The sequence below is a fragment of the Zingiber officinale genome, unplaced genomic scaffold, assembly GCF_018446385.1.
Source record: "Zingiber officinale cultivar Zhangliang unplaced genomic scaffold, Zo_v1.1 ctg249, whole genome shotgun sequence".
NCBI classification, from domain to species: Eukaryota; Viridiplantae; Streptophyta; class Magnoliopsida; order Zingiberales; family Zingiberaceae; genus Zingiber; species Zingiber officinale.
This window is the reverse complement of record NW_024589920.1, coordinates 272,281-416,459: the sequence shown is the minus strand read 5'-3', so window position 1 is coordinate 416,459 and position 144,179 is coordinate 272,281. Positions and strand designations below refer to the sequence as shown.

The window sequence follows — 144,179 nt, the reverse complement described above, 5'->3', positions numbered from 1 at the left end:
TTCTGATATGAGTTTCTGATTGTTGATATGGATTTTCTGATATGGATATTTTATATGAAACCTCATGTGTGCAAGTCTAGCTTTTGAAGGCATGGATTTTAAGATTGTCATTATAGTTTTTATTGTTTTGTGTGACTTTGTTTATCTCGGTTAGAATTTGAGGAAGTGGTGTAAGAATGGAGGGTGGTAGAGTTGTGTTTGAATTTGCTATAGGTTTTTGTTATTCTGTGACATATTGTGATTGTTTTGATTTTATGATGTGGCATGGGAGGACTTCTGATTGTGAGACTTTGTTGGAGTTTTGTGTTATGATTTCTGATGAAGGTCGAGCAGCGCAAATTTTTGAAGGTTTTTGTAGTATGTTTATGTATAGCAATTTTTTCATGGATCAGACCTTTCCTGAATCTTTTCCTAGGTGTTTTTAATTCTTGGTTGTATATTCTGATATCTTGTTGAATGGAGTAGTGTATAGAATATGCCAATATGGTGATTCCAATGTTGCTTCCAAATGATGAAGAGATTTGAGGAGTTCAATGCTGATCTGATTTTGGTACGTTTGTGCAGAATTTTCTTGATGATTAGACCATGATGATTTTGGATTTGTAAATAGGTGCTGAATGGTTTCTTTATATTTGATATTTGTAAAGCAAATAGAGTTGGTTTGCTTTTCTTTTGAACTTAGTGTAAGTAAAGCAGTTAATGTCTTGTAATAAATTTTACTAGAAGGTTAGGTTTTTCGCTTTTTCAAGTAATGACAGGTCCTAGTTAGTTAAAAAAAAACGTCCTAAGATAAAAAAATCTTGATTCTTTATTCCATTTCTAGAAATAAAATTTTATAAATTAAATTAATTGTAATTTAGGTTGATGGAAGGATAAAATTGGGGCATCATTAATAGTTTCGCCCAGGGCCTTTAAATAACAAGGACCGGCTCTGAAGGTAATCATATGAGAAACAAATCTTAACTAGATTTTGTCTCTTGCTTGAAGAAGGTCCGTTGAGTGTGGATATATCTTCCACCACGAACCATTCCAAAAATATTCCGAATCCAACATTCACATATGCATGGAGTAACTAACACATTCAACCTTTCATAAAATGCTTGAAGTTAAAACTAAGAATTATCCCAAATAAACCGCTGAGGAAATGGTGTAAAGGAGGAGTGAATTTTTTAATTTCTAGATATTTAAGGATTGAATTACAAACCAATAAATAAATTTCTCTTAATAAATATTTGGACTCCTCTCCGGCAAAGAATTTATTTCCCTTTCCTTTCATTCTTTTATATATATTCCCCTTCGCCATCTTCTACTTATAGTTTTCCACAATTTCTAATTTCCATTCTTAGTCCGCGTTAATTAGAGCCTAAAAGTTGTTGTCAGTTTCTAAAAGATTAAAGGTTTTTGTTATATATTATCTAAAAAAAATACGAAAATAAAAAAAAGGACAAAAATGCAATGCAATGCAAAAGGGTAGGTGACTGGATGGGGCCTGCTTTACTTATTTGAATGCCTTGTTTTATTGTTGGAAGTGTACTAAAAACTCATTTCCATGGAGTGTGGGGGAGGCTCGTCCAGTTGTCCCCATCGACTGACCGGCCTATCACCTATGCATCTACTAATCAACATCAAATGAAGGGTCTCTCGTACGCTAGGGATGTAGGTTTGGTATCTCGTTGAAGACTTAGGGGTGTTTAATTGATAAATTTAGAAATGAAAGAATGGAATGATAGTAAAAAATAATATTTGAATTGTTCATGCATTTAATCATTTTTATCATTTAATCAAACGCCATCTAAAAATCATCTAAAAATGATTAACTAAAAATATATTAAATTTTATAGTTTTTATTTTAATTCAACAACCAGCTCCATGAGTTATATATATAGTAGATCGAGCACAAACTTGGTGGAGAGTTTGGTGATATCTAAAGGACCTAATTCCTAATCCTACAAATGAAAGTGAACCACGCGATATCTGTGCCGGTCAAGAAAATTGCCAACTAACAAGCTAGCTCCTCCTGATGCTTGGAGAGGCTGGGTCATTATGGTACTCGATGCTCATGAAGGATCGGCGGAGTTGGAACTTGGAGTTAGAAAAAAAATAACAACAATAAATTCTTGTTGAAAGGATTACACATTCAATTTGCATTTTTACTCTGCATAAGTAACAGCATTTAAGCCTGGTACATTGGGCCAGTCATCAGTCAACGCAAGAGATTAATTTGTAGCGATGACGATGAAATCATCGGCAGATTGAATAGTCAGAACGGATTGAGAGGCCCAGAACGAAGAGCAACGGACCACTAATGGAGTAGGAGGAGGGCGGTGAGGAGAGAGCGTGGTCCAATGGCGCAGCGGATGATGACGATACAGGAGGATGTCAACGCTTCTTCTCTTCGCCCTTTGTCCTTTGCCCCTTTGTTGATGATAATTTTATCCGAATTCGATGTTGATATAGAATTAGATATTCGATGGGAATGAAAGAAAGTATGGAGGGACTATCAATATTCAAACTTTAAATATTCAATTAAATAAAATATATACATATATTAAAAAAAAAATTCTTTTTCTAAAACTAATTTACTATTTTTTATTGATATTAGAAAGAGAGCAGATCCTCTGGACTACTTTTTACGATCCAGGGAATGGTCCTTTTGCATGCATTGGTAGGATGGATAACCTCCACTTATAAAATAGATGAGAATCATTCATCCCCATTAATACATACAAAGGGATCATCCCTTAGATCACAAAAAACTATCCAGAGAATCCAATCTCTATTAGAAGGAGATTATAGGGATGACAATAGGTCGAGTTCGGGTCGGATTCTATATCCTCCATCCCCATACCCATCGGGTATAGGATCTCCGATGGATATACTCATACCCATTAAATGATTAAATATTTTCTATAGTTATAATTTTTCTTCTTTCTATCCAACTATTATCATTCAACAAAAATATATTAAAATTAATAACCTATTAAAAATATATATATATATATAATTAAAAAAATAGATTAAACATCTATATAGTCTCCTCCTAATATCAAAAAAAAATAGTAAGTTGATTTTAAAAAATAAAATTTTCTTTAATATATGTATATATATTATTTAATCGGATATTCGGGTCGAGTATCGGATATTGATAGTCCCTCTATACCCTCCTCTATTCGGGTCGGATGTCGAATTCTTCATCAGGCTTGGGTGAAATTATCATCTCTAAAAGATTATATAGATATTTAATCTATTTTTTTTAATTATATATATATATATATATATTAATAGAATGTTAATTTTAATATATTTTGATTGAATGATAATAATTAAATAGAAAGAAAAAAAAATTATAATTATAAAAAATATTTCATCTTTTAATGAATATGGATATATTTATTGGAGATCCTATACGATGAATATGAGGAATATAAGATTAGATTCCAACCCGACTCATTGTACTTTGCCCTTTGCCATTTCTTTTTTAAAAATTTAATTTAACTTTTTTTTGTTTTGTTTTCCTTCACCATCGCGATGGACTGATGATCGTTGGATCTAATTTGATGGAGAAGGTTTAGGTTTCCATCCCGAAGCATTAGGTGAAAAGGCAAGTGAGTGTATGTGTGTTTTGTGCCTTGATTTTCTCTGTTTTTGAATGGAAAGTTGCAGCTTTGGAATCATCGGAATCAAAATTTTTGAACTTTTCGGCCTCGATGCCGCTGGCTGTTCTTCTTGTTTCTTCTTCCTTCTGAAAGATTGAATTTTCATCTGGCGATTCAATCTTCGTCTTTGATCTCTTGCTCAGTTTCGAATCTGGATTCCGGAGATCGTCTCCTCCCTTTTTGGGTTCGTGAGTCGAGTCAACTCGTTGGAGTCGCTTTCCAGTGTGGGGTTTAGGGTTTTTTATTGCTTACCAATTTTTTTTTCTCTTCGTTCCCTTTTCTCCGCTTGGATTTGGATCGTCTCCATAGCGCAATTTCTTGAAGGTTTGGGTTCGGGGGCAAGATTTCTGATTGGTTTCTGTTAAAAATATCTGAAATTTGAGGCGTAGGAGGCGGCGATGTCATCGTGCCTCAGCGGTGGTGGCGGCGGCGGCCGGACCTACGGCTTCGACCTCGACCTGGTGAAGCCCCCGCCACCGACGTCGTCCCGCTCCTCGCACACCTCCTCGCCTTCCTCCACGCTCTCCGAATCGAGCAACTCGGCGCTCGCAATCTCCATCAAGAAGGCGAGGACGCCCCGGAAGCGGCTCAACCAGACGTACAACGAGGCTGCCGCCCTCCTCTCCACTATCTACCCCAACGTCTTCTCCACTACGGGCCTCAAAAAGCTTTCCAACAGTTCGGTGAGGCACTTCACTTTCCCAGAACCATCCGACGACCTCCTCCTCCCACCCCTTCCCGTGCTCTTCGACGCCGCATTCCTCCTCCGCAAGCCCCATCTGGAGGAGCCCACCGCCGCCGCCCAGATCGAGTTCAAGAACAGGTTTACGACCGACAAGGACTGCAGGAGCCCAGCGAGCAGCAGTGCCACCTGCTCCTTTGAGCCTAATTCACCTCAACCATTCGACGATGACTTTGATGCGGAGTCCATCCTCGAGGAGGAGGTTGAGGAAGGCATCGACAGCATCATGGGCAACCTCAGCGTCAGCATCCCTTCCGAGCAGGACAACAGTGGTGGACTTCTCGGCGGTAGTTCCTCTATCAATCCCCTTCTTCGTAGCCTCATTGGATGTAGAATCAACGGCAGCCATACTGATCAGATCGAGCTTGGGCTCGGGCTAGGGCTCGAGCAGAACTTGCAGTGGGCACTGAAGGCCCAGGACGACTGCGAGTGGTGGCGGACTCCTACGGTGCCAGTGCAAAATATTGTACCGAACTTTAAGACTCCGGCATCAAAGGCAGCATCGGAGAAGAAGAAGAAAAAGAATGAAGAGAAGGAGAAAATGTGCTGCAAGAAGATTACAAATAGAACAGTTTCTACTGATACTCCAAAAGGGAAATTGAAGGCTAGTTTGGGGCTCAAACTGAATCATGAGGAGGTGCTTAAGGAATGGTCAGACCGCAGCTCCATGTTCCTCGATGGGGCTGGCTCACCGGAGTCATCTGCCAACGCTCTGGTAAATGCTTTACTTCACCTTAAGAAGAAGCATAAATGATCACAAATTACACCCTTTTTTTCTTTATGGTTTTAACTCCTAGGGAAAAAGGAAGAAAGTAGGAGGGTGGGGAAGAAAAGCAAAGATAAGAACTTTAAGCACTGTATTGCTCATTGCTGATTCTAGAACTTTAAGCAAAAGCACCTTACACAATTTGAGGCATTTGCTAAAATCTAAGCTAGAGCTAATATGATAATTATCACTATTTGATCTGCAAGACATTGCAACTGTCTGGAAGTTGCAAACTCTTGGAATGACCAAAGTTAAGAATTATGAACTTCATCATTTGCTTGTTAAGGACTTGACATGAAGAGAAAAGAGTTATTGGTTATTTGGTGAAATAATGTCTTTGTTTGGCATTATGGTGTGCATTTTTTGCAGGCTAAGTTGGCGGACCTCGACCTTCTTCCCGATGCCAGTGGGGGAAGGGAAACAAGTGTAACGAAGTACAAAGAGAAGCGGAGGAGCAGGCTTTTCTCTAAGAAAATCAGATACCAGGTGCAAAAGATGAATGTAGATAAACAACCTAGGATGAAGGTGAGTGTAAGACGTTTTATTCTTCATTTGTGATTCCCTGTGCTTGTGTCGTTTGATCAACAGAGAGATAAACCCATGTCCACTAACCTGTCTAGATGGATATTTGATTGTATTATTTGAACTTAGCTTCATGCTTTTTCTTAGTATAATCCCCAAACTTATGCTGTGTAAGTTGTCAATCACATCGATTATATGACTTGATTCTGATTTTTCATGCTTGGCTCGTGTGATCCAATTTCTGCTTTCGCAGGGAGGTCCATGAGGAATCTACCCCTTCTCCAGCAGGCAATTAAAGAAGAAAGCCAGTGATTTCATGACCTGGGGCTAATGCACCTCAGGAAGGCAAAGTTTGAGGGTAATCTTTGAGCTTCTAAGTGCTTATAATTATTGAAATGGTTAAATAGCAAAGTAGTGGGCAGGGATTAGATTTTGAAGTGAATCTTTTTTAAGACTTCTTGTCGATTGTCTGCAGTGTTTTGAAAGGTCAAAGTTGATATGCTTTTTTATAAGCTGAAAAAATGATTTGGAGAAAGTTTCATTCAGTTGTTGGTTTAATAACTTGATAATTGGTTGGTTAGGTTTGCAGTAGCTTATTGCAACAGGGAGTTACTCCAGAAAGGAACAACAGAAAAGCAAGGGCAAGACAACATGAGGAAGAGAGATTATTAACATTATATGGGAAAAGCCACAACGTGGAGGCCATGAAGCAGACTTCTTTTATGTTTATTAAAAAGAAACCTTGTGAAAATGCAGTTTTCTGGAACCTTTATATCTTGTTTTATTTAAAGGAAAGTCGTCTTCAAGTACTTGGTCATGAATGCCAAATACTAGTTTACGTAGTCATGGACTTGGGGCATTCTTGATTTGTAGGGATTCTTTGAATTATCATTTTGCAACTTCTGCATTTGAAAATTTGAAATCGTTGGGTTATTTTTTCCTTTAAACTTAAGTTGACTTAGATAAGTTTGTTCTAGAGTACCTTGATGTACTCCTCGCCGCCGTTTTATCACATCAACTTGGTGCTCAAGTAGTTCAAGTCTAACTCTTCACTATATTCCTTCACAAATCACAAAAATCTTTCTTTATAGCTGTTAATTGATTATGAATATTAACATATCAAGTTGATTAGTGTTCAAATTTTTTTATTTTAATATAAATGAAATTTATTTAAAAACGTTGAGTTTTTTTATAGTCCTTAATTCAAGTTACATTTTTCTTGCTTGCTACAAATAAAAGGCACCACCACAATTGAGGTTGGGTTCAGTAAACCCAAATTTCAAGAACTCATCATTCTTTTTTTTATATATATTCCATCCTAAAACGAAGTGTCTTTCAATTAAAAATTGTCATGGGTCCAAACCTAAATCTAACATTTAAAAAATAGGTTAATCATAGAATCCAGCATAGATTTCAAACCCTTTAAACGAATATCTAGCCAAAATTTTCTCTGATAATCAATCTAGTTCAACTTTTCATCCGGTAAAGAATCTAGCTAGTCAATTATTCAGTTCATCTTAGTCAGCATTCTCATCGAAAATAAAAAACACTTCCCTATTTATTTAGCTTAGTCACTTGATGTGTAAGGTGATGCGTACGTCATAGCAAGTAAACTAATGTGTTCGTAGCAATGCCAATAAATATACAACTAGATAGTTGGCTAGTTTTCAATGAAACTAACCAATCCATCTCTTTTCTCTTATTAATTTGTTTTCAAAATTCTTTAACCACCTATAATCAATCTCCAAAGCAATTTTTTTTGAAGAGAAATACAAAAACTTCACTTCCATCACTATTTTTTTCAAGGATTAATTGCTAAACGTATTATATACTTTCCCTCCATTATTATTATTATTATTATTATTATTATTATTATTATTATTATTATTATTTTATTTTATTTTTTTAAACTCTTACAAGTCGATTAATTCCGAGATGGACAGTCCAATCCACATTCTGCCTACTAAATAAAATCAAAAAGTATGATGGATCATGACATTGCGACCCAATATCATCAATAATTTTATCGTCACATATGTTACGTGAGAATTGAACTCTAATTATTTAAAAAATACCTTATTCCTCATCATCATACCAAGGCCTCTATTAATATATTATATACACATATTTACATGGACGTTAAGATGTGGCAAATCACATTAATAAAGGTGAATATTTACAAACACTAATGTGGTTACTTACACTAACTAATATCAAGGACCTTGGAAGGGTGGAACATAATATGATGTCTAGATCTCTGTTCTATCTATCTAACTCATATTAACTAGTTAGGGAGCTCATACAATCATCTATCTAACTCTTATTAACTAGTTAGGGAGCTCATACAATCAACAAAACTTTGTAAGACATTAGGATCTTCAATTCTTTATTTCTCCCTTGATACGGTACATAATGGTAGGATCCGATGAAGTCGGACAGTCAGAAATCAAAGGAATGTAGCAGTCATAAGTCAAGGGGATGTAGTAGTCATAAGTCAAAAGGACATGGCAATTAGAAGTCAAGGGGATGTGGCAGTCAGAAGTCAAGGAGACGTGACAGTCAAAAGTTAAGGGGACGTGGTAGTCAACAGGTATGGAAAGAGGAAGTAGGACCATGTGACGACATCAGGAACATGATTCCCAGTCGGGTTCTCACATACCAGGACTCTAGATCTGAGATGCCTTGGTCTTGTTGGGACCGAAAAGTAGCTAGAGGGGGGGTGAATAGCTTGGCGCGTGCTCGGTGCTTGACGTTGCTTGTTTCTTTGAAGATGTGTAGCGGTAATACAAGAAACAAAAACATACAACGCTAACACTTGGAATTTTACTTAGTATCCACCTCACAAGAGGTGACTAGTCCAAGGATCCACGCACACACACACATCCACTAATAAACACTCCTTTTCGGTAACTACCGAAGGCGGAGAAGCCCTACAAGTTCACACTACAAGAAGAAAGGGAAAGGATACACAAATACAAGCAAAAGCTTACAATGAGTATAGAAACCCTAACCCTAGCTTTCTTCTTCAGCTGTAGATCCGCCTCTTGACTTGGAAAACCTCCAAGAACCTTCAAGAACTGGCGATCTGATCTTTGTGGAGAAGCTGTGGAAGCGCTGAAGTGATCTGAGATGAATCGGTGAAGTTCTAATGAAGGAAACGCTCGCCTGCAACTAAATACGACGCCAACGGTCAGATCCCAATCGATTGGAACGCTCCCAATCGATCGGGGAGGCTTTGGATCGATCAACCGATCGATCCAGAGAGCCTCTGTGCTTTCTGGAATAGCCTGGATTGATCGGTTGATCGATCCAAGGCTTATCGCGCGCAAACAGCAGCTCCCAATCGATCCACTGATCGATTGGGACCTCTGGATCAATCCACTGATCGATCTAGAGGGGTTCTGTTCGCGGAGACTCACCCGATCGATTGGGCATGATTCAATCGATCGGCTGATAGATCCAGATCTGCTGGATCGATCCACTGATCGATTCAGATCTACTGGATCAATCGGCTGATCAATCCAGATCTGCTGGATCAATCGGCTGATCAATCCAGATCTGCTGGATCAATCGGCTGATCAATCCAAATCTTGGTTTTTGCCCAAAACCAAGTCCAAAACCCCCTAAACCAACATCTAGTCAACCATGACTTGTTGGTACATAAAACCTAGCATCCGGTCACCCTTGACCAGTTAGGACTCTCTTCACCAAGTGTCTGATCAATCCCTTTGACCCACTTGGACTTTTCTTCTCTTGCCAAGTATCCGGTCAATCCCTTTGACCTACTTGGACTTTTCTTCCTCGTGCCAAGTATCCGGTCAATCCCTTTGACCTACTTGGACTTTCACCAGATGTCTGGTCAACCTTGACCCATCTGGATTTTCCCGTGTCTGACTTCACTCACCAGGACTTCCCTTCTGCCTAGCTTCACTCACTAGGTCTTCTCATCTGCCTGGCTTCACTCACCAGGACTTTCACCTGGCTTCACTCGCCAGGATTTCCCTTCTGCCTAGCTTCACTCACTACGTCTTCTCATATGCCTAGCTTCACTCACCAGGACTTTCACCTAGCTTCACTCACTAGGATTTTCAGTCAAGTATCCAGTCAACCTTGACCTATTTGACTCTCCTTCACAATCTCCCCACATGAACAATTGCACCTGCAATGTTCATGTGTTGTCTACAAGTATTGTCAAACATCGAAACCAAATCATCAAGACTCGAGCTTGACTCACTTCAAGCCCAGTCAAACAGGTCAACCTTGACCTAGGGAATATTGCACCAACAGGTCTAAGACCTGGGAGGCAGTCGGGGTGACACCTGACTCGGATCTGACTGGTCAGACTCTCACGACCTAGTTATATCTAGGCCTAATTCTCTCAGTAAGCTAACTCCCCGTCAGCCAACTCCTGGTCGGCTCTTGGACGATCTCTCCACGGCTCTCAGTCCCCCAAGGTTTAGGTCAGGTGTTATACCCAACAGATCATCCCGAGCTGCCCTATTCATACCCGGTCGGGACAGGAGACACTACATGACAACAAGGTCAGGGAATCGTAACTGTCTGTCAGAGAATAACTGCTGAGTGTTCGGGAATATTCCAACGGTCTACTGTCATTTATAAATGGAACCTTCCTTCAGCCTACAGGAGGATATCACGTGTCCTCTATCACTCGACAGGACCTGACATCCGACATTCTCTGACATCGGTCAGCCTCTAGAGGTACGCACTGTCATATAAAAAGAGGGGTCCTCTCCCTTGCGCAGGTACACTCTCTCGCACATTTGCACTTGTCTTCTACTTTTCTTTCTCCTTCGTACATTGTTCTTCTAGGGAAAAAGTACCTAACTTGAGCGTCAGAGGGCCTGCTCCGGGGACTCTTTCCCTGGTTTCTAGCCTCTAACATCTCGTGTGCTTGTCTGAGTGTGTGCAGAGGTCAAGTACCACCGGACACCGGTGTAGTCATTGTCGTCCGTCAGCACCACGTGGGGGGCCATCTGACTCAGATTCCGGAAAAGATCATTCCTCAACATCACAGGATTAGCTTTTCTTGTGAGATGGAGGTCATGCATCAACAAGAACGTTGGGCGTCACATTAGCGGGGAGTTCTCGATTGTCATCGTCTAGGCCAACAAACATAACATTGAATGAGGACGGTCGAGGAGTAAAGGAAGGAATCTTACGGAATTATGATCGCTTCTTCTGCCTCGACTCTCTCTCTCTCTCTCTCCGTATTGATCGAGGATAGAGCTCATTATTAACTAGAACTAGGCTGCATTATTAATTAATTTTCTTTGACTAGTCTCTCATCTCTTCCTCTTTATTTTTCCACCCACCTTCTTGTCTTCTTTTCCCTTCCTCCGTAGTCCCACTGCTATTTAGTTTGCTCGTGAAACTAACACGAAGCTCTCTCTTTGTGGGGAATGCTAGTTATCTGGGTCGAGAGGCCATGCAGGGGACCTCAGGGTTGTGTTATATTCCAGGACAACTCTTGTGAAGATCAGGGGATGTGCACGGGCAGTTCTCGGACCTGTTGCGGGTGTTAAAGTATCGTCGAGCGTGAACAACTTGTTCCTCGACGACTACATGGATCAGGGAAGCATAGCATGGAAACGATCTGCAGATTTCAACTACTCGGACAACTTCTTCCTGCTGTGGGGCAACCACGAGTGCACCTCCATCAACCAGATCTACGGGGTTCTATGACGAGTGCACGCATCGGTTCAGCATCCGCCTCTGGCGCCACTTCACCGACTGCTTCAACTGCCTCCCGATGGGACCGCTCATCGACGACAAGATCCTGTGCATGCACGAGGGGCTGTCGCCGGACCTACAGGCCATGGAGTAGAGCAGGGAGATGGTGGGTGTGTCGAACCAGGGTCAGCTCTGTGATCTGCTACGGTCATCCCCGGACCGAGAGATCGGAGGGTGGGGGCGGAGACCTCTAGGGCCGACCGATAAGGAGGTCGATCAAGTTCTAGAGGTAAACTCCCATACTTTCTCGTTCCATTTCAAACTATATATTTTGATTCATCTATCGAATAAATCAATTCAAAACACCATGAACTCAAACAATAATCTCATTTCTTTTGCTAGCAAGTTGGAAGTATTTGGATGAACCTTGAGGTGATTCGTGGAAGATGGGTATGAATTCTTTGCAGACAGGCAGACGGTTGGTGACGATATTGTCGATCGACCCCCAATTAACTACTCTGTTGCAGAGAGTTCAGCAATACAGATATTTTTCACTATTCATGATATACCTCATGCCACTATACTTCTTCCTGGCCAATATTGAATTATCCATTGACGCACGTCTAGTGTAGGCTTATGTTCTACAAAGTGTATAAAAAGAAAGTAACACAAGGATTTAATCGGTGCTAATACAGCTAATAAGGTGAGGCTCTTAATCGAGTCAAAGTTAAAGAGATAGGTTGATATGGTAGTCAAAATTAAGGAGTTAACACTCAGGATCAATGCATTTGATCATCCCGATCGGACCCTTGGGCCGACTGAACCCCAAGCCCCTCAATATTGATGAAACTTTGAGCTGAGTCAGTGCCATCCAAAGCAAGGTCCTCTTTATCACTCGGAGCTAGCACAGTTAACTATTTCGATTGAGTAATCTTGCCAATCGGACCTATGGTTCGATCAAACAAACTGAACACTTGGTCCGACCAAACTCTAGGGCTAAATGAAGAGGTTGAGCAAATGATGAGTCCCCAACTGCATTCCTCTAATCTGACCTAGTTGCTCTTGCAAGCGACAGTCTATTAGACTCCAAGGACTCAGTCGATTTGTTAGCCAAGCGTATTAAGGGTCCCTCAATCCAACGGCCTCACATTTCGTTTTGGCATTTTGTGTCATGTATGACAAAAATATTCCATATGCATTTGTTTCTAGAACCTTTCGAGTTAGACAACTTAGTCATTGTTTTTATCTTTTTCCACTGTAAGAGCTCACTCGACTCCTAATAGTAGCTCCGACTAACTTTCCAGCTCTCTTGTTAGTTGGGCTACTTTGGCTGGTAATCTCTAGGCTGAGCCCTGAGAGGAGCTCGCTCCCCCTACTGAGCCCTTTCGAATCTGGTGCTATGCCTCAACGTTGCTAATTTTTTATACAAAGTTAAGCCATCCACCCAGAACTATCAAAGCAAAGAGAAAGTTAAGGGGAGCATATGAGTATGACGAATGTGCAAGTATGAGGTGAGTTTACCCCGGTAATGTCATGGATGAAACAATCGACTAGCTCCTCTGGTAAGCTCAGGTTGTCTGAGCTTGGGAATCAAGCCAAGTTTAGGCCAAGGGGCCTTGTATCTTTATTATGTGCTTGGAGGCGAGTGGCTCTGAAGGGTTAGTAGAAAGTCACTCCTGTGTGGGTAGCCTAAGTGTGGTGGTAACCCTTTTGGGCTTCGACTGTTCGCTCTATCCTGACGCTAAGGCTTTGGTCTTGGACTTGGACTTGGTAGCAGAATGTATCTTCGAATGGTGTTGCGATGGTTCAGTCGGAGACGACATGTAAAAGGAGACGTGTTGTATCAGGATAGCTCCGGCTGGTAGTTCAGAGAGTGAAGGTGTCCGCTCGGATAAGGCAGGAGTATGCCAATCGATTGCGACTTTAGGAATTGCGAAGGTTGAGCTCTTCCATCGCTCGGATGGTGGTCGCGCTACCGATGCTTTAGCGAACATTTGTTGAATGGGAGTGGCCAAGTGCACTAGTGTGGACAATCAACGCCTTTTGCGGTGTTGGCGATGGATCAGAAATTCGGTGGAGGTTGTAGACTTGGAGGGAACCACTACCAGCAACAACGAGGGTCGTGGGGGTGACATCTCCTCAGTATTGGCGGCTGCGTCATTCCCCGTGACTTGAATTGCTTCTTTTTCACTGGTCGGCTTCTTGGAGGGGTTGATCGACAATAGCTCATAGCTTTCTAGTTCGATAACTCCTGGGACATCCATCTCTTCATCATCTAGCTTCGTGGAGCTATTCGATAAAGTCTTCCACTTGGTTTTAGCTATAAAATAGAAAAAGTAATCAGTTAGATCCAACAGCAATAAGTGGATGAATTTCTCATCGAAATGTCAGGTAGTCGGGCTCCGATAGGGCTTAGCCCAAATATATACAAAACTCCCTCCAACAGTAACTTTTGAATATGGAACTTTAGGCTAGACAGTTGAGCGAATGTCGTGAGATAACACACCCAGCTCGGGAGAGGGGGCAGCTCATCTTCCATCCGGTCAAAAAAGCTATTGGGGGAACAGTCGGAGGTAGAAGTAGTAGGACTTCTAGTCCTTGTTGGATGAAGACATATTATCAACAAACATAGCACCCACCCGAGTTTGAAAGATGATGATGCTCAACTCGGACTTCTTCAAATAATAAAAGTAAAGAAAAATACGAGGATGTAAGGGGACTTGGTACAAGCAGAATAGTATTATAACCTCACACGGTAGTCTGATGGAATTAGGGGCTAATTATTGCAGGGGATATGAAAGTAAGTGCAAATTTCTCTGAAGAAAGGATGCAAAGGACAACGCAGGCCTGCGAAAAAGTGGTCCTTGAATAGAGTGATGTAATTGGCCAAAGGGATGTTGGGACAGTCAGGCTTGAAGGGACGATGATGTGATGGTTGGAGGGAATGTGATAGTTGAGACGTATCTGATTCACCTCTCTACCACTGAAATCAGATTCTATGGAGGTGTACCAGAGGCTATGAATATTCATCGGGGGAGTGGAAGCCATAAGAAAAATGAGAAAGATGAATGGAGGAAGGAAAGAAAAGAAATTTATGAACAAAGGGTTCGAACAATCGTCGGCGACAGCAAACCAGAAATAAAGAGGAAGAAGATGAATAGAAGAATGCAAGAACAACGAAGTTGCATCAAACTGTTAACTCTAAAAACCCTATCGAGGGTTCCTGAGAGTCTTCTGATCAAGGGTACGGAATAATGAGATTTGATATGGACCGTTGAATTCAAATGGTCAGATGTCACATCGAATCTCAACAATTGCATGTCATATCAGACATTCTTTTTAATAGGCGTTCGACTCTTGGCTGCAAACTACAAACAAGATTTATAAGGGATGAGAGGTAATAAGTAGGCTTATGATAAAAAGGTGTGCTCATCATGTTCAGCATTAATGATAAGTGACGTGCCCTGTTTCCAAGGTGTCAGAGTGATGTCAGCTTGATCCGAGCTACGGTTTGAAGAATCGATGTCTGATTAGGAAATGAGGGGCTCCAGAAATATCAACGGCAAATTATAACATCCACATGAGTTGAGCGGCAGAACAAAGAGTGAACGTACGATCGAAGGACAAGGAGAACAAACAATACAAGTGTCTAGTCAGTTGTCTAGGTCTCTTGTGGCCGGCAAGAGGGGGGTGAACTGCCCTGCACAATAAAAATAATAAATACTTTTTTCAAACTATTGGGTTTAAAATAATTATACACTTAATCAAAAGAATAATACAATTAAAAGAGTACAAGACAAATAATTTTTACTTGGTTTGCAATAAGAGATTGCTACTCTAAGGAAAATAAGTTCACTATAAAGATCTCCTTTTCGAACAAAATGTCAGAGGCGGAGAAGCCTTGTACACGAAAATAAAGCTCGGAAATTAAGAACAAAATATATTTTGAAGTACAGAGATGACTAGGACTCTATTTATAGCTCACTGGTCGAAATAGATCATTTATTGACATGGCACGATCCAGGCGCCCCTAGCGTGGCAAAACTCTATCTCTACGCAACGACCAAGTGATAACATTTTATTCATTTCCGGGCACCCGGACATTTGCTAACGTGGACTCAGACGTCAATCCGCAGCGTCGAGGCGCCCATTCGGGCAACTTGGTGGTATGGTGTCTTCTCCGGTCGCTTGGGTGATCTCGACCATCCGAAATTGGTTCACCCGAATCCATCTTCCGGCCTTCTCCTCGAGCAATCTTCCGCTCCGGCTTCTCATCCCTTAGAAATGTCGTGCGCTCCCTTCTCGTCTGCCAGCGTATACTTTCACAGCCCCTTGTCCCTTGGACGCACCGAGTTGTCGACTCTTTTCCATGTCATCCTTCTCGCTATGTGCGTCTTTCGCTCGACTTCTTGTGCTCCTAAGTTTCTGCACACTTAAACATAAGGATCAAAGCCCAACAAGATCTAACTCGACTTGATTGATCACATCAAAACTATTATGGAGCACTTACAAATTGAACCTGCAGCCTCCTTCGACTAGACTTAAAGAGGAGACTTGTGAGATAGTAAATATGGTGGGGCCTCATAGTCAGGTCAAAGTCAAGGAGGTCGGCTGACATGACAGTCAAAGTCAAGGAGGAGTCAACACTCAGGGCTAGTGCATACAATCGTCTTGATCGGACCCTTGGACCGGTAGAACCTCGAGCCCCTCGATACTGATGAAATTCTAAGTCGAGTCAGCGTCACCCAAAGTAAGGTCCTCTTCATCGCCCGGAGCTAACATGATTAACTATTTCGGCCGAGTAATCTAGCCGATATGACCTATGGTCCAATCAGACAAACTGGACACTTGATCCGACCAAACTCTAGGGCCAAACGGAGAGGCCCAGTAAAGGATGAGTCCCCGACCGCATTCCTCTAATCCAACCTAGTTGCTCTTGCAAACGACAGCTGATCAAACTACAGGAAGAATTTGATAAGTTTGCTCGTCAAGCATATTAAAAGCCCCTCAACCTAATGATCTCATTTTTTTTTTGACGTTTTGTGCCATGGATTATAAAAAAATATTTTATATGCAACCTGTACACTAGAAATTTTATCATGTCAAACGCAGAGATTGTGAGTCTATTTTAAAAAAGATGTCAGAGCATTTTTATAGTTTTTTTTAAAACCTCTTGATACGGTGCATTATCGTGGGGTCGGTAAGATGATGTGGTTAGGAGTCCAGACTATAGAGGAGTCAGAAGTCAAGATTACGTGAAGGTCAGAAGTCCAGCCTCCGTGGTTGGTCAGAAGTCCAGCCTCCGTGGCTGGTCAGAAGTCAGCTTCCGTGGCTGGTCAGAAGTCTAGCTTCCGTGGCTGGTCAGAAGTCAAGCTTACGTGGAGGTCAGAAGTCAAGCCTCCGTGGCTGGTCAGAAGTCCAGCCTCCGTGGCTGGTCAGAGGTCAAGCTTACGTGGAGGTCAGAAGTCAAGCTTGCGTGGCTGTGGTCAAAGTCTCAGCTGACGGGGTGGTCAAAGGATAGGATTACAAGTCAGACAATAGCCAGTCTCGATAGCGATCAAGAATTGGGCCCACAGGCCAAGTACAGCTGAGAACTGAATCCACAGGTCGGGTACAGCTGAGACCTGGACCCACAGGTCGGGTATAGCTAAGGAGTGGGCCCACAGGCCAGATACAGGCGCAGAAGGAAAGGCCTCAGGCGAAATACAGAAGGTCGGGATACAGACCTGGCATACAGGTCAGAACGTGCAAACCAGGGATAACAATAGACAAATGCAGGTCGGGAACAGACCTGGCGTACAGGTCGGGAACAGACCTGGCGTACAGGTCGGGACGTACAAGCCATGGATAACAGTAGATGAATGCAGGTCGGGAACAGACCTGACGTACAGGTCGAGACGTACAAGCCATGGATAACAGTAGATGAATGCAGATCGGGGAACAGACCTAACGTACAGGTCGAGACGTACAAGCCATGGATAACAACAGACAGAAGCAGGTCGGGGAACAGACCTGGCGTACAGGTCGGGACGTACAAGCCATGGATAACAACAGACAGAAGCAGATCGGGAAACAGACCTGGCGTACAGGTTGGGACGTACAAGCCACGGATAACAGTAGACAAATGCAGGTCGGGAAACTGACCTGGCGTACAGGTCGAGACGTACAAGCCATGGATAACAGTAGACAGATGTCGGTCGGGAAACAGACCGGGCATACAGGGCGGGACGTACAAGCCATGGATAACAGCGGGCATAAGTAGGTCGGGATACTGGGATACAGACTGAGCGTACAGGTCAGAACGTACGGGTCATGGATAATAGCTGACAAAAGTAGGTCGGGAGGCAAGCATGGCGCACAGGTCGGGGCATATGAATCACGGATAACAGCATACAGAAGTAAATCGGAGTACAGATCTCGGAATGCCGACCTAGCGTCCAGGCAATACAGGACAAACAAGTCAGGGAATCGTAACCGCCTGTCAGAGAATGTCAAAGAATAATCAATGTGTCAGGGAATATGCTAACAGTCGGGGCTCATTACCCCTTTGGTTCTGTCGCCAATCTATCAAGAGAAGCCACGTGTCATTCACTGTCAGACAAAGCCTGACAGTCGACATTCCCTGACATCCGCCAGGTCCCAGAAACATCCGTTGCAGTATAAAAAGGGATGTTTTGTCCCTTATGTAGGTACGCTCACTCGTCATTTCTCACTAGTCTTTATTTTTTCGTCCTTTCTCTATGTTTTCTGGGGGAAAAAGTATCTGACTTGAGCGTCGGAGGACCTGACCCGGGGACTTTTTCTCTGGTTTCTGATCTCTAACGACTCGTGGGCTCGTCTGAGTGTGCGCAGAGCCGTATTGTCATTGTCCTGGTCATCTCCCTTCGTCATCCGGCCGTGCGAACCTTTCCGAGGGGTGCCAGGTAGATCGGACGCCGCGGCGACTTTCCGTCAACTTCCAGTACATCAAGACCCGCCTTCATTCGACTCAGCTTCCGGACGGGATCACCTTCATTAAATGCAAATATTTCATAGGAAGATATCTGTGAGATAAAACAAGTGAACTAATAGCAAGCAATAGGTAGAATTATCTCCTGAACTAGGTTGGGGAAACTCAGATGCAATCTCAGAGTTAATTATGATTTTTCCTACTTAACTGAGTGAAACAAGTTAGAGGAAATGGAGTTGCCATTTCAGGCTCACTGTGTAATGTAAAATAAAAATAAATAAAATATCACATGTTTTGCAGGAGTCTCAGAAAAAAGTCAATCAAGTAACTCGTAACATAATTGTATGTACATCATCATGACAAGGATTAAAGATTCGTTCAAGTGGAGCTTGAACACCAGACTCTACTCTGACTAGAAGAAAATAATATCAATGTGTGTGTGTGTATATATATACTTTTGACTGTTTGGAGGGCCAGAGGAGCTTTGTTAATCTTGTTGCTTAGTGTTGATAGAAAACAATCCATTTTTAACGGATCTAGCTTGTTAACTGTTTGTTTATTCCAAGTACCTTAATCGATTTAACTGTTATTGAATAAAAAATAACAGACGCATTGCATTGGTGATTATCATGAAGTTTAATACTTGTTCAGCGATACTAAGCAGTCAAATTAAATTTCTTCTCTTTGAACTGTCTGAGGCAATGAGATCGAGTTGGAAACACGAAGCGCTACATCATGATGAAGCCAACTTCCTACATGCAGCTGGGCCTTGTCGATCGGTTATTTGTGGAAGTTCATAAACAGGATGAAGTCGAAGCACTTGAGAGATGGTAGAGCAACAGACAATTAAGGAGAAGACTGACACTGATATGATGGGTGTAAGGCATGCAAATCAGGGTCTTCGCTAATTGTCACTTTGTTTTTTCTCATGAAAATATAAATTGCTCACCAGACGTTTGCACACTAGCTAAATCTTTCTTATTCGCAGACAATGTCAAAGGGCCACATGATTTAATGGGGGGAACGATGGTCGTATGGTAAAATGAGTTACCACAGTCGTAGAAATGTGCAGGAAACTGAAAAAGAAGGAAAAGTTATAATTCAGGGAAGCAGCCAAGAGAAGAGAAGAGAATTTATCCAGAGGAAGAAAAAACAGGTCTAGGTCTAGGTATAGGTCCAGTTAGTTGGTTTAATTGTTGGAGATTAAACCTACGTAAGAGAAATGAAAAACATGTGAACTAGTCTGTTGTGGTGGTAATTATGATAACCAATTTTGTATAAAAGATTGGGATGTAATAATTAAAGAAGAGTGACCTAACTAGAAATGAATTAATATTTCAATCAACATATGATCTTCTTGAGAAACATATGAGTATAGTAATTGTCATGATGATTTGCAAGCATGCAGAGCTTCCCTGAATGGTGGTGATGGCAGTAATGGCTCCTCCTCAAGAAGCTTACATGTTGGCCGCAGGGATAGAGCTAGAAATTTTATATCAAAAGGTAAAATATACATATTTACGTTGAGGGGAGGCAACCGTGTCATTGTCTCTCATTCGTCTCTCTTTCACCCTTATTCCTATACCCCAAATTTTAAGTATAAGAAATATATGAGGTATAGGAATAAGGGATGAAAGAGAGTTGAATGGGAGGCATTCCCCTCAACATAAACACATATATTTTACTCCCTCAATATAAAATTCCTAATTGATTCCCCCGGCTATGTCCCTAGTTGGCTGAAATATCAATTTATTTATAGTTACGTCACTCTTCTTTAATTATCGCACCCCAATCTTCTATACAAAATCGACTAGCGGATATGTTCTTCATTTTTCTTACATGTGTTTAATCTCCACCAACTAAATCATCATTGATGACTAACCTATACCTAGACTTAAAAGTACATAGAACTGTTAAAAGTTACGAGTTGTAAATTTGATAGTGACCAAGTTAGCTAGGTCACATCCATTTTAATCATTCCACTAACTTTAGTGGTGTAAACCCCTAATTCTAGCTTATCAACGTTTTCATTCACACATCTCAATCGAGACCTAAACCATCTCATGTTGCACCAACATTCGCGTAGTCGGGTTAGATGGATCATGTCAAGAAAAAAAAATTAGCTAAGCAATATACGCATGCATTAATGATATATATATATATACTTGGTTGCTAATCAATTAAGACGTAATTAGGTGAAATAATAGTGGTCGAGTTTCTATTTTAAAACTTATAGATATGTTTAACTAAGTTTATATTACATATTTAAATTTTAATATGGATATAATTTTAATTTTTTAAGAAAATACAAAAATTAAAGATCTCAACAACTTGAAAAAAAAATGTGAAAACTCAAATACGGATTGAATTTTCATATCATCTTGTAAAAAATTCAAATATAATCTATATCATTTTAAAATACTCAAATATAACCTCAAAACATTAAACAAATATATATATATATATATATATATATATATATATATATATATATATATATATATATATATATATATATATATATATATAATAGAGAGAGAGACATAGAGTAATTTTATGTCTAAACACTAAGGAAAATATTATATTGAAAAAAATAATTTGTAATATTATGAAAGTTTTCTGTATATTGAAAATATTAAATATTATTATATTAAAAATGATTTTCCGATCTGGCGGGGCAATTTGTTTGATTTTATTTGTGTGTGGTGGAGGCGGGGTCGGGGCCTAGTTGTCATTGAGCTCTAATTTAGTTTAATTTGTTGGATTCTTATTAATCTAAAATTTATATACTCTTGTTTATTAAATCTCATTGCTATTTTATAACAATAACAAAAAGAAAAGTAAAGAAATTCTCAAAGAGTTTCCTACGGTACCATCAGCCATATTCTTCCCTATTAAAAGATTCTCAGCTACTCAGTCGAGGTGTTTGTTGATATTTGAACCATCAAATTGCAAAACATGTAGCAAGTACATTCATTAACCATGACTTCCAAGGCATGTTTACTAGCTGGAAAGAAATTAAACAAGCGGTGCTTCAAGCACAAACAAGATAATAAACTTTTTTTTTCTCTATCCTTTCATGTTTGCTCAGCCTTGGCTTCTTCCGTTGGTGAACAAGGGTAGATATATTCTTCCTTCACTACTTCCCTTCTTTTCCTTGCCCTTCTGCCATTCCTTCTTCATCTTCATCTTTATCGCCTGCTTGCACTTCTCCTGTTGGAAATGAATCTGATCATAAGTGAATCCAAGAAACATCATCATTTTTCTTAAGTTATGGGAAATATTTATAGCCAGGGGCTGAGCCAACACATGCCCAGCTGCCCACAACCAGACCAGGACAAAAAAAAATATTATTACACAGCCGGCCTAGACAGATTTAATCTATTATATTTTAGATTTATATAAATGACAGATATATTTACTATAAAATTATTAATACATTTTATTTTAATAAAATATAATATTTAAATTTGATAAAAATAAATAAACATAATATTGACTACTATTGCAAACTATGTTCTTCATGTAGTAAAAGTATTTTAAAAGTAAAATCATATTGTAGAATGTAGATTTGTAATCATGTTGGACTACAAGTTGATACTTGTTAATCATGATAATACTCATTAAAATAAAAGGATACCATGAACTTATAAACATTGCATACACACGTGATGCCAGAATATGCAAAGAAGAATGGCGAAAGAAATTTTAAATTTCTTTTTATACTAGTTGTTAATAATTTGGGCGATAACTGATGGTAGTAAAAAAGATTATTCGAAGACAATAGGCAAGGATTTGTAACCATGGGTAATGAATACCTAGCAAACCATCTATTTTTTTGACTTTCTTGTTCTCTTCGAAACTTGAGGGTTTTTTGCGCCTTTCTTAGCCGGTGTGGTAATCATTTTGGCCTTCTTACGCGCGGAACCCTGCAAATATTGAAGACTCATTAGCATTGTGAATACAGTGCAGAATAAAGAAAAGGCATTTTTCAAAAAATATTAAAAGAGAAGAATTTAAGCAACTTGATGTCTGCCACAAGTTGGCGGGCAATAGAAAGAAATGCTACAGAAATTCTAAACATTCATACGCAGCTTACTTCTCAGTCAATAAAGCAGACAAAAGGTACATATTATAAAGTTTATCTGTTGCTAACCAGCTACCAATATTTCTTGGCTTCTATCTTGACTGGGAGAAAAAAAAACTAAACTAAACTATACAGGAACTGATGTGGCATATTAGTGAGAACCCAACCAAAGAGTGACAAAGAAAAACTATAAAAAAAATAGTTATGATTTCTAGCATATTTCAGTTTTCATAATTTAGTACGCAATGTATGATTGATGACAATATTTGAAACCTCCATTGAACCTGAATTTTTCACACGAAGATATCTGTGAGAAAAAACAAGTGCACTAATAGCAAGCAATAGGCAGAATTATCTCCTTGAACTAGTTTGGGGAAACTCAGATGCAATCTCAGAGTTAATTATGATTTGCCCTGCTCAACTGAGTGGAACAAATTAGAGGAAATGGAGTCACCATCTCAGGCTCACTGTGGAATGTGAAATAAAAAAAACTGAACAAAATATCACATGCTTTGAAGGAGTCCCAGAAAAAATAGTCAATCAACCAACTGATAACATAATTGTAAATAGCAAACAATCATAAAAGATGTACATCATGACAAGGATTGAAGATTCATTCAGCAGAGCACCAGACCCTGACTAGAAGAAAATAATATCAATGTTGTGCCAACACATGACATGGTGTTGGTGACACCAATTGTTAAAGTCATTTCTGGAAATATATATATATATATATATATATATATAATTCAAGGGCTTATTTGAAAATTCTAATGGGTAATTAAAACCCTTGTTTTTTCTTTCCTTGGCACAGCCCACGATGCAAAACCATCATTTTTGCTCACTCCCAATGTGACAAATCCTTCGAACATGACCTAGACAGCCATCCAAACTTTGCATGATCTCTGCAAGCATTTCCAACCTTAATACTCTCAAACAATTTATGGCCCCCAATAGAAACAATTATTTGCAATCTTTGGTTTGCATTCCCATCAAAATCGACGAAGGGTGCTCTTAAATCCCACAATCTCTCCTCTTTTTCATTTCCCAAGGTAGTACTTGTTGTGGCCACCGTAAACATCGCTATGTAGGTGTCTTTTTGAAGTCTCCATACTGCAGGTAAGGTTGAGCTAACCCTAACAAAGGTCATAATTCAGCCCATTCTCATGTAAATTTGTGGTGTATTTCCTCTGACAGCACCTCCCACTTCAAGGTATGTTCTGTGTGCAACCCTCTTGGTCAGCAATTATCAGGAGACAAAATAGTGATGACTGACATTCCTTCCACCACCGGCTACCTAGGTTACATTGATCCCTTGACTTTTGCTCAGTGACAACTACATAGAAGTTTTGTTCTGGCAGTGACCCTCTTCTTTCCTTGCCAATGAGCTTCTCCCTTTCGTTGAGTTCTATCTTTTAGACCTCTCTGTTGTGTTGGTTCCAGTTGTAAGCAGAAAGTATCAAGTGTTGTAGATGTTTTTGATTTCCTTCGTGATCCACAGTGAACTTTATCCCATCACCTCCTTCGTCTACTGAAAACCGCGAACTCCATAAAGAAAGTTTACTGCCATCAACAGTCCTTCGAAACCAATCAAGTAATGTTTGAGCAGATCAGAGAGGTCTTCAAGGCAACTAATTCACTTTATGCTTAATAACTTCGTTTTGAGCTTCAGAGATGTTGTGCGTGCTCTGTGTATAAGTGCTTGGTAGTGATGGTCCTTCATTTTCATGTATCAAATGTGAGTGAATCATTTCCTGTGAGTTATTGTTGTAGTTATGCTCAATGGCAGCAATTAGAGGATTATTTTAACCAATCGATGATTGCAAAGGGGTTAGTTAAATCCTTTTGGTTAACCTTAGTTTAACATTTTTGTCCTATGATACTCTATATTTTCCTTGTGTACATTATTAGTCAGTTTAATTCGGTTTAAAATTGCTTTTGTATGAGGCAACCAACACCTCTCCTATAGAAGGGTTGACCATAATGGTATGACCAAGTGAAGTCATTAGGAGGGTGGTGCCGGTGTACACAGTTAGCAATTTTAAAAAAAAACAGTATGTTAGTTAAGCCATAATAAATCATATATCTGAAGAAAGTCGGCAGTAAGCAGACTAAACTAAAATACCAGGGTTATCAAAGAGGTAAGCATATAAACATGCAAAACCAATGTACCCCAATCTTTCTCCACATAAGGTTCTTGTCTATTCACTAAACAAAAGCTTCAAATTATAGAATTTTTTTGACAATATCTTCATGTTCTTATTCTTCAATGGTATAAATACAAATTTAGGCTTAGTGGAATTCAGTGGTGTCATAGTTTACCTTGGTCTTATCTGTATGATCACCATCTTCATTTGTCTGATCACTTTGATGAACAGGATTTTTTGTTACCTTATCTGCCTCTTCTTCTGAATCAAATGAAAAATCATCAAGTGTTCCTGCAAAATAATAGAGCTTCAAGTTAAAAGTTCAGTAGAATAAAAGAAAGAATTATGATAAATGATAACTGCAATTGTAGCATATGTTACAAATAGTTTTGTCGTCAACACCATCAAACAGTATCAAATCCAACTATTTATTCTGAATTTTCTATATTATTATAACAAAGAGAAAGAGGATTGTAATGGAGATATGAAATGGAAAAAAAAAACAGAACCTTTATGGGGGCTCAAATAAAGCAGCATTAGATAAGAACCAACTGAAAAGGTAAAGCTTGAAGCTAAACTAAAAGTTTGGACTATTACAACCTTCTAAATGCCAAAGACACTCCGAGAGAATCAAATATGAGATAGTGAATAAACAGAAGAAAAAGAAAAAACTTGATATTAAGAAGCATTGACCCAACAGTTTGTAAACAGCATGTTTCTGGATACAGATTCTCTAACAATCATCCACAATAAACTTTCAACATGATAGAAGAAGATTCAATATATAACTTTTACCTTCAACCATTGTCTCAGCTTCAAATACATTTGACTTTGGTTCCAATTGTATAAAATCATTCATGATTGCCTCTATCTGTCCATAAAGAGAATCGAGATGATCACTTTTGTATTACAGAACAATGGGACCTATCCTCTAGAAAGTTATTTGATGAGTTGCATTAAGAATAACTGGGTTTCAGTGACATAAGCTAGAATGCCCATACAAATAAATGCATCTCAAGGGATGGCTATAATAAATCTAGACAAAAGCAGCTCTATTACTATTAAATGATAAAGATCCATGGACAAAAATACTAGGTGGTAGAGAAAAGATTCTTTCTTTTCTCAAAATAGGTGTCATAAATTATACTGAAACTCTTTTCTTGCATTCTGAATGATTATAACAGGAACATGTGAGAACTGATGGACCATGATATTTAAATTATCATGTTAAAGCACAAACAAAACTCTGTTAAAAGAATAGTTGAAAGTTACAGGTTTGATCCCTTAGTCAAATGTTTTACTTATGATGGTCAAGACATGGGATAAGTGAATACTTGAAACAAAATATCCAATAAACCACAAAAACTTCGAACCAAGAATGTCAAAAACCATATGTTTGTGTAGCAAATACTCACATAACATAAAACAACTTCCAAGGTAATATTGTCTAGATAAGCTTTTAATTTTGGATGAAAATCTAGTTTTAGGATAGCAGCCACAAATGTAACAACATCATCAATAAATGGAAGCACTCACACACAATCACATTGTTGTTGTATGGGCATGCCAACGTTCGTTTTAACCCATTTTGAATGATACAAACATAAAACCTACAAAACCCCATTTAAGACAATTACAGTCAAATAAAACCTAATTTCTATGAATTCATTATATTCTTATTTTTCAAAGTCAACAAACCAAATGGGAGGGCAGAAAAGGATGGGTCCAGTTGAAAAATGTCAGCATGGTTCAAACTTCAAACTGCATCAATTTGTGTCAACGCTAGGAGATTAAAAGGGTGGGTCAATCCAGAACCATTGACAATATTGGTACTGATAACAAAATACATTTCTTGAAAATTATTCAGTATTTGACACTTCATTTATGATGCGGTAATGATGAGGGGCCCTACCCTGCTGTCACGTTGGAGGTTAAAAGAGGTCAAAGTCAAGACAGTCAACGCGTATAGGGTATCAGCCGGTCGGGAGAAACATTCCCCGACTGGGAGGAAGGATCCGATCCACCGTCGCCCTCGACACGGGAAGTATTCAAACAACCGACGCTCAAGGGAGAACGACGCGCAGAAGCTGAGCCGAGGTGCCGCTCGGCTCAGCCGAGCAGCAGACTCAACAACAGCCGAGCATGCGGACAGTGGACTTCCGACCGAGCGGCTATCCCGCTCGGCCCAGCAACAGACAACACTTGGACAGTGGACTTCCAACCGAGCGGCTATCCCGCTCGACGCGACAGCATGTGGACTGCAAAATTCTGGCCGATCGGCTATTCCACTCGGCCAAGCAACAGACACAGCATGCTATCTTTTGATATCCTTTTGAGAGTTAGTGCCACTGATAAGTGGCATGGTCAGACAGAGGATAGTACGGCGGAAGCTTCCCCTGTCACTTCAGAGATATACTCGACTGTTGTTGAGTATGCTGCCCGGCCGAGTGGAGGTGCCGCTTGGCTCGCCTTCTGCGCGTCATTCTGTAATATTTTTATTTTATGCATTACATTTATTTTTATATTCTTTCAAATTATCTTCATTCACACATATTGTAATTTTTTATTTTTATTCATTTTAGATTATGCCAAAAAAAGGTTATATTGGCTAAATATTTCTAATTCTTTTGTGTTACATATTTACACATATTTAAATTCACATACTTTTGTTATTTACATTTTGAAATTTGTCATATATTTATTTATTGTATTTCTATCTCCCTATTCTTATTTTGGAACAAATGCATGGCATCACCATTGTCCATTGACCTAGAATGACCAAATAACGAGTCAAATTGAAAAATCAACTCACCAATTAGTTCAAGCTACATAATATTGTGTGAAATTATCTTCTTGGCTTGGAAAAATGTGTTATTCTTTCATAACAAGAATTACTGAATTAATTCTCCAAATTTGAAGTATTCTTTCTAGTTCAGGTGGAGATTTTTGAATGGCCAATTTTTTTGTCTAACAAACACCAGAAAACACACAAGGCATTCTCATAAAACACTTATTCAGTGACAAGAAATGAGCTTCAATATATTCAACTTAAAACACAATAGAGAACCTTCTAATATTTGTTTGCAATGAATAAAGCATATTAAGGAACACATTGATTACAAACCTTTGCTTCTGATTGTCCTATGCTGACCTAAAAAAAGGAAAACAAACAAATTAGTCAGATAATTCTTTCAAAAGCATTTTTATTTTTAATTATAAAAGTAACTTTAAATGGGTGGGCAGCATACAACACAAAATGTCCTTGAAGGAACTATTGTTGTTTTATATACAGTCCCTGTGACAAAGAGCAACAAAAATATCAAATGCTAGGAAGGGTGAATTTCAAGCCAGCAACAAATGAATTTCATGGATTAACATGTAGGGAAAAAACTAGTGAAGTATAATATATGCAAAGAGCGGAAAAAAAAACTAGAACAAAAGTTTATCCAAAAATAATGGAAATATTAAAAATAATCAAAACACACATATAAAAAACCTATAGCTTATTCTACTCCAGCAATGCATAAAAGGAAATATTACTAATGATAACCATTTCAACAACTTCAATATGCTTAAACTTTATCCAGAAACTGAAAGAACCAGTAGCATCTATATTGTATCAAATTCACAAAAACAATTTATAAAACAAGAATAAAAATCTGAGGCAAATTGAGCAAGTTAAAAGAAATTTGCTAGCTGCATAATGGTTAATGTCTTTAAAAAAATTTCAAAGTTTTACAAAGCATATGAAAGTTGAGTACCACATATATAATATACTGCATGCTTATACAAATGTTGCTAATTATAATTAATAAATAAAAAAAATATGTTACTAAAGTTTTTTTTGTTTTCAGGAACGTTGATGGCAAATTATTATTTACAAGAGAAGTCAAAAGGAAACAGAGATAAATATGGTCTCCTGATGAACATGTTATAGATCACATAGATAACTTCGAGAAAATGGTTAACTAAACTCAATAAGATTTAAATAACAAAATAAAATAGGAAAAAAAGGGAATGGAGCTGCATTCGATTCCATACTATGATGAAGAGAAGAAAGAAAGAATAAAAATTCTGAAGAGTTAAATAAAAGTAACCTTTTAGGTCTAAGAGCAAATCATTGTTCCCAGTAGGACCATTTGAAATTACAATTCGTCCAACAGCACCTACATCTCCTCTAAGATCTATGGAGTCCCCATCACATTCAACAAGTGCCTGAGTAAGTGCAATAAAACAAATTTATCAAATACAAATAACATTACTGCACCAAACTCAGTATCATGTATCGTACTATTAACAAAACAAAAAGAATTACATCTGACCAAAAAATATCCGAGGAGAAAATTTAATAAAATACTTTCTGTTGTTTGGCCAACGCTTGACTCAAGTGTTAAACAACTAATGCATGAATAACTTTTCATACAGGAATAGGTTGCCTATTAACCAAATGGCAAGGCATGAACTGGAAGGATCAAATGTTATTCTACTCTAGTAATATATGATATATTAAAGGGAAATAGAACCCTTTTTAATTGCATAATCTATATGTTAATAAAAACAAGAAATACCTTGGAACGTTGTACTTTGTCTGTGAACACTAAAGGTAACCTGGAGACCTGAAATACAGAAGAGTTATCCATTATACTATAATAAGCAAGCAGGCAACAACAACAAAAAAAGTGACAAGGAGAAGCAGTAATACATTACAACAAGCATATCAAATCCTATACCATTTGCTGTTTAGAAAGGGAACAACCTAACTAGCAACTCAAATTCACATTTGGTCATGTGAGCAATGTTGACGGCAAAGGGAAGAAAGAAAACATTTCTTGAAATCATTCAGCTGAGCAAAATTACTGGTAGGATGTGGGATCTTACAGAAGATCCTGCAGGTTTATCTTGTGTGCTTTCTTCAATTGGTTCCTTCTTATTGGGACTCAAAGCATCTATCTCAAAAATTATTCATCAAATTTAAACATTAAATGAAACAGAAGTAGTAGAAAATCGAGACAAAAAATAAGATGGAACCTAAGCAATGTTTCATTTACTAGGTGCATAAATATAAATTTTACCTTGGCTCAAAATTTGATTATTCTCATGTTTTGCATCTGTTGGTTCCACAGTCTTGATTAGAAGGCTTTCTTCACCAATATTAATTTTGATAGAATCTCGCTCATTCTTCCTTCCCTTTGGCTCTTGTTTTGCATCCGTTGGTTCCTCAGTCTTGATTAGAAGGCTATCTTCATCATTATCAATTTTGATGGAATATTGCTCACTCTTCCTTCCCTTTGGTTCATGTTTTGCATGAGCAGACCTTTTGGGGTTGTTTACTGGAGAGGAATCAGACCCAGAAGATACTGTTACAACATCCGTGCTTGGAGGCTGCTCAAATTTTTCAACGTGTCAAACTAGAATAATTGTCATCCCGGCCAATGCGCATTGAATGCTTTTAAAATCTTGCACAGACTTAGTAGCATAGGAGCAGAGGCTCCAACATTCAGCTCAATATTACTTTTCCTACGTGTTAAATCTGGCTGGGTACAGCTTAAGCCCAAACAAAGGGTAATCGATCGTAAAACAAAAAACTGTGCTTGAATTCCCATTTAACAGGGGTCTTATACATGAATTTTAACTCAATATCGAACAAATTTATGAGATTCTGAGACAGTGACATAAAGGTCTTCCTATGCTTTTAAACATTCAAAAGGTAAGCAAAATAAACAAAATGGTACGAAAAAACGGATTTTTTAAAACCTTCATTTCACTTCCGCTAACCTTCATCGAGAAAACAGAAACCAAACCTATTCGTGAATCATGAGCGATAGTGTGAAGAGAATTTGGTGGCGAGAGAAGTAGGAGGACCTGGAACAATCGCAACCAGTCGGGGGATCCTTCGCGCGAGTCGCTCATAGCTGCAGACTGGACTAAGGTTTGGAGAGGGTTTGCCTTTGCCCCTCTTCTCGATTCCCTAAGAGAAAGTGGAAGATGGGTCTCAGTGCAAGGTCGAAGTAGCCGCGAGGGGCGCTATGCCTTCGCCTAGGAAATATTCGCATCCGATGAGAAGACCAGAAAGCGGAGAGTCTCCGATCATCGCGGTCTCCGACGGCTGCTCCTGCTACATAATCCTCATGGCCGTCGTCCTCAGGAGAGTGGGAGTGCAGTGGAATTCAGCAGCGAGGCAGACGATTGCGATCGGGGAAGGGCGAGAAGTGACCTGACTGACTGACTGGCCGGCTCACCGAAACGTAGGGTTTATGATAACGAACGAGCGAATGCGATGGCTCATTGCAGGAGGGGTAAGACACGGAAGTTGCCCGCCGCACGATCGTGCCGATGGTCGACTCGATCGAACGAATCAAATGCTTTTAGGTCTTGGGCCTCTTGGCGGACTGCCCAGGTTGCCTCAAAAGCACATGTATGAAGACACTCTTAACTCTTCGATTGCAAAAATCTTTCGCTCTATTTTAATTACAAAATCGTCCCCCATTGAAAGCCTACGTAAGTGTCTTCGTATGTTCCTCAAGCGACATCAAATGATTTTTGATGAAAATACACACTGATCGTGTCTTTGCATTGAAGGGTTTAGAGTTTCTGTCAATATTCTTCTTTCAGAATGACACAAGAAAGCGGGTCGAGTGTTTTATTCTCTGCTGTTCAATTATCCACAAAGATATCACTTTCAAAACTTTCGGATTTGCAAAAGCTCAACCAGTTTATTATTTTTTTGTTATTAATTTTTTAAAATTGTAGGGTTTAGTTGATCTTAGACAAAAACTGCACAGGGACGTGTGTTAGATCACTTTAATAATTTTTTTGAAGCATACACAAAAAAAGGAAGGCATCATGAATCTGTTATTTTATATGATCGACACATAGCAATGATCAAGATATGTAGTATATCTGTGGTATATTGGTCAATATATTTCAAAATTAGGATTCAAATTTTCAAACCTTTAGATTCTCAAGTATAGCTTATAATTGTGAATTATAAGCACGAATTAGTAGTATAGTAAAATAAAATAATTTGAAAATCTTAATATTTATTCATTTTGTCCCGCCAATGGCCTTGGTATTAGGATATCATGGCAAATTAGGGCATGAAATAATCTCATATCAGGCTCAACGTGAGCTGATATGATCGCATATCAAGCCCAATATGGGCCTAATATAATCGCATGTTAGGTGTCCAACGTGGGGTCTGATATAATAGCATATCAGTCCTAATGTGGACATGATATAATCTCATATCAGGCCCAATGTGGGTCTAAATACATTGGGCATGATATTATCCTATATAATATTTATCTTGTCGTAGAAGATAACAAATCATTTAAGTTTTTCAAGTGTACGGTTGCTTTCACTAGAAGAGACGTTTCTTTGTTGTTTGGTATTGCATACCGAGGTGTTTCGATTCTGATCAATTCAACTAAAATATTGAGTGATCTCTTTCTAACTTACTTCTCAAATAAAAAAGAAGCTAATAGATCAAGAATTAAGGAGTTGTTTAAATTTTATGTCAATCGTGTTGAATTAGATAATGATATTTTATTATTTTTGTGAATTCTACATTTGTATATATTTATTTTTGTCTTATTTTCTTCTATTGCATATAAGGTCCTTTTAGGTCTTATAGATATAATAGATAATTTTGACTATCTTGTTATATTTAACTGGATTGAAGTCATTCATGAATTTATGGCTCCACAATTACCTAAGATTGGGGACATATTTTCATCAACTTGGACAATACACTCCAACACCAACCTCCCTTACCTAAAGGGATTTACTGATCTTTTGGCAGTGAATTTATTTTTAATGGAAATTTGACAACATTTTACGAACATGTATGAATATGTAACACTTGTGATGATAAAGCATACATGATTTTTGGAGCATATTCCAATTTAGAAATCATATAATATTAAAGGAGCATGAATAAATAAGTGGATCAACATTCCTTCACATATTATTAAAGTGAGAGTTGTGTTCAATCGAGTTTCATTTGAAGGAGTAAATATTGAAGATTGTCACATGTTAGGTTAATATGAAGTTTTTAACATTTGTTTTTATAATTTGACGGGTTATGATTGAACTAATCCCTATCCAATATGAAAAAGCATCGGTTGAGAACCTTAATTTCGTTGACGACATCCCACGTCCAATAGAGACATCACAATTTAATGACATCAAACCAAGAAGGCAAAGTAGTAAGAAATGGTTTAACTGCATTATTCAAGCAAACCGAATCAAGGAACTAACAATGGAGAACATGCATTTGAATGATAAAGTGAAAGAATTGCTCAAAATACTAGAAAATAAAGGCATGTACTCTCAATCAAGCGATCATGTAGTCGATCCTCATTCTAAACCAGTAGTTTTTGGAACAAGGAGTATGAGAGGACATGACAAAAATCATTATGATTATAGAGGGATACTTCAATTGATAGTTCATTGTGGCTCCAACTTTTACCTAAGAGGAAGCAGAGCAAGATACAAATATGCAAGTCTGTGGAGAACGTTTTAATATAAGTAGAGGCTAAAAAATTTGTAAAATAACCTGATTTTGTGGGTAAGGGGAAAGAAAAAAATTGATGAGGATGATATGAAAGAAGAAAGAGACATCATCACAATAATGAAAGGCAATTATAAAGAAGATGTAGAAAAGGAAGCAGCTAGGATTGGCCAACTTAATCAAATGAGGAAACAAGTCATTGTTGTAAGTGTGTATTTGCATACGAAATAGTATGTCGTTTGATTTAATTAATTAATTAAATGTGTCTATGTTTATGATCATAGTTTGTGAAGAAATAATTTAAGATTCTGAAGAAGAAAAAATAAGATGAAGATGCGACCTACTTGTTAAAACAATTGGAGAACCTAAAGTATATTAGTATACATAATGTATTTAATTAAGTGATAAGTTAATATAATTATTTGGTGCTTTAATTTATTTTCTTAATTTAAACTCATTGATTTACTTTGCAGGTTTACAAGAGAATTAGTTTGGGAGGAATCTCCTTTTTGTTTAAATGTGCATCATGTGAATAAACAAATTTTTACAAAATGGGAGATAATTGACACGTATTGTAAAATTCTATTTAGGGAGACATTCTCGTTTGATAGGTCATGCAATAAATCTATATATTATTTAACCTTCTTCCCAGTAAGAAATCTAAATGAATTAAGAATATATAATATTAGAATATATTTTATGATTTGGTTAAGTATGTATAACTTTGCATATTTGTTGTCAATAATAAAATCCTCAAACAAGTCTGCCTTGTAACAAGTGATAAAGACAAATACGGAAAATGAAGGGTTTAGGTATATTTTTATACCTTTCTCTAGTGATAATGCACACTTTCACTTGTTGTCAGTGGACACCAAAACAATGATATTCAATCATTACAATTTTCTTACAAGTGGAAGTAAATTGAAATATGAATTTGAAACATCGGTGAATATCCAATATTTATGTGTATGCTAGTATTGTAGTATAAATGCTATTTGATGTAAAATTTTAATTTCATATTCATTCTTACATGTGTCAAAATTTAACTAAAAATACTCCCAGAGTGGTGTCAAAATCTAGTTCGGAACATATCCAATGACTTCGACTACATTGCATATGTTGTGTCATTGCCTTTTGATGTGGTGTCAAAGGTCATGATCTCGGACGCCCCACACAGTCAATTTCATTACCATCTATAAAGATAACTCAAGAAACTATAGATGGTCCATATGGGAAGGGTATTTCCTGACTTTTGTTGAGATTTGACAATTGTTTAATGCGACAAATCTATGCTATGGTTACCCTCTCAGCTATGTCCTGGGTTATTGTGTTGCCTTTTATAGTAAAAGATGATTACGCTTATCCTAGATATCCTCACAGTTTGTCCCAGGATTATATGAAGGAAGATAAATTATGGGATCAGTTTATAAAAAAAAATGATTGACCGGGTCAAGTAATGTTGAATCTGGGATGACTGGTCCTGCCCCACGAAAAATTTCCATTGACTATCTAGGTAACTTGGAAAAATACATATGCAATATGCAAGCTCATCTTGACAACTAACATTCTCATGTTCCTTATCTATTAAGAGAAACATCAATCAATTTATATATGATAAAAGGTGATTCGTTCATCCCAGCGCCTCCGTCAATCCGTTCCTAAACCAATACGGAGGAGGTAAATCACAAGTGGCTACTAGCCATTAATGCAAATGGCCAAGATATGAGGGGGGACATGTTCAGACGTGCTCAGTTTAATTTGACCCCAAAAACTTATATAATAATATCCTATCTCTCAACCACCGCACCGTCCCATGAAGATAACATAGATCAGTTTATAACCACTATATACTATATAGTGAAGTGATTAGTAAAATCATCTTGACATATACTGCATGTCCTTGTAGTTATCATTGCCATCCGCCTAGAGTCAGCTTGCAAACTTATAAATATCTAGAAACAAATCATCACTAATTTACCAAACAAATACAAGGCCTGAAATAATAGCTTATGATGCCGATGAAAATCAAAATTCATGATTTTTAGTTTTACTTTCTCTTCTATTGGTTATGTTTTTAAATTTTATCTTTGGATAGAGAAAAGTCTTACGATCGATTCTCCAATATCAACTATAACAACTCGTTCAATAAGTGAGATAATTCATAAAACTGATAGCCTCAATCATTGATCATCATCATTTTACCTTATAATAAAATCAAACAGTGTGTTCATTTGGTTATGTGCCAATGTAATTAAAACGAGATTTATTTAATACTATTTATTTTTCTGCAAAGTTGTATTTTTTTTCCCTAACTTGGAAAGAATTTCGTCCCACTATCAATGTCTTTCTAATAGCCCCGAAAAGTCTCAGCCCATTAATTATTAGACTAAAATTGGGTCAACAATCATGAATTATAAATTAATTCATGATTTATTTCTCTTTATATAATTTACAAGTGGAACATCTAATATAATTATTTTATTATTTATTTTTAAATTTTTTATAAAAAAAAACAGAAGGCGATTGTTCGCACACGAGGGAGACACCGATCCAGCGCGCGCGCGGGGGGGCCTTTGACCGCCAAAACGCGGTCTCGTGACGTCGTAGGTGGGGCCGGGGAGCGAGCGCGACCGACACCACATGGCGTGCTGTTGACCGGCCACCTCCGGGATCTGGTCAGAATCTAGGAGTTGTCCTCCGGGTTACGTGACCCTGTCGCCTTCTTCGTTGTTTCGTCTCCATCTTTGTTTCCCAATTTGCCCAACGTATGTTTTTTCTTCTTCGTTTTGTTCCCCTCCAAAAAAAAAATAATCAAACTTTATATCATCCAATTCGCATGGATTATATAATTTAAACGGAACAGATGAACCTGTTTTTGAGGGGGACACAGCTGGGATAAAGTAGTAAAAATGGAGAGCGAGATAGCTAGACAATTAGTCATCATAGAGTTTATTAATTTATATATGTGGATAGCCATGCATGCAGTCATTGGGTGCAATCAATTCATTGGGCAGCTTGCGAGTGAAGACCCTTAGTTGGTAAGAGCTTCACCAACACACATATCCCATGCAACAAATGCTTCAAATCCTAAGACTTCATTACTGATCTAGAATTAGCTGCAAAGCCAAAGCCCTTTGGCCACTTGTGTTCTCTCCAACCTCTTCAATTCTCATCGATCGATCTCGCTTAGCTTCTCTCTTTAGGAAGGAAGGAAGGAAGGAGAGCGAAGGAAGTGAGATGGAAGGAAGGAAGAACAAAGAGGAAGAGAAGTTGCCACCGGGGTTTCGGTTTCATCCTACCGACGAGGAGCTGATCACACACTACCTTATCAAGAAGATTACTGATGCAGGTTTCAGTGCCAGAGCCATGGCAGATGTTGATCTTAACAAGTGCGAGCCATGGGATCTCCCAGGTATATATATATACTTCATATGTTATCTTTAATTTTGATCCTGATTAACCTTTTTCTTTTTTGATTATAAACTTAATTATGTATGAAAGGTATGTTATAATTCTAAAAACTGTTATTTAATCTTGATCTTCATTTGCTCATACAAAATATCTCGTGTGCTTTGTTGTACAAATTAATTAAACTCATATCATCTTAATTTCATCTTCTATTGATGCTCACGTATCATTACCATATTGCATTGATTAATTAAAACCTTCAAATATGTGTTTATACCTTAGGGAAAGCAAAGATGGGAGATAAAGAATGGTACTTCTTTAGCTTGCGCGACCGCAAGTACCCGACCGGGTTAAGGACCAACCGAGCCACCGTTGCGGGATATTGGAAGACAACCGGAAAGGATAGGGAGATCTTTACTAGTAATACTTCAGAGCTTTTGGGCATGAAGAAGACGCTTGTTTTCTACAAAGGGAGAGCTCCAAGAGGCGAGAAGACTAATTGGGTGATGCATGAATATCGACTCCACTCGACTTTAGCTCTTAATACTAACAATATCAAGGTAATTATATGAAATCATATATGATATACACACAATTATATTGGCTCTAGAGCTATTAATTGAATTCCAATTATGATGTATAATTCTTAGGATGAATGGGTTGTGTGTCGAGTCTTCAAGAAGAACACGAGCGGCAAGAAGCTTTCGACATCAAACCTACAAGCAAGAATCAATTCTTATGGTCATTTCCCCATCATCAACATGTGTGGCCTAATGCAGAATGAACATTTTCACTTTGGGGCATCTCAAACCCACCTATCCAATCCTAATTTAACTGATTTCTCAAGTCGATTCAACAACCGAGCCGACAATGGACTTTTAAACAATCTCTCGGGCAACTTCGGTCCGTCTCTTGCACCGAGTTTGAACATACACATGGGAGCTAGTCCAACCATGGCAACTCCTTTTTCAGGATTTATCGAAGGGTTCAATGTCGAAGCCAATCCTACAATGGAAAACAAGTATCATAATAATGTGGATTCTTGCATGGAGGTTGAGGGTTATGGATGGTATTGAGATAGAGGAAGAAGCTAGCTGGCTAGATAAAAATGCACTTGAATTAATATAATCAAGATAATAGAGTTATTAATTAATTCTTGTTGCTTGTCATGATTTAATTAATCCTCCCAACTTTGTTTTAGAAGATTGTTATTATTGTTAGTGTATTGAAGATTATACATATCGACAATGTAACTTAGAGATTGTCTTGTGTTATTCTTTCCCTAAACCTTCTTGTTAAGAAATTATATAGCTAAATATTATATGTCAAGTTTCTCTATAACATCTTTCACAAGTATTATTATTATTATTATTTAACTATTAGCCTTTTCCCATTCAGTTTTAATTTGGTATTCTAACTAACTAGATTGATGGGATAGACCAACAACTGACCAACCTGAAAGTGCAATAGCGATAACATGCAAAATGGGATAAAAAGTGTGGATGATATAATATCACAGAGAGAGAAAATTAAGAGTACACTAATTAAGCATCAAATTACCATCAATTATATATAACTATAGCTCATTGATCACTCTTTAGTTTCTCCATATAAGCAATTATGCATGTATTATCCGACTAGTGATCGCAGAGCAAGTAATCTCTCTCTGCCAAGGTAACATTATAGGTGTGTTCTTTCTTTTGGATTACTCTAAATGTTATTATTAACAGTTCTACAAGTAAATAAGCAATCAAGTATAGTTACAAAAATAACAGAAACTAATGGAGTGACCCTCTCGGTTTCCTGATTTACTTCTCTATAGATGACTGTGAGGTCAGCCGTGTGTGTGAGATGCTTGACGGAGAGGGGAAACAAGCTAAGTACTCAATCAATCGTGAAGAAAAGTATCTGCTTGGCTGTTAAATGATAAGCATCCCATCATGAACAAGGAGATGGGAGAATTAATTAAGAGGAAAATAATCTTACTGGATTCTGATGGGGTAGATGTGACTTTGAGCACAAACGGAGGGTGCTGTAATAGACTTATCACATTGAGAATACGACTCACAAGCTGCTAGGATGGTTGCCCCCGTGGTACGGTGTAATAGTAAAATATTTAAAGAGATGATAAAAGAATTAGGTTCGTATCTTCAAAGTCTAACTTAATTAATTCTAAACATTGGATTACCAAAAAAAATTGACATAGCAGATTGGAAAGAAAAGACTTATCAACTGATGAATCCTAAGTAATTGTCAATCGGGTCTAGTTGATGGCTACAGCTGAAAGGGGAATGCGATATATACTAGAACTAATGAAGGATCGATGCTTGTCAGAAGAAGAAGAGAATAATATTGCAGCTAGCCTGACTTTCATCGCGTATATAATGATGAAGAAAAGGGAAAACAAATTAAGAAGCATGATAGCTAGATAGGATTATATTTTTGTGATGACACAGGCAGTGTAGATAGTTCAGATGAGTTATGGAAGAAGAGGCTAATGCTTTATATAATGACACTCAAGAGGGAAGGAGGGAAATAGATTGTGGTGGCAGTGGAAAGAAAAGAGAAAGGAGATGAGGAAACAAAAAAATCAACACAAAGACGGCCAAGACACGCTTGCCATATTTCATACGTTAATCTCGGGCTCTCCACACTCTACATTTGTAGAGAGGTAAAATCAGACCCTCGTCATGGCCTTGGTGTCAGCCCCGGTCATAACATTTAAGAGTCTCGGTAAAAATAAGCCTCCAAATTTTTTTAATAAAGTAAAAATCATTTATAATAACGTCTGTTAATTTTTTTAGATATAAAATCATCTATAATTAGAATTGTCAGATGGATCAATCTGTGGCGGGGCAGAGTGGGGCAGGTTGACCCGTCAACTTTGTGGGTTAATAAATTTCCAACCTAACTCAATCCAAGGCGGGTTGCAGGTTTGGAGGGCAAACCCGCGGGTCAATCACTTTTTTTTTAAAAAAAATCTTAAAAAAAATATTTCATATCTTCAACGTTTTACTTCGAAAAGATTTCATCAATAAAATATATCAATAAATATGTATTTTAAATATAAATGAACACAAACAAGTACTTGTGGGATGAAAAATACTATTTTTATTTTAAAATTATAACAAAGAAAGATAATAGATTGATATAAAACTTAGTTTCCTTATATTTTTCAACCCTAGGGCCAACACAAGCCCGTCGCGGGCTGACCCACGCGAGTCGTGGGCTGACCCACGCGAGTCGCGGGCCCATGGCGGGTCGGCCCACGACGAGCTTGGATTGATAAAATTCCAATTCAACCCGCTTAAATTGTTTGGCGGGGTGGGCCAACCAGACGGGCCCAACCCAAATTGACAGCTCTATCTATACTATTATTAATTTCAAGATTTTCTAAAATCTCTTTTTTCAATAGATAAAATTGCTAATCCATTCAATCTTTCTTGCGACATTGTTGATCTCATGTATGTGTTCAATAATTTTAATTTTGAAAAATTTCTTTCAGCTGATCTTACGGTAACAGGTATAGTCAACAATATTCTATAAGCAATTGTAACATTTGGATAATAATCTATATTTTTTACAAAATTGATAATATCAACTACCGACATTATCTCATTTGGTAGTCAATTGCAATATTTTTAATTCTATAAACAAATCATCTAACTCAACATCTAATGAATTGTCATGCGTAAAAGTGAATGTCAGATTAACAGAACATTTTCTCAACTCATCATTATCCAATGATTTAAATGTTTTTGAATCAAACAAAAAACCAAATATATTTTCAAATATTTTCATTTCTTCAAATCTACATTTCAAAGAAGAAATTGTCATGTCTACAACAATCACAAAATAATCAATTCTAAAATATTATTCAGGTAATAGTAAAATTTCATCATCTTCTTTCTCATCAAATTATTTTTTTTCTAAAAATATGACATTTCATTGAAAATATTGGTTCTATATTCATATCAGATGCAAGACTTTTAGCAATAGACAAACTTGTTGCAAAACCATCGTTCCTATACTTTTCAAAATATGATATTATACCATCTAATTGTTTCATAGCAGAATCAATGCACATAGATTTTGCTTGTAACTTCTTATTTATCATGTTTATAGCAAATAAAATGTCATACCAAATAATTATACTAAGTAAAAATTCAAAACTTTCAATTGAGTTAACTATACTTTTAGCTTCACTCTTAGACTTTGCACCATCACAAATGTTATATAAATCTAATAAAACATTTCACACTTCACGAGCCTGAAATCTAATAGCTTGAACACTTTTAATACGGCTTTCCCAACGCGTGTTTGAAAAAGATTTAACAGTTAATCCTTTCACATTATCAAGTAAAACTTTTCATCTTTTAGGATAACTTGAAAACAATGTATATATGCATTGGACTACTCCAAAAAAAAGAAACGACTTTAACACAAGAATGTGTTATATCACTAAGAGTCAAATTAAGACTATGACAAACACGTACATAACATGTATAACGCTCTTGGGTTTATTTCAAGCAACCTCTTTTGAACTCCCTTGTGTTTTCCTTTCATATTAGAACCATTATCGTAATCTTGACCTCTAATATTTTCAATACTAAGATCAAGTGATTTTAATATATTTTTTAATTCATTAAAAAGTTATCAGATGTATCATTAACTTTTAGAAACTTAAAAAATACTCTTTTATTTTCACATTGTTATATGACATATTAACCCATTGTATTATGAAAGTCATTTGTTCTTGATAACTTATGTCCAGAGTACAATCAAGAATTACTGAAAAATATTTTGTCTCGTTAATTTTCTTAATGATAATACCTCTAACATTATCAGCTAAAAGAGAAATTAACTCATTCTGAATTTTATGACCAAGATAATAATGATTAATTTCATGATTTTGAATGCTTCTAATATGATCTTGCATCACAACTTCAAATTCAGCAATCATTTCAATCAACCCTCAAAATTTTCCATTTGATATAATTTCTCATCAGATCCCTAAAAAGTCAAACAACGTTTAGAAAGACATTTTACAATTGCTAATATTCTTGTAAGAACTTGTTTTCAATGCTTTCTTTCTTTAGAGATTTCTCGTTGTAGATTTTTATCAATTGCTTCATTTTTATCTAATCTCATTTTTAATTTCTTCCAAGAGTTCATATTAGTTATATGTTCAATAGAATTTTTTGTTCTTTAAGTTGTTCACTAATATGTTACCAATCTCTAAACCCATCATTTGCTAAAGAACTTCTATTGTTTTCAGATTTAAATAACTTACAACAAAAGCAATAAACTTTATCTACACGTTTACTGTATACCAACCACTTTCGGTCTCTTACCTCTCCATTACTTAACTTTTTAAAATAATGAGCACTTGAAAAATGTCTAGAGTAGTGATCAAAAGGAAATGTGAGATTCATTTTCTCTTATAGGCCCCTTTTCAACTAAAATATCATGTGTATTGTTATCAAGATTATCCCACTTCCTTGGATCATATATATGAAGTGGAGGAATAAATTGTTTATCAATATTAGTAATTTCATTATCTACTAATAATATTTTCATGCTTTCTTAAATTATCTCTATCCTCATTAACATCATGAATTTCATTATACTCATCATTAATATCATGAATTTCATTAGACTCATCATTAATATCATAAATTTCATTAGACTCCTCATTAACATCATGAATTTCATTATACTCATTATTAATATCATGAATTTCATTAGACTCATGAATTTCATTAGACTCATCATTAACATCATAAATTTCATTAGACTCCTTATTAACATCATGTATTTCTTTAGACTCATCTATATTATCCCTGTTTAAAATTTCTATATTTTCATTAGAACTTGTATTTTTAACAAAGAATTTATTAAGAGCACCTATTTGTGATTCAGTTAATTGTTCTAGTATTTTTTTTTTCTTTTTTTTCACATTCAGAAATATATTTTTTAGGTAACATATTATAATTCATAAAATCACAACAATTACAAAATTATAATTTAAATCAACTCAATTTCAGTATAAAAGGAAATAAGGATTAACGAGTTTCAGTATAAAAGGAAATAAGGATTAATAGCACCTGGATTGAAATTATTAGGAGGCTTATCAGCACCTCGGCTTCGGGCAAGGGGAATAACCGTGTAGAGCAGAGGCAAAGGACTAAAGGAGCACTAGCATAGCCACGCAATGCCGCAACCTCGCGGAGCGACGGAGACGTAAAGTCATAGGTAGAGCAGACAAAATTGAAAAAGCAATTAATTAAATTTGTTGGGATTCTTAGGAAAGAGAGACTCAGAAGAGAGAACAGAGCTTCAGAGAAGCCAAGAGAGAATCAAAGAAGAGAATGAAGGAGATGAGATTAAAAATCGACAGAGGAGTGCTGGAGCGACAGTCGGTGAATGAAAATTTGACAGAGATTGAGAGGAATTATAAGTCGTAAAAAGTTAAAACTTAACCTAATTGCTCGAGAATCGATATATATATATAATTTTATTTTTTTAAGCAATCCGTTATGCCAATGAGATTTTATCTTTAGACTTTAGGCATTGGATTATAATATTAAGTATAAAAAAATTCAAATCGAAACTTTTTTTTTTTTTTGAATGTGCACGAGGTGTGCGATGTAAGATTTTAGGATAACAAAACAACAGGGTTTTATTATAACATTTTTAGCATAATCCGTTGCTTAATTTTTTTTAAAAAAACATAAAAAATAAAATAAAAATTAACGTTAGTAGCTGACGAGGGACTCGTCTGCAGGCTAACGTTTTTATTATATATATGCGTATACATATATAAAAAATTTAGGCTCCCAAAACTTTGGACCCTGATCGATTAAATTTAGGCTCCCAAAACTTTGGACCCTGAGCAATCGATCAAGATCGCTGGGCCCCTGGCCAAGCCTACTCGATGTGGGTTTGTTGTCAATCTAAATTAGATCATTCTTGTCAAACAATTTAAATGAATTAAAATTTTATTATTATTTTTTAGAAATATTTATTTATAAAATGATAATGAGTTATAAAAAAATTAAATATTATTTTTTATTTATTTTTTAACTCTAAATCAGTAATCCATCTGATTGAGCTGAATGGGCAGTCTCATCCTATCCTATCCTATCCGATTAGATGATAGATTTTTGACGGACCAATCCACTTACTACAAGTTAATCCGTGCGACAGCTCTAGTCACATCCAGGCCGACGACCTTATGACCGTGAGCAAATTCGTAGCACGGCCATGAGGTTGCAATAGCCGCAGCCACATGGCCCCATAAGGGGTTTTGCACCGTGGGGTTGAAGAAAAAAACACATAGCACCAGATAAATCTTACAGGAGAATGCAGGGGAAAACGTCCCAAAATGTACCACAGCAAAATTGAATCATATTACAAAAAATATTTTCTTCTAAATATACTCATCTGAATAAACACCTAAATAATAAAGAAATGGACTAAATCCAAAATATGAATAGAACAAGTCTTTACATTGTAAGTTCCAAGAGCAAGAATAAATTTGTAAATATCCAAAAACCGAATAGTTCATGCACTCTGTTATCTTTGTGACAAAAATCTTTATGTATTATCCTAATTCATTAGCAAAAGAGGCCCTCCAAACTCCAAATACTTTTCGATGGGTATCTAAGTAGAAGCAGGGTACATAGCCAATTACTAGTCCAATCCTCCATCTGCATAAAGATAGAGAAATTTTTAGGCATATAGATAATAAAAATAAGAAGATAATTCACAGTCTGAATGGAAATCCAGAACAAATTTACTTGGATATTAATCGTGCAAAAATAGATAGATTTTATTCACAAATTTAGAAGCATCTGATCCAACTAACCTGAAACAACAACAAAACGAAAAAGCTAAAATTGTGATCAAATGAACCACACCCCAAAAAAAATATTCCAAAGTAATAGTTAACTCATCAGAAGGTCCACCATTAAAATGTGCATGCATGTCTAAAATACGTGGAACTCACACATTAAAGGAAAAATGACGAGGTAGCTGTTGAAACTGTGTGAATTCTGGAAGAAAAATTGAACTTTAAAGATCTCTATCTACTATTTCTGCACCACAAAAACATGCCTCGCCTATTGTTTTGTCACATACCAATCAAACAAAACGACAAGTAGGAATACAGAAGATCTATCATTCACCAATTCTACACCATTAACTATATCGGCATTGCCAAAGACCTTAGTATGAAAACTTTGAACAAAGACCTCGAACGATAACAGATTTGTGATCTATTCAAAAGTTTCAAAATCAATTTTCTATAAGTGCTTATGCAAGAGCTTTTCCCATTTTTTCCCCTTCTGATTTCTCTACTAAAAGTAAACATCTTAGTTGCATAGATTAGTATAATAGTATTAGAAATCTTAGTTGCATAGATTAGTATAATAGTATTAGAGATCTTAGTTGCATAGATTAGTATTGCATAAAGCATGCGAAGCATGTTTGATGACCAAAGTTCAATCAGGACTAAAGACAATTTTTTTCAATGTTACAATGTAGCCTTTACAGCTGACCCACTAATCTCTCATAGAACCAGATAAAACCAAGATCTAAATATGATTATGGAAGATAAGACTCTCGAAGGAGCTATGCATAACAAGACCTGAGTCTCAGAGAGCAAAATTGTCAGGTTTGGGTACTGAGGCAGAAGGGGCAGACTGCAGAGGAAGGATGGGTCTCATTGATAAGGGCAGACAGCAGGAGGCTTGCAGGTGAGGATGGAGGGACAATGAGGCTCACAAATGAGGGCAAAGTGCTCGTGCATGAAGGCAGAAGGTCGCAGATGAGAGGAGAGAGTGAAGGGCGTAGGTTTGGCCCACTAATATAGGCCAAGGGCTCATTGATAAAGGCAGATGGCTTGTGGATGGGTGGGGGAAAATGGCTTCCACTCATTTTCTCCGAAAATACCCATAATTTTCATTGCCAACAACATTGGAAAATACAAAAAAAAAAAACCTTTTGGAAGAATATTTTACGTGAACAAATGGACCTAAATAAATGACTTTTTAACCAAATTGATCATATCAAAGACAATTCTAATAGCCTAACTTCACTCTCTATTACTTGATATATGCATTGATTATATCCTCTGAAATTTAAAATTGAATTAAAAAGGATACAATCTATGAAATAAACATGATACAAAACAATAAGGCCAAAATCCAAAGAGTATTTACCAAATGTTTCTCTGTTTCTCACACTTCTGTACTCTCGTTTCATACTTCCTTTGTTTCTCAAACATCTCAATCCTCATTTCATACTTCTACAATTTCATAAGCTTTCAGATATTTGTTACATAATTCCAAAGCTCCAAATAAAAAACATGTTGGGAGTGACAGTAGAAAAGTTAAGAGTACTATGTAAAACAAATCAAAAAAAAATTACATGGAATTATTTGATGAAAGTGAACTTCAAAAATTCAACCTAGTAAATATATTTGTGATCACTTCTTACATAATGAAAGACTAGTGGGATAAATGTTACTCATAAAAATGAGCCATGGGAAATTTTATTGATAAAGATATGTTACAAACAAGTGATACTAATACCAGGAGATTTACCTTGGCGTATGAGAAGAACAACCCAGAACAAACTTTACTTGTCAGCATGCCTATGCTTAGGCCTGCGATGTGAACTCTTTGTTATTTCTGTTTTCTTCCGAGGGCTGATTATGAAAAAAGAATATATAATATAACAAAATTGTTGGCCATTTAAACTATGTGATAGATGGATGCAATGGACTTGACACGGATGGAAAAGAATCAAACTGACCCCAAAATATATGACAGAAGTCGATATACAAGGAAAATCGGTAATGCCAAAAAGGCAGAAGCCTGCACATCCAAATCATCATTACATTGCTACCAACAAATTCTTTTGATTACAACAAATTCAATAGAAGTGGAAAGCGGGAGTGAAATAAATGATGTACCATAAACCACACCAGCTCTTTGGTAGCAAGAGGTTTTGTTATTTCATGGTTCTTGAAGAATTCCTGAATGCCAACTTGGACCTATAACAAAATTGAATAAATCATCTAGGCAATGAAACATAATAAAAAAAAAGTGTGCATAACTGCTCGAAATTAAACCCATTGTCGTAAATTCTAGAAAAGCAAAAAACCTTAAGCAGTATATGAGATCTAATGCTTTTGAAGGCTTTAGCAATATTCAAGCAAGACCCAAAGATGTATACAAAAATGCATTTGGCCATTCAGAAGCAGAATATTTAGGAACACTGATGTGGTTACTTACACTAACTAATATCAAGGACCTTGAAAGGGTGAAACACAAAATAATTGTGTCCAAATCTCCTGTTGTATCACCTCATATGAATTAGGGAGTTCATACAAACTGAAACCTTGCAGGATAATGATCTTACTGTTTCTCCTCAACAACACAAAGTTATGTTTTCTTGTGAGATGGAGGCCGTGCGTAACAGGAGAAACCAGCATCTGATACATGAAACCTGGTGTCCATAATGATGAATCTAAATGTCATATGAAACATTTTTTCAAAACAACATATCTAAAGCTATTTGTCATTCTTGTATATTGATAAAATCAAAATATCTTTTCCTTGCTTAGGATTTTGCTTTGGGCTTGAAATAAGGTTTGCTAGAAAAGAAACGAGACAATGGTTGTGATTCCCTCAAAAAAAAAAATCAACAATTGATGATGATAGCAAACCACAACATCAATGAACATTAAAATTCTAGTGGAAAGAAAAAATAATACGGGACAAGAATGAAATAAGAGATTGAAGTAAGTGAATGGGAATGGGAGAAAAGCATTGAGAACAAAGAATAAAAAGGGCAGCTCGATTGCAGAAAGCTCCACCATGCGGGGAGTTCAAGGAAGGATCCATTATGCAATCTTACCACCTTTTTGCAGTGTTTCCAAGATTGGCGAATAATTTACCCGTTCATAGAAGCTCTCCTTCAAGGGCATAAAGAATGTAGGAGAAAAATATAATAATTGATTTTCATCAATAATACCCTTGATACCACTTTACAACCTTTCTCTATAAGCTTTACATCTAAAAAGGATAATTAAACATGGGTTTTACATTTAATACAGATCAGAAGTTTCTGAGTAATTGATTCATTTGATCCTCTATTAAATTAGATAAAATAATATTTTAATAAAATCTGAAGTCAAATGTTGTTTAGTGTGATTAAAAGCCGGCTCTTGTGGAAATTTTAAATGGGTTGCAGAGCAAAGGTAAGGTATTGTCAATGGTGGCATCTGGAATGATTGCACAGGTTGCATGGATGGAAAGCGGATAAAGCAAGGAGAAAAGGGTGAACAGGAACCAAGGCTGACATGCAAAGCTGAAGAAGGAGATAATTGCATGGTACTCCAGCTTATGAGGAGCTGTTGGGATCACAGCACCAAACTGATGGACATTGAAATAGAAGGGAAAAAAAAAGGAAGAAGGAAGAGAATGGGCAAATAGGAGGGAAAGACAATAGGAGAGGTTGTAAGAAGAACACAATTCAATTCATCATCCTAACATGATTAGAAAAAGATGGAGTTAATGGTGATCGGGTGCAATTCATAACTCATTTTGTCTCTATTACTAAATAACTATAGTAAAATAAATAAAATAATAAATCAGAAAAATCACAGATCTTGGAAATGTCCTTGGATAAGTGAGAATATTATCCTGATGAATACCTGTTGCTGACCTTATTCTGTTGTTGTAAGGTATGGCTAATTTAATATGCTGCTTAGTTTGTAAAAACTCTAACATCTAGGTTAGAATTAAAGAGCTTAAATTCTGGTTGAGCCACTGTAGACCACACACATACAAAGCAAATATACCTGCAAAATTGTAATTTCAGTTCCTCCTAATCCATTTCTAGAATGTGAGGTTGTGAACTATAAGTGAATAAGTTACCTTTTTTGTAAGAGAACATATGTTTATCGATAAGGAAGCAAACAAGACAGCTTAAATGTGAGTAGAAAGAAGAAAATACCTGCAGGTGATAATTTGACTACTGATTTGAGAAACTTTCCATAAGCATGACTTACCTTGAGGTCACTATGGACTCAAACCAACTTTCGCCTTTTCAAGCTTGTAATATGGTTTATTAATAATGTAACTTAGTCTATATATGGTTGAGAAAATCTCTTGGCAGCCTGATACAAATTGTAGGAATTTGCATAGCGTAGTGAATCAGAAAACAAAAAATTAGAACATGTAACAACAAATTGGTATAAGCTTGTGTCTACTATGAGTATTCTAGTTGAAATAATTCCGCAGGTACCTGGAAATAAGGATCTGAAAATTCTTGTACTTTGACTACATGGCTGGATATGGTACCTTAGATTTATTATAAATGTCCACTGTTTTCGACATAGTTTGCACATAAGGTTCAGCATGACACAAGCCATTGCTCTCTATTGACTGGAACCCATGTCTTCAAGTTATAGAAAGATAATTAAAAATTTAATAAATCCTACCTAAAATATCTACTACCTTAAAGAGTGTGTGCTATGTAGCAAACTGTGTGATAATCTGAGCCAAAATCCAATGTAAACCAAATTTATATAATTTGCTTATGAATTTCTCAATCAAGCAACACTAAGTATATGAATTGTGATCGAATCAAATAGTTGTTGATTGTGCACAGTTTGCTTGGTTTTCAAAATGAGGTTCCATCAATTGTCGTAATTCAATTTCTCTGATACCTTCAAGTTTCCACAAAATGATAAGTACAATGCAAGATTAGATTAAAATAGTAAGATAATGTTTGTATTTTCATAGTGAAAGTAAGAAAAGTTTAAACAAATTCAACATAGAAATAAAATACAGTACAGGTAAAAAACTAGCACCTTTTGAAGCAAGACATGTACCAGATTCCATGCTCCTTCCAGTAAATTGTTGCAAGTTCCTGAAGGCAAATATCACAGAGCATATTGGTGTTCTTAACAATTAAATGGCATCTCTCTAATACTTCTAAATTTGAAGATATTCACATATAATAACTTCAGAAATGCGTATCAGCAGGAGAAACCATGCTCCTTGAGCCGCAAGCAGATTTTTTTTTTTTAACCTCTGCTCAGTTATTGCATTGTGTTATCACATAAATATAGACTGACTAAAAGGAGTTACAAATATGAAATTGAATACTCAGGCCCATGTTTTATATGAGACGCACTATATCTAGAATATTACTTGCAGTGGTACAAAGTCTAACACAGCAAAGTATGTCTAGATTGTGACCAAGCTTCATCTAAATAGACTACTATGCATGAATCAATGATCTTCATTTTCAACTGATTTCTATCATATGAGAGGCAAATTAGAGAAAACAATAATGCAGGATAATATTAAACTGGATGAAGCCCTGTGGATACTTTACAGAATTATGAGGGAATTTTGCACATATGTATGCTTGCAGATATCAATCAATCTCCAAACTCAATGAGCTTGTTCAAGATCAACCACTTAATCATATTTAGCACCAATTGACAGATTTTCAAATACAAAGCTTATTATCCAGCCTCAATTAAACTTTTCATTGAGAAGTCATCTCTTTTAAGCAGATTTTTATTTATAATCCTAGTCTTTCGTCAAATATTTCAAAAGAAAGAAAGACAGATCCTATGAAAGCTGTAGGTTGAAACTTGTTCATTAGAACTCTTGATGTGGCCGGCAAAATTACAAGTACAACGAAAAGGAAATTGTAAAAGACATGCTCCAATCTTAATGGATACAAACAACTAATCTTCCGAGAATAGAAACCTCAAAGACTCATACCAATGACTTCTATTGTCCATTAGAAATAACAATACAAAGTAACCTTGATCAGTTAAGATGAACTGTTTCTGTTTGAAATTGAGATATTTCTGGGTTTATAATATACAAGAGGCAGTTCTTGTAGAGTTGGAGAACAGTGCTAACCTGGCACACAAAATATCTAATCCATGATCAAACAAAAAAATTCAAATGTTAGATGTTGAATAAACAAACTCTGAGAATCAACTCTGATTGTTTACTAAGACTTATTACCTGTGTTAGCTCCTTTGACTTGGTTATTTGCTTCCAAGTGGCACTCTTATAAGCTCTTCCTAATAGGAATTTCCATGCTTTATATAGATATCATCTTGTAAAACATGGAACAATATAATCTTAACTAATAGTTATTGATACTTTGAAACCTCTGCCATCTGAAGAAACCTTCAGTTTCTGAATTCTATTGTTTTGCTCATTGTTTGTCTTCTGAAGCTACAAAAGGCCAATGGTGAAAAGTTACAGAAATGTGATTGCAAATGATTCTTAAAATGGAAAGTTACACTATTTCTATGGATATTTCATAAAAAACTGCATACAAGTTCCTTGGCCTTAAAGAATACAACTGCTTCATGACTTTTGACACTAGTGTTGATAAAATGACTCAAAATTAATATTTGAGTTAGTGGGTTTGAAAGGTAATGAGTGGTATTAGTGGTAGTATTAGTTGGGATAAAAGTTTATATTCAATGTATTTACATTAGTTGAGTTAGTGGGGTAGAATAGTTGAGTTAGTGGGGTTATGGAGTTAGTGGGTTTCATGAGTTATGTAGTGGCTTATAAGCGGGTTACGTGTTTATTAGATGTAAGAGTGAAAATTGAAAGTGAAAAATTAATGTATTCCACTTGTCGTCTTGTCTTATCCTCCTCCATTTTATCGCGGTGGTATCGAGGGCGCCAAGTTTGATGTGCCCTAGTTTGCTATAATGTGATCAGCGGAGTTTCTCAACCCTCATCCCCATCTTCAAAAAGAGAGGTGCTATGAATTTTGGATTATCAAAATGAAGACTACATTAGATCTCAAGATCTTTGGGATTTAGTGAAAGGCTTTGACAAGGATGCGATGAAGGTCGATTGAGGAAACGGAAAGAAAGATTAGAAAACAACATTTCCTTCTTCAACAAGCAGTACATGAGACAATATTCTCCAAAGGGTACCTTTACCTTATTTTCGAAGAAGAATGGGAAATATTGCAAAATTCAAAGGCTCCTCGGAGTGATAACGATTGAAACTCGGACTCTCGAAGTGAGTTTGAGACCTTGCTTATGAAGAATAATGAAACTTTACAAGACTTTTTTTATCTAGGTAATTTCAATTATCAGTCAATAGAGATCTTATGGAGAAAAAGATCAACGATATAATTATTATTTTGAAAGTTTTGTGATTTGACTCCTAAATATGGATTACACATAAGTAACTTCTGATCAGGAGGAAAAAGATCTTCGATTTTATCTTTCATGAACTAATGGGTTCTGCGAGCTCGTGAGGCAAGGCGAAATAGATCGGCTGAGAGAATGAAAAGACATTCAAGCTTCTCAAGTGAAAGGAGATAGAAAAAAAAAAAAAGACTTATTTGTGGAGGTTGTGGAAGAAGAGGTTTTACCGTGGTGAAGGCGTGGCGAGAGGAAAGCCATTTTAATATGGACAAGAAGCAATTCAACGGGGATCAAAATGAATAAAAATTCCATTCGGTGTTATGGTTCTACTTGAAGATTTGGGCATATAAAGGCAAATTGCATAAATGACACCATGCATGAATTATGCGAAAGAAGAAAACAAGGAAAAGTAAGTTGTTATGATTCATTCTCATTCCATGAAGTTTAAAATGATATTTGGTTTTTGGATGGTGGTTATTCGAATCAAATGGCCAGACGTAAGTCGACGATAAATCCTGAGAGGATGCTAGTAAGACTTGTGATAATAAGCAAATACAAATTGAGCAAAGGCACTATTGCCGTGGAGACTAAGCGATGGTAAAATCTGATTAACTTTACAATGTTTATTCCATTCCTAGTTTGGCACATAGTTTGTTAAGTGTTGGGCAATTGTTGATTATAGGTGGCTATGTATTTTATTTGATAATGGAGCGTATTTTTGACAAAGATTCAGGCGGGTCTATTGTTAGCGTGCAGTGACAAAAATGAATATTTCTATTGAAAGTCTCTAATGTAGGAAGCCAAGCTTTTATTTCTAGTGAAAATAGGAATCCAAGATGTGGCACTTGAAATATGAGCATCTAAACATCAGCGTACGACTTTTAAATCGAGAAAGTTATGGTCTTGGATTTTTCAAATTATTTCTCAACTTTGTTTATGTGAAGGATGTGTTATGGAAAACAAACAAGTCTTTTCAAGTGGCGATCATGGAGCATCGGAATGTCTTGGGCTAATTCACGCGATTTATGGTCTTATGAGATGGTTTGGTGAGATGCGTGTTTTTAATGTTTATTGATGATTTTGGTCGAATGAGTTGGGTATATTTTAACGGACAAGTGAAACTTTTTGAAAATTTTAGAAAGCTGCTTGGAAGAAATCGGAAGGATACCTTAATAAAGACTCTTAAATGCGGATCGGGAGGTGAGTTCTTTAAAAAATTTAATAAATTTTTGTGAAGAACACGATATTCATTGACAACACCTTATGCAGGAGCAAAATGGTGTCTTAGGAGCGGAAAAATGAATGATTATAAATGACTAGAAATTTGTTGAATATGGGAGGACTTCCAAATCTTTTTTGAGGTGACGATGACCACATGGTTTACTTCTTGAATATTTCTCCAAAAGTGCGTTTAATCAAACACCATATGAAGCATGGCGAGTGAAAACCATTGGTAAATCCTTAAGAATTTTAGTTGTATTGAATATACCTTGATTAACTCTCAATTTCGTCATAAACTTGAGAAGAAATCTAAAAATGCATATTTGTTGGATATTACAATCGATCAAAAAGCACATCGATTGTATAATCTCTAATGACAAATTAATTATAAAAGTTGAGATATAGATTTTGTTCAGAAGATTGAGGTAGAATTGGAATACACAGGTGAAGAGCTCAAGTTCATATCGATGGAATGAGACTCCAACAATAGAAGGTGTTGGATGTCTCCTTTGAGATCACCAACTTCCTCACCGTAATTCAAAGTGATATTTCATCCTCTTTACAAGAATCTTACGATGAAGTACTCAACAAGGTTGAATCTTTGAGAGAAATCCTATGAGTCAAGTCAATTTGCTCATTTACAGTTCTACAACCTTTGAAGAAGCGATGTGAAAGAAGGAATGGAGGGAATGCAATCGAAAGAAGAGTTAGTGCAATCCTGAAAAATAAAACATAGGTGATGGATCCACCGAAGGCGAATGATTGGTCTCAAGTGGGTATTTAAAACAAGTATTATGCTAATGGAACAATTCAAAAATACAAGGCTGTTGTTGCAAAGAAAGTATTCACAACAAAAAGGTATTGATTTGAAGAAATTTTCTCCGGTTGCTAGATTTAGGCATGAGAGTTATCCTAGCATTAGTTACACAATTGCATTAGTCTACATTTATCAATTTAATGTTAAATCTACATTTTTGAATGACGATTTGCAAGAAAAGTTTATATAACTCAACCATAAGGTTTTATAATTTGAAGGCAAAGTGAAGATGTACAAATTGAAAACTTTATGAGCTAAAATAAACCCCATGGGCATGGTATAACAAGATTGATGGTTATTTTCAACAATATGGTTTTAAAAAGTGAATATGATCCTCTTTATGTGAAGAAACAGGTAGAGATGATGATTATATTATTGTGTGTTTTATGTCAATGATACTATAATTTATGAGTTCTTAAATTCTCTATTGACCGATTTCGTCTAATATGATGAAGAGATTTGAGATATCAGATATGAGAATATTGCATTATTTTCTTGGTCTTGAAGAAGTGAAACAAGGAGTTGATGGGATTTGTATCTCACAAAAGAAAATATCAGCGGATCTTTATAAAAAGGTTCAGCTTATTCAATTGCAATCCAACTACTACACCCATGAATAAATGAGAAATTGCAACAGAAAATGGTTCAAATTTGTTTGGAGTTTGTTGTTTAACTCTTCTTAGACCAATATTGCTTTTTGTGTAATTTCAGGTTTATATCACAAAATCCTATGAAGCATCATCTTAGAGAAGTGAATTAAAAAGGATTTTTACGCTATGTTGTTGGAACTGTGGGTCGCCGTTTATTATACTAAAGTTTCAAAATTTGATCTTTAAGTTCACTAATAATGATTGGGCAAGGATTATGATCGAAGAGCACCTTGCTAGTGTTTTTAGTAGACAGAACAATTTCTTGGGTTAAAGAAACAAGCTACTGGCCTTATCCTCTTTAGAAGCAGAATATGTAGCAGGGAACTTCAGCAGCATGTCAAGCGAGTTTGGGTTAGAAGATTGTATAGGTCTTCACCAACAATAAAAGATGCAACTATTATTTTTTGTGATAACAAAGAAGGCAATTGCAATGAAAAAAAAAATCAACTTTTCATGCGAGGACTAAACATATTATTGATATTTGTTTGCATTTAATTCAGTTTAAGTTGCAAATAATGAAATTATCGGAGCATTACGGCACACATGAACAAGTGGCGGATATCTTTGCAAAGTCCTTCGAGAGATAATTTATTTTAGATCATGTCTCGTGTTTGTAATTTTGAATCAAGGGGGTGATAAAATGACTCAATTAATATTTGAGTTAGTGGGTTGATGAGGTGGCAGAGTGGTAGTAGTGGTTAAAGGAAAAAGTCTATTCAGTATTTACATTAGTTGAGTTAGTGGGGTTATGGGTTAGTAGGTTTCATGAGGTTATAAGTGGCTTATAAAATAGGCTACGTGTTTAATAGATATGAGTGAAGTGAATGTGAAAATTATTGCCATTCACTTGTCCATTTGTCCTCTTATCACTCCTCCATTTTTATCTAACTAGAACAAACCTAACCTTTGTTGCTGGGTTATCGTTTGATCATGAAAATATAGTTATTAGAAACAACAGAATTGGTCCTATGAAAAAGTTGATTAGAATTTGTGTTGCATTGTATTGAAATTAAGTACTCCATGCTCATTGTCACATCAACAAGTCTTTGACAGTGCATTATAAATATAAATATAAATTGATTAATTTCCCAATACTCAAAGCTTTTGGGATAAGTTGTTATTCAATCCTCTTTTAACATGGTACAAAAGCAAGAGGTTTTGCATTCCAAATACTACCAGTGTCAAAGAATGGTCACCTCTGAATCATAATGGGAAGTGAGAGTATATTTGTAGATAGGGACTCCAAACCTATTACTGAACAATTGTCGTAGTCCATTATAAATATAGATATAGATTAGTCTCTTTCCTAAGACTCCAAGCTTTGAGATAAGAGTTATCCAATCAGCTTTAACGTGTTATTATGTTATAATCGGTTTTCAGCGCAAACTAGTTAATTATTTAGTAATAAATTTATAAAATGAGTTGAACTTCACAATAAATTGATTATGATGTAACAGTTGTTGGAAGGATTTACTAAAAGAAAATTAACAAATGACTGGTGATGTCACATTAACATAAAGGTTATGGGTCATTTTCAGTTTCTCTGTATTTCTGTTTCTTGTCCATATTCACATTGTGTTTCATGTCCAACAAACCAAAAATAGCAGTAGCAGAACTCACATTTTCCAACTTCAAACTGAGATCTTTCACTTTCATTTCAGCTTCAATTGCCCAAAGCGTTCAAAGAATCCGTCTAGTTTTGTAACTTGATTTCAGCTGTGAGTTTTCCTGCCACAACAATGCACAATAGAATCATTCAAATTACAAAAATACTTTAGAACTGAAAGAACCTATGATGCCAGACCTGCTCTCAAGCTCATCAACTCGAGCTTGGGCCTTTTAACAATCTCCTTTGTATCTAGATCTCCTTACCATTCATTAGAATAGTTAAGTTGTCTACTGGGAATCAGGTAATTGAGACTCTCATGAGTTAGCTCACCTGGATTGATTCCATGTTACTTATGACCAATACTATGCTCAATGACTCTTTTTATAATCTTTCCAAATGGTAATCCGCTCATCTTTGCTCGTCAGTTCTTGCTCTTTATCAATATTACTAGATTCTTATGGTGGCCATAACCACGAAATTAATCACACAAAAACAAGGATCATACTTTTCTATAAATGCCATTTAACAAAGACATAAATTAGGAATATAATCATTGAAAAAGACAATAAGTGGAAATTCACGAGTAAAAGTTCTCTTAGATGAAATCGAATCGATAATAATAGCAAAAAGTACAACGGCAAAGGACACCTTTACATTAAAGAAAGAGGGCGGAAATTCACAAAACACTAATAAACAATGAGAGGGAAAAAAATCTACCTTCATATGTACATTTCATACAATAGTGACCAAAGAACTGCATCAAAAAAACCTAGCTTTAAAGAAAATTGATTCAAATTGGCGACCGCACATGACTAAGGCAGAGATCTCGAACCTAAGCTAACCAGCTCAGCTTCAGCCGTGAATCCGGGTCCTCGTGTTCGACGACGACCTCCCTCTTGGATCTCCGCGTCACTGAACCCCCACGAACAAAAGGGAGATGACGATTGAAACGATCAACGCTTCGAAGCCCCCCGTACCGGTTTCCTCCTCGAAACAGCAATCGATTCCTTCACTAGAGTTGTCCTTGCCACCACCATGGAGGGTGACGAGAACGATGGAGGGAGGAGGAAGGGTAAAATCTAGTTGTCGATATTTAATGAGGCAGTGGGTTTATTCAAGTAGCTCACCCGATTTGTTGGTAAATAACCGGATTGGAGCAGAGTTATCAGGTTGCAAAGGGACAACCAGGCCCCTATCTACCTGTCGAGGTAAGGCATTATATGTGAAATCTGGGGTAAGCAACTAAGGACACACGTTTTAGCTAATGTTTGGTTTTTATTGGATGAGTACTACAAAGGGTGTCGAAAATGAGCCACGTATCGGCAAGCCGGCCAAAATCGACCCGAAAAAATTGAGTTCGGGTTGGATTTCGGGTTGGTCGGGTTCGGGTTGGAGGGTTGGAGAGTAAAAGAATCTCGGGTTGGGTCGGGTTGGGTTGAGTTGGCCACGGGTTGATAAATATAAGTTTTGTGGATTTTTTGAGGTTAAATCAAATTTTATTTTAAAATTAAATATTTTTGATGTATATGTCTCGTATTTGTATGATAATAATAGAATATTGAGATAAAGTGAAGAATTATAGGGAAATAAGTAAAAAAGTCGTTTTAGATCGGATTTTGGGTTATATGGGTGGAATTCGGGTTAGTTGAGGTGTTTTGGGTTGAACTCGGGAGTTCGGGTCGGGTTGAGTTGGGTTAAAAAAAAAAAAAAAACTGGCCGTCCGTCAAGCCGCGGTGTGGCACAAACTCTCAGACAAACAACATCTACCCCACAGTCCCTTGGTGATTTTATGCGGGACCCACATCTGATATGAGTAGGAGGAGACGGAATCGATGGCTTGCCAAAGCGTTGCCGTTTGAATAACGATGGGTTACGACAAAGACCAAAGATCCAGGTCCTCTGTAAATAACACGTGTACGGATGAGAGTGGACAGCGGTCGATCCTGTGGATCTATCTGAGGATGGATAAGCGGTTGCTGCCGTACTTCTTACTTTCTTAGTCCGATAAGAAGAATCGGACGGATAAAATAAAAAATAGAAAGCCAATTAAGTATTATTTAATACATTGTATTTTAAATTTTGATAAATATTTTGAATAAACAATTTGTATTTGAATAATAGTTCGACCTTGATGAGCTTTAGATTGATTCTGAAATAATGGAATAACTACTGAATTTGAAAAGGTTGTTATCTGAAGGAATTTATGCAATTCAGATAGAATCTATTATTAAATATATAAAAATAATACTATTAAATATTTATATAAGAGCCACATGGGGAATTAATTGTGGATACAATTTACAAGGACACCTCTAATATTAGAATACAACAACACAAAACAACCAAGCCTTTCCCTTTAAGTGGGGTGGTTATATGAATCGCTTTCACGTCGTTGAAACTACATCTCACAATATATCCTCGTATGTTTAAATAAATTTTATCTGTTTTATTATTTTGCTATGCGAGTCTTTTTTAGTGTACTCTTGCTCATTTGTATAAATGTTTATCGTAGTTTCCACGTCGCTGCTTGGAGGCGTTATTGAGTCGTCAAAGTACGTCGTCTCATCTCGCGTGTCTCTAGGTTTTATAAATGAATGCAACTCCTACTTTCTCTCTGATACTTTCTCGTTTCTTATTTTGTCGTATAGGTAACATTCAGCATAACATATATTCTATGACTCTAAATACTTACTTTCGTATGCTCAGTCGTAGCCATGGTGACTCCATATAACAGATTCTTTGAACTTACCTTTAAGTTTGAGAGGTGTACAGTCCACGTAAAACACTAAGCTCCCTCAGTTTCACCCACGTCACACTTGTATTACAACCTTAAGACCTATCTTGATCCTCCATCGTTTTCAGCAAAATGGTGTCCTAAATATTTAAATTTCTGGGTTCCGGGCAACTCGTCCTCTCCTATCTTAACAATTGTTCATTACCTAATATTGCTAAACTTAGATTCATATTCCATCTTTAATCTACTAAACAAACCTTTTATACAGTGTTTCCCTCCAGATTACAACCAGCATTTACTCCTTCATTATAAATCTACAAAATAATATCATCTGAACAACATGCACCGCGATGCTTTGTGTCTTGAATGTGTGCGATGAGTTAAATAAAAAGTAATTAATGTAAAAGATAGGGACTTAGAGCTGATCCTTGATGTAACCCTATCTTTATTGAAATGCTTGATTACTCACTTTGAAGTCTACTACTGGTCGTTACATCCTAAAACATATCATAATTAATTCAATATATATTCATGCCTCTCTTTTCTAAATTCTCCATATAATTTCTTTGGACTCTATCATATACCTTTAAGTCGATGAATACGTATGTAGATCTGTTTTACTCACGATATTTTTTCAATTAATTGCTGAAGATGTGCTTATTGTGACCTTCGAGGCATGAACCCAAATTGATTTTTGTCACTATGGTCTCCTTCCTTAATCTTTTTCTATTATTTTTTCCAAGTTTCGTAGTATGACTAATTGGTTTAATACCCTCACCGGTTTACGCGATTTTATACGTCTGCTTGTGCCCATAAAGGAGCTGAACACTTATCCTCCGTTGATCGGGCATTTTTACGTTTTCAATACGTATTAAATAATTTTGTAAGCCATTGATACCTTGTTTCCACTAAGCACTTCCATTACCTACTATCGGAATATCCCATACGGTCAGCGGTTTTTCCATTTAATAAATCTCGTTTAAACATTTTATACGAAGTTTGAATTCTACGATAAAATTAAAAATTTACATTTTCATTGACCTAATTCGTTACTGAGTTGATCAGTCTGACCTTCATTAAAGTTGATGAAATCCCTCTTCACAGCTCTTTTGTTCTTATTATTCTAATACCTGTACATTAAATGCTATCGTTTATTTGCTTCCGATATCTCTTGTTTTCTTTCTCTAAGCTTTAGCTAATACATAAATATCTTTTCCCCTTCTTTGTATCTAATTTTTGATATAACCATTGATTTTGCACTTCCTCCTACTTTCTTAGCTTCTTTCTTAGCTGTTATATTTTTAAATTTTCCTCGTTCTTACAAATACTATAATTTATTAAGCTATTAGTTTCCCTCCTTTCTCTTGTGCTTTCTCATTCCACCACCAAGATTCTTTACTTGGTGCATGCCCTTGTCACGAGACCTCTTAGCTCTTATTTTCAACTTTGATACCATCTTATCCGTATTTATTAAGTCGTATTATATTCACCTAATGCTTGTACTTCTACCTTCTCTTTAAATATATTTGCTTCCAGTCTTTAACTTCTTAATTCTAGGAATTGTATATATTTTCTTTCTATTGATACTATGTTTGGGCGTATATCGGCCTACTACCTATGTTGGGTAGTTTAAACTCTCCGAGGATGACTTTAATCTTCTGAATCTTTCTATCTTCTTCTAACCATAAGAAAGTCAATTTACCGATTTATTATTTACTTTTGAATGTGACTAAGTGTTCTTCTCTTTTCTTAAAAAATGTATTAGCTAATATAAGGTCATGCTATGTGAAATCTAATATAGTTTTCCTTCTATAGAACTTCGTTCAAACCCATGCTCCGTATACTCTCTATTATTCCTCATTTTCACTCACGACATGGCCATTTAGATCACCTCTAGCAAATCCTTTCATTTGGTGGAATATTTTTTGTAATATTTCATCTAAGTCCTCCCAAAACCTTAATTTGGTAGCCGTACAATCCTACTTGTGGTGCGTATCGCTAATTATGTTAATAGTTTCTTTCATACTATTATCTTAAGAGTTATAATTACGCCCTTTTCTAACTACTCTGACTTGGCTAGCAAGCTATCTACAATAATACCTCCATTTCTTGTTTTTACTTTCCAGTGTACCATAACAAAACCCAGGATTCTATCGTCTTGCATACCGCTTGTCCGTTTTGTCTCTTGCCTTACACCAAATAATAATTTTCTCTAATCATCATATCTCTACCTCCGTTGATTTACAGTGGGGTTCATATTAGTAGGAATCTTAGATTGTGGTTTTCTATCATATTTGTTCTTATCTAACCTATGGTGTGAGAACTCTTGCCCTGTTAACCTTCTGTAGGATTCTGTGGAGATGTGGCAGTCCTTCTTGAGGCATTGTTCCAGTTACTATGTATGACTCTTGCATATTATCACTACCAGGGACCGGAGATGTAGTGGTCCTTGCCGAGGCGTTCTGGTGGGACCACCTGACGCGTTCCTTAGGGGAACAACTAGCGTGTAGCGATAGTTTAATGTGTTAAATTCTTTGAAATTTTGCCTTGGTTATTGTTGGTGGCAACCTCTAATATTAGAATAATCAAAATAATATCTATTTTTAAAAATAAAAAAAATAGAAATATCATTATATTTCTTATTTTAAAAATACTTTTTATTCTAATATTATAGTAGTAGACTAGTAGTTATGATGTAGCTAGTATAATATATAAAAAATTAATTAATTTAAATTGATAAAAAAAACTATATAAAAATTTTATTATATAAAAATTAACAATTGAATTAAAATTATTTAAATTTTATCAAAATTATTTTAATAAATGACATTCACTGTAAAAATTTTATAATTATTAATTAATTGATTCTTAAGCGAGGGCACGGGCTTGTGATGACGTCAACTCCATGACAAGAACCGGTCTATCATCGAGCCGCTCGCTGGAACCCTCACCGTGGGATAAGCAACGCGATCCAGCTGAAGGGGCGGAGCTTTCAAAACTCCACCACCTCGATCTCATCGACTAGCCACTACCTTCTCATTATAACTCTCTCGATCTCTATCTCTGCCCCCTTCTCCGTTCTAGCTGATCCCAGCGCTGCACTCTCTTCCGGTGCGTCTTTCGTTCCTTAGTTTTTATTTTTTATTTTTTATTTTGGCATGATCATACTACGAATCTGATATGGGCATCTTTTCACATCGCAAATTGTTCGTCTTTTCAGGTTTTAGGTTCACTCATGGACTCCATTGTCTACTGCAAGTCTCCGAGCTTGCCTACTGTAAGTCACACTACGACACTCTTCTCGAATTCCTTTTTATTTAAGGTAAATAGGTCGGTGTAAAAATTTGACAAATTTGGAGGCTAAATGATGAGATACGAATGGAAGAGAGGCTCTCTTATCGGATGAGCCATCAGCCATGGTTTCTTAAAGCTTCGTAATACTCGCTTTTGGTTTTATGGCGAAAGTGCGTTGAATTTGTGCGGCTTAGACCGTTGTGCCCATTTGTCAGGCCGTGATCAGAGTGCTGAGCTTTTATCCTTTCATGAGTAAAACATACGTGTTAATCTAATTTGAAGAGAAGTTTTTTTATTTGAATCATGGTCACGTGTCTTTTAGGAGTATAATTTCTCTTGCATGTATTTTGTATCTGTGTTTTCATTGAATTGAAAATAGATTTTAAGGGATCTCTTTTTTCATGTTTGTAAAGAAAGCGATTGAAGCATCTCCAGCATTCATAAATGCAAAATATGTAATACATGTAATTGTCAGTTTAGCCTTACCTTAGAGAGTGGGGTTTTGTGTAAAACAAGATCCTCAATGAGATGGAAGTTTAAATTGCAGGTAAGAATCATGATGAACTTAATTAACAATGCATCCAGAGTGTTTGATGTTGATACCATTATTAGGTATATGTTGCCTATCGTTCATACTTTGATATATTTTTCCTTGTTTTGTGTTTGAGTAGAAGCTGAAACCTTGGCTTGCATTTCAATGGGCCCAGGGAAGACATTTATTTTTTTGACTTAATCTCTTTTTATTATCTCATCCATTCACATCTGCAGTTTTCCAGAGTCTGTCTACATCTATAGATAGGCATGAACATACAATTTCCCAAATTTTCATGTTTTTGTAAGGTATGGCAGTTTGGCTTACTCTGATGCTTTTTAATTCATGATGCCTCGATCAGACGGGTTTGTTTCCCAGATTTGCTGGGGGAATAAAAAGCTCAAGATGTATCTCCAGGCTGGGATGGGCTTCCAATTTCAGCAGCATATGTTCTCCAAGAAGAAATGCCCGCATGACCAGGAGATCAAACAATCACGGTGGAGCCCTTTGTGCAACCTGTCAGGCTGAGAAGATTCTTGTGGCTAATAGAGGAGAAATTGCTGTCAGAGTTATTCGAACTGCACATGAAATGGGAATACCTTGTGTTGCTGTGCACTCCACAATAGACCAGGAAGCTCTTCATGTGAGGCTAGCAGATGAAGCTGTATGCATTGGTGAAGGTCCAAGTAGTCAGTCGTAAGTAATGTCTTCCTTGTTGGTTTTGGTGTAAAAATCTTAAAAGAGGCTCAAATAGCCTTCTATAGCTGTAGTAGCAACACAGCCATTCATTGAAAGGTCAGTGCTACTAATTCGGTGTAGTAAAAAATCTTACACTTTTATTTTGTCTGTATCCTTAACTGTTTGATAGGTATTTGGTGGTTGAAAATGTCCTAGCTGCTGCCATCAATCGTGGTTGTACTATGTTACATCCTGGTTATGGTTTCCTGTCCGAGAATGCTAATTTTGTTGACACCTGCAAACAACGCGGTATCAACTTTATTGGCCCCAATGTAAGAACCCTCTATGATGAGCTGATTGTTGAATTTAAGATGTTTGACATTAAATTTTTCTATGATATTTATATTCCAGAAAACCATATATTTTGTTTGTTGAAGTATTTGTCTTCTAAATACTTTATGTTCAAGTGCATTATCTTAGGATATTTAACATTATAGGATATCATTTTCACATGTGAGTGCTATGAAATCTTTAGAAAGATAATGTTTCTGTAAATTTACAGTGATTATTGAGATTTTCTTGGCTGTTGTTTCTGTGGATGGAGAATTTTAAAGACACTTTTCATCAACATATTCTGTTTCAGTTACATATGATATAACAAACTTCTCCAAGCATCATGTCTCTTTTTCATCAACATATTCTGTTTCAGTTACATAGGACACAACAAACTTCTCCAAGCATCATGTTTCCATTCTTATGCTTTCAGTAGCTATATAGATTATAGAGACACAAGGTTTATTTTAGGACGCAACTTTTAGAACAGTGTTCACCTGTGGGATTGTTTGTCTGATAACCAAGATATTTTGCTTGGTTACTTGTTTGAGATTAATCACAATCCTGATCAATCTCTTAGGTCCATAAGTGTCACTTTTTTAGACTGAGTGATTTATGATGCTGCAATTTTTTGCCAGCCTGACAGCATTCGAGTAATGGGGGATAAGGCTACAGCTAGGGAAACAATGAAGAACGCGGGTGTTCCCACAGTACCTGGAAGCGAGGGATTGCTGCAGGTATTGGAACAGCATTTTAAGTACATCAGTTTACTTAAGAAATGTAGCTGAGATTTCTAGTAGACTGTAATCTGTAATAGTAATTCCTTCTGATTTGTGCACTAATCCCTAGCATCTTGTTGAGCATTACAGTCAACAAATGAAGCCGTGAAGCTTGCTAATGAAATTGGCTTTCCAGTCATGATCAAGGTACTCCAGAGCAGTTACTTATTACTATTATTTTCTGGAATACACGAAGACATGGCATGTGGACCTGTAATTCTGATTTCCTTGAACTGTGCTTTTCCAGTAAAAAACTAGAGAAAAGCTTCTGATGGTTCATTGTCTTATTATTTTAGTATCTACACTTTTCTATTGATTACAGATACTACCTCTTCTCTTGTTTGGTGTTATTGTTTTAATTAGTTGGCATACTTATGATAGATGACTCCCAATTGCTTTCGTCAAAAGTAGTGTGATGCGGTGATGACCCCACCAATAGGTCAAAGTAGAAGAAAAGTAGCGGATATGGAGGTCAAGTTCAGCAAACCAATGAAGTTGACGGGCGGCCTTGTCTGTTCGGTCGGGCGTGACAACCCCGTCAGCCAAGCGGCTGCTCGGGGAAAACCCGCGATTAAGGTTGATAATCAAGTAGCAACTCCATCGGACCGCTACCCCGAGCGGGAGGCATGTTCGGTCGAACAAAGGCAACCCTCCGACAACAATAAGCCAAACGGAAAGCAGGACAATAGTTCTGTGCATTACGTCCAAACGGAACTACTTGATCGAGCAGTGGTCGGTCGGCCACGTGTGGGCTTACTAACTATCTCATCATATCCTTTTGGGAGTTTGTGCCATTGACAACAGAGCATGTCCAGTAAGCAAATCGTTCTTTAGAAGCTAATAGGCTGTCACATCAGAAAATTACATGGCTGCTTAAGGAATTGTGTCAGGGATACTTTTTGACTTTTCTTTTCCTATGACGCCTAGGAAAACATGCCTACGCTTTGAGATGCATGCACGAACACTACAGTGACATTATAAAAGGAGGTTCTCATCTATAGGCAGAGGTAGGTGCAACATCGTTTTCTACACGCCTTAGTTACAGTTCTCCACTTTTCTACATCACCGGAGACTGACTTGAACGCCGGAAGGTCAACGCCGAGAATCCCTTCCTAGCCGACGCTTTTCTGTTGCAGGACTACGAGGAGTCTTCACCGCATCAAACTTCCAACCACATCCCCATGCCGCCATCTCCGTTTTCAGAAAGGATCATAGTGTTTTCGTGAATTTGAACAAAAGATACATCTAGATCTCAATGTATAGTTTCCTAACAAAAGTCTTGGAAGTATTACTTTGAATAGATGTAGGTCGGACATGCTAGTCGAATCCACCTATCTTGCTAGGTCAAATAAATGTCACTTGTGTTTTTTTCTTGTTTCCTAAATGCATATTTAGGTTTATATGCTACTTATGAGGAGCAAATATGATGGTAACTTTTTCCCATAACATGATTTGTTGTATAACATGTATCTAGGTTTTCAAACATAGATCACACCTCTTTGTTTAACAATGTTTGGCCTTCCAATGGCATGAGTTTCCAGAGCACTTTAATATGGAATATCATTCTACACTTAGTTCTTTTGTGGATCTTTCCCATCAATTGTTCTTAATATGTGAAGGTATATTATTCCTGGGTTCATTCACATTCCAGTTGGAGGTTGTTGGTTTTGGTGAGACTGTGCAAAGGATGCTATTGTCTTTGCAAAACTCCATAATTATTTTAAAAATTCTTTTCTTATAAATCTTTTCCTCTACCTTTTTGTGTTTCCGTAATTGTTTCCTTCCTTGGTAGGAATTAAGACCTTAGGCTCTATTTGTTTCATGTAAGTGACATTGCTCGAGAAACCATTTTTGAGAAAAGGATTTCTACATTGCGTCTTATATTTCATGTGAAAATGAGTTGGAACTTGCTTTTTCGTTTCACTATTGATGATATGAAAATGCATATTGAACATGTGGATCATGCATAATCCAACACCTGATGAGCTCATCTATTTATTGTAGGTTTTTAATAACTATCCATAAAAGTTTTAACATTCTTTGGACTTTAATATAGTTTAACATAGTAGACTGTTATAAGGGTCATTTTAAATGATTTTCATATTTAAACATTACATACTGTAATAATATACACTTTCTTTTTAAGTCTTCAACAAGCTTGGTTTGCAAAGGTTTATCTCGCACCCATCCTCATCCTTTTTCTTAGCTGACAATATTAGATACAACCATAGTTTAAAATCTTGAATCGTGCTGAGGTTTCGGTCTCGAATCAGAATGATACAGTTTTAGTACTGTATCGTGTCGTGTTGATATAATTTCGGTAATTTTTAAATATAAAATATATTAACTAAAAATAAAAATTTAATCTAAATATTTAAAAAATATTATACATACATATATATATATATACATATATATATATACATATATATATATATATATATATATATAGTTAGGAGTTGATTAAATTTATTATTCTAATAAACCTAAATTAAAATTGGCGCCTCTATTCCACACCGCCAGCGTGGCACGTCTGGACACGTCTCCGTGCCATCGCGATACATTCAGGGGACCTTTGGACGCGTCGACACGGGTGTCTGTGGGCGGAATGAAATATTTCACCTAAAAATTACAACTGAATCTAACCCAGCCTAAAACATCTTTAACACAAACAAAACTGAAAATTGCAGGACATGACTTGGATATATAAATGAGTAATACAAATTAAGTCAAGATTTAGCCAAAGCTTGGTCAAATGCTAAAATAGAGGTAGCACATAGACAAGATGACTTATAGCTCTTCTGAAATGTTTTTTTTTTTTTTGTCTAGGTGAGACTATAAGCATTAACCATGTTTTGATTATCAAAACTTAATTTTGTGCTACTTCTCCATGCTTGGTATGCAATCTTAGAGGTTTAGATAGTCTACAATCCATGTTAGAATTCCTAAATAACCATAAAATGCATCACATTTTTTTTAGCACTTGAAAATGGTTTAGCTAAAACTTGGTTGAGTGCTGTTTTTTGAAAACTTGTTTTTTTATAGATTTTTATTTATTTATTTATTAGGAGTTGGGGTCGTATGACTTGGAGGTCACGAGTTCGATTTGCAGAAACAACCTCTTACAATAGACTCAATGTGGTATAATCCTTCCCCGAGATCTCGCATTAGCGGAAACTTCAAGCATCGGGCACATAGAGGGAGTTCATATATTGTTTACACAATGATAAAGTTGTTGTCTTATGAATCACAAGTTCGAGTTGCGGAAACAACCTCTAGCAATGCAGGATAAGGTTTTGTACAATAGACATTAGTTCGACTTTTCCCCAAACCCTATATTGGTGGGAGCTTTGTGCACCGAGTTGCCTCTTTTATATTGTTTACCAAACAAGTTTCTCTTTTATTTTTCTCAAGTATAATGTCTACTCTGCCAAGCAAACAAAATGAAAAGAATAATGACTTTTTTTTTTTCATGAAAATAGGTTCTTAAGCTGGTTATACCTGTGCTTCAACATGTCAATATCCAAATAATTTGGGAAACCTTCATCTCTCATGCAAATTTTTTCTTGTTATCTTCCATAGAAGTTTGTCATCACTAGGTTCCCTTGTTTTTCTTATCAACACTAAGTTTGTTAGCTTTTGTATTATGATGCTGCTTGGTATGTAGGGCCTCATAAGAGCTCATAACATATGGTTATAGTGATTCTTGGGCTTGGGTTCATTCTTGATATGTAGATAACTTGACAGGAATATTCAAAGAACTAAACTCTTTCATTTTATTAGCTAAATAGGAATTTTGGAATCTTATGTGGTTTGATGCCTTTTCTTTCTGCTTTCTGGTAGGCAACTGCAGGTGGAGGAGGACGTGGAATGCGTCTAGCTAAAGAACCAGAGGAGTTTGTGAAACTACTACAGGTAACATTATATGGTTACTATGCAAAAATAAACTTTATTTCCTATTCATCTTCTAAGGGCTATAGAAGTTTGTTTGATGGAATAAAGTTGTATGAATAGTTAATTATGATCTTACTTGAACAGAGGAGAATTGAAGAGTAGGGAGGTGGAGGGAGTGGCAAGGGGAGGGAGAGGGAGAGGAAATAAGGGAACAAAAATTTGTATACTTGAGATGTAGGAAGGGGAGGATGGAGGAAGACAGAAATAAAGACCAAATGCCAAAAATATCACTTACCTTCTTTTCCCTTTCAACTTCATTGGCAGCTTTTCTGAAAGAAAATTGTGGCAGTAGCAAAGGCATCATCCAACTCCATGCACTCAATTCCTCCTAGTTACTGTAATTCTCCACGAAACTCTCTTTTTCCCTTCTCCAACCCGTCACCTTCCTCCACATCCTTTGATTTAAATTCGTTGTCTCTTGGATGTCTATTCTACTTTTAATTTGTACAAAAGGAACTAATAGGTATTTATGTTCCTTTATCAATACTCATGCTTATCACTCTTGTCAAGGCAGAAGAGTTCTGGCAATATTTGTACTACTAAATGGAAAATTTTGACTTTCAGTTAGCTAATCTCTACTGTTGATTTGACATGTTAGATGTGGGGTAACAACCTGTATATATAGGAGCAAACCATGTTCTTATGATGTAAGGTTCTTTTCACATGAAATGATCAAAATTTGTCTTTTGAGCATAACTTGCCTTAATTGACTGACCTGTTTTTGATGAAACTTATATTGTTTTTGATGAAAAACTGACCTGTTGCTCCATGAGCTGGATGGGTCAAATAATATTGATTCCTGACCTGCTATTCGGGCTAGATCTAATTCAGACCCTATAAATTTACTACACTATCTCCATCAATCTATCCATGTCTTTTAGAATTTAGACTGTCTCATTTCACTAAGGATTGGTATAAGTCAGGCTGTGCTTAGATTTATGGTTGAGAAGATACGGTAAAGAACATAAATAGATATGATCAGAGTGTAGAGAGCAAATAGATTCCTTTTCATGCAATATTGTCTGTGATGATTTGTATTGCTCATTTGGTAACAACAACAATCACCCAACCTTGTCCCACTAGGTGGGGTCGGTTTGTATTTGCTCATTTGGTAATCATGTAAGATTGTCTCAGATCATAGTTGATGCAGCAAAATGTGCTTTTCTGGTGATAGAACTCTAGAATGAAGTGAGTAACAAATAACCTATAGGTCTCATGATTCAAGGCATTTGCACAACACCAATTCAGGAAGTGATCAACAAGTAATCTGTAAATGCCACACTTCAATGTGGTTGCGCAACACTAATTGATTAACTTCAAGTATATATCATGTTGAACCCAATTGCACATGGGAACCAGCCTATTATTTATTCTATTAACTTGTTGATATTTGAGATGGGTTAAGATATGTTTTATTGATGTATAGAGTAACAAATAATGAATTTGCATCCCACTAATTCACTTTGACTCTTATACGTAAGATTAGGTATGTTTACCTTGCACATCTAAGAATTTTGTTTTACACTTCCCCTCATACTAGAGTATATATTATCGTCCCAACGGGATGCCCAGTTGGCTAGAGGGTGACAGCTTTACTACAATGGGGCAAGGGGTCGATTCCCGGCAAGCGCATGCCCTCGAGAGGAAAAAAATCCCTCCACCCTTTAGCCACTTGACGGTCGGCTATAAGTTAACCCCGTGACTTACCTCCCTTCACATAACCTGGGACAGGGTGCGCGTAATCACCTTTTGCTATAGGAGTATATATGTTATCTATGTCAACCTTTTCACTTGAACTAGAAAAGGACTTACCAGGAATGAAAAAAAAACTAAGGCATTAATGAAGATAAAAACATAAGCACAATATGAGTGTAGTGGCATGAAAATCAAGGTTCAAAATCTCTAGCCAGCCATGCTGAAGGTTCGGTCTTAAACATATTGATTCGGTATTGTATAGACATTTTGATGCATGTTGTCGATGATGAATTGGAGGTTGAAGAAGAAAGGAGTTGAAGCAAGACATTGTTTATGCCGAGTGGTATCGAGTTTTGATAATTTAGTGGAATGATACGTTTTGATCATTTCACTCGGTACAGTACGAGATTTCATGATGAAGACTAAAGCTTTTGAATTGATCTCTAAGAAGTTGTAAGATAGAATATGGTTGTCAAGAAAGATATTTGAATGCTGATCTTGGTGACAGTTTTTAGGACTTGATATAATCGTATGATATCCCCGCAAACTGAAAACACCACATGATTGATAAATTTGTGAAGATGATTTATAAGTTCTGAAAGATTGCAGAGTGAAACAGATAGATTAGAGCTCTCCATTATGACATTATTTACACTGGAAATGAGAAGCTAATGTTGAGAGATTAAGGCCGATATTGATCTAATAGACGAGAAATACTAATTCATGTTTTGATGTGTACTTGTCTGCACTTGAAATGAGAAGTTAATCTCGGGTAAGAGACTAAGGCCAATTTTGTTCCAATAGATGAGAAAAACTTATTCATGTTTTGATATCTACTTAACAGAGAGGATATTATAAAAGAGAAATACTACTGATCTATCTTTTTGCCATTGCAACTAATGAAGAAAAGTATTGTAGAACTAAGAGAGATTAGGATCATAGTTTAAAATCTCGTGTCATACCGGACGGCATGGGTGGGATTTTTCATTCTGTCCATCAACCGGCATGACATCGACACGACCCCTTGAAGCCTCATGCGAGACCTTGCGGCTCCTTGGAGGCCTCGCGCGAGATTGTTGTGGCCGCACGAGGTCGTTGAGTTTTTTTTTTTCAAATTTTTTATTTTTTTAACTGTTAATTCTTTTTTTTTTAAAAAAAATGCTTTCTCCTTCCTCCCCATATTTATTCCTTTTATCCTTAAACACATGGGGAAAAAAATTTCCTCATTAAAATAAATTAAATTCAATATAATTTAAGCCTATTTGATCCTAATTATTATGTCTAGACTTTAGTTAATCTTAAATTGACTTTTACTCAATCTTAATTTTAAAAATATTAATTTAACCTAACAGTAAGTATTTATAGTAATCAAATATTATAATAATATTTTTAATTAATATATTTTATATTTAAAAAAATATCAAAACCGTATCGGCATGAGACAATACCAAAATCATATTGTTTCAGTCATAAACTAAAACTCTAATACGATTCAAAATTTTAAACTATGATTGGATTCCAATTATCCACTCAGAGAGGGAGAAATGTTTATAGGATACTTAATTGCTAGCCATTTTACTTCAATAAAGGTAGTTGATGATAGAAATGATATAGTACAACTTATCTCATCTTAAATCGTTCACAAAAGATAGGATGATGGGTAAGAAATTAGTAGTTGGGACAAAGAGGAGAAAAAAAAGGAAAATTGTCAATGAGATTGTGAAAAAATAAATGCCTTAGATCTCTCACCGTAGTTTTTGAATGTTTCTCTCATTCTTTGGACTTACCATCGACATATATTGTCCGTTTATTATAAAGCTCTTATTATTGTTTTTCATTTTATCTTTCTAATGCCAACTGCTGATCTTTTTTTTTTCTTTTTCAATTTTACTGCTACTTGTTTGGATTAGTCTAGTAGATCTCAATTTAAAATTTCCAAATGATGGATTTCTGGTTGTTGTTGTTGGAGTGGAGAGTAGGTAGGCGATAGAGGGAAATCTTGGGAGAAAGGTAGAATGGAAAAAGAGGAGCTCTCGAAGCAGGAGATGCTATGTAGTTGGAGTCACCCCTAATGAGGAGATAATGTCGGAATTGTCTGGCCTTACACGTGGAGCAGAAGTGGCAGCTAGAGGAACAAAGAAGGATTTGGATGGAATCTTGGTGGTATTGGAGCACAGACCTTTCCTCCCAATGTCTCTCCTTTGGTGTCTCTACCATGGTTGTTGAGATCCTGTTTCCTGGAGATGCTCAGAATATTCCATTGAGTTGGATTTGTGGGAGAAGGGATTCTGTAATTACAACCCAGGGCATCTATGAGGTTTGTACCACTTGTCCTTCCAATAGTTGCTAAGGAAGTGGCATAGGTTGGCAAAAAAATTTTTGATGGAAGGGAGACAGAAGCAAACAACTTGTATAGGGTAGGAATGAGAGAGGTCCAATGTGGCCGTGTGGGTTGAAGAGAATTACAAATTTATGATTAAGGAAAAAAAAAGATGGATGTAGGTAAAGGAAAACTAAAGTTTTGTCAACGGAGAGAGGGGAAGTACATGGGGAACCAGAGTTTGGATTTTGTTGGTCGCGGAGGTTGGGGAAGAACATTTGAATTTTTGATGCTAGAGAGAGAGAGAGAGAGAGAGAAGAGGCAAAAGTGTAAGATGGAGGTAGGGGAGATGCCTCAGCATACAAACTCATGCCCCCTCAAGGAATTGAAGAAAACCCTACCCCTAGGGGTTTCTTTCCTGATATGTACATGAGGGATGCTATATTGTAGTATTGATGTATAGAGTTACTACTCATATTTATAGTTCATTTATAAAACTAATTCCTTCTAAAATTGGGCATAAGACTAGGTATACCTTGGAGTAGGTTACTTTTAAAGTTTGTTATCTTACCTATATCAATGATCAAATCCATGAAATTCCAATATGCACTCTTCTTTGATTATTGCAAGCATAATAAGTTTCATGCAGATTAAGGTTCTGGATGTTGCATAAATCAGGAGCTATCTACAGATGCATCTTAAATTCAATGTTTAAACCTACCACAGTGTGGTGGTTATCATCCTGAGAATATTGTGCGAACTGTAAGAAAAAGCCACAATAGTACCTTTTTGAAATTGTATAGGCATGTAACCTTACAGATTGATCTCATGTATCAATTGTGTTTCCTTTTTGTACCTCATTCACAAATAGTTTCCATTGCTTCTTTAAATGTCATGAGAAGTTGGTTATTCCGTCATCCTTTTATTAAGTTGGTTCTTAGATTCTTAATCCCATTAAGTTGGTTCTTAGATTCTTAATCCCGGAACATGAAAGATACTGAAGTTTCACTCTTATTTGTATTTTTTTTGTTTTGTTTTGTTTTGTATGTAGCAAGCCAAAAGTGAGGCACAAGTTGCATTTGGAAATGATGGAGTTTATTTGGAGAAATATATCCAGAATCCAAGGCACATTGAGTTTCAGGTAGGATCTTCTAGTTCTTGTAATCATTAATGTATTTTTCCCCTCAAAAAAGAATGATTGGCACACACAGGTTCTGGAAATTCACACACTGGGTACATGTTGCTGGGGAGAATCCATTGGCAAGTTAGCCAATGTCTCGGCCAGCATCAGGGGTTATTGTTTCCGCTTTGTGCAAAATATTGCATTCTCTTGTTATCTTAAACTAAACTCACTTATCTATATGTTACAGCTGTCAGGTTTCACCAAATTCAAACTATGTTTTATAAGTTCTCTTTGGAGAAAGACAATTCATACATTTCCCCATTTTTTTTCTTTGAAGTTCTCATAGACTGTTGGTAACCTCCAATTGGAGTCTTTCTTCCTTCTGCCATAATTTCATGCTTTGTTATTGTAGAGCAATTATTTTAAGAAAAATTCTGTGTTAACGCATTCCTAATCACAGAGTTTACAGATTTATTATGACTAGTGTAATGTTATTGATCTGAGAAAAATGAATAATAATTACTGGAAGCTGATGGATTAACAGTGAACTAATTAGAAATACCAACATCATATTGTATTATGTTGAAACGTATAGCTGTAAATTTCTCTATGATCACATAGGCTTTGGAATTGTGAATGGAATTGATAATATGTATGCACTTTCCAAATTATTTACTTTTTTTTTTCTTAAAATATGCTTGTGTGAGCTACACTTAGATATGTAATTTATTAATTTACATGTTTAACAGCTTAACAGCCTCTTGTAGAATTTCTTGTTCCACTTTGCATTAACTACAGCACCTGTTTTTTTGGTGGCATTTCAGGTTCTTGCCGATAAGTATGGAAATGTCGTACATTTTGGAGAGCGTGATTGTAGTATCCAGGTACCTATGTTTCAGTACTTTATAATGTCAAATTGGTTATGTAACCTTGTCTTACTCATCTGCTCTTGACTTAGCTAGATGCACAAACTGTTTAGCTATTAATGTGAAGATTTGTATTTGTTCATTAACTTGCAATGATTTGAAAAGTTTGATATTGCCAATTTCTTTTCTATTTGTAAGTCTTTTTCTGAATTTTTGCTGCCATCTTTCTGCTGCTTTGGAATATCAAATATTAATTGTACATTTATAAGCGCCACCTATAGAATTCTGATTCCTAGATGAAGGAGTTTGCATTAGCCCTGACAACCTGTCTAAATCTATAAAAACAACTTTCGGGGATCTTAATCGCATTTGATGTAATGCTAGGTTGCCAATAGCAATACAACCTGTTCAATAATGGCATGAGTTCCATCTAGCCAACCCAATCTGTTGGATTCAAACTAGGCTCAGTATCAATACAACCTGTTCAATAATGACATGAGTTCCATCTAGCCAGCCACCAATCCGTTGAAGTAAGAAAATTTTTCTGGTTCTTTTTATATTGTCATGCATTTATGATTTCCAGTTATGATGGCATGGATACCAGATTATCCTGAAATCTGTGATCTAAATTTCTGCGGTGTAGCAAATTTGAAATATCCTGTTAGATTCTTACCTTTATTATCCAGTTATGAATTTATAAACAAGAAGTCATTCTTTTTTGCCAAATGGGCAAAAAGGTTGAAAGATATTGTTTGAACCATTCCTCACAGAGAGAGCCTTTTCATTCTTGGTTAAGCCTATGAGATTTTATTTCCTATTTGTTTCACATAAGAATATCCTTATCTTGTCACTACAAACTTAGTTTCTTAGAGGTTACAGTTTATATTTAAATTAAAAACCTGCACTTTAAAGAACTTAGGTGTAAGAGCTCCTTTTGTCCCTCAGATTTTTTTTTTCACTATATATTACTGAAAAGCAATAATAGAGAAAGATAATGGAGGACTTACATTTCATGGATACTTGTACAAGTATCAAGATCTGAAGTTGAAAACAATGAGAATTATGTGGATCACCAGTTGGATTTTTTGTTTGAATTTTGTAAATCCAAGTTGAAATATGGAGATTTTCATGGTGAAAATAGTAATGTTGATTCTGGAGTGTCTGATACATGAAGTTTCAGTGGAATACTCTAGTAAGTGAAATTTTATTTTAATTCTATCTTGTAACTGTGATCTATCAGAGAAGAAATCAGAAGCTTCTAGAGGAAGCTCCATCCCCTGCTTTGAACCCAGAACTCCGGAAGGCTATGGGTGATGCAGCGGTGGCAGCTGCTGCATCTATAGGTTATGTAGGTGTTGGCACTATTGAGTTTCTCCTTGATGAACGAGGCTCTTTCTACTTTATGGAGATGAACACCAGGATACAGGTTCTGAGTTCTCTATTCTTTGTTGTAGTTCCTGAAACCTGAGTCACTATTTGCCATAGTGCTTACGTTTTAATTGTGTTTGGGTGAAAACTAGGTAGAGCATCCTGTCACAGAAATGATTTCTTCAACTGACTTGATTGAGGAACAGATTCGCGTAGCTCTTGGAGAGAGGCTGAGATACAAACAGGTGAATCTTTTGTTTAGTTAATCACTTTTTAGTAGTCAATTATATTATTTATATATTTTAATATGCAGGAAGATATTGTTCTAAGAGGGCATTCAATTGAATGCCGCATTAATGCGGAAGATGCCTTCAAAGGTTTTCGTCCCGGGCCTGGTATTTTCCTTTCTTATATCTGAGTGCTTAATTCTTAGACATATCAGCAAATGCTTGGAATTTAAAGAGATAGAGAGCAATCGCAACTTTGATTTCCAGCATCTATTTTTTAGAATCTCTTGAGATCCTCTTGTGCCCTTAGGCTAAAAAGAAAACAAATTATAAGGTTATAATACAATCATATTCTATTGGTCACACTTTCAGGCAATTAAAAACGATATGTATAAATAATAGTATAAAAAAGATAATGAATGTGTGGATGTATGAGAAATTGTAAAATTTAAAATCTATAGTTTGGTTGCAACTAGGTATAAATTTAGTTGTTTGATAAAATGAGAAAAATAGATTAGGATTATATGGACAGCAGGATAAAATCCCTATAGCTAACCTCAAATAGATAGGAATAACACAACGGGTTGTTGTATGCATCTCTTTCTCATCTTCCTTGATCACTCACTGACTTCTTTCTGCCACACTTAGCCAGTTGAGTTGAGTGGACAGCAGAGTGCAATTTTTCTGAATGAATTAGGAAAATTTTCTTTGCTTTATGGTGATATGGAATTGTGATTCTTCAGAAACATTTTTATCCGCCCAATGATCTTTAGTAATCTGTTACTCCATTGCACATTCATAAGTTGATTGCTTATCTATACATATTTTCTTGTAATTTAGGTAAGATCACATCATACTTGCCATCTGGAGGTCCATTTACTAGAATGGATAGTCATGTTTACCCAGGCTACGTGGTGCCCCCAACTTATGATTCCCTACTTGGAAAGGTGTGTTATTAGTTGAATGATTGTTTTCTTTTCATTAGTTTTGCATGACATTGACAGGTTCAATCCTTTTGATGAGAAGTTCTACAGATTGTTGTCATGGCATCTTTCTGAATTTCTTTCATTTCTTTGTTCCTTAAATTCAGCTTATTGTTTGGGCACCAACCAGGGAGAAAGCAATTGAAAGAATGAAAAGGGCCCTGGATGACACTGTTATCACAGGTTAGTCAGCCTTAAATTCACTCAATAATTAAAAATATAAATTGATGCTATCATTTTTTTTGTTCTTTGTTACCTATTTTATCATTATTATTATTGTCATTGTTGTAGTGGTGGTGGTTGTATAAATACATAGTTTGTTTTTGTCTTGAATGAGGTCATAATAGTTGGCACTTCATTTATTTATTCTTCAGTTTTGGGTTTATCAGTAGGGTTGTGAAGGAACCAAGTTGAGTTTAGCTAGATGGTGCTGAAGCCTGTTTGTTTAACTAATCGAGCTTGGTTATTAAAAATTCTATTGAGCTCGAGCTTTTAATAGACTCAATTATTGTCTTTATAATTTTATGAAATCATTTATTCATTAAACAAATCATATTTTACTTATTTTTAACATATTATAGATAGATTGACTCTCTAAAATATGGGATATAAAAATAATAAACACAAATAGTATTATAATATTCATGTGGATTATATTGTTTATATGTTTGAACTAAAAATTAAAGAAATATTATGGTAATCAATCTTAAATAAGCTTGTAAAATAACTTTTTTATAAACTATTCATAAGCTTTGTTATGAACTTAAATGAATCGAGCATACCAGTGTTCAAGCTTATTTGTTGTATATATTTTTTAAGACATAAATGAGCTCGTATGGGTGTGATTATTGATCTTGTTCACAAATATTATGTTCATTTATAGCCTTGGGGTTTTGGGTGAGGTGTACCACTCATTTCTATTAAATTGAGTATAATTTTTTTGTTGATATATTCTTCCTAAGGTGTCAATTTCAAGATCTTTTCAAAATGATGTATGCTTGTTTTAATTGAAGATTCTTTCATTTGTGTATATGTATTTCTCATCAATTAAAAGCAGGGCAGAAAGTTAATTTAAGTAATGATATGATATTTGTACCCAAACGTTTTCTAAGACTTTTCTTGTTTATGTGAATTCTGGCATATACAGTTCTCCAAAATCATCATGGTTGTACTTCACTGGTTATTTAGTTGGGCATACATAAAACTGCCATTTATGAAGTTGGATTAATTAATTTGTCATGCTGATGCGTGGCATTCATATTGTCTTTCTCTTGCAGGAATTCCTACAACTATTGACTATCATAAGCTAATTCTTGAAATTGAGGTATTAGAACTTTGAAAGTTTGCCGCTTGCCAATGACTTTAATTTCTCGATTTAAAAAATCCTAAGCTTTTTTTTAGTATAGACGTTCATTCAACCTCTGGCTCTTAACTACTTGTGCATGCTTCTGAACCCACAGGACTTCAAAAAAGGAAAAGTGGACACTGCATTCATACCAAAGCATGAGCAGGAACTGGCTGTAGTGAGTATTATTCATGTCACTGTCGACTAATATCTTCCTTATCATCTATCTGCAAGAGTTTCTGATATTGATATTTGCTCAACAGAAATCTTCATCGAATAGATCTTTAACTGAATTATTCCTGATCCGTTTCAAACTTTGACGTGCAAAATTATATTTATTTGATGGGATAATTATCCATTTCCTCTAATGCAGCTCCAGGAACGGGTCCTATCTACCGCAGGCAGCAACTAAATGATCAGGCCTGCTGAGTCAAACTGAATCGTTTGCCTCCGATTTTTTCAGTACAATGTATTTGTTTCCAAGCACTAAGAGAATAACACAAAGATAGCTTGCGTCCCATGAGATGTGGACTTTGAGATGGAATCCATTTTTCTTCTTTTTGGAATTTTCTTTTGCATTTATTAAGCGCTGAGACGATATCATATCTACAGGAATCGCCCAAAGAACTGATATTTTTGTTTGAGGTGTGATTGATGATTACAACTTAATTAATCAAACGCCTTGTAATGTGAAGATTCTTAATGGAGTGCTGGTGGTAATCATCTCATCTACAATGTTGTGATAAGCATGCCAAAGAAACAAGGGTGATTTATCATATATTTAAAATTTTATATTGTCATGGATTATATAGAGTCATAATAAATTTTGTTAAATTTTTATTAAGAATTCATTAGCTAATGATTTGTCTGTATGATGCATCTGGTGGTTCAAATTTTTTTGGTCGAAAATTTTGAAATTGTTGAGGGGATAAATTACAAATCTTGAGAGAAGAGGCTATGAATGATAATAATACTCATTGGTGTCATAATGTGATATAAATTATGAGTAAAATGATAACCTATCATGTATTGGCATGGACCATTAATAGGTTTTTGGTAGAATTTATTGTCGTAATAGATTTCTTATAATGTTAACAATGAATGTCTTTTGATTAAAAAATATATATCAGTGTGAAACTTTACTTCACTTTATATAGTATATAATAAATTTATTATTTTGAGATATATAATAGAATTATTAACTATAGATTAAACAATTAATTCACCCTATCCTTATCCAGTGATCACTTTTAATGTTATGTTTAAAAAAAAAAAAAAAAAAAAATAGTAAGTATGGATGATATGTCCATATTATAAGCAAATTAATTAATTATATAAAAATATCAAATAACATAAATTAATTTTATATTTATTAAAAAATTTGTAAGTGGTGACATTAATTACCTTTTAAACAATTAAGCAATATAATATAGAAATAAATATTTTTTTATAAATGAGTTAATTTGTGCCAATCAATATACTGATTGTATATTAATATTTTAATTAAATTGAGTCATATAAATGGTGTTTATTAATGTCTAGCAATTAATATTGCGAATTTTTTTTTCAAAATATTAAATAAAAATAAATAAATTGAGAATTGCCTTGCAGGGCATAAAACCGAACTGTTTATTTTCCTTAATAAATTGGACCGGTCAGACTGTCAGTGTTGCCGTGAATCTGAAGTGTGAACCGGGTTCAAAACTTGAACTGGACCGACAAGGTAAATTCTATAAATACTCGCCCCTCTCCTTCCCGATTCGACTGCTAAACCCTAACATCAATTCCCACTCCATCCACCTCGGGCCGCTACCGCCGCCGCCGAGATGCCGCCCAAGTTGGACCCGACCCAGATCGTCGAAGTGTTCGTGCGCGTCACCGGTGGTGAGGTCGGGGCAGCCAGCTCTCTCGCGCCGAAGATCGGCCCTTTGGGTCTCTCCCCGAAGAAGATCGGAGAGGACATAGCCAAGGAGACGGCCAAAGACTGGAAGGGCCTTCGAGTCACGGTCAAGCTCACCGTCCAGAATCGCCAGGCCAAAGTCGCCGTCGTCCCCTCCGCCGCGGCCCTCGTCATCAAGGCCCTCAAGGAGCCCGAGCGCGACCGCAAGAAGACCAAGAACATCAAGCATAACGGAAATATCTCACTGGACGATGTTATCGAGATCGCCAGGGTGATGCGCCCCAGGTCCATGGCCAAGGACCTCTCCGGCACCGTCAAGGAGATTCTCGGAACTTGCGTGTCCGTAGGCTGCACCGTCGACGGCAAGGACCCCAAGGACCTTCAGCAGGAGATCTCCGATGGTGAAGTAGAGGTTCCTCTTGAGTAATTCTAGGTTATTTTTACATTTATGATCATTTTGCTTTAAATCGCTAAAGTAGTTTTGTCGTATTTGATCTGGTTATCGGCGAGAATCTCAGCAGTTATATTTGCAATCGAAACATTTTGTATTCTCGATAAATCTATATTGTCAGGTTTATGCTTATTTGTGGCTCATGGATCCGTGTTAATGATTTGTGGATTGTGATAGCGAAATAGAGAAGGATGATGCTATGTGTGATCACTGAAGTTTGTTCGCTCTCGAAGATGAAAATTGGTTTCCATGAATTAGTTGCTATTCATGATTTCCTTCTCAGAAATTCTTCTCTCCTCTTCTCCCGTAAATTATCAGCATCCTTTATCCGACACTTTCCTCTTGATTCTTTGTTACTGCCGTGAATTTCCACCATATTCCTGGAATATGCATTTAGGCGATACAAATTAATCATCTGTTTATAAAGTAACTCAATTTTAAACAATCCATCAAGTTCAATTTGGGTCACAACTTGCTAATTAAATGTCGCGAGAGAAAATTGGCCAAACTAAAGTTAAAAGCATAGTGCCAAGAAAGAATCCACCTGCGCACGCTTAAAATCGACTCATAGTATCATACCGACCTGGTAGCTCTAGAGCACAGGCTTTTGAACGCCAATGACCATTATTGGCTGGTTAAATCAAATGCTACTTTTACACCAAATACTATTTTGGAAATCCTATTTTGGAAATTTTCATATTATAATTAGTTTTGATTGAGGATCCGTTTAGAACGGGTTCAAGTTGGTAAATATGATTTAATTTATAAATTTTATTTTTATTCGATCAGGTACAGATTAATAATTTTGTAGAGGAGAATTATCACCTTCAAGCCAAAGACTGTAAAAGAGGACAAGGAGATTCCCTCTTATTTCATTTTTCAAGTGGCAATACATCTGTACAAAAGGGGCGGGCACAAACAAGTGCAAGATCCGTTCATCCCCATTTCTCTCTAAACCCTCCAATTAGGCACAAAATTTCGAAACTAAATATGATTATTTTAGAGCTAGAAAAGGTGAATTACAACAACACCTATAATACAACCACCATCCGTGGAAGATGACGAGCTAGCTGCTGCATGACAAATCAAAGTACCACCTCCAGCAGCTTAGATCGACCAATAAATTTGGGATGTTGTCAGGATCTGTTAGCGCCGTACTGAACATGCAACAGATACAGCAGATGAGGTGGGAGAGCCATTTTGTACAAGCTGATCGTATCATGCCATTGTTTCATTGATCTGATTCAGATTTGCCGAAACCCTGCTGACTGCCAATCCATACAGCATTGTTCAATAAATGGAATGAAATATAAAGGAGTTAACAAAATCCTCTTTTTACAGTTTGTTATCCGGAGTTTGCAGCAACCTCAGCTGCACGCTGTCTCATCATCTCCATCACTGCAGCCCTACGCCGGGAATCAGATTGCTGCTGCAATCTTCTAAAGTGTTCCCTCAGATCTCTGGAAAAAGAAAGCGGGTTTTGTTCTGTTATTTTTTATTTTTTGCTTGAAAAAAAACATGAAAAGTCGGGATAATACATATACTGAGTAATGAGAATACCTGCATCGAGGTACAGTGCATGCTGACTCTTTACATGCACGAGCATGCAATTGGAGGAGATACCACATCCTCTTGCATAAAACACAACCACCTGAAGCACGCGTCTTACATTGAAGACCATGACGAAAAAGGCCTTTAACTTTTCGGCAGTTTGGATATTGGCACTGTGGAGATCGACACTGGGAAGCATGGACCAAAAGATCAAGCATTTTCCGAAGCTGCAACATAAAAGACATTCAGTCAGCATGATATTTACTAACGACAAATTATAAGCAAAATTTTAGTAATTGAAAACTTAAGACCAGTCTTGCATTACTGTAAATATAGAAAACATGTTGAGTATAGATATTCGTCATAAATAATAAGCAGCGTAATGTATGCCTTCAAAGATCAAACTAGGTTAGAATTCCCTTGCCAAGTGGAAACGAATATGCTAGGTTTAGGATGCCAAACATAATCTCATAGTCTAATATTTGCTTCCATTTTTAAGCATTGAAAAAGGATAGTGAAGTCTATTAGCACTCGCAGAAACAGAAAAGTGTATATGCAGCCCATAACTATGAAATTATTGTTATGATCCACATTTGCCACATTACTGGCAATAAACAAGAATGCAAATGAGTCGAGTTCACTAATATCAGACATTTTGCTTAAAAGGTTTTGAGTAAACTCCAAAAGTACCTGTGAAACTCGCTTTGCTCGAGCTTCTTTGTTTTGTGCATCGCGTTCAGCATTTGTTGGATGATTAGTCAACTTATGAGGATGGTCAATGCCACCCTTCTGATAGCAAGCATTGCATACATCAAAATCTGGACAAATTTCACATCGCCAGCCCTGACCAGTTTCAATATCATGATAGCAAACGTGGCATGTGGTCACAAATGCAGGTGCAGTAGGATTATGGAGGTGATATAAGATCATCATTGATGAATGCTTAGCACGGCGCAGAGTATCATACTGATAGTGATTTCCTTGACAAAGACTCAGAAATGCCTGCCTAGTGTCAAAAAATTCACTTTCTAGTATATCATCTTTATCCTTCGTATCCTCAGCAACGTCCCTAATTTCAACCTATGGAGGATGTATGTGCCAATGGTCACAATTTTGATGATAAAAAAATAACACAAATACTAAGACATGTAAATATGCATGTCTCTGACGTTAAGTGAACCCACACAGAAGAAAGATAAGACTGAGAAATGTCTTCTGTTACAAGAACTCACTGGATATAGCATATGCTTTTCCCTACTATTAGTAGGATGCCTTTCTCTTTGATCTACCTTTCCTTCAACTTCATAACACCTGCAAGACTTAGGAACCAATCAGCCTCGAGATCCAACATTTTTGCCTCCTTTAACAAACTGCTTATGGATATTTGTGCAGATTGAAAAAGTTCATTATTAATTTTTCGACTGGGAATAATTCTAACCACAATTTAATTTTCCCTTTCAACTTCATAATATTTTCAATAAACTGCATTGACTCAAGTACGAACCTTTCATTATTTATTATAATTATTTCAAAAACTGCATAGAAAATGTTTACATGTGCTCAACAGGTGTGTCAGGTGTCAACCAATGTATTGGTAGCAGGCATATGTACAAAGGGTACATAGAATCCAAGTATCAAAGCTGATGCATGAGCATATACAATAGTATGAAAACCAGTTGAGAGACCAGAATTCTCTTTTTCTTGTCCTCTTTTACCCTTTTTTGAAAGAAGCATCTTTCAAACCTTTTATGAAACTACTACACGCTTCTGGAAGAAAATGCATATGAACCTTAAAGGCCAGCTTCCTTTCTGAAATTACAATATTGTGCTTGAGATTTCGGTCATCACGGAACAAAGAATACTCAATTTCACAATTATTAAGACGAGTCCCAATGCAAACTAGTAGAAAAAGGTGCAGGAAACAAACATAATATATCTTAATGAACATTATGAATTTGAACAGAAAGACCTCTTATAATTCTGCTGGTTGAAATACAACAGTTGCAATTTGTAATACCTTGTTTCACAAATATTCTTTGTAAGGAGAGCAAAGCTTTTGCAAACGAACTACATCAGATGACAAGAATACTGAGGTAGAAATTACTTGTCCATATTAGAATAAAAAAGCATCTTCCAAACCATCAATAGACACAATGCAAGGAAATGGGAGCACATACTCCTAGCAGCATATATTCTTAAGCACACAAGGGAGAGAACACACACACATACACACATGTATGTGTATATATTATATATATTCTAGAATCTAGATCAATTCCATCTCCTTATGAAGCGGGCAATTGTTTTTGCAATTCTTTCTTTGATTTTGATTAAATATATGCTACTCGTCAAAGAAGATATAAGATTCCTTACTTTTTAAAAAAGAACTTACTTGTCGCAAAGTTGGAAGTTTTTGCATTGATTACAAACCCATCGTGTCCCAGATACCATTAGGATGCGACAATGTGTGCAACTATGCTGCAAGTGAACCATTATAAAATCTTCTTTCATAGGGGATATGGTTTCGCCAAGCTGTGCAGAGCAAAAAATCATTGAAAAAACTGGATGTATGGATTTACTAATGGAAATAACTGTCTAAGAAATAAACAAAGACTAGTGATCAATTATAAAGGAAATCATAGTTAAAAATATATATTGTAAGTTCTGAATTAAAAATTCTGCAGTAACCACTAACCAAATGGTAGAACACCCTATTGAGAACAAAAGAATACCTTTTGCATCAACAAAGCATCCTTCGAGGTGTTTCCAGAGAGATCAGTATGACCAGCAGCTTTCAAGGCCCTTTTTGTAAGTGTCATCTTGTTTTTTCCTTTCTTCATTTGTTTTCTACCATCTTCGTCTTGACGAAGTTGATTGATGATATCCTCAGCTGCACCAGGACAATAATCTCCATCAAAATATGGCAAACGTGCTGCAGTTACTTTGGCCTTGCACTCCCCGGTGGTTACAAAGAAATGATCATACAAATTCGTCAGATCAACAACAATATTCTCCTTTGCAGCTTTTCGGAGCATAGATAAGTACCTGATAAGGTCAAAATAGAAAATAAATAAACAATGTGGTGCAGCAACATTATCTGAAAAATAAAGAATAAATAGAATAATTTCCAAGTTTTACCACTCCCTCAGTTTGTCAGATTTAGGTGTCTTCTGAATCTCAGGATGGCAGTACAGTATATAATCTTCTCCCTTTAAAGGAGGACAAGCCCAAATGTAACAGCTAGTAAATCCACGTTTCTTGCAATATTCAAGATATCCAATCTGTAGAGAACCATAATAAAAACACGTCATAGATCACAAAATAATTTGAAATGACAAAACAATAGGGTTGCTTTTAGATTTTTTTTTTTTTTTTAAATTCAAGAAAAGATGAAAGTAAAATGAAAGGGTACTTATGCGAGTGTACCAGAATTTCATGATAAACAAATGTACGTAGAGCTTCTCCAGACACTGTTTTGATTTCAGGCCTGAAGTACTTCACAGAATCTAAATAAGAAAGATATACACGTCGCTGGTTGGGGAAAGGGGAATCAGAACCAAATTCTTGAACGTACATGCCAAATAAGCATACTTCTACGCCTTCTATCTTCTGAAATAACAGTATAGCCTAGAAAAAAAACAAATTAGCTTAGAATTTGCAAAAAAATCCTGTCCTATGCTTAATCTACTGTTTATACTTATTGGAAACTGATTTGAACTCTTGTTTAGCATGAGAAAAAAAGGAAGAAATTCAGTGTTGAAGTGGTCAGATTTTGTACCTTGGATTTATATGGAAATTCTCTAGGGTAATTTTCCTCCTGAAACATTTCTAGAAATCGCTGTTTTACCTCCAATTTTTTGTCAACAGATGATACAACTCTAACTACTAGCTTCTCTACCCCTGGCACCTGAAATATCAAATAAGAAAAGTAATAATTCAAGCTACAGTAAACAGACATCTTCACACCAAAGGAATTAAAAGAATGGCATAGTATTAAAAGAAATCTTGCTGGCATTTAAACAGAAATATTGCCCATGAAACTAAAAACTAAAGTATATTAAGATAATGAAACAGAAATATCTAGGAAGAGAAAGCCTATGCTCTTATCTTGGTCTGCCCCTCATGGAGAGGAAACCCAGCATACAAAATTGTGTTCTTATTAACCGGATAGCGACCAGGATAGACTCTGTGTGACTCTCTGGTCAACATGATGGGTTGTAACAACTTGACTAGCATTCCTCAGTGTTAACCGACCTATTTACGCTTCCATCTTGGGTTATTTAAATATTGACAAGTAGATTATTCTTGAAAAAAAAATGACAAGTAAACAAAATCAGTCTCATAATAATAAAAAAATGGCCATGAGTCTGAAACTTTATTTTATTTTGATTTTGGAGATCTAAAATAATTTTATTTTACTTGAATGTTTACTAGTTCAGAGTTCTAGTATACCTAATCTAATTTTACCCTAGTCTTAGTGAGACTAGGTCATTGTAACACACACAAAAAGGCTTTCAGCCATTGTTCTATACAATCTAACAATCATAGAATTTTATTTTGGAGAATATTTCTCCCTTGAGAGATCAGTTATAAGGGCATGAGTATCGCTAACTGAGGTACATGGTCAAGTGGTATCAAAGCTCAACTTTGTTCTAGAACATGATAATTGATTTCCTGCCAACCAAATGGCATCCACCTCTCATAATCCTTGTTAATTCCAAAAGCCACCAATCCACCCTCATAATAAACCATTGACCCCCAAACCTAGTGTTAAGTGTATTCATTTGCCTATAACTCAATATGCATGGCACAATTCGATCAAAATGGATCTTGCCATGCTCAAAACAAGTCCACTCAGAGGATCATGTCGGGCCTTGGGTGCACAACCCCCCAGAAGAAATGGGACATAAAAACTTGAGCCATTTCAAGTATGAGTTGAGCCATACTTGGTCAATGAGTCTAGTTAAGTAGGACCGGCTTGTCGGGCCTAGCATGACTCATGTACATGGTGTGTTGACCTAACATGGGCATTAACCAACCTTTTTTATGAATTTTGAATGTAATTTTTTTTTAAACTACCCATAAATAGCTGGAAAATATTATTAAATAATTTAAAGAATTCCCAAAAGTATTTAAGAATCAGCATTTTAAATTTTGATTTATTTTTTTATTATTCATAATTTTTTAACATTTTTATTTATTTTTATTGTTAATTAAGATGTTGCAACAACCAACACAGAACAAGTTTAGATTCTTGAAAATTTGTGGGTTTAGGATTGATTTAAATAAGTTAGGTCATAAAGCAGGAGGATCATTTTAACCTGAAAATAAAGGAGTCATGTTTAACTATTGCTTCCAATCTAATCACATAGAGGATATCAAACTGATGAAGATATCATATCGCACAATAACATACTAGGAGTTCCAAAAGTTTCATTGTTGCACAAAAGTATAGTTAAATAGGAGTGAAGCATGTCTACCAACTGTGTGAAAGAAAAAAATATTGAAATACATTGATATATCAGATCTAGGAAAATAATATATACCTATTGAACTGAGAACAAGAGAGAAAAGAACTCTGCTGATCAAGTATAACAGCCATACAGAGTCACCGTCTAATAATCAATGGATGCTGTTTGATCAAATGGCTATTCTTTTGGGAACATATGCAAACTTCAACTAAAAATATATCAACAACGGTTTTGGATGTACTTCCCAAAATAATTTTTTCATAACTAGAAACTCAGTTCTGACTACAATTTTTGTTTGAAATAAAAACAACTATCCCACTCACCTCATCAAAAAATTTTCCCTGCTGCTTGGCTCTTTCTTGTCTCTCATGTTTCAGCCGTTTGAAAAGCCTTTGTTCTATATGATCACTGAGGATAGTTCTTGGCAAATCCTTTGCACCAAGAACAGCACTCTGTGGTAAGGGCTTGCGCTCACCTCTCTCTATTTCCTCCATATAGCAATTAGGGCAAGTGTATTCTGCTTCTCCATCATTTCTTCTGCCATTGAATAGAGCACATATTTGATGTTGCCAAGTTTCACATTTATCACATTGCACCCACTACAACAGGATAATGGCTTTTATAAGAATTTATACATGGTAGGATTTAAGACAGGTAAGAGAGAATACGGAAAATTAAAGGCAGAAATAAAACAGTTACCCATTCTTCCGTTTCCTCATCATTTCTCTTCTTTTCAAGCTTTGCCTTTGCAAATACAGATCCTTCAGCTTCTATAGTGTCACCACGAGCATCATTATAACATGGGATACAAAAGTATTGCCGTGCATCACCACTTCCAACTGTATAATACTGTGCATTTTTCTTTATTCGGGCGCCACATGGGGAACAATAGATTGGAGGGGGTTCAAAATTGAGTTTTTCCACTGCACAAAGTTGGCAAGAATTCTCAGTCATTGACCGTTCCATCGCTTGATTCTTCTCAGCTTTGGCCTTACTCTGAGAAAATAGAAAGCACAAAACTACATCATAATCATCCTTGAAAAACTTGAATTTAGTTGATAAAAAAGATAATGTGTTCCCATATTAATTTAAATATGGTCTCTAACCATATGTAGTAAACAATAGTTATCTACACTAGCTATTATATGACAATAATATGCATAATCATTGTTATTCCTTAAGTACCTAACTTACCTATATGTCACCACTGCATTCAAGTTCATCAACTGCCATGTTTAAATTGAGTCTAACGGAAAAAATCCATGTGACTGCTGAAATATCTTAACCTCACAAGGATAGGATTCCTATATTTTGATTAAAAAGCTTTATGCAACATTTAAAGTATTCATTCAAAAAATGATATACCAATCAAGAGAATCTAAAAGGTAAAACACAAGTCAAGTTGGCTGTCTTTCCTGCACCATTCCAAGTTGCAACAACATTATTGACTCCCTAGAACAATAGCGAAATGCTTGCCAAACCATCATGAAAAAAATGTACACATTCAAATGTCACAAAGTTCCAATTCTTTCTTCATGAGTCTTAAGAAACATATGCCTTCTACCAAAGATAAAGAGCTTGCTTTACTTATGGCACAGCATGCCAATGTGGGTATGTTGAAATTAACTGCAGCATTAAGTGGGCCAAACAATTTAATTTTTTTTACTACTGAAAGAAGAACTAATTCTTCAAGCTGTAGCCAGCTTGTTTACTTATATCAACAGTTTCATTGTTTCGACACAATTTTCTTGGACTTGGATGCTAGTATCCGACATGATTATGCACCTAGGTTTCCACCATATTTTCTAATAAATTTTTATAAAAATATATTCCTCCACACAATTGAGTTACAAATTTACTCAATTCCATACTCTTTTATCTACGTTCATTAAATTTTTCAATCCAGATTAAACATTAAACTAATTTTATTTTTTACTAGTGAACCAGACATTTTAGGATGGAACTAAGGGGTTTAGGAGTCATGGCAGTATTGTTGATCAGAATAGGTGGATGAATGCCAACCAAGATTGTTTATCCGCATGAGAAAACTCTGAGCCAGATGATTGAGCACAAGTAGGAAACTTTGGTTATAATACCACAGTGGTACCAACTGACATTTGAAAATTTTCACTGACATTTGAAATTAATGAACACTTGGATTCAAACACATTTTCTACTGTTTCATATTAGGATTACTTGATGTAAGAAATACCAAAATGATATTATATTGATAAAAGGACTGCTTTTCATGAATTTTGAACCAAATGTTTAGTGGATCAAAGTAATTAAGTAGCAATACAGATGTAGAAAAGTTCATCATGAACGTACCGAATGTTCAACAATGTAGGTTTTAACAAATAACAACTTATCAACTGAAATGATCATTATTATGAACATCATTCACTCCTATTTGTCTCAACTTTTCAGGGGGTAGGTCACATGGATCCTATACATCCATTGAGCTCTGTACAAACCTAAATCATTAGTAATATCTTATTAACTGAACTGACACAAGACAAAATTAAGTGAAGAGAAAGGGAAATTGTTAATCTAAGAAAGTAATTTGTACGAAAATCTGGGTAGAAGATTCAGAAAAATTGACATCTATAAAGATTGGAAATATCATAAATATGATGTAAAGATAGCATAAAGTAGAAGAAAAATACAGTGCCAAAACCTAACCTGGCCAACCCATTGCCTCAGACCAATTATATGCTCCTTAATTTGCTTAGGAGTGAACAATTCAATCAACGAAACACCTTGTATCTTTGGCTTCCCTGATTTTCCAGTTACTTGATCAGTTGGTTGGTTAGCTAAGTCCTGGTTGATTTCTGCAGCAGCATGATTCAACAATTTATCATCTGCAGTACCTTCTTGATGGACACAAGAGCCAACAGTTCTAGAAACATTAGGATTCTTTTCGCAGCCAGTCAAAATTACACTCTCCTTAATAGTACTGTCAAATACGGGCAATTTTTCCTGCCCACTACCAAAAGGCTCATCCATCTTCACATTGAGGTCAGAGTTAGCAAAAATCTTTTGTTTACACTCTGAGTCTTGCACCTCCCAGAAGTCATAATGTTGATTTCCAGGAGTGACAGGGATTAAGGTAGATTCAGTGTTAGGAAAAATAGGTGATATGTGTTCGATCTTGATCCGCTTAGATACTGGTTGATTGTTCTGAGAAACTTCAGAAGGCGCTATCTCTGCTTTCATTCCATCAGCATCTCTTTTTATTTCAGACAACAGACATATCTCAGCCAATGCATGGGAATGTACCTTATAATTTTGAGCTATCCGATCACGTACAGGAATGCAGACAGGACAATCACCTGCTGTACACTTACAAATATGCTTGACAAGTTTTCTAGATGGAAAACAACGAGGAAATTTGCACAGATCACTGCTACAGGTATCCATATGCATAATCAACTCCTGAGCTTTCACACAGTTAGCTTCTTTGCACATTCCCTTTTTCGAGGGGCACCTGCGAGCATGATGTAGAAACAACAACCATCTCTGTTGTTTTAAATAGTTTGGTTGCTTCATATATTCTCTGTTTGCAGTATCTAATTCTCGAGCAGAGCAAAGAGGTTGTTGAGCTTTGTTTTGCCCAGACAATCTTTGATGAAGCTCTTCCTGGATTTGTTGGAATGATAATTTATCTGTGGCCTTGGGTTGCTGAATTGGTTGAGGATGACACTGAAACTGCAGGAGTTCCTCCACTTGTGATCCACTAGATACACAACTAAAGTTGTTAGAAAATCCATTAAGCTGCTGGTGTGAGTGCAACAGCTGCTGAGAATCCTTTGAAATCGAAACACTAAAATCTTTAGAGTTGGGCAAAGGACCTAAAACTTGAACACTTTTATCTTGAACTTCAGCAGAATAATGTTGCTGGTACTGGGTCTGTAAATCTGGAGGGTGGACTTGTTGAGTGGCTGATGGGAAAAATGTGTTCGAACAGGTGACATTCAATATTAATTGCTCACCAAAATGTGAGGCTAATGAGGACTGTCTCAAAGGGTCATTCTTCGGTATCAGTTGATGTTGGTTCTGCATGTTTTGTTGATGCTTTTGCAGTAACTGATGTTGGCTCTGAACAATTTGTGCACAAGTTTGATTAGACTGTTGCACATCCTGTTGCGACTGAAGAAGATTTACTCCAATAGAATGAGTTGATTGATAATTCATTTTGACAGATTGATCAACAAGCAATTGAGGTTTGTCATCAAGAGGAAGTTGCACCGCATGAAAACCTGCATGATGGTTGAGTAATCCTTGGTTTGTTCTTGACTGATCCATAACAGAATTTATGTTACTTATAGAAGATAAGCTAGAGGAATCCCGTTCATGAAAGGTCTGAGAATGAGATATATTGTCCGTATTCACTGTATAACTACTGCTCAGGACAGGTAGCCCTTGCCGTGACATTGATGCTGTATAAAACAGAATTATATCCTCGCAATGTGGTAAGACTACTAATGAAAGTAATAGACAAGATGAAGCATGTGACAAAGGGAAAAAAACCATCATATGTTCAATGGAAACAAACTACATGAGAAAAAAACTAGAGGCATGAATTGCACTGGTATTGATGAAAGCACGAACATTACTTGGCATCCGTGATTGGTGATGTTGCTGATCCAAATTCTGATATAGTGACTTTGAGGAACTAGAATAAGGAATTGGGCTTTGGAAACCCTCAGAGGCTGCAGGGCCACTTTGTTGTATGTTGTTCCCAATAAATCCCAATGCATCGTTTGCAAGTCCATTAGATAATCCACAAGGGGAACCATTTTGAAGAATATTGGACCTCATTCCAGCCCCTATTTGAGAACCAAGATTATGCAATGTGTGGATATTTTGACTTTCCACATATTTCTTAAGCTGCAGAGATTGTGGAGACATATTAAATTCAGTGCTAGATAATCCTCCATTAGAACATTCAAAATTTGCAGATACAGTCCGCTGACTATTAAATCCTGGTGTTGGTATCATTTGACTAAATTGTCTTGGTACATTAGTTGAAGGAATGGAAGACATTATACTACCAGAAGCTAGAGCAAAGTTGGATGATTGAAACTGGTAGCCATTAGAAATTGTTCCTGCACATGAACACAATGAGTCCACAGCAAACCTCATAGCTTAATTATAAGACATTGTTGGAGAAAAGTCACCATCTGAGGCATTTGAAGATGTATTATTTCCATTATCAGTTGGACCATGTGCAGTTGATGGTAAGCTGACAGTACTTGAAATAGTTTGAGGTACAACATTGGTATTGCTGGTGGAAAATGTAGGATGATCTGACTTAACTGAAAGTCCACTATTGTTGCTTCCACTGCTTGACATACCAGGCGTAGGAATCATACTGACTGAAGATAACGATGCATTATGATGTGATGATAGAAAGTTGTTAAGGACACGCTTCACAATAGGGTATAGGCATTGCTCTGATGCTTCCATCGCTAAACTCAAATAGACTTCCTGATCAGTAAAGTTATGCCTTAGATTGTCTAACAAAGAATGAGTATCAAAGCTGAAACAACTATTGTTTTAATGTTGCCTTAAAAAATCATTGTTCTATTTAAGAAAAAAGATAGGAGTGTGCCCTTAGACACCCTCATGATTTTATTCTGAATTATTAGGAGAACAACAGAACAATCCGTGGAAGAGCTCCTGCAGTCATTTCTCATTTACCCAACAATTGTAAGAAAAACTGTTAGCAAAAAATTGAAAGGACGCCCCTAATTATCAAAATCTTTAAAAGGGTGCCTCTTTTAAAAAAAAAAATCAAAAGAGCACCCCACCATATTTTTCATACTAAAAATACCCTTATTCCGGAGCCATTGTACCATAGAGTATCTGCTACAATGTGTTAAAATAAACTTGTTCAACTTGTTTAAAAATACCATACATAATGCACAATGCAATTTTATATATGTAAAAAACTTTTTACCAACTTGTTTAAAAATACTATACATAATGCACTTTTATAGAAAAATAAACTTTTTACCAACCTGATCAAAATTACCTAAATTTAATCAAAATTGCTTCAACATGGTCAAAATCACCATAAAAATGTTGCAACGACCACTATTTTTGACCAAGTTAAACTAAAAAGAAAAACGATTTACTTTAATACATTGTAGCAGCTACAGCTACTTCATAGCCGGTATAACAACGCTGGAATAAGGGTATTTTCAGTACGAGAAATATGGTGGGGTGTCCTTTTGGTTTTTGCCCAAACTATTGTTAGAACTAACAAAACTTAAGATTTGAAACCTTATAACTCAACAATCAGATAAATGAAATGGTTGGATTATAAAAGAGTCCCTATAGAGGCAAAGAATGTGTGAAGAATAATAAAGGTACCCTTGCGGCAATATCCTTGAAGATACGATCTTCAATACGCATAACAAGCTCAGGTATCCTTGGGGACCACTCAGGACTTGATTGGTTTCTTTTTTGAAGAATATTGAAGCTGTAACAATAAACAATTTGTATCATCAAAATAAATCAAGAGCCATATGTCTTGATAGAATGTATATGAACAAAGCCAAGAATATTGAATTACTTCATTTATCATACAATTAAATTATAAAGTTGAGATATACGCTTCAAAAGATATAAATTAGAATATTTCATTAATACATACGCATGTAATGGTCGAGTTGGATCGGTTCCAACTATGTAAGTTGCATGCATAATAGTCAAACAACAAACTAATTTAATACTTCCTAAGTTCCTAGCAATTTCATCTCACTATCAAAAACCAGTGCAATTACAGATGAATCTGTAACACAGAATAAACTGTCATGGTAATAGAAATACTTCAGAGGAAATTCTTGTCCAATTAATATTAAATAAAGCCACAAGATATTTTAATGCACTGAACCAAAGTTAAACAACTATAAACAAACCAGGCTACTGAGTGAGATGGTTGAAAAGCTAAAATTACTTCACATTTTAAGTCAACTTTCTTTCAGAAACAAAAATGATACAGATATGTCTAGCAACACCATGAAGAAGCAAAACAGCATGTTAAGCTTGGAGATAATACACATGTTGACACTAATAATGTGTCTTATTTCAGAGTTTACATTAAATATTTAACACAGTTGTGATAGTATAGATGACACGTTCCTTTATGATTAATGTTTTCGATAAATTTAAGACACTTTTGTTAGGTATATGAAGACCAAGGTTTAGGGAAGACCATAAAATTACTGTACAACCCATGCATAATGCTAATTATCTCATATTGGTTGCTATTGTATGCATCATACACATGCTAGGAGCTTCCATGAAATTTCTCCAGACAATCATATATCACCATCCACAATGTATGAAAGTAACTGTCATAATTGTATTTGGAATCACATGCAAAGTCCTTTTCCTAAAATGAAAGTCTAATCTTGTAAAGATAACTTTTGTGCAGTGAGAAGGCCAACACTGAAAGATAGACAATGGAAAAACCAATTAAAACAGTTAAACAAGACGGATGGAAGATGCATCTAGCTCTAGTGATGTGAATATCTGGAGAATAGGCTGGTCTAGGATATAATCTAAATTAGATGCAATTAAATGGGTTCTTTAGAATGACTGCTTTCTTTTGTCTCCACCAATGAACCACCTATTCTAGGCTACGAACATCATTTGAGTCAATGAGGCTAATAAATGACAATCAGCATAAGTTATGTTTGGTATGAAGAGTGCACAGATAAATCACCAGATAATAGTGAAGTTCCAAAACAACAACTTGCTTACATATTTCTCCGCATAGCAGCGCGACCATTTTGAAGTTCTGAATCCACAGGTCGTGGTCCAAGGTTCTGCATTTGATGCACCATTAAGTTTCCAATCTGCTGTGATGAAGCAGATATTTGTGTGCTAGTTTGGGCAGACATCTGATTAGAGATCTGCCCGTGCAAATGTGCACGAGCATTCATCTTCCCAAACAATTTTAGTACAATGTTCCTCAAGATTTACCAGCAGCAAGCATAGCTGTCAACAACTGGATAAATCAGCGTACAACCTAAGGTAGGCTCAAGATTTCACTGAGGAAGAATCACACCCAACTCATGGTGAGAAAAGGTCGTTAGCAGCATGCTGTTCAGACCATCAAGCTTCTGTTTACTGCCCAAGGTGATGCCAAATTAGCAAGGTTCAATAGTTCACTAAGCAAACCAAATGAACAAATACTGAAAAGTGGAATTTTCTTGCAAATGATCAAAAACTAAATCATTTTGTTACAAAACACATAGCTCACTAATCATAAGATTGAAGCTTAATTGAAGACTATAATTGTAAGCCTTTCATGCAAACAACAATTAGTAATGCAAGGAAATGAATGAAGTAGCGAGGAAAGTAAATGACCACTAAATTGGACAGAATAAAACCCACAGGAAGTGGCTGACGCCACGAACGCCTCACGCGCAGGAAAGAGGACAAACATCATAAATTCCAGTAGAATCTAAATGAGAGCAAGTCCTAAAATTTACATCATTCGTTCCTGTCCACCAAACCGACGAACAAGAGAGACAGATAAAATTCACAATGAAGCCACTTTCCTCAAACCCTAGCACAGCATCAGATCAAAATAATGCTGAATGGAGACCTTAAAAGAACAATTATAACCCAGACACCTCCACGAAATAAGAAAACCGTACCCTAGGGAGACCACGGTCGCCGGTTGCCTTATGCTGCCGTCAGCAGCTAGAGCGGCGGGGCGCACTCCGACGTCAGCAGTCGGAGGGAGAAACCCAAATCCCCGGACGGTTGTTTGTCGAAGAACCCACCGGACGCTAATCGACGATCCGAAGAGCAGCTGCCTGCACCTTGCTTATCGATCCCTTTCTTGGAATTCGAGAAAATAATGCAGACGCGCGCGGCGAGCTTTCTTCCTCTCCGTTTCCTCCTGCGGTCGCTTCCTCCCTCTTTCCAGATTAATCGACTTAACTACGCTCGGACGAAAGCTCCTCCTCCGATCAGCAATTTCTTAAACCTCAAATTCATTCACCGTCTTTCCTTTTTGGGACATTTGCCCACCGCCGATTTGAGGTCCGATCGGAGACCACGGCAATCTCCCTAGCCGTCAAACACGTGAGCAACAATACGCGTCCCCAGCAGTCTACCCGACGCCCTGCGCTCAGATTTGCCAAACCGTTTAATACCTATTTGTTTTCTTCGAGTTGGGAGGTAGGTAGCCAAGTCGGGTAATAATTCGGGTGGAAATGGGTGCCCTTCCGTTATGTGCGTTTTAATTGGGCAATATCTTGCATGGTGCTGCTAAATTAAACGCATCACAGTTTGAATTGCAATGATGAAGAATAGAAACGACGGCAGTCCACTGTCCAGGTATCTCATGCCTAATGCCCAGAAAAAGATTTTAGTTATTTCAATTTTAAAAATCAATCTTGAATTAATTTTTAGTGAACATCTGAATTATCAAAAAATAATGATAATAAATGAATGAATTAATAAGGCAAAATTATTTCAGACTGCATTCGTTGTCACGGGCGTCGGTCTGAAACGCGTCGGCGCACAATGTGCCGTTTATATATTCCCTGAAATTCCGAGCCATGAAGCCTAACGCGGCCTCGTGCGGATGGCTCAGCGGTCGCTCCTTCGCCTCGGTGTCGAAGGAGGACCAGGAGGAGTGGGAGACCCACCTGAACGAAGCAGACATCGATGCGCGAAATGAAGATGGAGCTCAAATGGAAGAAGCGGCGGCGGCAGGCACTGGAGAGGCGGCAGCGCGTCGTGGTAGAAGCGAAGGAGAAGGCGGCGGAGGGCGAGGAGAAGACAGGATCAATCAGTGGAGTCAAGAGTCTGACCGAGGAGGACATGGACTAGCTGAGAGGGTCGAGTGAGCTCGGGTTTGGCCTGGGGATGGGGACGGGCTGACGGAGGCGACAGAAGTGAGCGACTCACCTTCACCTATAAATCCAGTGTGACCTCAGTTCCGCAGTTCACTCGTCACCGTGGAAATTTTGATCTGGTGCCAAAGACATGGGATAGCTGCCGCAGTGTATACAGGTTCCATCCAAATTATGACGCGTTAAACTAAGCTATTTCTGTTATTTTAAGTAATTTTGCTCGAATTCTTTAAAAAAAATTATATAAAAGTACATTATCTGTAATATTTTTGATCAAATTAAATTGATTTATATTAATAGTAGGTGTTTCATAATAATAATAATATTAAAATAAGAGTATTTCAAGATGAGAAATATGATTCATCCTGTCTGAAAACGTTAGAGATGATATACTGGACAATTGACTCTACTATTGACTGGGAGATTAACTCTGTTAGGGAAAAATGATGACGTCTGATATTCCTTTCGGCTCCTTTCTGCACACACTCGAAAAATAAAATAGAATCTTAGGACAAGAACTAGGAAAAGAGTTGCTAGCGTAGCCTTCCGACGCCCAAGTCAATACGATGGCCGAGTGAAAAGTAAAAAAGACGAATAGTAAAATAAGAGTGCATGATTAAACGTAGTAAAATGTAATGTAACGTATTCAAGTGTACCTCGCCAACAAAGAGAACCCCTTCTTATATATCACCTCTTATAATCTCCGCAATAATAAAATGACAAAGAATATTGGTTGTTAGAATATTCTGTGATAAATAGCTGTTATTCTGATAGTTTAGTGTGATTTTCTGCCAATGTTGTCTCCATAAGACAACCCGGGCAAATATTTAGCCGATCGAAACAACCCGACCGAATATATGTCCGACCAGTTTTAGAATGAGAATTGCCTTATGCATTTGCCTTGAGCATTCATATGTGAAACGAGAACAAAGCCCTATAAACCCAACCGACCTCATGTGATAGGAGCTCTATACATTTGAACAGGGAGCTGAATCCCATAAATCTGATTGGTCATACGATGGGTCGGTTATATGTTGTACCCAAAGGATATTCACATATTTTCATAATAGTATAATATTGTTCACTTTAGGCCTAAGCCCTCATGACTTTGCTTTTGGGCTCTACCCAAAAGGTCTCATGTCAATAGAAAGATCATACATTTTTTTAAACCTATGATCTTTTCCAAATCTTTCTAATGTAGGACTTTGATTAAATCTCAACAATCCTGTTAGTGCAGCGGGGCCGACAAGAAAGAGGTGAATTGCCTACAAAAATAAAATATACCTTTCTCGATCTTTCAACTCTAATTAGTAGCACAAATATACTAAAATAAATTAACAACTAAACAGAAGAGATAAAAAATTACTTGGTTACAATCTAGATAGTTGTTAATCCAAGACAAATAAAATCACTAAAAAGTCTCCTTAGTTGAAGGCGGAGAAGCCTCTTACACTCGTTTAACGTTCAGAAAGTTGCTAGGAAATGAATATAAGAGTTGATGATTATTTCCTAGGTCTAGGAGTTTTTTTATAATCCTTGGAATAAATTATATGTAGCTTGAAGGCGCCTCCAATGAAGTCCAAGGCACCTTCCATCGGATAGAGTTTTATCCGCCAAGGATAAAACTTTATCCTCGGCTAATAGCTAGCAAAAGCATCTTCAAAGGTTGGAAGGCACCTTCGTACTGTTTATCGAAGGCGCCTTCCAACCATAGAAGGTGCCTTCCACAGGGCAACTCAGCACAAAGTTGATCTCTTCGCGTAGTTCTTCGCGTAGGTGATTCTCCGGCTAACCGGAGTTGAGATCACCCAAACCCAACTCCGACCTTCTCCTCGAACAAGCTTCCTTCCAGGCTTCTCATCCCTCGAACGTCGTACACGTCATTCTCGTCCATCAGTGTACTCTTCCGCAGTATCTCGTCCTTCAGATGTACCGAACCTGTCGACTCCCTTGTCGTGTCATACTTCTCGCTAGCTATGTTTTCCGCTCGACTTCTTGTGTTCCTAAGCTCCTACACACTTAGACATAAGAATCAAATATGACAGAACCTAACTAAACTTGATTAACCACATCAAAACTACCCCAGGATACTAACAAATTCTCCCCTCAAACGAAAGACCAAAATTATGCTAATACCCCATGATAGTTTTGATGTGATCAACCAAGTCAAGTTAGATCTTGTTATGTTTTGATGTCCTTATGTCTAAGTGTGCAAGAACTTAGAAGCACAAGAAGTTGAGCGAAAGATACAACTAGCAAAAAGGACAACACGGGAGAGAGTCAACGGACTTAGTGTGTCCAATGGACGAGGTGTTGCGGAAGAGTACGCTAGCGGACGAGAATGAAGCGAGAGAAGGCCAGAAAATGGGTTCGAGTGAGTCCTATTCTGGATGGCTGAAATCACCCAAGTGTGCGGAGTTGGAGCGGAAGACCTAGAGAAAAAGTCAAACGGAGGTTGACTGCACTCCGGACGCCCGGAGCTATTTCGAGCGCCCGAACCCAAGGTACCCCAAGCACACCCCCTGGTCGAGCTAGAACATCTCAGTCCGAGCTCCCAGACCAGAAAGTTTATCGCTTTGCCATCTGCCGTGATTCTTTACAACGGGGATAAAATTTTATCCCCTTTCAGGCGCCTGTAACCCTTTTAAGCGCCTGGAACCCTTCTAGGCGCCCTTATCAGGGTTATAAATACAGCTTTGATCCCAAAAGCTAAATAAAACACTTGTAATTGATCATAATTGAGTTTAGCTTTGTAGTTGTGACCTTGGACTACTGTAAGAAGCTTCTCCGCCATAAGGAGACATTAGTGAGCTTTCAAAGGTCTTGAATTAGCAATCCCCTGATTGCAAGCTAAGTAAATTGTTGTGCATCTTTTTCTTGTCTATTAATCAGTTTCTTTTTATACAAATGCTTTATTTTCAAAGTTCTGAGAAAGGTGTTTGTTTTTATTATGCAGAACAATTCACCCTCCTCTAATCGGCAACTAAGGGACCGATAAATTACTCTCATGGTACGGGTATCCCCACGAGCATCTGGTCACCGTTGACCTGCTTTAGACCTCCCCGTGAACATTCGGTCACTCTGACCTGCTTTGGGTCTTCCCGTGAACATCCGCGTTTGGTCACTCTTGTGCTGCTCTGGGCCTCCCCGCGAGCATCCGATCACCAGGATTTACTCCGAGGCCTCCCCGCAAGTATCCAGTCACCCTGACCTGCTCCGGGGCCTCCCCGCAAGCATCCCATCACCGTAACCCACTTCGGGCCTCCTCGCAAGCATCTGGTCACTGTGATCCACTCCGAGCCCACCCGCAACTTCGTTCAAGGCCGCCCATATGGCATTTGGTATGAATCATGGCTCTAATACCATTTGTTATGCCCAAATAATGCTCATGTGTCTCCACAATGACATGATATTGTCTCCCAAGAGCATCCAGTCACCCTCTCACAGGGAGACCTAGAGCAGGTCAAGGTAACTGGATGTTCACGGAGAGACCCGTAGTAGGTCAGGGTGAGCGAATATTCATGGAGAAGACCGAAGCAGGTCAAAAGTGTTCGGACACAGATGCTTGCGGGAAAGCCCGGAACATGTCAAGGTAACCGAATGAGGCCTGATCCTGTCCGCACCAGGAGTCAATGGACACTGGGCACGTGGCGCTCCCTGCTGAATCCTCGAATGCTCCGGCGAACCTGCAGCAAAAATCGAGCCAGGAGGGGTATCCCGGCGACGGCCCTCCGACGCTCAAGTCAGGCGAGGAATAACAAAGGGGTGGCCTCAAGATGAAGACTTTTTTTCATACCTCCGGTGAAGAAATGGAGGCCTTATATAGACCTCTCGAAGAAACCTGGGCGCGCCAATCAAAGCAACCACCTGCCTTTGACCATGCTCAGGCATGGATCTGTCAGAAGGGTCATGCCCAGATATGGATCTGGCAGGAAGACGTCCATGAGGCCATACTGCTACTGTATCAACCTTTCCATGATGTGACGGCAAGATCCTCCATCGTGAGATCTTGTGTACGGCCTAATCATCAGACATGCTTCTGCTGATATCCCATATCCCGAGCCGAGAGCATAGGCCGCTCGGCCACCTTTGTACCCTCGCCCTTATCTTGGCCGAACGGACAACCCGCTCGGCCCTTTGGCCGCAGCCGAGCGGACTCCCGCTCGGCCCTTCGATCCTCCTGCCTTGGCGTCGGAAACTCAAGCCCCTGGATGGGTTGTCTCTAGATCCGCTCGGACTTACTCAGCTGCTCGGCGCGACCATTAACTGCTTAGTCAGCCCTTCATCGGTCCTCAAGCTGAGACCCTTCAGGAAGTGGGTCCCCCATTCTTACCGCCGGATCAAGGCTCTTTGGGAAGAGGCCAAGAGCAAAGTCATAAGGGTGTAGGCCCAAAGTAGACAATATTATAACATTGTAGAGATATGTGAATATTCTTTAGGCACAATAAATGATATCAGAGTCATGGTCCAGACCAAATGTCATGTGGAGCAACCTTGAACGAATTTACGGGTGGACCCGGAGTGGGTCACAGTGACCGAATACTTGCGGGGAGGCCCGGAACAGATCGGATGCTTGTGGGGAGGCTTTGGAGCATGTCAGAGTGACTGGATGCTTGCGGGGAGGCCCCGAAGTAGGTTAGGATAATCGGATACACACGGGGAGACTCGGAGCAGGTTAGGGTGACCAGATGCTCATGGGGAGGCCCAGAGCATATCAAGAGTGACTAAACACGGATGCTCGCAGGAAGAATTGGAGTAGGTCAGGGTGACCGAATGCTCGCGGGGAGGCCCGAAGCAGGACAACAGTGATTGGACGCTCGCAGAACTCGGATTATGAGAGTAATTGTGGTCCTTCGTTTGAAGGGAAGATTGTTGGGATTCAATCAAAGTTCCTCATTGGAAATATTTAGAAAAGATCGTGTGTTTAAAATAATGTATGATATTTCTATTGACATGAGACCTTTTGGATATAGCCAAGAGCAAAGTCATGAAGGCTTAGATTCAAAGTGGACAATATCATGTCATTATAGAGATATGTGAATATCCTTTGGGCACAACAAATGGTATCAGAGTTACAAATTTTGGAAAATTTCTTCAACATGTCGAGGATGACCTTTGCGAAGTATGATATGATGAAGTTTGACGGAATCAAAAACTTCATATTATGGCAGAGATGGGTCTAGGACTTGTTGGTGTAACAAGGCATGGTGAAGACGCTAGGAGAAAGGAAACCAGAAAGCATGAAGAGATCATATTGGGAAGTACTTTAGGCGAAAGCAGTGACAACAATCAAACTTTGTCTTATGGATGATGTGATATACCATGTCATAAACAAGGAGTCATCAGTGACAATTTGGCAAAATCTGAAAAGCTAGTACATGTCAAAGTCATTGACAAACAAGCTATATCTTAAGCAGAAATTATTCGGGCTGAAGATGACAGAAGAAACCGATCTAAACCAGCACATCAACGTATTCAATCAGATTGTGAGTAATCTGAGGCAGGTTGATGTGAAGATCAAAGATGAAGACAAAGTGTTGATGTTGTTGAATTCTCTACCACTGTCTTATACGTATGAGAATTTGGTTATTACTTTGATGTGAGGTAAGAAAACTCTCAAATTGGAGGAGATCATGGGTGTGTTGCTAAGTTTTCACCAAAGGAAGAAAACAAACGATGGAGTTTCTCAGGGAGAAAGACTTGAGGTAAATAACAACCAAGAGCATGGTAGGACCAAATCTCGACATGGATCCGGTGATGACAACAAGACTCATTCTAAGTCGAGAAGGAAGAAGGTGATTACGTGCTACAAGTGTGGAGGCAAAGGTCATATGAAAAGAGATTGTCTAGAGATAAAAAAATATATTGTAGAGAACAAAGGTAGTTCGGTAAAGTTTGCAAGTATAGTTGAAGAAGAAAATTCAAAGAGCGGTAATGGAGATATGCTATTAGTTATGTCGAGTTCGGAGTATCTGACGGATGCATGGATTTTAGACTTCACATGTTCATATCACATGACTCTAAATAAGAAGTGGTTTGACACGTTTAGAGTAGTGGATTCTGGTTCAGTGTTGATGGGAAATGATTTTATATTATGCAGAGTTATCGACATAGGGAACATCAGAATCAAGATGTTTGATGGTGTGATCAGAACCTTATGTGATGTTAGATATATACCAAAGCTAAGGAAGAACTTGATCTACTAGGCACACTAGATGGTAATGGTTGTAGTTACAAATCAGTGAGTGGAGTGATAAAAGTCAGCAAGGGAGCTCTGACGGTAATGTAAGGACAAATCACAAAAGTTTGCATGGAACATTTAGAAGTTGATAGAGACTATAGTTGTAGGCAGGGGCGTAGCTACATAGGGCCAAGGGGGTGCGGGCGCCCCCCTGAAATTTAGGGGAAAAAATAATACACTGAAATTATTTAAAAATAATTTAATTATAAATTCTAAAAATATCAAGATTTTTTTTACAAATTGTTCAATTAAAATAAATAAGAGAATCCAAACCTTTTTTTTCTTCTCTCAGCCAACTTTTTTCTTTCTCTCGATATTTTTTTCTCTCCCATTGCCTGTACTTTTTCCCCTCTCCCTTCCCATATTTTCTTCTTCCTTCTAATCCCCTTTCCTTTTTTTACTCCCGTGGTCGTCTTCCTCTTATAATCCTCTTATTATTCTTTTCTTTTCCCTAATCCTAATTTTACCCTCAAAATCCTCCGCCGCACATTGATGTCGTTGTCGTCCATGTTGTTATCGCCGAACGCCGCTATCACTAACACTGATATCGTTTGCTGCCAGCGTTGTCATCGTCGCTTCGCTGATACTCCACAGCAAACGCTTTTTTATTAAGGTAAAGTTTTTTTGCTTTATTTCTTTCGATTACGAATTTAAGTGTTGGAAGCGGCGTCACAGGAAGAGATCTCGCTTTGGCCGCGACCTCGCTGTGAGGTTTTGCCTGGGCTACGACCTTGCAGCGAGGTGGCGAGATCAGGCATGACCTCAACAGTGTACCATGGTTAGCTTGAATTCGCCCCCCTTGATTGTAAATTCTGGCTACGCCGCTGGTTGTAGGTGGAGTCACCTCGGTGGAGTTTGAATCAGACAGTACTGTCATGTGACATATGGGGCTATGACATATGAGTGAATATGGGATGTTAGAGCTTCACAAAAGAGATTTATTGAAAGGTGTCAAGACATGCAAGCTTGAATTATGTAAATTCTATGTTTTTGGGAAACAAAATAAAGTGTAATTCAAGACAACAACAAATAAGACAGAGGAGATTCTGGATTATGTACATGCAAATCTCTGGAGACTAGCTAGTGTAGCATCATGTGAAGGGCACTTATATTTTATGAGTTTGACTGATGATTACTCATGAAAGGTCTGGATATACTTTATGCGTCGCAAGTCTAAAATTTTTATAAAATTTAAATTATAAAAAATTGAAGTGGAGAACTAGACGGGAAGGAAGATCAAATACCTTAGGTCAGACAATGAGACTGAGTACACAAATTCAAAGTTTTAGGAATTTTGTGAGCAACATGGAATAATGATGCATTTCTCTGTTCGCAGGACACCTCAGCAGAACGAGGTAGCGAAAAGGTTGAATAGGACAATCATTGAGAAGATAAGATGTCTCAGACTGAATGCAGGGCTAACAAAGAATTTCTGGATGGAAGTAGTTAACATGACATGTTATCTCATTAATAGATCACCAAGGATAGCACTAAATGATAAACAGCTCTAATGACAAGTAGACAATATCATGTCATTGTGGAGATATGTAAATATCCGATCCTTTGGATACAACAATATACCCATAGACTCTGATGTTGAAGATTTGATAAGTAATGAGGAGCTAAGTTTCTTAGGTCCAGTCAGCACTAAGACCAACTGACTGGCCATATGATGGGAGACTGACTCTCGAAGAAAAGGGAGGTTGGCCTCATAAGTCAGACCTGTCGTGGACCGATTGACTTTATACTAAGGTTGTGTTGTAGGGCTGACAATCTGTAAGTTGAGAGTGATATTGCAAAAGTGAGGAGCTGAGTCTCGTACATTCGATTGACACATTAAAATCGATCAACCATACTCTTGGAGGTCTGACCAGTTATTGGGTCGATCGATTCTATACTAAGTTATATTGTAAGGCTAACTAACTGTATACTGGGCACCATAGCTTTGCAAGTCCACTCAACCTTTTTGTTGACTATCTACCAGTGGAGCACTAGATCCTTCAGGTCTGTCCGACTCTTGAACTGATCGTCCTTACATCGAAGGCCTTAATACTAGGGAGTGAAGGACTGAACCTTGATGAGAATGACCTATTCTTCTGATCCTAACTATCATCTTATTTTAATTTTGACTATCATTTTATTTTGCCCTTGACTATCATATTATCTCTTGATCTATTTATAACCTATCCTATCAATGATGAAATATCACTTTAACTTTTTATATTATTTTTTTAACCGAGGATTAATATCATTTTGACGTTAATTTTATACTGTCAATTCATCAACAGTAATATGGCTGCAGATATCATATACTCCTATTTTTATTTTCAAATAAATAATAATGTTAATGGTTAGAACATAGAGGGTGATACGATACGTGAAATAAACTAATTAAGGAGATGAAAATGCCCTAACAAAAAATTTAAGAGCTAAAATGAAATTCCTGGACAAATTAATCATTAACTTGCCGGCATAAAATTCACTTAAATTAATTAGTTATAAAAGGGACTTTCATATAATTAAATACTTAAAAAAAAAGTTCAGATCCCTTATTGTTAACAAAAATGATTACGTAGATAAATCAGCATATAGTATTAATTAGGAAATGAGAGGAATTATATATTCATAAAAATTAATCCGTTTTTCTTTTATAGTAAATCTATCCCAGTTAATAAATTAGGCATTCCATGAAGACTTCTTCCAATCTAAGGACATGCAGCATATATCCTTGTCTCCCTGAGCCATTTTGGACAATGCGACAAGTGGGTCACGCATTTCAAATCCGTACGAGTACTTAGCTAGAAGCAGAGGCCCTTAGGCCCCAATAAACAACCCTGGATCTGTGTGCAATTGACAGAAATAGTTGCCTTCAATTATGCACCATCCCTACAAATCAGCTCTCCCCTCTCCCACTGTCTCTGCTTTCCGAGTTTTGCAATACATAAATATTTGTACTGCATGACAGTTTGATTGGGACAGACCAATTAGAACATTCCACCTATTTTGTAATTGCACAAGCACCGTCCGGCACATGCTGGCTCAACCTTTCGCGTCCACAATCCATTATATTCAAGGACAAAAAAGATCGATCAGCTGCCCATTTCGGCATGTGAAAGAAGAGAAGAATTAATTTGGGGACTTCAGTGGCTTTAAGTAGCTAGCCATGAGCCCCGGATTCTGTGTGTAAATTAACCAACCCCTCTGTAATTCTCATCGAGATGTCATCGATGAACAAGACCATCTTCTACGTCAGCGACGAAGGCGGCGAGGCCAACAAGAGGGCAGCGAGCATCAGAGTGCCCGAGCAGGCGAAACGGGCATCGACGTCAGGGGGCGGCCTCGAAGGCCTGCGCATTGTCATACACGAAGGGGATGAGAAAGGACCAAATAACGTCCTGACGAAATCTGTGGCTACTACTGCAACGAGCCGGCCGAGACGACTGCCTCTGCCTGAGTTGGGGTTTTTGCAGACGTGCTGCTTCTGCATGAGGGAGCTCAAACCCTGCAGGGACGTTTACATGTACAGGTGCTTTTAATTTCAGTATTAATGATCCTAAACTACTCGTTCGACATTATTAATTAGGAAATAATTAAAACTGCATGATGAATGCAGGGGAGACCAAGGATTTTGCAGTGATGAATGCCGTTCTCGCCAAATCGACTGGGCGAACGAAGAGAGTTTGAAATGAGTACGAGAGATAGATTAGTGAAAAGTACGTGAAGCAACGAGTTTTTTTTTTCTCTTTGTTTTCGTTTTCTCCGTCCTTGATATCTGTAGCTTCTTTTACGGAGGAACGAGCAGAATGGTTAAGGGAATTGCAAAATGGCTAGCAAGTTTTTTTCTAAAAAAAAATGAAAAGAGTAAATTATATATGAAATATTTAAATTACTATTTAAATATTTGTTATTTAAGGATTTAAAATTACTATAACGCACGCAGTCGCACGTGGGGCTATGGCGGTGCTCCGGCCTACTCTACCTTGGGTCGAACACAGCCACGGCCGTACGCACGTGTCGCGCGTAGGCCCATTCTGGAATGCGTGTGGCCGTAGCGGAGGACCACGCCATCCGCTCAAATAGTACAGACAACAAACGCTATGGCTTCTCGGTAATCTCCCAAATGTTTCGTGCGTGCGATTCTTCCGAATTTTTTATTTTTATTGATGCAAAAAGATTTTTTTTTTTAATAATTTTACATTGTAACGACAAAAGCATTTGAAAAAAATAAATTAGAGGAAGAGAAGGTACGGACCGAGCTTATTTACTCGAGAAGAAGAATAAATTTATGGTGGAAATATATCTCTGGGAAAGAGAGTGAAAATAAAAATAAATACAAAATAAAAGTAAATTAGAGATAAAAAGTGAGATCGATAAGAGAACGTGACAGATCGAAAGTCTGCTATCATCCAGCTGCATGACGTGACAGATCGGAAGTTAGTTTTGTCGATAATTAACTGAAAATTTGAACAGGGTGATTGAAAATCTGTACGTTTATATCTATATATTATATCAAAAATTTTAATATTTAAAAATATATATAATTCGATATGTTAAAAATTTTATATATTGAATTTTTGATATGGTTGAATTGTATATGTCAAAATTATTAAGTATTTTAATATTTTTATATATCAAAATTATATATATATATATATATATATATATATACGATTATGCTACCCTGCGGACTATACGCTGCGGACCGCTGCGGACATCGCTCGTGGCAAACTCCACGTCACGCATTTTAATTATCTTCTCGCCACGAGTCCCTGCAATCACAGCGTTTTAATTTTCCTCCCCGACCCGACGCGGCGCCCCTCTTCCTCCCCCGACGCACCTGTTCCCTCCCTGTGCCCTAGCTCGTCGCTGTCCTCTTCCTCCCGACGCCACCCCAACCGCAGCAGCTCTTCCTCCCCCGACACCGCCCCAACCGCAGCTCCTCCTCTTCCTCCCCCGACGCCGCCCCAACCGCAGCTCCTCCTCTTCCTCCTCCCTCCCTGTTCCCTCCCTGTGCCCTAGCTCGTCGCTCTCCTCTTCCTCCCGACGCCGCCCCAACCGCAGCTCCTCTTCCTCCCCCGACGCCGCCCCAACCGCAGCTCCTCTTCCTCCCGGCGCTAGGGCACTACTCGCGCCAGAGAAGCCCTCCTCTTCCTCCTCCCGAGCTAAGTCTTTGATCTGCAAGGTAACGTGTTGTCTCATTTAATGTGAAATAAGTGAGTATATTCCCTGTTTTGATTGTGTTTGGTTGTTGTCTTGATCTATCAGTTAGGTTCTCGAACCTGACTATTTTTTCACACAAGGAAGATCTAGGAAGGTAATATATTATATCCTATCAGTGATTCTAGGAATGTTTAAGCAGAAATAAGCCAGTTTGTTTAGATGCGATCATTTCCTAGTGAATTTTGCTTCTTGTTTGTCTTTCAGCATTGACAGTGTTGTGAACTGTGAAAAAGAAGATATTTTCCAATTCGGCCTCATTCTTCTAGAGATTGTCACAGGGAAACTTCCAGGGTCCAATACTCAGCTTGATTCTCTCAGAGCTAAGGTACATAAAATTCTCCTCTATGAGCTAAATTGACATGGAGATTTTGATCTACAAGTGAAAAATATTACTGCTTTTCCGCTTCATGTTTGGACCTATGCAGTGATGAATGGGATATATCTCAGTTTTTTAACTATCAATTTTTTATAAATTGTTGTTGATTGATAGAGTTCTTTAGCTATCAGAGTATGCTAAAATTCCCTCTTTTTTTTTTTTGATAAGTTGCAAGATTATGTTGAATGACTATTAGTTGTTCTGTATTTGAATTAGACCTCCTATTAGTTGCAAGATTATGTTGAATGTCCATTAGTTCTGTATTTGAATCCGAACCTCCTATTAATTGCAATATTATGTTGAATGTCTATTAGTTGTTTTGTATTTGAATTCATAGTATTTCTGTTTCTATTTTATAATATCTACAATAAATTGTATTTTTTACTTGTTTATCTAATTACCTATTGTCAATTATAATGTGAGGGTGTCCAGAAATGGAAGAAAATCGAGTTGATGATCAGGAATATATTCCACAAGTTTCAGATGATCGAAAGCCAAAAATTGGAATGGAATTCTCATCACTAGATGAGGCATATTCATTCTATAATCAATATGCACGAGAAGCTGGGTTTAGTTCAAGGATGCACACGAGCAAGAAAAATAAGATCACAAATGAAGTAACGTGGAAACAAATTGTATGCTTTAAAGAAGGACATACAGATCTAATGCGGTGGAATAACCATACAAAAGCTGATCAACCGACAAAAGAAAGAGCACGTGGCGCAGTTAGAACGGGTTGTAAATCAAATATTACATTTGTGAAGAAACAAACTGGGCCTAATTGGGTTGTTGGTAACTTTACAGAAATCCATAATCATCCACTTTCTACTCCATCTAAAGTGCATTTGCTACGCTCACATCGTAATGTTTCGGCAGCAAAGAAAACATTGACGAAACAGTTTTCAGAGGCAAATGTACCTACTTGTCAACAAATGCGAATATTGGAGATAGAATATGGAGGACCTGAGGGAGTAGGTTGTACAGAAAAAGATATTAGAAATTTTGAGAAAAACCTAAGAGATGAGCAAAAGGGTATTGATGCTGAAACATTGATCGAGTTTTTTACATCTGAGCAAGAGAAGAATTCTGCTTTTTTCTTTGATTATGAGACTGATTCAGATAAAAGATTTAGTAGGTGTTTTTGGGCTGATCATGTATCTAGGCGGGCATATAGTGTATTTGGTGATGTAGTTGTATTTGATACAACATATAATACCAACAAATATGGCTTGATTTTGGCACCTTTTGTAGGAGTTAATCATCATCACCAGACAATTATATTTGGTTGTGGATTTCTAAGTGATGAGAAAACTGAATCTTTTGTTTGGTTGCTTAAAAAGTTCATAGAAGCCATGCCTAAAGGTCCACCAAGTGTTATCATCACTGATCAGGATCCTGCTATGACAAAAGCAATTGCACAAGTGTTCCCTCAAACAGTGCATCGATATTGTTTATGGCACATACTTAACAAATTTCCAGAAAAATTAAACCATTTGACTTTTCAAAACCATTATCAAAGCTTAAAGAATGTCATTGCAAATTCTACAACACCTGATGATTTTGAAAAGTCATGGGAAGAAGCTATCAAGTCTGCTAACTTAGAGAATAATGATTGGTTATCGTTGATGTATGAATTACGACACAAATGGGTGCCAGTATATTTTAGACATTTATTTTGTGCTGGAATGTCAAGTAGTCAAAGATCTGAAGGCTCACATGCATTTTTCAAGAGATATGTCTCAAATAAGAACTCACTGATGGATTTTATCACCCGTTTTAATAGAGCACTGAGACATCAAAGACACAATGAGTTAGTAGCTGACCATATTGACATAAATGAGCATCCGAAAATTAAGACAAATTGGCCCATGGAAACTCAAATGGTTAAGTTGTACACAAAAAAAAAATGGCTGGAGTTTCAAAGTGAAATGAGCGAGAGTCATGGTTATTATGTGCAGCAAGCATTTACAAGAGTTGACTCAGTGGTTTACCATGTGATGAAATTTCAAAGTTCTTCTTCCTCGAAACCAAGGGTACTTATGCATGACAAACAAAGGGATTACATATCGTGTAGTTGCACGAAATTTGAGTTTGAGGGCATTCCATGCAGACATATGCTAGCTTTTTTCCGTATCAACCAAGTGTTTCATTTGCCTGATACATACATACTCAAACGATGGACACGGGATGCAAAAATTGGAGCAATATATGCTTTGGGAGAGCAAAATTACATTAATGATCCAGATCCAGAAAGGTGTTTGATGTCTAGACACTCAAGGTTATCTTATAAATCTTCAATATTAATTGATGATGCATCTTTGACTAATGAGGGGACAACATTTTTGGATGAACAATTTGATTCTATCTACAACAAAATTCAAGAGATGAATATTAGTAGAACATGCAATGATAGAAGTCAAAAGAAGAATTCTGTGGATGAGGGCCTTGGTATTATTGATCCTTCTTCAGTCAGAACAAAGGGATGTGGGAAGAGATTGAAATCATCAAAGGAGAAATCAACCTCAAATTCCAGGCTATGTCGTGGATGCGGACTTCGAGGAGTGTCACATGACAAGCGCAATTGTCCAAATTTGCAACAAGGGGGGTATGTGTCGATTAATGATGCATTTTTATTGTAATTTTACTTGCAAAAATAAATTTATTTCATTACATTTTGTAAATATGACAATGTGTCAATTATCAGATCGACTGAAGATACTAATGATAACATTGTTGACGACATGTATGAACCAGATTTGACATCTATAGCAGGTACTATTAAAATTTTAATATGTTAAATTATAGTGGTTCATTGAGAAAATGAAATTAATAATTGTATTTATTATTGCAGGTTCTAACAACATGCATTGGTATTCATCTATTTCCTTTATTTGTATGTATGATTGGTTTAGTGCACTAGATTGCTGCTGCTGATGATTTCACTCAACAGCATGAAGATTATCTAATTTCAAGAAATACTTTGATTCATGGATGATTTATGACCTATTGGTTGCTTTTCCAGGTGAACACTGGTGGCGGGCCTCTTGAGGAGGATACAGTAATGATTCTTTGCACTATGGCTGCATTTGAAGCAAAGGCATGATTAAAACCTTTCACAGGATATTATTTGACTTATGGTTTTCCACATATACTAAGCTTAGGGATATTGAGGTTTTAATCTGAATTCTCATGTCAACCATTGGTAATTGAGGTTTTATGTACAAGATATTCTAGTTTCCACGTACTTTAGTATTTAAGGATCTTCCATTTATATATTCTTGAGTTTTGTCATAGGAATATAATTTTTATTTTATTTTTTGCAGAAATCACAGACGACTTTGACACTACTGGGCCTCTGAGTTCGTGGTTAGCACACATAAACTACTAGAAGGACTTTCAGGTCATGTTTTGAGAGCAATGGTTATCTTGGTGATTTTCATTGTGAAAAATGTTATCTGAAACTATTTGTAGCTTTTTTCCCCTTTCTGAATGAGTTGGTAGGCAGTGATGTTATCTGAAGCTATTTGAATACGTTGGATCCTTCAAAGTTATCTTCAAATACATTTGTTTAATTAATTTGATCCTCCAAAGTTAGTTAATGTGAAATGGCAAGCAGCTTCTGGTTTGAATTTATCCATTATCCAGATTATGGAATAAAGAAGCCAGTTGAGAAACGTAAGTAAGAAGCATGTATGTTGCTTCTTAGCTCTACTCCATTTTCAACGATGGCTAAAAGTACTGCAGTTCAGAGACAATATTGAGTAAGAAGCATGAACGCCTAAACTTAATCTGACGTGTGATTTTGGAAAAAAATTATAATATGGACACAAGAGCACGGATCCTCTGCGTCCGCGTCCAGAGACAATATTGTGGATCGGTCAGCAGACCGATCCACATCTCTCTGGAAGCCTCTGATCGGTCTGTGGACCGATCAGACTACATGTGGATCGGTCCACAGACCGATCCCCCTATTCCTTCTCATCTTGTTGTTTCCTGATCGGTCTACAGACCGATCAGATAATACACAGAAGTACTATGATTATCTGGATCGGTCAGCAGACCGATCCAATGATACTATGGTTATCTGGATCGGTCTGCTGGCCGATCCAGTGATACACTGGTTATCTGATCGGTCTGGTGATCGATCAGTAACCAATCAGTAGCTCACTGTGGGTTATCTGATCGGTCTGGTGACCGATCAGTAACCAAAGCTACTCTCCTGTGTATAGCCTGATCGGTCTGGGGACCGATCAGCCTAGGGCCTGATCGGTCCCATGACCGATCAGTGCCTTGAGAGAATGCACATAAGAGAAGAGATGGTGATCGGTCTGGGGACCGATCAACCTAGGGTCTGATCGGTCTGGGGACCGATCAGCCTAGGGTCTGATCGGTCCCTTGACCGATCAGATACCATGTGTTTGATCAAATCCAGAAGTAAATGAGAAGTTTCACTTGGCAAATAAAATAGAGCTGACATTTTAACCGCTTATAGCCTGATCGGTCTGGGGACCGATCAGCCTAGGGCCTGATCGGTCCCATGACCGATCAGTGCAGCACAGAAGAGAAGAGATGGTGATCGGTCTGGGGACCGATCAGCCTAGGGTTTGATCGGTCTGGGGACCAATCAGCCTAGGGTCTGATCGGTCCCTTGACCGATCAGATACCATGTGTTTGATCGAATCCAGAAGTAAATGAGAAGTTTCACTTGGCAAACAAAATAGAGCTGACATTTTAACCGCTTATGGGATTCTAAAGCCAGGTTCATTAGAAATTTTCTGATGTATAGTAAAAGAACATTGAGCTCTTAGAAATTTTCTGATGTATAGTAAAAGAACATTGAGCTCTTGAAATGGATAGCAGATTTAGCCTTATACTAAATTATCAGAATTTGCCATATAAGCTAGAACACCACACAAGTTGCCAAAATGGACGAACAGGAGAAGAAAGCAATACCTTCGATTTTATCCTCAAGTCCTAATGAAATAGCAAGCTTGGGCATACTCAGATTAAACTACTAAAAGCAATTTACAGTTACAACACTAATTAATCAACGCTAGATAACCACCTAAACTAATAAACCAATTAGCCTTCAACGGGTTCTTACAAACATTTAATATGTCATATTACAACAACAACAACATTACTCAACACTAACTAACAAGACCGAACTAACAGAGTAATAAGGTATAAAGCCAAAAGAGTCAAATTCACTACAACTAATATCCAGACCACTGATGGTACATTCCAACTTCCTAAAATATGTCCACGAGAAGCAATATGTTCACTTCCTAACCTTCCACGACATCTTTCACTGCTATCTTCATCAGACAAAGTATCGGCTACGACCCACTTTTGCCAGCCATGTTGCGCACATCCATAATACCTCCTTCCGGGATTTTTGCTCGTTCTAGAAACACATACTAATGTCCTTCGTCCGCAAACTCTGCATGATACATGTTCAAATCTCGTATTGTCGATGGAGCCGTAACTTGATGATGACATGAAATACCAACCTATTAAGCAAACGAGAATTACTTAGATTCAAATATTTTTTAATGTACATAGAATGTATGATAAATCAATTCAAAACAGAAAATAAGCGATTTTTGCATTACTGTATAAATCAGAGAAATAACATCAGTTGCAACTTAATCAGAATTTTGTATAAATAAAATATTAGAACTTAAAATGAAATGATTTACCATTCGTTGATACTAGGAAACATTAGTTGCAACTTTCCTGCATAACCAATATGAAAAACATAATTGACAATATACATAATGCGTTGATACTCTGAAGCATTCGTTTATGCAATTTTAATGCGTTGAACAAGCTCAAGTCACCTCCAATAAGATGAAAGGCCTCTAATTTTTATAAGTACTCGTTTCAAAGATGTATACTTGGTGATATCGACAGGAAGTAAACATCAGCGAATGAGGAATGATTGAGCCAAAAAAAAAATTATAGTTGGTGAGAAGATATAAATGGAATGAAGATCAGAACAAGAATAGAGGAATGATTGAGCAACACACCATCGAAATGGAATGAAGATCAGAACAAGAAGAAGAAAGCAATTTCCGACGATCATTCCCTCGAATCACAAAATGGCCCGGTATAACATAGATGCAAAATCAACTTTAAAAAAAAAAGTTTTTACCGGCAATGAAGGGACGAGGACAGCGAGGTGTTACACAAGCTAGTGAGGACAGCTTCAAAGAGACAACACGTTACCTTGCAGATCAAAGACTTAGCTCTACTTCTGCAGGGGGCAGCGTCGGGAGTAGGAAAGTAGGGCTTCTCTGCGGCGCGAGCAGTGCCCTAGTGTCGGGAGGAAGAGGATCTGTGGTGAGTTGGGGCAGCGTCGGGAGGAGGAAGAGGAGGGCTTCTCTGGCGCGAGTAGTGCCCTAGCGTCGGGAGGAAGAGGAGCTGCGGTTGGGGCGGCGTCGGGGGAGGAAGAGGAGCTGCGGTTGGGGCGGCGTCGGGGGAGGAAGAGGAGCTGCGGTTGGGGCGGCGTCGGGGGAGGAAGAGGAGCTGCGGTTGGGGCGGCGTCGGGAGGAAGAGGAGAGCGACGAGCTAGGGCACAGGGAGGGAACAGGGAGGGAGGAGGAAGAGGAGGAGCTGCGGTTGGGGCGGCGTCGGGGGAGGAAGAGGAGGAGCTGCGGTTGGGGCGGTGTCGGGGGAGGAAGAGCTGCTGCGGTTGGGGCGGCGTCGGGAGGAAGAGGACAGCGACGAGCTAGGGCACAGGGAGGGAACAGGTGCGTCGGGGGAGGAAGAGGGGCGCCGCGTCGGGTCGGGGAGGAAAATTAAAACGCTGTGATTGCAGGGACTCGTGGCGAGAAGATAATTAAAATGCGTGACGTGGAGTTTGCCACGAGCGATGTCCGCAGCGGTCCGCAGCGTATAGTCCGCAGGGTAGCATAATCGTATATATATATATATATATATATATATATAAAAGGAATAATTCCTAATAAAATTTTTGATATTCTAAAATTTTCAATTTGCATGATATAATATCAACATTTCAATATTTCCTCACCGTCTATATTTTATTTATAAGCGTATCCATAACATAACATAGCATAGTTGATTATTATACTATAAATTTATAGAATTGAGCCAAGGTTAAATTATATCCTCTTATGAGATGATTAATTTTATTTTACTAATCTAATTTTTCCAATAATATGAGATAGTAGTAGGGACTACTAGAATGACAAAAATATTTTGTAAGTAAACAAAAGAAAAGTATAGTGATTCATGTGTAATTCATCTTTTATATCATCCGTTGCTGAAGTAAACAATGTATTACAAGAGCTAGTTGAATGGAATTATTCGAAATTTGTTATGATGTATATTATAAGTCTAGTTTTTGTATGAACATCTATTTTGAAATGAGAATCACTTTGGTCAAATGTCTGCATTTTATATTTTATATATGTCAATGCAGTTGTCTATTTAATTTATATTGTAGATGACATGGTATGTGGTGTCACACAGAAGATCATGTTATCAGTTCCTTATAAATTATAAATAGTAGCTCACAACCAAGATGAATTGGGACAAACCATTGGAATGGTTGTAGTATAATTTGGTATTAGTCTGTCTTGACTATAAAATTACACTAGCACACTATGTGTGTATTGAGCAGGATCATTTGAGGTTGTTCGATTTATACTGACTACATAAAAGAACAGAACCTTTGTTATTATGGATATGTGTCCTCTTAATCCCTCTATAATAACAAGCACGTATACTTAGTATTTATTTATTTGACTTATCAATGAGTGAGATTTATCTTTTAAATCGATAGGCCCGATGAGTTGGGAGATAATATTATTTATATGGTGTGTTGTTAATTATAGAAAGAATCCGTGTCCTAATTATTTAGGCTGATGATGCCCCCTTGAGGAGCTCATAAGGATTATCATGTAAACTCTGTAAGTGGACTTAGTCCGACATGATAATAAAGTTGAGTGGTACTACTCTTGGACTCAAATGTTAATTAACAAAGTTGTCAGTAACTCATTTAATTAACGGACATACGATATCTTAAACACGGGAAGATTAACGCATTCATAATAAGAAGGAGCTCATATTGTAATATGAGATTGATGTGGTAGTTCAATGATAATCCTTTAGTGGTATGAGTTATTATTGATGGACTTGAATTGGGTGTTCGGGGCGAACACGGGAAACCCAAACCCATCGGGAGACCTAAACCAATTCCTCCTATAGGTCCCTATTATAACCTCTATATATAAAGCCTCGCATCCACCCATCCATAACTGGGTTTGATTTAACTTGCTTTGGTCTAACTTAACTTGGTTTGGTTTAACTTAACTTGGTTTAATTTAACTTAACTTGGTTTAATTTAACTTAACTTGGTTTAGTTTAACTTAACTTGGTTTGGTTTAACATAGTTTGTTTAGATTTTTTTCTAAACAAAATTTTGTTAATTTTTCTTTCCTTGTAACCGACGACAAGTCTATAAAAAGGAGTAGGATGTGACCCCTAAAACCTAACTTTCTAATTCTCCACAACTCCCTTCTCTCCTTGTGGTTGTCGCCTCCTCTTCCCTTGCTAGGGCCGGCGGCACAACCAATTCTCTTCTCCCCTTCTCCCCTTGTGGTCGACGCCACCTTCTTCCCCACCTAGGGCCGGCGCCAACCTTTCCCTTGCAAAGGGTCGGCGGTTTCCTCCTCCACCTTGGCTAGGGTCGGCGGTTCCCCTTCTCCCTTGGTGACCAGCGCCTCTTCCCATCCATTGGTGGTCGGCGGCTTGAAGAAGAGGAGGAAGAGAAGAAGAGGAAAAAGAAGAAGAGAAGGAAGAAGATTAGAAGGTGCCTTATCCTAGAGACTCCTTTTGTGGCCGGCGGTTTGGAAGAGAAGAAAAGAAGGGTGGTGTTGTCTTGGTAGATCGTCGCCCACACCATCTCCAAAAAGAGGAGACGAATACGACAGAAGATCAAGAGGTCTTTAGCTACAAAGGAAGATACAACTAGTTCTTTAATTCCGCTGTATAATTGGTTTTGTTTTCTTCGTGTCAATTTTGGATATCGATTTTGAATACCAACACAAGAGGTCAGCGATTTGTACTTCAATCAAGGTGTGCTTTGATCATTCAAGAACTTGCTTGATTGATCAAATACATGTTTGGTCGAACGTGCGGGTTGCTAGAAATAGTTCTGTACTTATATAATTTTTTTATACGGAAAATTTAAAAAGAACGGAATTCCAGTGCCCTTCATAATTGAGTTAATTGATTTTTTAAAATCAACTTGTTCGATTGAATTTTATTAATAAAATCCTATAAATAGTGTGGATATAAAATCAATTAATTAGAAAATTAATTAATTTTTATTAATATTTAAACAATATGAATAAAAAATTATTTAATTTAATAAAAAATTTCAAACAATCGTTTTAAATTTAAAATAAAAAATTAAATTGATTTAACTAGAATAATCGATATATATATATATAAACTATTTATTAAAAAACAAATTAAATCAAATTTATAAATTAATTCAATTCAATTGATTATTTCCAGTTTTCTTGACCCTACTTGCTCCATTAATTTCGTACCCTCTAAAAATACACTATATATCACAGTGTAAGCTATACCTCAAATCATCAAGCAATCCATGGCCATGCCAGCAGGGCTCGGATTGGGAATGACAAATGTGCTTGGAGATTAGCTTGGTGATGAGAAGTTAACAAGAGGTTTATTCAGCAGTAATATAATTTAGGTTTCTGAGAAACACTGGAACGCAACCCAGAGATTCCATTTGCCTCTCCGAAACAAAATCTACAAGTAAAATAGAAATCGAAATTCTGAGTTTCATCACTCAAGTGTGCTGCAAAGGTCAAAGCAAATTGTAAAGATTACAGATAAAAATGCACTCAAAGGGAGGAGCAAAAACAATGTTCCAGAATTGGATATAGTGATCGCATATCTAGGAAACAAATCTCAATAAAGAGAGCATGGCCTAGCATAATCTTATTACTCAGTAAATGTCTTGAGAATTACTCAGCGGGAGCTGCATTACACTCTGTCTTCTCAGCGTCGAAAGACAAAGGAACAGAGCTTGCCTGGAATCATGTCGAATCAGATTAGAACGTAACTAGTAGTCAGTAAGGAAGTACACTCAAATCGGATCACAGACTAGCCATGCTTACCAAGGCACGATACTTGAGGGCATAAAACATTTCAAGGTAACGACGGGTCTCACGCCTCTCCAGGTTTGAGACATGCTTCCAGAATCCGTAAACACCCGTCAACGTCATCAGCCTCTCGGAGTACAGCTTCCAAGTGTACCTATTGAAGTTTCCATGCAGATTTGAAAAGGTAAGGAATAGTGAAAACTAGAACTATTTATAGAAAGAGGTAAGCCTCACTTCTCATAGATCCTCTGCAGTCCTCCTCTGGAGATTTTCTCCCAGTGCGTGGCATCGTCCTTGCTTTTCTCAAAGAATTCGATCAGGATCTCAGAAGCTTTATCCCCTTGGTAAGGATCAATGTGGAAGCCAGATACTCCATGAACAATGATTTCTGCAGGGCCTCCGTACGCTGTCGCAAAGGTAGGCAGACCGCAGGTCATGGACTCGACCACCGTGAGCCCGAAAGCTTCATACAAGGCAGGCTAAACAAATAATGGATTTCAGTCGGTCGAGAATTGAAGATTCTGATGCCTCCCAAAGGAGAAGACAGATCGATGTCAATTTACCTGCACAAATGCTCCTTTAGTATCGGCAATGTATCGGTACAGCTCCCCATTGCGAAATCGGTCCATCTGGGCCGAGATCCACCTTATCTGACCATTGAGCTTGTACTGCTCGATAAGATCAAACATCTTCTTCCTTTCAGCTAGCTCCTCGATATCCTTCGATTCCTTGCCATGATCTCCGGCCACCACGACAAGGTTAACCAGTTCGCGCAACCTCGGGCTCTTGCCGTATATCTCCACAAGACCAGTTAAGTTTTTCACGCGATCCAATCTTGCCATTGAGAAGATGATGGGTTTGTTTCTGTCCTTCAGCACAAACCTGCGCAGTATCAAGACAATTTCGTTAGCTCAGCGGATGACAGGGCACGCCAAACCAATCTAACTTGTAAGAGGATCTCACTTGTGCTCATCGTTCTCGACGTCACTAAAAAGCAGCTCCTCGATCTCAGGGTGGAAGTGGTTAAGTCTTTTCTCAGTCTCAGAGTGAGGGAAGTAGACTGACATATCAGCTCCAGGTGAAACAATGTTAAACTTTGGATCGAACACATTGATTCCATGCACTACACGGTATAGTCCGGGAAGGGTAAATGCAGTGTGAGACTCGTACTGTCCCACGGTGTCCTTACTGTAACACAGAAATATATAAATGTTCAGATAAGTTTTATAGCAGCTAAATCAGAAGTAAGATGACAAGTTACCTTCCAGCAATCTCTTGGAAGGTGCTAGTGATGATGAAATCAGTATGGTTCATGGCAAACAAATCAGCTGTGAATTGGGAAGAGAAGTGATACTGCTTCTCGAACTTCTTCCAGTAGATATCAGAATTCGGGTACTTTGTCTTCTCCAACGCATGGGCAATTGTGCACTGCAAGTAGAAAAGTTGAGATTATAATTAATGATAAGGCACTACTCGGGAAAGAATCAAAGTGTACACTCTGTTCCCATACTTGAGTGACACCTAGTTTATGCGCGAGTAAAGATGCTACTAGATTCCCATCGCTGTAGTTTCCAATAATCAAATCTGGTGTTAATTGGAGCTCTATATCAAGTTCTTTTATGACATCCTGTTGCAAAAGAAAGATGATATACCTCAGTGTTAGTTTCAGATATGAGATGTAAGTGGGAAGAGCAGAGTAGACATTTACATCGGTGTAAGTCTCTAGGTAAGGCCACACATCAAAACGCGAGATCCATCTGCGTAGGATCCCATTTTTGTTTCTGAAAGGCACTCGAAGAATGCTCGTGTGCTCGGTTCCTTCGACCTGTTCAAGTCGCTGACTGCAAGTAGTCCCTACTGCATCAGGGAGCAATCGAGTAACCTGTAATCAGAAAAACCAAAAAGAGTCACACAAGGTAGGTCATTGTGATGAGCATGTTTTTGGAGGGCATGCTTACAATGAGAATACGAGGAGTGATGTTAAGGCCTTGCTGCTTTATTCGGAGGAGCATCTCATTCTCCAAGGCACGGACTTGATCCAAGATGTAAACGACCTGCAGATGGATCGGAAGATAGAAGTAAGAGATCGTGGGGTGCAACTCGATGTCGAAACCTGCTGAGAACATCAAGAATTTGCACCTGGCCACCAGTGTCAGGGTACCCCAAAACATTAGCTTGTGCAAAATATCCATGCGGGGATAGGATGACGACGTTAAAGACCATTGGAATTGTTCCGAGGAATTTCTCCAGCGTGCACGGATCAGGGGCCTCAAGAAGATCAAGAAGCATGTGCATGGTTTCGAGTACACGTTTAGCCGTGTCACCCCACCCCTTCTCAAAACCAAGCTCTTGAAATCTAAAAAACAAATCTTTAGTAGTACAACACTTCAAGCCTCTCTCTAAATTGATCATGGTCAGTGATTACAGATGAAGTTACCTATCATTGAACTCGGAGTATGGAGTGTCTGCAGGGATGCTCAGCAGATGTTCCTCTGCCTTCCTCAGTGCCGATTGCAGGCCGCTAGGGCTTCGTATTCTTTCATTCAGCATCATCACCGTGCCCTTGTAACTGTGCTTCTGCAGAAAAGCAAGCAGTGGGTACATGCTCTCCTTGTCAACAAACATCTTTGAAGATAGATGCCGGTTCAGGAACTCGACTCCGTTGCCGATGGATTTCGACAGTGACGGACGGGGGAAAGAAGCATTGAAGGGTTCAAAATCCAACTCCAGCACAAAGTCACCCTCAGAACTGAACAAGAGGAAACAAAACTGTAAATTCAATCGCTGAACATGATCAATTTAAATCGTAGATCAACGTACACTCCGTCCACAAGTTTCTCCTTGAACTGCAGGTACTCAGATTCAGTGAGCTCGCCCACACCCAAGTCACTCACGTTCACCTGAACATATTCCCAGACACCAGGCCTAGGCCGAAGGGCAATAGCGACCAGCGGCGGTATGACTATGGCTTCCTGCACACCATGCACAGAATCATCAGTTCTGCCAACGACGACAAAAAAAAAAAAAAAACAGTCCTCGACTTTTGGGATCAATTGGTCACCTGTGCAGCTCTTACAACATCTTCGAAACCTCCTCCTTTCAGCTTCTCTCTCTCTTCCTTGGAGAATGCGGCTTCAAACTCCGCAAGCAATTGGTGTCTTTGCAGCATCCCCTTTCCTTGGTTAACATATCTGAACATCGATAAAGAAAACATCAATTTCTTGTGCGTACACTTCTTAATTAATTACCAAAATCACTAGTTTTTTGAGGTTAGATTAGTTCCATACCTGGTGAAGACAGCCAGCAGTTCATTCGGATTAGCAGAAAGGGAATCAGTGAGTCTCTCCTTGAAGCTAAGAGCGCGAGTCAAGGTGCGGCCAGCCATGCCCTCTCTGTATCCCTTCCAAGCCTCAGAAGCCTAAAACCAGAAGAGTTAGCCACTGCTACGGAACGATAAATGAACAAGAGGATGAAGTACTTTTATAACCGGATGACAACACATGGGAACCTAATTAGAGATCTTTGACTTCAATTGCCAGCATTAATCATACAATTCAACTCGAAGAAATCGTCTGAAAATCGATCCATAAAACTGAAGAGACCAACCACAGAAACAGCATAGTCTAACAACTTACTGGAACACGTAACTAAGTGGTAGTCACAGAAGCTCTAGAAAAAGGAGACTTCTAGATTAAAGGAACCAAATCAGAGTTTTTTTCCTCCTCCTCGAGAAGAAAAATATTTCCATGCTTTGGAAAGTCGAGAAAACCTTCACAAACGATGGAATGCCCCAACTCTGTTGGAGTTTTTGGAAACCGTTGGTGAATATTCATCGAATGAACAAGAAGAATCTGAATTGACAACTAAATTTAATTAGGAACCAAAAATCGATCTTTTACCCAGGGAGTCTGAGGCAGAGACGGTCGGACGCCGACGATTCAAACGAAGAAGGAATGAGGAATGGGAGAGAGCTCCTTGCGGCATATTTATAATGTACAATAACCAGCACTTTCCTCTTCTCGTTTTCAACTCGTCGTAGTTCTTCTCGCGACGACCGTATCAGAGTCAGAATCCATCTGTAGATTCCAGTCTGATGCTGGTCCAAAACCACTGCACCATCGGTTTCTCTGCCTGTTCGACATCCCAATTCAACACTGTTCTGTTTGTTTTACCTTGTGTATTAATTCGATTTGGTTAATTTCTGGGTAATGCTGTTTAGGATGTTGTTTGCGACTTCTCTATCAGAAACGTTTTCTATAATTCATCTTACTGTTCATGAGAAAGATTAAGCATATGGTCAATGATTCTAGCCTGAATCTTGCCGTGCCCAGCGCCTGCACAACACCGTCATGTGACGCATGCACAGCATTCAGAAGAAGAATGCATCACGTAACTCCAAGAACATGATCACAATCGCAAGGAGACATCATTTTTTCCCCTTAATCTTCTAATAGAAAGGTCGTTGACTTTGACACATTTTCGTTAATGGTGGGGCCGAGCTGAGTCAGATGGGAGCCATTTCAACTAATGCTTATCCAATGACATAAATAAAAATTTTCCAACTATATGTTATTCTCTTGTACATTATTTAAAATTCTCTATGTGGCAATTGATTATTAAGACCCACTTGCTGCATGCTAATTAATTGATTAATTTATTTATTGGGGAGGAAGGAGAGCCATGTTCAATGAATCCATGAGCTCGCATGGTTTTCGATGCAACGACATTGTTTGGAGTGGCGCGTCATCTAATGGAGAGTGCTTTGAGATCTCAGATTGTTAATTAAATGACGTGATTAACTACTGCTAGATCTAGTTGTCTTAGAACTATTAGTTTAATCTCCGGGGTTATAGTATTTTGATAAGATATTTAAATTATCAGTTAAGTATTCATGGTCCAATTCTTAATTATAATGAATTTATTGGTACAAGTTATATTAATAATCTGGTTTTAATGTATAATAAATAGGTTAAAGTTAGATATGTTATTTATATAATCTTTCTATCAAGTGTGTAAGAGTTGACTAGTCTGAAGGATCTGATATTAGGCTGAAATCAAGGTAGGTCCGCGAGACCTGATAGCTGGTGCCAAGTCCGGATAAGTCCATGGGACCTAATATCTGGCGGAAAATTTGATTAGGTCCGTGGGACCTGACAACCGGCTGATCGAAATTCAGTTGGGTCTGCGGATCTAACAATTGACAGGAAGACCTGACGGATCAAAGACAAGTCAAGTGACTGCAGTCAGTAAGTAAAGGAAACAACTGGAGGAGAGATCCAGTAATGACGCGTTCTTCCTTGAAGGAACCGTAGGTGTCGATCCAACTTAGGTTCATTTGGAAACCTAAGTTGAGATCTTGACTAGATCCTGGTCTTGAGGAGATAAGATCTAATTACTATTCTTATCTGCTGAATTATACTAACTCTATTTTACAGGATGAATATATTTTTATTGCCTAGGACTAACATTTTTATTTTACAAGAAAAGGAGTTGAAAAAAGATATCCGGGCACCCGGACCAGTTTCGCTTGGGCGAGTGCCTGGGGCGCCCTGGCGATTTGGGAGCCCGGAGTCGGTCCAGGCACATAGACTGCAAAATTCATCCACAAACTGACATGGAGCGCGTCGATTGGCCGAGCCATGTGGTCCAAACGCTCGGAATGAGCCTATTTAAAGGTCTTCGACTAGGAGCTTCATAACAACAAATACTACAAGTTTCTCTCTTGTGTGCTGCTCCTAAAAGGTTTCGACAACACTAAAAGGCTGCTCTAAAGTTCGTAGAACGAGAGACTGCATTGTGTTTCCTTTCTGTTTGTCGATAATTTTTATTTCCAGTTCTTGTACTCAACTCTTATAACACTTTTTGCGAACTGATAGTGATTGTCTAACGAAAGCACTCGACGAGTGCGAGTCTTGGAGCATGAGTCGTCGAAGGTTTCGAACTAAGTAATACTTGGTTTGTTAGTATTATTTTTTTTTTCTTCCGTTACGTGCTTGTTTTTAATTCGCTCTCGATTTTTTCCGACGAACGTTATTCATCCCCCTTTAGCGTCTTTCCTACCCTATGGTATTTGTAGGAATTTTTCCTCCAAATGGATGACACAATCAAAGGATGTTGGCTTCTACGATGGTCGTCGCATGAGCTTCCCGATTTACCCTAGTGGCCGATGGGAAATTTCTATGGGGCTAAATCGGACATTCCTAAGGATAATCAATGAGGCTAACTTGGATTATTATTTGTCCCTGAGATTGTGATATCATGATAGAATATCTAAATTATCATTCAGATATTCATAGTTCCATTCCCAACTATGATATATTTATTTTCTTCATCATTTTAAATTAATGAATTGCCGCCTCGACGTGGGCCAGGCTTCAAAAAGTATCAATGCATGATTCGCGAGCCACAACCAGCTGGAAAACTTTAGGATTTACAATAAGCTCAATACTTAGTCCTTTGACAACTCCCTTAAAAAATTATCAATGATCTTATTCATCTACTATTGAAACGCTCCCTTTCCTTCTCACTTCAACCACTTTACCCATGGTATTTTTTTATTTTGACATCGTTCATGAGTTTCTTTCTTATACAACTATATTATATATTATTTGTTAAAATGTGTTCTATGTTGCATGTTAGAAATATTTCTTAAGAGTTTATGCCCAATGGTAGATAAATAATTATAAGAATTCTTCTAGCACTTGATTTATTACTAGTTAAGTGTCACTAAAAAATGTCAACTCCCTCTCTTTTTTTTTAGGGTTAGAGAAAGTCTTCCCCATGTCATTCATAATTAATCATTTGATTTGCCAACTCCTCTACCATTTGATTTGCCAACAAAAATAATTCAATTGACTTGAAACTCTCAATATTTCATATTGCTAGCGACTCCCAATTGAAATATGAGAGGTCTAATTACACTCATATGGTACAATATAAAAATAATCATTACTTATATTTTTCAAGAAATGGTTAAACAGATAATGTAATTTATTAAAAATTATAAAGTTCATGTCACATTAAAAAAATCCTAATAGTAGGAGTATTAATAGTTAAGTAAAAATATCAGACATAATTTGTATGTGGTATATTTAGCTTCATGTTTATATCATCTATATATAAAATATTATAGCCCCGTTTGTAGTTAATGTTACTATACTGGGTTATGTGATTGATTCCTAGCACGTGTGAAATGTATCGCAGATTCTATCTCTCAGGTAAAGAGTCCATGTACATATTGGAAAAGTTTTCAGTAATTTATCTCTCTTTTAGATCATATGAGATAGGTCTGGAGGGTCTGGATATAAGAGTTATTATGTAATATTTAAAATACTGTAAACAATAAATGATAATTTATTGCTTTAGAGGTGCTCTAGCTATCATCTCGCGGAAAGCCACTAAAAGGCAGAACCAAACCGATCTACAAGCACAAGTTTACGAATAAAACAAATCGATAATAAAACCTAAACGTAGCAACTGATCCACTCAAATCTCCCAGCCATGACCACAATAGTGAAAAGGCAAACAAAAGTACAAAACCAACATTAGATCAAAGATATGCAATAGATACGAATGTAGACCTGAGGGAAGGATTAAGATTTTCACCTTTCCACAATGTCTCATACTATTGACGATAGAATTCACACACATTATTAATGATAGTATATATAATTATTCTGTAATAATTAAGAAACAAATAATTATTTTATAATAATAATTATTCTTTAATAACTAAAAAATAAATAATTATTTATTTATAATAATTACTTCATAATACGTCTTCTCTCAATATATAATCTTGTGCAGGGTAACAATTTCAACATAATATATATATATATATATATAAATGTTAATAATAGTAATTTCCTATTTTCCTGAGTCGATCCGACTCGAGGCATGGACTCAATTCAAACTCCCAATCTCTGCTTCCTTCTGAAATCCTCCGACGTGATCAAGAGACCGACCTTTTTTAATCTGTCATTTCGATTCCCTAGGGTTCCGTCTTGTGTCGCTGCGTATACGAAAGTAAACCCTGACAACGAAGGAGGAACTGGAAAGAGCACAACAGAAGGATGTCTTCTCGTTCCCAGTTCGCAAGTGCGCTGGGACGAAGCCGTCAGGTAAAGAACATATTGTAGTTTCGGGCGATAATAGTGAATGAGTGATGGATGCTACTGTTAAATCTTATGTCATTAGTTCTGCTTGCCTTTCGTAGTATCGTGTCATGCATCTGTGTGTGAGAAATAGCGAAGGTTCTGATAATGACCTGACCCCCTTGGTTCGAGTAAAAGAGGATTCGTCTTCATTTTGAATCATGAGTGTTTAATAAATGCTTATCTTGTTTTTGAGTGTTTTCTACTTTATTGTTTTCTTCGGTTACTTAAATGAACCTTCGGAGCATTCTTCTCTGGAAATGAAAGTGGCTTCCTTATACTTTTTATCAAATATTTGTTACGCTTTTGGCCAATTTGGTTTCTGTATTAATGAAGTAATTAGGACAAATTTCATGGTATTTTGATCTTAAGACACATTGGTAGACATTTTTGTATCGTCCTGAATATTTTGAGCTTCTCTTATTCTTCTTCTTCTTTAGACATTCCATTTTCATGCGTGTCAAATGTTTTACAAGTAAATCTTTGAATGCGTGTCCTTTAGTTCTGTTCTTAAAACAGTTATCGAAGATTTCTTTCCAAGAAGGCTACTGTCATGGTAATGTGTAGCATTAGCAGCAATCACATAGTTGGGAAGGCTTTATTTTATCCTATTAACTTATGACATAATAACTGATAGTATGGTTCTGATGGCTGTTTGGTAGTGTTAGTGCCGTAGTGGATAAGCATCGGTTCTGTTGATTCGTGCATGAATACTGGAAGCGACTATCGAATCCGTTGATTCGCGCATGAATACCGGAAGCGACCTTCTTCAGCCTGTTGATTCACACATGAATACTAGGAAATAGAAAAGCAAAACTCGTCGTTCCTAAAGAAGGCGGCGACGACTAACTCCACAAGATCAACCTCGCTCTGATACCAAATTGACGTAGCGGATAATTATCAGTTTCGTTGATTCGTGCATGAATACCAAAAGTGACTATCGAATCCATTGATTTGCCTACAAATAACAGAAGCAACCTTCTATAACCTGTTGATTCGAAGGGGAATACCAACAATAGGAAAAACACCATGTTTCAAGAAGGAGACGACGGTTGAAAATAACATTAATAAAAAAACTATCTTTTACAACTAAATAGGACGCTTATATAGACTTTAATCCTAAATTTGCAAAGGAAAGAAATATTGACAGAAAGGAAAACTTCTAAACATACTAAAAATACAAAATATCCTAAATACCAAACTCGACAAAAATAATTAAAAGGATTAAAATTCTTTCTCGATTTGCTCTTCTATCTGCATCATTAATTGATGAGGCGATATTTGGAGGCGTACACATACACCGCTTTCCCGCTAAGGGATGTGTTGAGGCGCTCCGCTTTTTCTCTATCTATAAATAAGTCGGCTGGCTATTCAGACAGTAGAACACCCATATCCTTTCTGCACGTTACAACCTTCCATTCAATCGCTTTCCCGCTTTTTCTCTATAAATAAGCCGGGCTATTCACTGCTTTCCCACTTGTTTTTTAATATTCAAAATTTTCCATTCAAAATTATCATTGTCATTCTTCACCTAAATCTTAGGTTAATTACTTTGGCATAATATGTACAATTCAACGTACTTTGAATTATTTGTTAAAATCATTTGGCGCTCTCAGTTAAATCTGAGAGGTAAAATAATGCTTATATAAAATGAAAATAAGAAATTAGATATTTTATAATATAGAACTAGCTTGATTAAACTAGAATTAGTCATGATTGATTCGAAATTTAGTGAACCATATTCAACCTTTTCAAATAACTTGCATTGTAATATTATTTCTGTTTCTTAGCTTGTAACATCAATTCCCTTAATTTGTCTTTTTTGCAAATTTCCTTGCCTGCATTTACAGTGAAGACATTTACTTATTTGGGACAAGGAATTGATGTTTCAAAATATTTGTTTGATGAATCTTTTATATTGGAACAAAATGTACTGTTGTCACTTGTCTTTTATGCAAATTTCATCGCTTGCGTGTATTGCAAAGATTTTTACTTATTTGGGATAGAAATTGATATTTCAAAATCTATTTGATGAATCTTTTCAGTGGAGTTTATGATTGGCTAAGCTTAGTGCTTTTCTTTCATCTGTAGATTGACAAGAGAGCAAGACCTATTTCTGATGGCCCACAGTCTGATGACTATATGCCTTCCTTATGCGGCAAACCATCAGTGAGAAAAAGGTTGAAGAGCAATGCAACAATTCCAATTCTTATAGAAACCATTATGAAAGGAAATGGTGTGTGATTCTATGAATATTTTGTGAAAATGATGTTGGGAGAAGGAATATATCCACTTGGATAAAAATGCCCTCTTGAGGGAAAGATATTGAAATAATTCTTGCATACATATATGTTCCTCGCTAGAAAATTCAAGAGATACTGAGCATTGCTTATCTCATGTTATTTGTACTATTATCGCTTTCGTGCTTTAACATTTTCTTTTGTTCAACTTTTTCCTACTTTCTACATTTTATAGATAGTTTTCTATTACCAACCTTGCATGACTGTTACCTCTGGCTGTAAAACTATAAAGTTAGCTTCAACAAAGACTGGTTGCCTCAAATGTATGTCCTGCATGCTCTTTTCAAAGACCTATATAAGATTTATGGTCTTTGCCCTTGTAGAAATATATATCTAAATTCAAACACACCCATAATTCTTTTAGCTATCAATGTTAGTGATTTTTAAGATTGTAACAATAATTTGCTGGAAATAGAAATAAAAGTAACATTGTTGTGTGATTTCATTTATATCTATGCTGCTTCTTTATCTAGGAAGTCTTAATTCTTTTTTTTTGTGGTTTATTCTGGTTTTATTGTCCTAATGTTGACATCAAACACTATAAGAAAGTTAATATCTAGATTATTATAAAACAAATATGACCCTTTCTTGAAAAGTTCTAAGATCTTGGAGGTTGTGGCACTTAAAAGTCTGGATTTGTCTTATGCTTCTCTAAATTTTACCCGGAAAGCATCAAGGAGTAAATTACTGGCTTATTATTCTGAGCTTATGAGAAACAAATTTTGATATTTTTATATGTTATTTTTTAAACTTCCTTTTATCCTGTATTCAATTTCTGTTTTAAATTTCATTAGGCTGGTTATATTGTTTACATTTTACAGTCGGAGAACAGAAGGTCATTATTCAAGATTCATGAATAAGAATCCCAGGGACAAGCAGATAAAATCTAGTATCCACTAAAATATACCAGGAAACATCTTTTTTTATCTCAACTTTTATCTGCTTTGACATGTTGCTGCCTTAATGCACAAAGATCGTGAGGTTGGTAAAGATGATCTTAGATGGAAGCTTATAAGGAAAAGCTTATCTCGAAGAAAGCATCTTGTGGCTGAAGGACAACATGATGTTGTTCTGCGTGAAAAACTATCTCGGAATGTACATGCTTCTAGCAGTTCTAATGCCAAACAACAGCCAAAAGAGTCAAGTGTCCCGAGCCTTGGGAGAAGAATACCTCCTGCAAGAAGTGCAGATAATTTGCTTGAATTTGATTCACATAGAAAGACATGTTCAGTGACTTTGGATCAGCCAAGGCATAGTTCTCCAGATAGGCTCATCTGTATTCCAAGGCATATTTCTCCTTCTAGAAGATACAAGGAACGACAGCATGTATCTGGGATAAGATCTCTAGATGCTTCTATGCCTAGTTATCCGACAAATGATGCAGTAGGTAACACTTCTAGAGCTCTTACTATGACCAAAACTATTTCTGTAGATGCAGCAAGGCTATTAGTTCGAGCTCCTCCACCAGGAGCTATTGTGCAGAGAAGTGTATATTCGGTAAATCTTTGGTCTTAATTAATTCTCTCTCATTATTTTGATTATTTGTGCACTTACAACTGCAGAAGAAACTCTAAGCATCTAAATCTGATGAATAGTTATACTTAACAGTTAATGGTTTGCTATAGTTTTGAACGAGTATCAATTAAGTTATACAAGGAATGTCTCTCCTTCTATGTTGGTTTCTTTATGCTTTCAAATTTCAAAATGCATTTCTTTATGGTGAATTAACAAAAAATTGAAATTCTCTTTTTGGATGAAACATTTGTCAGAAAATATTGGCAATCTTAGATTCTAAGGAGGATGTTCAAGAACTGGGTTGTGAATTGCTTGAGTTTCTAACTAAAAATTACATAAACCTACCTGGATTCTTCCAACTGTTTGTGGGAAGAAGCTTAGGATTAACTTAAGAACACACTATTACAATGTTTATAGTAGAGAAGCACAAATGGTTCCAGTATCAAACAACTTTTTGCATTACTTTCTCTGGCCTTCCTATCAAGTTTCTTGTATGCATGCAACTGTAATGAGTTAAATATAACCTTTAATTGTTATTTGTCTCATTAATACAGTTGAGAGAAAATATCTAGAGCCTTGTCCAAAGATTGGAGTGCTGAGTTGTGCAGTTGGCACATGCGGAATTTATCATTCCAGTCACCAAGTGACATGTGAGATGACTTTGGCACGACGACACGGGGTAGAATGATAGAAACAAAAAGAGAGCAAAGAGATACCAAGGGAGAGAAGGGAGGAGAGAAGTACTACAGGTGAGCAATAATAGGAATTGGAGAGAGAGAGACAAGAGAGATCGAGGGAGAGAAAGGAGAGAGAAGGAGAAGAGTACCAGAGAGACAAGCAACCAATGGTGGATGAGTGATAGCCGACAACGAGTGGATGATTGTGGGTAAGATGAATCTGGGAGAGGGGGAAAATGTTTCAAGAGAAAAAGGAAGATAATTTAATAATTTCTACTCTTTTAATGATATTACTGGTTTAATTAAATAGAATTACGGAGTATCCCATATATCTAAACTTGATTGAGGCATAAATAGTCCCTGGGACTATGGTACTGCGGTAGGATATCCAGATTGTCACCCAGGCATCCGCGGTTCGATCCCCAACTATGGCGTATTTGTAGGAATTTTTCCTCTAAATGAGGGGCGCAATCAAAGGATGCTGGGCTTCTGCGCTGGCTGCCGCGTGCGTTTCCCGATTTACCCTAGTGGTCGGTGGAAAATTTCCGTGGGCCAGGCCGATCACCTCAGGGATAGTCAATGAGGCTAACTGGGATTATCATTTTTGATTGAGGCATAAATAGACCAAAATAAATTACAATCAAGCCTGGTTTAAACCTACATTATCCTATCATCATGGTTACTTGATGGGCTCCATCATACCTTTCTACTCAATTACAAAACATTTGATTTAGGATAATTAGTCATGTAAATATTTTAAATTTTAAATGTAAAAAAAATTATGTAGGGTAAAATTTGGTATTTAATATTAGAAAAAATATTTTTTTTTGCTATTTTGAATTTTATAACTTCAAAGGATCATGAGAACAAACAACGGAAAAATTGATGATATCATTTCGAGTTCTCCTCTTTTATCTCTTCTTTTGGATTTATTTCGAGTATAAAAAAAAATGATAATCCCAGTTAGCCTCATTGACTATCGGGTGATCGGCCCGGCCCCACGAAAGTTTCCCACCTATCACGAGGGTAAATCGGGAAGCGCACGCGGCGGCCAACCCAGAAGCTCAGCATCCTTTGGTTACGCCCCCCATTTGGAGGAAAAATTCCTGCAAATATGCCGTAGCTGGGGTTCAAATTGTGAGTGCTTGGGTGACAACCTGGATATCCTACCGCGGCACTATGGCCCCAGGGACTTGTTTTGAGTATCAAGAATCATGCATAGTTTGATTTGATGCTTTAATTGAATGAAAATTTTATTTAATCAAACTAAGAAAATATCTTTTTTACTATTTTTCATTTATTTCATCAGAATATTATTGAAGATAATTAATTATTACAATAGGCTTACACCGAATAGATCAAATTATATATTTTTTTGAAAAAATCTATTTAGTTCAATTTGAAGGCATAAAGAATTTTCAATCGAATTTGATTTTATTGATACAATTTTGAATTCAAAATTTTCAAATTTGATTAATTCCAGTCAATTTTCATATTTTATCATTTTAAAGAAATTTTATACATACAATTAAATAAATTTAATTACTAAAAAAAAGGGCAGCCCGGTGTATGAAGCTCCCGCCATGCAGGGTCCCGGGGAAGGATCCATTGTACACAGCCTTACCTTGCTTTTTGCAAGTGGCTATTTCCATAAATAAATTTAATTACTAAATTTAAAATTTAATTTAAGCTTAAAATATCCTACTTTACATCCAAAATTTGAAACATTTTTTTAAGCACAAAATCAATGTAGCTCTTTATAAGATCGATCTTAGCATCCAAAGGTTGGATGAAGAGACTGATATGTAATTCCAAGGATGGTTCATCATATCATTGATGGCGGAAGAAGTAAAATTTCCTGGTGGAGGTAGTTTCTTATTGGAGTTTCAGTACCATTCTGTAATTTCCGTGTATGAAATTTATTTAAGATTTTCATGTTGACAAGAATTGTTTTGCCACTAGCGGTGTCAGCACTTGTCAATATCTTAACTGTGCCATCTAAATTATGTTTAAAATTTTCAATAGGATAGGTCTATTGCCATGCCTTTATGTATAATCATAGTTGGCAAAATTGGCTAATGTTGATGTGGATCACCTTAGTTGAATCAGTATCGCCAAATGTTGATCAATTCTTTTAATCGACATCTCCTAGATTCATGAGAATTACAGGAAAAACTAGAGACTCAAAAATATAAGCTATAAATTTGTTAGACTTCATTGGAGATTTATTTGAATTAATTGGAAATCACTCAAATTAAGATTGAAAATGGATGGAATTGAATTAAATTTGGTCATATTGGGATGTCTTTGAAAAACTCTGCCGATCTTGCCTCCCACTGAATTTCCAATTTAATTCATAGGGAACTCGCACGGGAAGGAGATTGACTTCGTTGCCACATGAATTTCTTAGTTTTGGCACAACTTAATTCACCAAAAATATGATTCTATTATTAGCTATAACTATTTTTATTATTCACTAATTTTATGTTACTAAATATAACATTGTCTGTACATTGTATGAGTAATAATTTGATGTGTAGTGGCACATAATAAGCATTTCTTAAAGATTTTAGAACATCATTTATAATCCCATCTATAAAATAATTCTATTACATCTCTCTCTCTCTCTTTTTCTTGAATTTTCCTACTATTCCTGTTTCATCAATCCTACTACCATTCTGATACTACAGATTCTTTGATTTTTTTTAATTATCCTATATGATACCAATTTGACAATCATGGTGTAATTCTACAACTGCCGCTAAAATATTTTTTTCCCTCTTAACATTTTTAGTTATGAAAACAAAGTGTTTATTGTTTCCAAATATTTTTCAGTTTGCCCTTTTTTGTCAATTGTTTTTTATATTTTATTTATCTTTTATTCAAGCTACTTAGCTCCAATAAAGATGAGATAAGATTTGGTCGTTTCTGTGCTTTGCATCTGATAGCACCTCATGCATATAATGGTGTATTTGTTGACTGATTGAAGATTTTACATGTTACAACTTGCAAGGGTAGTTATAATAACCTGCAGTTGGTGCTTACTATTTCTGCAACAATGTTCATTATGTTCATTGCCTAAATATATTATTATTGGCAAACAACCATTTACAAATTGCTACTTGCTTTCTACAGCTCGGGGAACCTCTTACAGTTGGCGACCTGCTAAAATCACTTGGTCTGGATAAGTATACCATACTTTTCCAATCAGAAGAGGTATTATCATCTGTTAAAGTTCTTTGTCCAATTTTGTATTTTATTTGTATATTTCTATGAATAATAAGAATTTGTAATTTGTTCATATGATTTTATTGTAGTTTTCCTTTACTTTATATTGTCTGCAGTGACAGTACTTAATAGTACAATAACAGTTCGTTAGGATTTTGATGCTATTGTTTCTTGATTGCTTTTGGAAGTATATATGATAACACTTTTATATTGTACCAGGACATTTTATGTCTTGTCTCATGGTATAGTTGCATGACACCTATTTTTGCAACATTATCTAATTCTTGCAAGCGTACTCTTAAATGTCATAGGTGCATGCAAATTCTATTATGTGTCCAAATTCTGTTAACATTCAAATATGTAAAGATGTCTATCCGTGAATGTATATTAATGTTTAGGTATGAATAATTTCAAAGGCATTTTTGGTTGGAAATTAACAACCAATAAATTTTGCTTAAACTCAATACTTCTTTCATGCCTAGTTGTACTAAGTTGTACATCTAAACATTTAATTATTTGTATGAATACAATTAATTTTTCAGTCCGTTCTAATAAAAGAAAAATTGAACACAAATAACAATGGCTAAAAGTATTTTGTAACAAAATTAAATTATTTGCATTTTTTAGCAAAGTTGAATTAAAAGTACAGTTTGAGTTCTCCAATAGCTTACATAATATTAGGATTTCATAAATGTACATGACTATTGCTTTAGCCGTAGTGAGATTGCTTTGAGCAATAAATGTGGAATTTGCTCCATATAAAATTCTTTTCAGAGATTGCCATAAAGGAAAAATTCTTAATATCTAGTTGATGAAGGATTTGTGAAAAATAGCTGTTAGTGTGATGAAAAATCCGAACTAATTCTAGCCATTGGAGGAAAAGTGTCCAAATTGTTCATTTCATAAAGTTGAGGGATTTTTTAGCTACCAAATGAGCCTTTGGGTACTTTAGAGTGCCATTAGGAGAATATTTGATTGTGAAGAGCCACTTCCAACCTATTATAGTGAGTAATCAGTTCCCAAGTGTAATTTGAGTAAAGGGTGTTCACCTCTTTGATCATTGCTTAATGATAGTTGGAATTTGAAAGAGCTTATGGGACATGCCTTTAACTGATACGTGATAAATGAGACCAATTGGCTAAACATTAATAGGACTAGTTGGTGGTACAGGTGTAGAGAAAAATGGTATGCTACCTCAAACATGTTCAATGGTTCTTGAATCTAAAATCCACGAAGAGGATTCAATTGTGTGAAAAAATAAACAATTGATATACCTCGATGAATGGATGGTAATGTGGTAGCATTGGTAGGAATGATAGTCACAAATGTTGTTGGATTTCTGAGGCCATAGACTAAGCCTGGGGTTCTTCCTCTGGTCAAGCTGTGAAATGCAGCTGCTGTTGGAGATGAGGAGACAGGTTAAAGTCCTTCAAACTTATAGTGTATACGGAAGTGGGTCATGGGTGAATGTGATAATAATTGCAACAGACAACAGCTGGAGAGTGATGGGCTGTTGCTGTGGATGATCGATGTTGTTGCAAGGGTAACAACTGTGGCATTGATTGGAGGATTTATCGGCGAGGAGGTGGTGGAGGAGGAAGCACTAAAACTCATGTGGGCACTATGGTGACGCGAGAAGTCAGTTATGGAGGATGCATGCAACAGGCCAATGCAAGAATCCGCTTGTGGAGGATGCATGCGATGGGGCGATGCAAGGATCCACTTATAGTTAGTCTAAAATGTTAGACTCAAGCAAAAGACAATGAGATCGTGTGTGAGCATGGACAAATACTCACGTGGAGAATGATTACAAAATAATATTACAAATAGGTCCTGACTATTGGAGTGTTTATATCTTGATCCCTATACTATTTATGTATCTAACAATTTTATCTTCTCACCCTTTTTGCAACACTTTTGTTTCAATTATTTACGACTTCGAAAAGGAGCTTACTCTTTGTCCTCTTACAGTGCCTCTTTATCTATCATTCACTGTGCAATCTCTTATAATCTAGAGCCAATTTTCAATCATTTCATTAGTATTGTGTTTTCATTTTCATCATCTTCAAGTTTCTTGGGTTTTCTTTTTTTATGGGGTTCTTTTTCTTGTTTGTGAAACAAGCAAGAGCACATATAATGGGAAAAATTAAGGAAGAAGGTTATACCAAATCTGTTAAAGATCATTGCTAACTTGGTCTTTTGCGAATTTGTTTATTAAAGATGCCACCAACTTTAGTCCAGTTCTCATATCTTTAAAGATAGATCAGATTGTCACAACATCAAACTTTTCATTTCCACTGCACTAGTATTTTTTTTTCCTTCAGTTTCATCATCTTCAAGAGTCTTTAGTCAATCTTATTTTCTGTTTTTGTGTTTTTTTTTTCTATTTCATGTAACAGACTAGACATAGATAATATTAATATCCATGCTCTGGCTCCAGAAGTGCCAGAATTATTAAGAATTACTAGTCATAATTTCATGTTGATAGGTGTAGTCCCACATGAGATATAGTTATATTGTATTATGTTTTATATACATAGTAATAGTTCTGTGTTAATAATTACCATATTTTTCTCTCTCAACTTACTGACTAATGCTTGCACTCATATTACTACCAAATGGAACAAACACTTTCTCATTATTTTTGGCATTCTGGTAAATTAACTAGGAGCTAAATTTCTTATTAAGAGTTCCTTAAATTCTATATAACATTCAACAGGGGTGATGCTTAAGAATTAAATAATAGAATGTCAAGCTTATATTCTTCCATACTGCATCTGGTTTCAGGTGGATATGCTTGCGTTAAGGCAGATGGGAGACAATGACCTAAAAGAAATGGGAATTCCAATGGTAATTAATTTTTATGTCCATTTTCTTTGATGGTATTTTGTTTGCATTGTTGCACAGATTTTATATACTTAATTTTCTACTTTCTTGAATGGCTAGGTTTTCAGTAGCACATCTACTACTCTGTATTTACATTTGATAAGGGAATACTAGGCTGATTCATTAGTCTGTTCTCTTGATTGGTTACTGTTAGTGTCTCTTAAAACTGGACTTCTTCATGAGTTAGCTAGTATTTTGCCAGCCTAAGTAATCATGTACTTGAATTATTTGCTTCATTTGAACAATAATTTCCATTTGCTTGAATAAAATTCTAATGTTAATTTTCAGTAACTCATCATTGTAATCAAGTGGCGTTTTACCCGACCAATGTGGGTTGTCTTTGTTGAACTTTATGTAAGACTATATCCGTGAAATTGGAAGACAAAAATTGATCAAATATGGTTTCCTTTTAACATTTTTTTCTTCAACAGTGTAAAAATCTACTTGTTCTGTTTATGAATTCATTTGTGTGGTTAACTAGTTCTGGTTTACAAAATCTGTGAAATCTGAATCTGAGATTCTTTAACTAGCTGCTTACTTTCATGCCTGATGATTTAATCTGGAATGTATAATTACTATTTTTTTTTCTTCCAAAGGTCCTTGAATGCCTCTTGCTCTTGTATATTGTTAATCATAAAAAAAAAGAAATAACATCAGATAAGGAGCCATATCTGCATACTTTTCATATTTCCTATGCCAGAAGCAGTTATTTTGGAAAATAATTGATGTCACACATTGACGAGGAAGTCCTCTTGAATCATTATAGATTAGCTCATTGAACTTAGTACGAGCACATGTTCTTTGATTTTCCATAAACGGCCTACATTTATATTTATTTTTTCCCTCAATATTGCAATTGTTTTTCGATATTTGTTACTACCGATTCTAATGTTAGCTATTTGTTCATGTAGGGTCCAAGGAAGAAAATTTTACTTGCAGTTTTATCTCACACAAAATGTCATCAGCAATGCTAACTTCGATCTCATACTCGATCAATTTTGTGTTGTTCATTGCCATGGTTGGTCATATCAAACTGAAGTTTTGCCAGTTTGTCACTACCATTAGAGATCTCATTGCTAATGCTATTGCACGTGCACATCTTGGAACCTCTTTATGCTCCCCTCATTAGTAAGATATACAAAGAATGGGCATATGCTCTCTAATCGACTCTCCTATCAAAATTTTCAATTACAATAGATTATGTATAGGACTTGAAATTGGTGCAGGCTGATCTTCTTTGACCATTATATATTTGCTACGATCTCATGTTTCTTGGAAAATTACATCACTGGTCCTCAAAGTTTGTCTTTTTTTGAGTTCACCATCTCCAACGAATAAACAAAATCATGGATATTGATGCAAGAAACAATGCAGAAGCTGTCATCGTACCTCCTAATTAATGCCTTGCTTTCTTCCATGAGAGCAGCCAGTTGTATTAGAATCATTCGGACATTTATTTTTGAGGGAAAATTGAAAGGGTGCTTTTTGGTACCAAAAAAATATTAAAATAGCATTTTATTTATTTATATTCCAACAGTACCATGGAATTTTAATTAAGACTATTAAAATATATTAATATTCTTAATCAAAACTATTATATATAATTAAAATATATAAAGTGGAGTAGCTTTGACAAAAAATAAAATAAAATATATATATATATATAAATGAATCTAAGAATTTTCATTTAGAAGGTAAAAAATATATTTTTTTAATGATGATAAAGTTAAAGGTATATTTATTTTTCAATTATTATTTTATTAATCATGTGGTAAAAGGTGATTTACTTGTCCCAGCGTCTTCATCAACTCGTTCTTAGGTCAATACAGAAGAGGTAAATTATGGATGATTACTAACTATTAGTATAAATGATCAAAATATGAGAGTGATTATGCTCGATCATGTTAAATTTCGACCCTAAAATTTTATATGATAACATCATATATCTTAACCATCGTATCATCTCGAGAAAACGATTATTTTATCAATCATGCACGTTCTTTCACTGCAGTGATCTGTGGTAACATCGCCAGCTATTTTATTCTCACAGCTGGTTTAATGATCAAGGGGAGGACACTGACACTGCCCACCGCCACTCTCTCTTGGTACTGCAGTGAATGCACTGTTAAAAGTCTCATCCACTAGACAACGACAAGATGTGATATTTCAGAGGATACAAACAAATACTCGATCTAATTAATTAATTAATTATCAAAATTAATTAGGCTTGCAACCTATTAGGGACTAATACTATATTTTAAAATTTTTTTTTTTAGGTATCTTAATTTTCAAGATTAATTTCTCTTCATTGATTGATTGACATTATCACCATGGTACAATACCTATCCATATATTACCCTACAGATATAACTGAGTTACACTCGAGTGAGAAGTTGTGGACTGAGTTGAGTAGAGAAGTTATAGAGATTTTTCCCGTGCTAGATCCCCATGCCTAGGAGGCTGGCGGAATGGTCCTCCATGCTTTTCCTTCCTAGTTCCTTCTAATGTGTTTGAAACTAGGAGTATCAAAATGAATTTGACCAATCAATTTGACCCAGTCGACTTAAAATATATTAAATTATAATTGAGATTTTCGGATTCGAATTTGATTCAAATTGGAAGTTTTCGAGTTGTGTTAGGATCGGGTTTACCTTAATTTAAGATTTAAGATTTTTAAAAAGTTAAATTAAATTTTATTTTAAAAATTAAAATGTTTTATGTACATTTAATATGATAATAATAAATTATTAAGATAAAAGTAAAAAATTAAAAAAAATATATATTTTTTAAAAATAATCAGATTGGTTAGATTATTTGGGTTGATCGGATTATTCAGAATTAGAATTTTTTGGTTGTGTTCAGCTGGTTCAGATCATTCGAGTTGAATTTTTTTTTATAATATCTTTATTTCACTCTAATCTGAATTGATTCGATCCATCCAAATTGACACTCATTTAAGCGGAACTTGGAGGGACCAGGGAGGATTATCATTTTTACATGCACGCAAATGATAAATTTCAATTTGAAGATTATTATTAAAAAAAATAATTTTTTAATAATAATAAACCGTCCCTATTGGGTTTTCCTGCTTATGGGTTCTGGCCTGATCGATAAAGTTGATTGTTTGTCTCCATATTTTGTTGGGGGTGGTGACACCTTTAATTTGGTTGCCCATGTGAGGACATGTTGGGTGCAATTCCACATTGGTGGGTGGTGGTGGTGGGGGATGTGAGCTCCATTAATTAGGGATTACGCTTGAACTTAAAGAGGTGGATTACGCTTTGGATGCGACCTTCATCCAAAACTTATAATTAAATTACACTCCAATATTGTATATATATATATATTCAAGGATCTTAATTATAAGAGAGATCACGAATAATTATAATTGATATTCTCCAAGACATCACGTGGTTACATCTCAAACATTCCATATCAAACATGATACGGTCATCTAAATTAAATTCTAATTAACATGCTTAACGTCAAACAAAGATGTTTATAAGTTATAACTATTCCGACAAAAATATTTGACTTTTCATAATACGACTAGTCCAACTTAACCACGTTTTGATTTTATTTTAACATTTGATTAAATTTTAGTTAAAACTTAATTAACTATCAAAATATATTTTCGAATTCTTAAAAGTTACACTAAAGATTCAAATAACTATTACCAGATGCATTACTTTTATATATGCATATTTATAATATTTGATTAAGTCTGAAATCGAAAAAAATTATGCATTGAGCAGAGGTGTTGATAGTTAAAAGACTTAAGTCTGAGATGGAGCTCGAAGGCACGTCGAGTAATCCTGCATGTCAAAAACAAAGAGTATTTGAGAAAATGTCAACAATTGGATTAGGGAGAGGTCCCGACACAACCACTTCAACATTCAAGTCAAACAGTTGGTCGAGAGGAAATACAATGAACAGTGGAATCTCAATTCCTTAGATTACGTTGTATAGCATTCGCATGGCGTACCTGTACCTATAGATAGATACCCTTTTATAGTGCTAATTTTATTCTTTGCATGAATCTTGAAGCATTGTAAAAAAAAAAATCAACTCTTCTAACATCTGACATTCTTTCCAAAACTGAACTTATCATCCTGTGATTTGCAAAGGAGAAGTTTCTCTCATAAAGAATGCAAAGGGATATTCCTTTATTCTTTTGATAACTGTCACATAAAACGTCAAAAGAAAATATTAAATGGTTGCTCGTTGAATTGATGACCCATAATATGCTTTAGTGGCAAATCGACAGAACCCCTTTTTAATCTGATCGGTTCTTATTTGTAGGTGTACTCTGGTCGGATAAAGTATGAGTGTCACTCTTAAGGATTTAGCTTGCGCTCGGCCTCTACATTTGGATAGAGTTCGGTCAAATTGGGACATGTATCCAGCATGTCTGATCGGACAGCTAGAGCACTCGACGAAGACACCTGACTCAATTTTGAATTTCACTGATACAGCTCGAGGTTTCATCTTTTCTGAGAAATTCGAGATCCGATCGACTAGACCACTCGACCAAGCCCAAATGACCTTACTAATTCTAAATATTGATCCTTCCTTAACTTTGACTAATACATTAAGTGGTCTTCTTGACTTCGAGCCCGATCCTGAGACCCATCTCATTCGTCATATCAATATTTAATATAATTATATTAAAATTTTAAATACATCACCTTTGTATTGTTAAATTTCCCAGTTTTTTATTTAAAAAAAAAAATCTTCTTTTCAACACTTTTGCTCAGTGCTGTTGTTGGGACTATAACTAGGCGCTATAATGTATCACAATGTACATATAGCAGCTAGAAGAATTCGAGGGCTTGTTTGAGGAAAATTGTCGAGATCTATCTGATACTTTTTAATTCCAACATTTATCAATATATTTCAATAATCTGATTTAAGGGGCGTAAAGATGCTCTATCAATTGATTAGTTCATAGTGTCGACTGTTCATAGATTTGCGCTTTGGATTCTTTATCATATCCACCGCTGAACCTGATGCCCCATCTATTTCTTTCACCTTTTAAATTACACCAAGGAGCTTCTCTCTCGCTCACTGACTCACTCACTGACTCACAGAAGCTACAATAAATTATTGATAACCCAACGAGTGTTTTTTTTTTTTTGTTTGTTTTTGACAGCAATTGATGCAGGCAGACGTATCCATTAACCCACAGATCCATGGCCCCCCATGGAGCTCCCAGAGGCCCAGCACAAGAGACAAGAGGATGGGAAACACAGTTTCTAAGCACTCGACGCCACATATAGCAAGAACATCTCAAAAGCAGCAGCCAGCAGCTAGCTAGCGTCCGGGTCAAGGGCACTTGGTGCGGTTGCCGTGGGTCTTCCATTCGGTGTAGCACACGCCGCACAGCTCGGTGTGGCCGTACGTCCCCGGCGGCACGCACTTGCACTCTTTGCAGCAGGTCACGCACGCCCTCCCGCACACGTTCTTCCGCGAGTGCAGCGCGCACCGCTCGTCGCACGCCGGCCCGCACTCTGTCATTTCATCAAACACCTCCTCAGTTCGCCCGCACTACCTACTAACCCCACACGCCTGCACGCTTCCATTTACATACATACATACATACATACCTCGGACGTCCTTGATTAACCGGGGAGCAGGAGGCGCCGGCGCCGGAGGCACCCCCACCGGCGGCGCCACAGCTGCCGCCGGGGGCTTCGCATAAGCATCATTCACAAAATGCCGCTCCTCGCCATCCGACGCGACCTGTCACAGCAACAGACAGAGATTCCTCCTTAAAATCGTTCGCTAGCTTAATTAACGCTATGATTTCGACTTACTTTAGCGGTGACAATTATAAGAAGAGATGCGGAGAGAAAGACTGCGAGCCTGAGGGCCATAGTGCGGATACACTCGTCGACACTCGGTGGAGTAGTGAGGAGAAGGCGGTGGC

General features: G+C 36.9%; 10 protein-coding genes and 1 long non-coding RNA gene across 23 annotated transcripts in view; 6 read left to right on the top strand and 5 right to left on the bottom strand.

Moving 5' to 3' along the window:
• The first annotated feature begins 3,548 nt into the window (after positions 1-3,548).
• On the top strand, positions 3,549-6,587 carry LOC122037275 (protein CHLOROPLAST IMPORT APPARATUS 2-like). Of its 4 annotated transcripts, none has more exons than XM_042596724.1 (5): positions 3,549-3,605; positions 4,040-5,113; positions 5,534-5,689; positions 5,944-6,044; positions 6,268-6,587. In XM_042596724.1, exons 2-4 carry the CDS (start codon positions 4,055-4,057, stop codon positions 5,980-5,982), a joined length of 1,254 nt encoding a protein of 417 aa, XP_042452658.1. In that variant the 5' UTR covers positions 3,549-3,605; positions 4,040-4,054; the 3' UTR covers positions 5,983-6,044; positions 6,268-6,587. The 4 variants fall into 4 exon arrangements, with proteins under 4 accessions (XP_042452658.1, XP_042452660.1, XP_042452657.1 ...); XM_042596726.1 differs by lacking the exon at positions 3,549-3,605 and having other exon boundaries at positions 3,615-4,685; positions 4,779-5,113; XM_042596723.1 differs by lacking the exon at positions 3,549-3,605 and having other exon boundaries at positions 3,616-5,113; positions 6,268-6,586.
• Positions 6,588-21,502: 14,915 nt separating this feature from the next.
• LOC122037261 (DNA-binding protein BIN4-like) lies at positions 21,503-30,829 on the bottom strand. Its single transcript, XM_042596703.1, has 11 exons — positions 30,423-30,829; positions 29,633-29,942; positions 29,439-29,506; positions 29,129-29,176; positions 28,658-28,775; positions 27,809-27,855; positions 27,685-27,711; positions 25,356-25,431; positions 24,736-24,851; positions 22,145-22,255; positions 21,503-21,539 (listed from the first exon to the last, which is right to left on the bottom strand). Exons 1-10 carry the CDS (start codon positions 30,468-30,470, stop codon positions 22,157-22,159), a joined length of 957 nt encoding a protein of 318 aa, XP_042452637.1. The 5' UTR covers positions 30,471-30,829; the 3' UTR covers positions 21,503-21,539; positions 22,145-22,156.
• Positions 30,830-36,091: 5,262 nt separating this feature from the next.
• LOC122037270 (protein CUP-SHAPED COTYLEDON 2-like) lies at positions 36,092-37,802 on the top strand. The gene is made up of 3 exons (XM_042596713.1): positions 36,092-36,484; positions 36,763-37,040; positions 37,131-37,802. Exons 1-3 carry the CDS (start codon positions 36,310-36,312, stop codon positions 37,554-37,556), a joined length of 879 nt encoding a protein of 292 aa, XP_042452647.1. The 5' UTR covers positions 36,092-36,309; the 3' UTR covers positions 37,557-37,802.
• Positions 37,803-43,931: 6,129 nt separating this feature from the next.
• LOC122037277 lies at positions 43,932-48,524 on the bottom strand. 7 transcript variants are annotated; one of them, XR_006127594.1, is made up of 7 exons: positions 48,508-48,524; positions 46,460-46,540; positions 46,300-46,361; positions 46,089-46,192; positions 45,705-45,790; positions 44,283-44,350; positions 43,932-44,192 (listed from the first exon to the last, which is right to left on the bottom strand). It is a non-coding gene; the product is annotated as an uncharacterized LOC122037277 (long non-coding RNA). The 7 variants fall into 7 exon arrangements; XR_006127596.1 differs by lacking the exon at positions 48,508-48,524 and adding an exon at positions 46,853-46,881; XR_006127595.1 differs by lacking the exon at positions 48,508-48,524 and adding an exon at positions 46,782-46,821.
• Positions 48,525-61,646: 13,122 nt separating this feature from the next.
• On the top strand, positions 61,647-78,966 carry LOC122037257 (biotin carboxylase 2, chloroplastic-like). Its single transcript, XM_042596697.1, has 17 exons — positions 61,647-61,845; positions 61,955-62,011; positions 62,922-63,256; positions 63,429-63,570; positions 64,210-64,308; positions 64,441-64,497; positions 68,194-68,265; positions 73,371-73,460; positions 74,267-74,326; positions 75,549-75,734; positions 75,829-75,921; positions 75,990-76,071; positions 76,744-76,850; positions 76,994-77,069; positions 78,164-78,210; positions 78,347-78,409; positions 78,605-78,966. Exons 2-17 carry the CDS (start codon positions 61,970-61,972, stop codon positions 78,641-78,643), a joined length of 1,590 nt encoding a protein of 529 aa, XP_042452631.1. The 5' UTR covers positions 61,647-61,845; positions 61,955-61,969; the 3' UTR covers positions 78,644-78,966.
• A 1,007-nt stretch (positions 78,967-79,973) lies between these two features.
• Positions 79,974-80,725, top strand: LOC122037262 (60S ribosomal protein L12-1-like). The gene has a single exon (XM_042596704.1). The coding sequence runs from the start codon at positions 80,058-80,060 to the stop codon at positions 80,556-80,558; it is 501 nt and encodes a 166-aa protein (XP_042452638.1). The 5' UTR covers positions 79,974-80,057; the 3' UTR covers positions 80,559-80,725.
• A 697-nt stretch (positions 80,726-81,422) lies between these two features.
• LOC122037278 (histone acetyltransferase HAC1-like) lies at positions 81,423-96,766 on the bottom strand. 3 transcript variants are annotated; one of them, XM_042596730.1, is made up of 18 exons: positions 96,280-96,766; positions 95,378-95,746; positions 93,983-94,091; positions 92,785-93,094; positions 92,221-92,712; positions 90,287-92,043; positions 88,304-88,600; positions 87,928-88,203; positions 85,912-86,040; positions 85,560-85,760; positions 85,272-85,414; positions 84,866-85,178; positions 84,526-84,665; positions 83,366-83,444; positions 82,824-83,213; positions 82,143-82,360; positions 81,922-82,042; positions 81,423-81,850 (listed from the first exon to the last, which is right to left on the bottom strand). In XM_042596730.1, exons 2-17 carry the CDS (start codon positions 95,557-95,559, stop codon positions 81,928-81,930), a joined length of 5,151 nt encoding a protein of 1,716 aa, XP_042452664.1. In that variant the 5' UTR covers positions 95,560-95,746; positions 96,280-96,766; the 3' UTR covers positions 81,423-81,850; positions 81,922-81,927. The 3 variants fall into 3 exon arrangements, with proteins under 3 accessions (XP_042452664.1, XP_042452663.1, XP_042452665.1); XM_042596729.1 differs by having other exon boundaries at positions 81,423-82,042; XM_042596731.1 differs by having other exon boundaries at positions 81,423-82,042; positions 90,287-91,863.
• A 10,064-nt stretch (positions 96,767-106,830) lies between these two features.
• Positions 106,831-107,576, top strand: LOC122037280 (FCS-Like Zinc finger 15-like). Its single transcript, XM_042596734.1, has 2 exons — positions 106,831-107,255; positions 107,343-107,576. The coding sequence occupies exons 1-2, from the start codon at positions 106,948-106,950 to the stop codon at positions 107,416-107,418; spliced, it is 384 nt and encodes a 127-aa protein (XP_042452668.1). The 5' UTR covers positions 106,831-106,947; the 3' UTR covers positions 107,419-107,576.
• Positions 107,577-119,147: 11,571 nt separating this feature from the next.
• LOC122037258 (sucrose synthase 1-like) lies at positions 119,148-123,546 on the bottom strand. The gene is made up of 15 exons (XM_042596698.1): positions 123,391-123,546; positions 122,779-122,909; positions 122,553-122,682; positions 122,312-122,463; positions 121,929-122,240; positions 121,631-121,847; positions 121,450-121,545; positions 121,200-121,373; positions 121,002-121,118; positions 120,753-120,919; positions 120,455-120,679; positions 120,055-120,373; positions 119,726-119,970; positions 119,507-119,645; positions 119,148-119,419 (listed from the first exon to the last, which is right to left on the bottom strand). Exons 2-15 carry the CDS (start codon positions 122,874-122,876, stop codon positions 119,354-119,356), a joined length of 2,457 nt encoding a protein of 818 aa, XP_042452632.1. The 5' UTR covers positions 122,877-122,909; positions 123,391-123,546; the 3' UTR covers positions 119,148-119,353.
• Positions 123,547-127,356: 3,810 nt separating this feature from the next.
• Positions 127,357-139,571, top strand: LOC122037271. Of its 2 annotated transcripts, none has more exons than XM_042596715.1 (7): positions 127,357-127,611; positions 129,736-129,880; positions 130,766-130,833; positions 130,918-131,441; positions 135,272-135,352; positions 138,152-138,214; positions 139,162-139,571. In XM_042596715.1, the coding sequence occupies exons 2-7, from the start codon at positions 129,798-129,800 to the stop codon at positions 139,222-139,224; spliced, it is 882 nt and encodes a 293-aa protein (XP_042452649.1). In that variant the 5' UTR covers positions 127,357-127,611; positions 129,736-129,797; the 3' UTR covers positions 139,225-139,571. The 2 variants fall into 2 exon arrangements, with proteins under 2 accessions (XP_042452649.1, XP_042452648.1); XM_042596714.1 differs by having other exon boundaries at positions 127,359-127,611; positions 129,736-129,824.
• Positions 139,572-143,243: 3,672 nt separating this feature from the next.
• Positions 143,244-144,179, bottom strand: part of LOC122037266 (gibberellin-regulated protein 14-like) — a 1,217-nt gene continuing 281 nt past the window's right edge. The window contains exons 1-3 of the mRNA XM_042596708.1: positions 144,067-144,179; positions 143,857-143,992; positions 143,244-143,760 (exon numbers count right to left, since the gene is read on the bottom strand). The exon at positions 144,067-144,179 is cut by the window's right edge and continues 281 nt beyond it. Of these exons, the coding sequence (XP_042452642.1) occupies positions 143,576-143,760; positions 143,857-143,992; positions 144,067-144,126 (381 nt within the window). The 5' untranslated portion in view covers positions 144,127-144,179 and the 3' untranslated portion in view covers positions 143,244-143,575. The remainder of the gene's footprint in view (positions 143,761-143,856; positions 143,993-144,066) is intronic.

Bases quoted from the DNA above. Each gene is read 5' to 3' on its own strand.
- LOC122037257 (XM_042596697.1), top strand. From the start codon at position 61,970: ATGGACTCCATTGTCTACTGCAAGTCTCCGAGCTTGCCTACT. The intron at 75,922-75,989 runs GTGAATCTTTTG...TTTAATATGCAG, and splicing joins AGAGGCTGAGATACAAACAG to GAAGATATTGTTCTAAGAGG. The intron at 77,070-78,163 runs GTTAGTCAGCCT...TTTCTCTTGCAG, and splicing joins GGATGACACTGTTATCACAG to GAATTCCTACAACTATTGAC.
- LOC122037270 (XM_042596713.1), top strand. From the start codon at position 36,310: ATGGAAGGAAGGAAGAACAAAGAGGAAGAGAAGTTGCCACCGGGGTTT. The intron at 36,485-36,762 runs GTATATATATAT...TTTATACCTTAG, and splicing joins CGAGCCATGGGATCTCCCAG to GGAAAGCAAAGATGGGAGAT. The intron at 37,041-37,130 runs GTAATTATATGA...TATAATTCTTAG, and splicing joins TTAATACTAACAATATCAAG to GATGAATGGGTTGTGTGTCG.
- LOC122037275 (XM_042596724.1), top strand. From the start codon at position 4,055: ATGTCATCGTGCCTCAGCGGTGGTGGCGGCGGCGGCCGGACCTACGGC. The intron at 5,114-5,533 runs GTAAATGCTTTA...CATTTTTTGCAG, and splicing joins AGTCATCTGCCAACGCTCTG to GCTAAGTTGGCGGACCTCGA. The intron at 5,690-5,943 runs GTGAGTGTAAGA...TTTCGCAGGGAG, and splicing joins ATAAACAACCTAGGATGAAG to GTCCATGAGGAATCTACCCC.
- LOC122037262 (XM_042596704.1), top strand. From the start codon at position 80,058: ATGCCGCCCAAGTTGGACCCGACCCAGATCGTCGAAGTGTTCGTGCGC.
- LOC122037278 (XM_042596729.1), bottom strand. From the start codon at position 95,559: ATGAATGCTCGTGCACATTTGCACGGGCAGATCTCTAATCAGATGTCT. The intron at 84,666-84,865 runs GTATTCTTTTGT...TGCTCTGCACAG, and splicing joins ATGCTTTGTTGATGCAAAAG to CTTGGCGAAACCATATCCCC. The intron at 82,361-82,823 runs GTACTTTTGGAG...TTTATGTTGCAG, and splicing joins GAGCAAAGCGAGTTTCACAG to CTTCGGAAAATGCTTGATCT.
- LOC122037261 (XM_042596703.1), bottom strand. From the start codon at position 30,470: ATGAGCGACTCGCGCGAAGGATCCCCCGACTGGTTGCGATTGTTCCAG. The intron at 27,856-28,657 runs GTTACTTTTATT...TCTTTGTCACAG, and splicing joins TTTGCTCTTAGACCTAAAAG to GGACTGTATATAAAACAACA. The intron at 24,852-25,355 runs GTAAAAGTTATA...ATTATTTTGCAG, and splicing joins AGCTGAGACAATGGTTGAAG to GAACACTTGATGATTTTTCA.
- LOC122037258 (XM_042596698.1), bottom strand. From the start codon at position 122,876: ATGGCTGGCCGCACCTTGACTCGCGCTCTTAGCTTCAAGGAGAGACTC. The intron at 122,683-122,778 runs GTATGGAACTAA...ATCGATGTTCAG, and splicing joins CTGCTGGCTGTCTTCACCAG to ATATGTTAACCAAGGAAAGG. The intron at 121,546-121,630 runs GTGCAAATTCTT...ATCCATCTGCAG, and splicing joins ACCCTGACACTGGTGGCCAG to GTCGTTTACATCTTGGATCA.
- LOC122037280 (XM_042596734.1), top strand. From the start codon at position 106,948: ATGTCATCGATGAACAAGACCATCTTCTACGTCAGCGACGAAGGCGGC. The intron at 107,256-107,342 runs GTGCTTTTAATT...TGATGAATGCAG, and splicing joins AGGGACGTTTACATGTACAG to GGGAGACCAAGGATTTTGCA.
- LOC122037271 (XM_042596714.1), top strand. From the start codon at position 127,564: ATGTCTTCTCGTTCCCAGTTCGCAAGTGCGCTGGGACGAAGCCGTCAG. The intron at 127,612-129,735 runs GTAAAGAACATA...TTTCATCTGTAG, and splicing joins CGCTGGGACGAAGCCGTCAG to ATTGACAAGAGAGCAAGACC. The intron at 130,834-130,917 runs GTATCCACTAAA...TAATGCACAAAG, and splicing joins GGACAAGCAGATAAAATCTA to ATCGTGAGGTTGGTAAAGAT.